The sequence below is a fragment of the Watersipora subatra genome, chromosome 2 (genome assembly GCF_963576615.1).
Source record: "Watersipora subatra chromosome 2, tzWatSuba1.1, whole genome shotgun sequence".
NCBI classification, from domain to species: Eukaryota; Metazoa; Bryozoa; class Gymnolaemata; order Cheilostomatida; family Watersiporidae; genus Watersipora; species Watersipora subatra.
In genome coordinates, this window is record NC_088709.1 from 69979718 (window position 1) to 70123896 (window position 144179).

The 144179-nt window shown below is 35.5% G+C and overlaps 5 protein-coding genes across 5 annotated transcripts; 4 read left to right on the plus strand and 1 right to left on the minus strand.

Annotated features, from left to right (window-relative positions):
• Nucleotides 1-2238: 2238 nt before the first annotated feature.
• LOC137388493 (gastrula zinc finger protein XlCGF57.1-like) lies at nucleotides 2239-3033 on the plus strand. The gene has a single exon (XM_068074980.1). It carries the CDS (start codon nucleotides 2239-2241, stop codon nucleotides 3031-3033), a length of 795 nt encoding a protein of 264 aa, XP_067931081.1.
• A 54-nt stretch (nucleotides 3034-3087) lies between these two features.
• LOC137388494 (gastrula zinc finger protein XlCGF57.1-like) lies at nucleotides 3088-4314 on the plus strand. The gene is made up of 3 exons (XM_068074981.1): nucleotides 3088-3322; nucleotides 3477-3606; nucleotides 3987-4314. Exons 1-3 carry the CDS (start codon nucleotides 3088-3090, stop codon nucleotides 4312-4314), a joined length of 693 nt encoding a protein of 230 aa, XP_067931082.1.
• A 40519-nt stretch (nucleotides 4315-44833) lies between these two features.
• On the plus strand, nucleotides 44834-45370 carry LOC137388496 (uncharacterized). Its single transcript, XM_068074982.1, has one exon. The coding sequence runs from the start codon at nucleotides 44834-44836 to the stop codon at nucleotides 45368-45370; it is 537 nt and encodes a 178-aa protein (XP_067931083.1).
• An 8785-nt stretch (nucleotides 45371-54155) lies between these two features.
• Nucleotides 54156-54815, plus strand: LOC137388497 (general transcription factor II-I repeat domain-containing protein 2B-like). The gene has a single exon (XM_068074983.1). It carries the CDS (start codon nucleotides 54156-54158, stop codon nucleotides 54813-54815), a length of 660 nt encoding a protein of 219 aa, XP_067931084.1.
• Nucleotides 54816-58268: 3453 nt separating this feature from the next.
• Nucleotides 58269-99156, minus strand: LOC137388498 (zinc finger protein 271-like). Its single transcript, XM_068074984.1, has 9 exons — nucleotides 99078-99156; nucleotides 98449-98666; nucleotides 96285-96477; nucleotides 95306-95452; nucleotides 87861-87964; nucleotides 83765-83954; nucleotides 70212-70331; nucleotides 59928-60759; nucleotides 58269-59843 (listed from the first exon to the last, which is right to left on the minus strand). Exons 1-9 carry the CDS (start codon nucleotides 99154-99156, stop codon nucleotides 58664-58666), a joined length of 3063 nt encoding a protein of 1020 aa, XP_067931085.1. The 3' UTR covers nucleotides 58269-58663.
• Between the last annotated feature and the right edge of the window lie 45023 nt (nucleotides 99157-144179).

Here is a 144179-nt window from a genome sequence, read left to right on the forward strand (position 1 = left end):
GGAATTCCTTATTTTGATGACAGATTCAAATCGACGTGGTTATGTTTTGACACGCTTTTTTTAATCTAAAGACCAATAAAAGGTTCAATATAGTAGCACTTCTAGTAGCACTCGTTTATGACAAACTCTTCAGATTCTACCGGAAAGCCCATTTAAAATATAGCTGCTCACTACTTTTCAGTTTCATTTCGGCTGGTTTAATCATCTAGTCATGATCTTATCATGGGACTCAAATTTCCCGTCAAATGGCGTGAACAATTTCTGCAGCATTTTTCAACCATCACAGGGAACCAACAGGCTTGTCATGTTTATAGGAGGATTATGTGTACCCCCCTCGAGCTAAGGTTAAAAAATTAAACTGGTTTTTAGGCTAGGTTTTGAGATATCATTGCTCAAAGTGACAACATTACAATAATAATGAGATAGACGCATAAGGATAATAGACATAGTTTTATTAAATGCGTGAAGTATATTTGTGAAATATCTTGACGGATGAGGCTGCATAAAAGCGTAAACAGAGAAACTTCATGTTCAACTATACATCAAAGTTGAGCGGTTTTGAGAGGGCTTCCAACCAACGGCCGTTTTTTCGATGTGTGCGAATAACTGCTCCTTTTGTGCAATTATAGGAGCTTGTAATCACATTTATACATACAGTGAAACTCGGATAACTCAAACTTCAAGGGACCGAGCAAAAGTGTTCGAATTATCAGAGTGTTCAAGTTATCAGAGCACTGTCACAAGTCCATGTATTTACTTATTTATTAGTAGATACATGAACATATACAAACTATAATATAAATCAAAAGCACAAATGGCTTGTTTCAAATTAAATGCTTCTAATGTAAAGTTTAAAACGTTTTTATCAAAAAGTATAGAGATTTTTCTATCACTTGAGATTGGTTTGTTGTTTGTGGTGATGTTATTGCCAGGACGTTTTTTAGATTGACATTGGCAAAACTTGATCGTTGCTGAAATGCTCAAAAGAAAAAACATCTTTTTCTTTTGAGCGTTTTACCCACGATCAATTTTGCCGATTTTTCTTGAAGTTTATGCAAAGATTAACTTACTTTACCTGGCATTCGTTAAGAGCAACACTCCGAGGCAGTTCAATTAAAAGTTTTACGAGGTTTTACGGTACATTGTATATCACTAACGTTTTTTGAATGGATACTTATTGAATGTACACACGTATTCTGTGTTTAGGTCAAACGATGAATAGTTTTTTTTAGCTAAGACAACGTATACGTTTAATTACCACAATTTTTAAAACGTTTTAAACATTCAACATTCCGACGTTGATTCAACACGGAATCCACGTCGGAAAACTGTTCATCACGGGCTAGCCGGGTCACGCACTCAAGGATTTTCGCCACGCAAATACAAAACAAAAACAACATGCTATTTTTGTTTTGTCTGTGCGTGGCGAAAATCCTTGCGCCCGTGACCCGGCTAGCCCGTGCTATTCATCGTATAACAGTATAAATCAAATTTCACCAAACCTTTAGAACAGTCGTTGACAAAAATATTTTGCCGATGGAGGTAGTAACGACGCTTATGAAATACGAAAAGTTGAGGTTTACCTCTATGGCTTGGAATAAAGTGATTTTCTAAAGCGATAGCAACCGTTTCGGTAGCCGTTGGGCAAAAAACAGTTCGAATTAACAGTGTTGAGTTCGAGTTATATAGAGCCATTCATCATTGCGTGGGAACGGACCAAGCAAATCCAGTCGAGTTAACCATGTGTTCGCTATATCTGAGGGCGAGTTATCCATGTTTCACTGTATTTGGCACCTACAACACAGCAGAGTAAGACATGGTGAATCTTTTGATACCAAATAACTGTAATGTGAATTTTGTTGCAAGTCAACCTTTAATTCAACTCACTGGTAGTCATGCATGTGACTCGGCTGACACCGTGTTTTTGTGCTTTTTGATTGGTTGAGCTCATAATGTATAGCTTTATATATTGTATAATAAGCTTTTGTTGCAATGACAAGTTTTTTATGCCAAATCTTATGTATTTTGCTAGAAATAGTAGGAAGGTTTTTATAATGTAACTTATATTACTTTCCATTAAACTTGCTAACTAAATCGGGCCTCACTGCTGTTCAACTTATCGCTCTGCTTCTCTAAATTTTGTCAAAAGGTTATTTATTAAATTTGAATATTTGTTAGAATATCTTCAAAAATGTATTCTATCAATATTGTCCTACTATTGCAGAATCTCTGGATTGTATGAAGTATGCAAGAGATATACCAGCAACTCTGAATCGTAAAGAAGGTGACTTCACATGTACCTTCATTCCTCAATTGAATAATAGCTGTAAGTCTCACACATCCAGCACTGAGAAACCCTATGCATTTACTCATTGTGAATATAGGTCTGCACGGAGTGGTGGTCTACAGACAAGTATGAAATATCATACAGGAGAGAAACCCTATGCATGTACTCAGTGTGACTATAGGTCTGCAGATAGGGGTAATCTACAGAGACATATGAATACTCATACAGGAGAGAAACCCTGTGCATGTACACAGGGTGACTATAGGTGTGTACAACTTGGTAGTCTACAGACACATATGAAAACTCATACAGGGGAGAAACCCCATGCATGTACCCAGTGTGACTATAGGTCTGCACGGAGTGGTAGTCTACAGACACATATGAAATCTCATACAGGAGAGAAACCCTGTGCATGTACACAGGGTGACTATAGGTGTGTACAACTTGGTAGTCTACAGACACATATGAAAACTCATACAAGGGAGAAACCTTATGCATGTACTCAGTGTGACTATAGGTCTGCAAGGAATGGTAATCTACGGAGACATATGAAAACTCATACAGGGGAGAAACCCTATGCATGTACTCAGTGTGACTATAAGTCTGCACATAAGAGTACTCTACAGAAACATGTGAAAACTCATACAGGGGAAAAACCTTATGCATGCATTCAGGCTGAATATACGTCTGCACGGAGTGATAGTCTACAGAAACATATGAAAACTCATACATGGGAGAAACCGTAAGCATGTACCCCGTGGGACTATAGGTGTGCGCAGAGTTGTAATCTACAGACACATATGAAAACTCATACAGGGGAGAAACCCTATGCATGTAGTCAGTGGGACTATAGGTCTGCAGATAGGGGTAATCTACAGAGACATATGAAAACTCATACAGGGGAGAAACCCTATGCATGTACCCAGTGTGACTATAAATCTGCACGGAGTGGTAGTCTACAGACACATATGAAATCTCATACAGGAGAGAAACCCTATACATGTACTCAGTGTGACTATAGGTCTGCAGATAGGGGTAATCTACAGAGACATATGAAAACTCATACGGGAGAGAAACCCTGTGCATGTACACATGGTGACTATAGGTGTGTAAAACTTGGTAGTCTACAGACACATATGAAAACTCATACAGGGGAGAAACCCTATGCATGTGCTCAGTGTGACTATAGGTCTGCAAGGAATGGTACTCTACAGAGACATGAAAACTCATACAGGGGAGAGACCCTATGCATGTACTCAGTGTGACTATAAGTCTGCACCTATGAGTACTCTACAGAGACATGTGAAAACTCATACAAGGTAAAAACCTTATGCATGCATTCAGTGTGAATATACGTCTGCACGGAGTGATAGTCTACAGAAACATATGACAACTCATACAGGTGAGAAACCCTATGCATGTACTCAGTGTGACTGTAAGTCTGCACATGGGAGCAGTCTACAGAAACAAGTGAAAACTCATACAGGGGAAAAACCTTATGCATGCATTCAGTGTGAATAATTATATGTCTGCACAGAGTGATAGTCTACAGAAACATATGAAAACTCATACATGGGAGAAACCGTAAGCATGTACCCAGTGTGACTATGGGTCTGCAGATAGGGGTAATCTACAGATACATATGAAAACTCATATATACAGGAGAGAAACCCTATGCATGTACTCATTGTGAATATAGGTCTGCACGGAGTGGTGGTCTGCAGACACGTATGAAATCTCATACAGGAGAGAAACCCTATGCATGTACTCAGTGTGACTATAGGTCTGCAGATAGGGGTAATCTACAGAGACATATAAAAACTCATACAGGAGAGAAACCCTACGTATGTTCTCAGTGTGACTCTAGGTCTGCACGAAATGATATTCTACAGACACATATGAAAACTCATACAGGGGAGAAATCTTATGCATGTACTCAGTGTGATTATAGCTCGGCACAAAGTGGTAATCTACAGAGACATATGAAAACTCATACAGGCGGGAAACATGATACACTCCAGCATTAAACACCCTGCGAAATAGCAGTACTATCGAAACGCTGGTATAAAAGTAGCCTTTGTTGTTCATAGCTTGCCTGTCGGTTGGTAGCTGATATTTCTTCTGTTGACATGATATCTCAGCTCATTACACTTATAATGCTTCACTGTGGAATATCTCCTCATATTTCTTTTATCAATTGACTTTATTAGGACTTTTATTCTTACATTTTGCATGATAATAAATTATGTATATTGCATATCTGATATGTTCTACCTATGCACTTACTGGGTGCCTAAAGCTTGAGCTTACACACTTTCAAATCTATAAGTTTAATTTGCTAGCTCATTTTTTTAATGTTTAAAGATATATTTTGCCGAAGTTTTATTCCAAGTTTTTCAACATTAGGGAATTTGACTACATGCACAGTTCAATAATCATAACTTTTATCCTGCACACCGAGTAGATGTGAGACCACCTAGGTTGATGGAATGTAAAAAGCTAATGATTAAGCTTACCAAGTTAGTTGTCATTATTGCATTAAAATCATTCTCACTGTCATGTATAATAGTCGAGGTGCATAGCTTGATATTCTGTCTCAGTAAGTTTCCATATTAATGTTGTAAATATGACCATTTCCTAATGTGTTTTACACATGCTTCTAGTCTATACATGCGCATGTATAAACTATTTATTTCAGCTTTAGTTGCTTTCAACTTGGTTTCTGTTGACAACAAATTTTATGGTTTCCAAATCACTTTGCTCGTTATGCATAGACTTGTATTGGGTTTCACTTATTCACTCTGCTTACTTATTTTCCTGGGCATAAAAATGATAAGTTTAAATGAATAAATTTAATTATTGATGCGTGCAACCTTTAATCAATCATCTTATATTGATACAAGCATGAAGCCCACCAGACCGTTTGGTGCCAAAGTCCAGCGCTGCATAAAGTGAGTTATTTTCTGAGCTAGTCGCTTCTGTTATTTGACCTGTGGGTGTATTGTAAGGCTTTTTGACAAGATATTCTTCCATATTTGGATTTAAAATTCACCATTTTCTATTATTGCTGAGGTTTTTTATTAGACATAGAGGTTTCAAGCAGAATGATTAATCTTTTTCAATGTATCAAATTTTATGTATTTGCCAATAACAGCATCCTTTTTAGTTTGTCTCAGAGTCTTAGCTAATAAAATCCCACAACTTTCAGCCTTAGAGAATCTAATGAGTTCCGCTTGTGGCTACGGTGATATTACAAATTACTTTAAATCAGCAAATGGATTGTCTGTTGCCTTGTTTTTTTTTTGTTGAGAGTAGATGAAATTGATTGTGCTGTGGCATGTCATCTACCATACCTCCATAGTTATTATTGGTGCTTCTTTAATCTTGAGCTATCTTCAGTTGAGTGACTATTATTAGCTGGCAATTGTAATATCAGGTAAGCAACAAGATAATGCAGAGAGTTTTAAAAACACTTGGATGATAAGTTAGCATGCAGTTTGTTTTGACACTTATTTTATTTACTAAAATAGCAAAATCATGGTTGGATATTGTTGTCACCTTTTTGGTTGACAGCTTTTGTGTCGCAAACTGCTAGACTGTTCTATGTTCAACCTTTTAATCTCACCTTTCAATCTAATGTTATTGGTGCTTCATAAATATTGGACTCTCTTCAGTTGAGTGACTATTACTAGCTGGCAATTGTAATATCAGGTAAACAACAAGATAACCCACAGTTTTAAAAAACACTTGATTGATAAGTTATCATGCAGTTTGTTTTGACACTTATTTTATTTACTAAAATAGCAAAATCATGGTTGGATATTGTTGTCACCTTTTTAATTGACAGCTTTTGTGTCACAAACTGCTAGACTGTTCTACGATCAGCCTTGTAATCTCAGGTCTTTCAAGCCATCAAATAGCTAAGATTGAAGTAGTTGGCTCACACAGCATTATATTTATATGTAGGCTAGCTTGATGCCTGACATTGCACAGGTGAAGAAAAAGGGTTTTGTTCAGAAAATTTACTTTTAATCAACATATTTAATATTTACCATTCTAACTGTTAAATCAAGGTGTTTGTTTAGTTCTGTGAACTGCACCATTTATGTGTACTGTTTATATCTGTGTAATTCATACCATACCGCTTGCAGTGTCTAATAAAATGTTATATGTGTTATCGAAGTATTTGACTTACTTGACAGCACAATAACATCAATGATTAATGACTACAAGTTCCACTTCAATCTAAAATATGCTAATGTGATTTATTATGTTTAGGTAATGGTTGCCAAAAGTATGGAACTTGACCCAGATCTTTGTGCAAGCTTAGCTATGTTGAATGTTAAAGGTGGATTATAACAATCAATTATACTTTATTCTTATCAACCAAAACCCAATACACAAGTAGCAAAATTCTAGAATATAAGATAGATAACAAGTAGTCAAAAAAGCTAAGTAATATATAAATCTCTTACGCCAACAGCTGTATATGCTCTTAAGCTCGTCTTGTACGTCTACAAGAGTCACTGTCAAAAGAGAGGCTGAGCTACTGAAAAACGTTAGCTTTTATAGGCATTTAGGATAGCCTGAGGATGGGTATATATAAAGATCGTATCATATACTATGTTGTAGGAGTAAGTCCTTTGGAAGGAACACTGCCTTTGAATACGTCACATGGAGAGCGCCGAGATTGTGGCTGGATGCTAGGATTGTGTAATATTGTTTCCGTCAGCACCGTAATATGTCACAGAAAAATACTGGCTTAGGGTGAGGGTAAGTTCAGTTATTTTTGGTAGTGCTTGGTGATGGGTGGATAGATATAATTACTCCCAAATCCCTTGGCGGTTTCCACAGGCGGTGTTGACGGAGCTGACTCATCAGTTTCCAAGGTTGATGTATTCTAATTCTGACATTTCCAATTAGGGAATCTTTTGATGTCTCTTAGGCGTCTTGATGCTCGTACGAAATATATGCTTGTACGGCGGTCTGGCTACATTCCCTGCTGGTATCTTGTTTTCGAAGTATTTCCATACAACATATTTATACTGATTGCAATAGTCTTTTGGCTAGATGAGTTTATGTATTTTTCTTCACTTATACGGGCATGCATTTTTCTTCTGGTAAGGCTTTGCGGATTTTTCTTCTAATATGGCTTTCTAATATGGCTTAATATGGCAATGTTTAATATGGAGCCATGAAAGATTGGCATGTATTCTGAGTATGTGCCGAGTTTATTCCATGGTATAGCAAATTGGACAGTGTTGTGGATTGGATAAATGAATGTGTGCAGGACTGGGGGATGTGAGTTTAAATCCAGGTTGCAGCGGATTTCTCATTCTTAAATCTTGATGCTACATCTTGTATGGATTGCCAATTGAGAGTGACTGACGCTTGGAATGTGTGTATATGTTTATTCCGTCGACCGTAAAACTGCAAAGCAAATGTACATAATAAGTGCGGCTATACAGTAAGTACACAAACCCAACGAACAATCATGCATTTCTCACATACTGATGAAACTTATTTTACCTTTAGTTATCTATATAATATATATTTCTCAAAGTTTGCCGTCTACCCGTCGGTATATCCAGCTGTAGCTATTAAAATCTTGAAATTAATTTTCCATGTTTTGATGAGTTTGAACTAGCCAAGATTGCAACTGGATGTTGTAAATCCACACGCCCTACCACTGAGCTATACAAAAAATATTTATCAAGATGCCATCATATACCAAATAGCCGTATGCACAGGCTAAATGACGTGTTATTTGAAACTATGAATTCTATTAACTCTATGAAGCGATGCACTTTCGTGTTTTTTTGAACATCCATTTTAGGTTTTTCGTAAAGTTTAATTACTATATCGTGGTCAAAGCTAACTTTTTTATACAGAAATTTGTATTATCTCCGTAGGAAAAGCTCTCTTTCCGTTCTGTCAGACAAACACAGTCCGATATCTCATCTTAAAACTCTTGTACAAAAGTAGCCTTTCTTCTGTGCATAGCTTGTCTGTGAGTTTGTAGCTGATATTCCTTCTGTTGACTTGATATCTCAGCTCATTACACTTATAATGATTCACTGTGGAATATCTCCTCATACTTCTTACATCAATTATTTCATTTATTAGGACTGGTCTTTAAACATTTTGCGTGAGAACAAATATTGATGTTTTATGCTATTACATGTCTAATATGTTCTACCAATGCTTTTCTTACACATGTATGCCTTATGTTGTTGAGTTGACAAAATTTTGCATGTCTGAATTTAATTTGCTTACCTTATCTTTTACAATGTTTTTGTATATACTTTGTTTCATAAGTTTTATTTGAATTTTCCAACATTAGTAAATATGACTGTATGCAGTTTTATAACCGTAAAATTATAAAAAATGCTATTGTTAACAAAAAACGATTTGTAACCATATTGTCCGAACGATAAAGAATCAACAATAGCGTAATCCAGGCAGTTGCATCATATGTACTATGTTGAATAACTATGCCAAACTCAGTGGCACTGCCATTGAATGCAGAGGTGCACAGCTTGAAATGCAGTTCGAGTAAGTTTTTACATTGATATTGTAAATCATAACCAATTTATAAGGCATCTTATGAATGTTTTTAATACTTTCATGGAAGAAATATGTCAGCTTTAGTTGATATAATCTTAATTTTGTTGAAAGAACAATTTTTATGGTTTACAATTCACTTTGCTCGTTATGTATGGACTTGTATAGCGTGTCACTTGTTCACTCTCTTTACAGTGACTTGCTATACATGAAAAATGGTGTGTTTAAATAAATAAATTTAATGTTTAAATGAATAAATTTAATTATTGATGTTTGTAAGCTGAAAGCAATCATCTTTTATCCTGTGTATATTCAGTCTAAGTATCGAGTCCATCAGTTTGTTGTGCATCAGTCTATCAGTGCCAATGTTTTATCAATTGAAGTTGTGAGTTATACGTTTTAAGCTTTTTCTTTAATCATTAACTTTTGGGCATATCGTATGGCTTTACGACAAGATAAGTTTTGATATTGATTGTCTAACACCTCACACTATTGTTCTTCATTTAAAGGCTTTCTTATTTGACCAAGGGACCTTCAGGTTTTAGAGAAAATGATTTACCTTTATTTTACCCAACTTCGGGCATCATCGAACTTCAAATATTACCAGATACAGATATTAGCCAACTACAGTATCGGTTTTAATTCGTCTCAGAATCTTAGCTAATAAATTCCCACACGCTTTAATCAAACTTATTTTATGGAATCCTGCTTGTATCTATTGTAATTATCGTAATGTTCCAATTGGTTTAAACTGTCAGGTAAATTGAGTCTGTTGGCCAACTTGACAGTACTAAGTTTGGTGGATCTATTGTTGTTGTGGGTTTACGTCATTCAGCACATCTTCCAGAGTTATAACTGATACTCCTTCAATATTGTACCATGTTCAGTCCAGTGACTCTTATGGACAGGGCACTCCTAATATCAGGTAAACAACAAGTAAACAGAGTCAGAAACACCTGTTTAACATACCAGCATAAAATTAATTATTATTAAAATCCATTTGACATGTATGTACTAAAACAAGAAATTACGGTTTACTTGTCACATTTTTAATTGACAGTTATTTTGTCGCAATTTGTTAGATAATTCTATTTTTAGCTTTGAATCTCTAGTTTATCAAATCACTAAGATTGCAGTAGTTTGTTAACAAAAAGTACAGATATAACTCAACATACAAGCCTAATGTGTTCCAGAACTGAGCTCGTATGTCAATGTTCTCGTATCTCTAAGCAGTATTTCCTGTATAAAATAACTAAATACAAAGGAATCCATTCCCATACTATGAAAAAACCACCTAAAACAGAATACATGGATTATGATTGAAAGGTGTGTTTTTAATAGTTTTAATTCACTACCTCCACTCAAAAAGTAACAAATATCTGTTCAGTTTTTATAATCTGCAATAAAATGTAACATTTCTATGTGCAAAACTCTATGAAGTTTTTATGTTTGAGACAAACAGCGACCGTATCAGGCAGTGCACTACATTTGTGACACTACGTAACATAACATAAACTTTGAATTGAACCTAAATGAATTTAACTGACTAAACATACACTTTAAGCTAAATTTAATTTCTTTTTCTCAAAACATAACTTTAATTAGATCTTCATTTTTATTTTTTTTCCCATTTGGTGCTTTTTATTTTGCTTTCATTATAACATATAGCCTACCTTTTTAAAACCTTTTCTAACATTTTAAACTAATTTGACAATAATGACCGAGCAATGCTGTTATCGAAAGCGACCTTTCACACACTTGGCTGATTCATGGCTGCACCGAGATCCAGCTTGTACGTTTATAAATCAAAGTTTTCTCGCATCTCCAGGCAGAAAGTTCCTCAAAATTTGGCTCATTTCTCAATTTTATCATATAATAGAAAACTCACATGTAGAGGCATGACTGTGTTATATTTAGATAATCTGTGTTTAAATTTTGTAAAAGATACACAATGCCATGACCTTCACTTGGCATATATTAGCATTATACATAGGTACGCAAATGTAGAAATTTAACATTTTATGAAATATATTCGTTTGCTTTGAATCCTGGGGATGATTGGAAGTCAATTGTGCCTAGAATTGGCATTCAACCATGATAAAGATTCAAAACAATTTGTTACATCAAGGCATATATTTTACACGAATGCATATATTTTTTACAAAACAAAATATATACAAAATACTTGACAATGTGAATGTTTTATGAGATTTTTATTGTTAGGCTCATGTGTGTTTGCATCTGGTTTAGATTTATACTGAGTTAATTAAATTGAAGGACTATGAAAGCTCTCATGCTGAAAAGGGAAGATAACTTATAAACAAGCGAAGTCAATGAATTATATTAGAAGTTATGAGGAACAACAGTGGGTGGGGAAGAAGTCACTGGAGTTGCTAGTATTCACCAATAGGGACCAATGAGAATTATTACAGATTAAATAGGAATGTTTGTGCCTGATTAGTTGAATATTTATACTTGTGAGTTTTTGGTCTAGAATATTTTCCTACAAAAATAGCAAGCATGGCAAAGATAAATAAGAATGGTGTTGAAGGGTTGAAGCTCATTGGAGAATTTACTGATGTTTGTCAATTTATATGTACAAGTAGAACAATAACTCCATATACTGCCTTATCATAACTGCCTATAGTTGATCATCAGAAAAGTCATGTTAAGAAGAACCCTTGGACACATAGAAAGAGAGAAACTTAGTCATGTTCAAATAATATGGCATTAAATAGAAATTGCCTTGTTGTATAAAATAACTTAACAAAACAGTTAATAGGAAAAGGATTACGCTAGTCTATCATATCTCTACTTGAAAGGCTGGTGTTTCTACTATCATTTTGCAATGCTTCTCATTTCAGTTCCACGCCATGCAATACGGTAATAACAAAAGAGCAGCACCGAGACACTAGTTTCATCGAGTCCTTATTCGTAAACGTGAAAAATAATTTTAGAAGCAGTAGCAAAACAACGGTAAAGGTAGGAGAAGTTGATGACAGGCAAACAAATTAAAAACACTTATGCCATATATGAAGTTAAAATTGTAATGTACTCCAATTATACTGTTCGTGCCGTGAATTTCAGACATTCTAAATACCTGCTATGACAGCTACAATAAACTTGGAAAAATTTTGATAGCAAATACGGTAAGTAGACACCAATAGACCATTAGAGAGTTTTGCTTAGATCACTAATGAAATTTAATTAGTGGTCTAAGCATTATTATTTAATTAGATTTGTCAATCATTGATTAATTAGATCATTATTTACCTAATGTACTTTTTTCAATTAAAAAGGTTTTAATTGAAAAACCTTTTTAATTGAAATAGTTTATTAATTTAACTAGAAACTGTTGTTTTCAAAAGGACATTGGTTAATGGTTTCAGTTATCAGGTTAAAATAAGATTAATGAAAGGTTGAGAGAAAGAATCGATATGATTGAGTAGTTATAAGCATTTGTTGCCTTCCTATTAGATGAGACTATAGATCTATATTATTTGTTGATTTTTTACAAGAAAGCAATGTTATTGAACACATGGTGAATATAGTTTGCATTATCATTTGCTGAATCAGGGATTTGAATGAAACGATCAGAAATCTTTTTACTGTGTTTTAATGGAAATTCATCCTTGTGTAAACTAGGCATTAGACAGACACTTGTCAAGATAATTACAAACAAAAGGTTTCAAGCCAGAGTCTGTGTGTGCAGGGCAAGTATTTTAGGAAGTTAAGCACAATGTTAACACTGACATCCAGGCTTGACAATATTTCAATAGGTAGATTTTGGATCTAGTTTGTGTTCATAAAGTTGTTGGTATTGTGTGCTCATATCTTTCCCATCGGTTAGAAATTAAGACCCTATAAGGGACATAGGTAATGATGTCTAGAGCTGGTGAGTGATATCAGATTATCAATATGATGGAAGAGTAGCATTAAGTACATTGATTATGGACAATATGGAGGAATTTTGGTAGATCATGGCCTTGATATTGTTTCACTCATCCAATCACATGCTTCACTTATAGATAACAGAAGCAGTCATCAAATATAATTTAGCAAGGGAAGTGAGTACATCCTTTTCCCATTTCAACTGACTGCAAAAAGTTTACATTTTTTCAATTTTTATCCAAACTTGGCTCTATATTGATTGATCGGTTTGTTGTCAACTTGAGTGTAAATTGAGATGCTTTTGTGAGATGCTTGTGAAGTGAGATGCTTTTTATCTTAAAATAGTTATCAAATTATATTTTCAGACAAGATTGACTGTCGACTAACCAAGAGGCATATTGGCTGTTATTCAATTAATAAATATATTTGCATCAAAAGGTTTTAAAAAATACATGAAGCAATGTAACAACAAAAATTGATGAAGCAATTAGTGCCAAATGGGCTACTGATACAAGGTTTATAAAATGAGAACATTTAAAGGCAATCAATCACTAATTCATAGTGAAAACAATCTAGCTGCAATTTTTAGATGCATGTGAATATTAATGTTATAAATTGAGTAAGAAACTTTAAATAACTTTCATGATAGGTATAACACTCATTTAATTAGTATTGTTATAAATTGTTACAAATTCAAAATACAGAAGAATGTAATGAACAGTGAGTGTCTTGCTGCTGGCTGTAAGTGTTCCCAAGACCATTTTACTGTTGAAAAGGTCCTTACATAAGACTTGGATGATTACAGCCTATAATGTATATCTACACTGGAATACCTGCAACTCTATGTTTTACATGACAGCCTCGATTAAGAAAAAGTGTTATACATGTCTGTAACAATTAAGTAATCTGAAAATTGAATTATTTGCGAAAATGGCAAGTGGATTGAAACCGACAACTGATTTGCTAATCGAATGTAAAAACGACAAGTTTTTTCTAAACTTAATATTTGTCTTCTAGCTACAAATGAAGCCGTTTCTTTTAGTATAATATTCATCGAAACTATGAAAGCTACAGAATTACCGTTTTTTGCTAATAGCTGTATTTTGTTTAGAGGATGAAATTGTGTACACTCTTAATATTTCTACAATCGCAGTACATTGTAATTGAACCTAGCCCTGTAAGTGGAATGGAAATGAGTGTTGCGCAGGAGAATGATACTAGCATTAAATTTTAAATGTTATTATTATATAATTAAAAGACTGAAAGTGAAATCAGAAAGTTGATTTACAAAACATACCATTCCTGTCTCAGCTGATTAAGTTAGTTTGTTTGTGTTCTGTTTTTTTTTCTCCGAAATGTGATGATGACCTGAGGCTTTGTCTGGATATGAGGCAGGCAATGCTTTTGGATATCTGAAGTGTTATTAATTGAGATATTTCATGTGATATAATAAAGCATTTATTATATAACCAATCTGTAGTTCGGCTAAACCTCAACTGACTAACAAGAAAAGGGGCAAAAACAGAGAATACTGAGTAGTAATAGCAGGACATCAAACCTGTTCTTACTGGATATAACAGTGAAAATTACCAGGAGTGGTAGTGGATAACAAAACATGTAGACAGTATAAAGACAACAACTAGGTGGCTGCTCTAAGGTTAACTAAAAGAAAATAATCAAATCTGAATCAAAGGAGTTTGTGGCAGTGACTACAATGTTAAATTACTATTGTCAATACTCCCACTTATTTCATATTGTTGATTTTAGTAACACCCATTAGATCGCGCAAAATGACTATCTGATTCTTAGGTAAAGGCTTGGTAAGAATGTCGGCAACCATATCTTTACTTGGACAGTATGCTAACAAAATTGCATTTTCTTTAATTGTTTGTCGGATATAGTGGTAGCGTATATTTATGTGTTTAGTTCTGCTGTGCGAGACAAGGTTATGAGCTATGGCGATAGCTCCTTGGTTGTCTTCATAGATCAATGTTGGTGGTGCCGCTGAAGACTTATTCAGTTCTGACACTAACCTCCTAAGCCACACAGCCTCTTGAGCAGCCAAACTTAATGCGATATATTCTGCATCAGCAGTAAATAGTGCCACAACAGGCTGTTTCTTACTAAGCCAATTGATAGGGCCGCTTGACATCATGAAAAGGTTCCCGATGTAAAATGTCTATTGTCTAGATCACCAGCCCAGTCTGCGTCTAAAAAACCAATCAATTCATTATTCTCAGAATGTTCAAACTTGATGCCTAAATCCATGGTCCTCTTTAAATACCTAAAAATGCGCTTAACAGCTGTCATGTGTGCTTTGGTAGGGTTAGAGTTATACTTTGTAACTGCTCCCACTGCTTGAGATATATCTGGTCAAGTACCAACCGCAACATATAGTAAGCTCCCAGTCATAGCGTGATACTTGTTACCATCTGTCAAACCACTTGCGCCATCATCACTGCTCAGTTCCACATCCACAAATGCTAGTGTTGACACAGGATTTGCCTGTTGCAAGCCAAACCTCTGTAACATCTCCGAGATGTATTGCTTCTGGTGCATCCAGATCACATTGTTCTTTTCATCCTGTTCTATGTTTATACCAAGGCAATAATGCAACATTCCCCGTCTTTCATTATGAAAGTCTCTCTCAGGCCACTCTTCATTGCACTCATTTGCTGTGGTGTATTCGCCAAGAGTATTAGGTCATCAACGTATACAGCTATAATGCATCCATGGTTGTTCATGTATATGCATGGGTCAGCTTGACTTCGCTTAAAACCTATAAGTTTCATTAGTTTCTGAAAAAGTAATCTTCCAACAGCGAGAAGACTGCTTTAAACCATATAATGATTTCTTCAACTTGCATACTATATTTTCTTTTCCTGGCTCAATGTAACCCTCAGGCTGTTGCATGTATATCTCTTTGTTGAGGTCACCATTGAGAAAGACAGTGATGACATCCATCTGATGAACCGACATCCTGTGTTGAATTGCATGAGCCAACAATGTTCTGATATACTGAAAGCGAACTGCAGGAGAAAATTGTCTCACTGTAATCAACCTCATCCTTTTGCGCATACCCTTTGGTTACCAGTGGACCTTTAAATTTTTCAATAGACCCATCGCCAGCATGCTTAACCTTGAAACCCACCTATAGCCTATTTCCTTTCTTCCTTTTACAGCTCCACTAAACTCCAGGTATCATTCTCAATGAGTGACTGATATTATTGATCTGCAGTAGCCTTCCATTTATTCGCATGGTCACTCTCTAATGCTTCGTTGAGATTTCTTGGCTCTGCTAAACAAGAACTTTCACATGTTTTTGCCATTGCATCAAACTCGTCAATTTCATATTTTGTTGGAGGATTCCGTGGTCGAGTCGAATGTCGAGGTTCAACTACGCTATGTGGCATAGGATGACTTTGTTTAGGTGGTTCATCAACCACTACTTTCAACTGTGACTGTTGTTTACCCTTCAGTGAGATATCACGACTCTCTGTCGATTTTCATAAATCGAAGTCGCTTTCGTTGAAAACAATATCACGTTTTACAACTAGTGTTTTACTTGACTCATCATACAGGCGATCCCCTTTGGGATTTTTGATATATCTAACGAACCTAAATTAGTGAGTTTTTGCATCTAGTTTCTTACGTTCTGAATCGAGTACAAGTGTGTATGCTACGCAACCAAAGACACAAAGATTACTGATATCTGGTTTCATGCTAGACCAAAGTTCTATCGGTGTACATTGCCCAGAAAGTAAAGCCATTGGAGCCCTGTTTTGTAATTGAGCTGCGGCATAAATTGCTTCAGCTTAGTAGATTTTCAGTAAATCAGCATGCCATAGCATAGATCGAGCAGACTCATTTAGTTTTCTGCTCATACGCTCAGCTACACCATTCTGCTGAGGTGAATAAGAAATTGTGCGCTCATGACGTATACCCCTAGCTTTCAAGTATTCCCTATACTCAGTAGACATATACTTTCCCCATTATCTGTGCGTAGTGCACCAATGGACCTATTGCATTTGTTTGTTGCCGCTGCCTCAAACTCCCAGAATTTTACATACACATCTGACTTATGTTTTATAAAGTAAACAACACAACAGCGTGAAAAATCATCAATAAATGTCACAAAGTACCTATTACCACCATGTGACTCTGTCTGCATAGATCCACAAACATCACTGTGAATCAATTGCAACCTACGAGTAGACCTGATTTCACCAATAGCATAATAGGGTTTTCTGCAGAGTTTGCCTTCAACACAAGCTTGACAAAATGACAAACTATTGGAGCCGAAAGTATTTACACTAGAAATAGTGTTACTTACTGATTGCTTAAGTGTATGCTCGTTGATATGTTCTAGACGTTGGTGCCATAAATCCATGCTTAGTTTGTTGGGTAATACTGTCATACTTGACAAGAAATAATTCGTAAGCAATTTGAATGTCAAAAAGAAAAAAATGCTAGTTGCCTAGTTGGAAATTCCCAACAACAATTTAAAACTGCTTTGTGATTTTCTTGATTTTCTGATTCAGAAGAGCTTTCTGAGTGATCATCAGTTTGGTCGGCCTCAAAATCACTGCTATCAGAGTCTAAAGATCTAAAACGTGTTTCGTCCATATTCAGAGTAGCAGTTACGATCAATTTCTTGAAAATAATTTTTACTTGCAAAATGAGCAAAACATAAATTATCACAACTAATCAGAAAAATTATAGAGCATATTTGTAACAGCCAATATGATCGCCCCATTCAAAATAAAATCACCCCGAACGGCGGATTGATTCGGCTTGGTCGAAACTTGGATTAAGATATGATACTCCAGTGGTAAAACGTTCTGTAATCAATGATAACTATATATGTTAAATTTAGTTCAAGTAGAGATAAAAAATATTCACTGTTACTACCAGCATGAACGACAGCCTCAGCTGAACGTTACAGAAAACAGTCTAAAAAACTAACTGTCAGTGATGGAAGCATGTAACTCCTGGATCAATAATTTCCTATATTTTGGTCTACAGATATGATTGGATCATTCGGCAAATTACTCACGGTGTACGAAAAATTTAATTTTTGTATTTTTACTCATTAATCATTACTCATTTTACGCATTTTACTGGTTAATTACACCCAGCTTATCAGCTAAAAAGCAGTAGGGCGCTGGATTAGTAATTACTATGCCAAACAGGTGCTGAAAGTGGTAAGCTACCATAGACCCAATTCTCTGCCCCCTGTTGACACAATAATGGTGTGTGGAAACCAGACTATCACTATCACTATCACTAGCAAAAAATATTTTTACCAAATCTGTGATATGAAAAAAGCACTGACTCCTATAAAATACAGCACCCATGTGTTTCCCAGTGCACAACCACTTGCTTCGACAGCCCGAAGTAAACGAAGTTGGACTGGTTCGGGCTTAGTCAGTCCCCATCATCTGACAACATGAGTGTTTTGTTCAGTTCCTTCACAAGTTTAAAAAGTTAAAAGATAAATGTTGTATTGTTAGATGTAATGTTGCAAATCATAGAAAACTATTGTTTTTCATAAATAATTAAGCCCAGGTACAGTTTCTATGCATACAAATTAGGCAGAATATTATCAAACCAATTTTTGAGCCCAGCAAATATGTACAGGGTACCCTTGAGATACGATTACCCTGATATACTATATATATATACTATATATACTGCCCAGAGCTAATACAGGCTACTACATTACTTAAAGAAAACACAAAGATCATCAACGTTTGTTATTGAACTTTGTGTTCTCCTTCTGTGATTGGCTGATTTCTTCTGGCTATTCTTCATGTTTATTAGGTCTGTTTATCATAAAAACTATTTTATTATGAGTTATTATTATGTTTATTAGACTTTTAATTATCATGAAACTTAATTATCACGAAAAATTCATATTAACATCCTAACCCTCCATTCCCCTTTTTCCTTGTTATTACTATCACCGCTTGTTTTGTGACCAGCTGATTGTTGTGGCAAACTTTCGGTTGTAACCGCATAGAATTATGAAGCCTTACAATGTGCCCTTATTATGCTCACAACCTATACGAGTTATAAATAAATTTGCACATTACCTGAGACAACCTGAATATTGATTTCACGTCAGGCCGTATGTGCGAAACTCACAGCACTTTGTGTTCGCGCACCTGATCAGAGATCAGAGTCATGATGACTGCTATGTGGTTTGGATGCAACATATCAGTAAAAAAAAGTGTTGTATATCTTTCCTTCGTCGTAGTGAAAACCAATGCTGGCTACCAGGTAACACAGTCATAAACCACACTAGCAAATGTTGAAATGGCTGATCATATGAGTGACAGATCTTATTGAAGTCTTGTTTTTGTGATGGTCCTCCTATTGTCTAAAGTCAGATATTCACCTTCCGTTATAGCATCTCACTGCACAGACAAGCCTATTAAGGCACTTGTCACAAGTGGTGCCACTCCTTTTTGTGATGTTATGTAGCTGTGCCAAAATTGATATATTAATACATGCACGCTAGTTAAACATCTTCAGCAAAAAAGAACGCATTTTGATTATACACAGGTCGTGTCTAGTTCCTCATGATGAGTGAGTCCAGAGAAGCCTTTCAGAAAGTTTTGCGTAACACTAAAAATGGAATCCATTTTGGTCAAACAGGTCCTGGATTATAGATTATGCTCAGGCAAATATGTTTGCTCTTGAACACCTCTTTCCAGGTAATAATCATTATTTTTAACAAATATTTACATTATAATCACTCAACTGAAAGAAAATAACATAGTTACATGTATAAGGGTATGATATGCAGCTTGTAAATATATGCATTTACATGTATTTTTAGGCAAGTTTCAAGTTGGGCTATGTCAGTGTTTTGGTGTATACTATTGTAATTTTGAAACTCACAGGTGTGGCATTATACTTTGTAAAACAATATCAAAAACTTACCAAGTAAATTATAAAATGACTGTCGCAGGCTATGGTAACTGTGATCTTGTGTAGCTGAAAAAACTAGGTCAGGTTTAGTATCGATAGTTTGTCTAGATTGGCACATCAATAACTTGCAATAGATAGAAGATTTCAAAGCTCTGATGTATTTTATTGAACTTTTTAGAGAGCCAGTTCTACTATGCGCTTCCCATTGCGAGTGGGCCTGGAAGAGACAGTTAAAAAAAAAAAGCAAAATCGGAGAAGAGGAACGACAGACGATACTCACATCACTAGAGAAAATTGCAGGTCTAGGTTTGTCTCATTAGGTCTGGTTTCATTAAGTGGTTTCATTGTCTGTGCTTCGTTATAAAACTTACAGGTTTTTAATCTTTTACTAATGCTGCGTATTGAGGATGGCAATTTAGAAGGTGCGACACTATAGACTAGGTTTTTTTAATTACATACATGATGCGAGATTTACGTTATGGCTGATGAGTAAAGATGTATATCTAAACTTGTTCTATATGGTCATGATGAAATTTTATATCTGCTTGTATCAATAGGTGTAGTTTGTTTCTATTTCATAGCATATCATTCTATTTTGTAAGATGAGGGAGGTACTTTTTTCTATTTACTTTATGGCCAATTAGCACCAAAAGCCATCATCACGATGCGTCTCATGTTTTCCCTGTGCTCTTGTATGTACATGTTGAGAGATATTCGTATACTTGTTTATGGATTTGTAGATAAAGTAGGCACTTCAATAGCGTACATTCCAAAAAATTAAAAAAAATTATGCAAAATATTTGCTTTGTACTGCGTAAAAACTTCTATGTAACGTAAAGTTTCAAGTAGGAGCAACTGCTAAAATTCTATTTGAGCGGTAACATGTTATATCGCCGCAATTGTGAGAGAAAAAAATGATTGTACAAATAGCGTAATAACTATTATATATACAGTCAAACATGGATAACTCGTCCACGGATAGCTCGAACACATGGTTAATTCGAACATTTCCTTTGGTCCGTTCCCACGTAATGATAAATTGCTATAGATAACTCGAACTCAACACTGTTAATTCGAACTGTATTTTTGCCCAACGGCTACCGAAACGGTTGTTATCGCTTTAGAAAATCACTTTATTCAAAGCCATAGAGGTAAACTTCATCTTTTCGTAATTCATAAGCGTCGTTATTACCACCATCGGCAAAATATTTTTGTCAACGACTTTTCTAAAAGTTTGGTGAAATTTGTTTTATACTGCGATACGATGAATAGCACGGGTTAGCCGGGTCACGCGCGCAAGGATTTTCGCCACGCACATACAAAACAAAAATCGCATGTTGTTTTGTATGTGCGTGGCAAAAATTCTTGAGTGCGTGACCCGGCTAGCCCGTGATGAATAGTTTTCCGATGTTGATTCCGTGTTGAATCAACGCCGGAATGTTGAATGTTTAAAACGTCTTAAAAAATTTTGTAATTAAACGTATACGTTGTCTGAGCTACAAAAAACTATTCATCGTTTGACCTAAACACAGAATACGTGTGTATATTCAATAAGTATCTATTAAAAAAGCGTGAGTGATATAGAATGTACCGTAAAACCTCGTAAAAATTATAATTGAACTGCCTCGGAGTGTTGCTCTTAACGAATCCCAGGTAAAGTAAGGTAATCTGCATAAACTTCAAGAAAAAACGGCAAAATTGATCGTGGGTAAAACCCCAAAAGAAAAAAATGTCTTTTCTTTTGAGCATTTCAACAACGATCAAGTTTTGCCAATGTCAATCTGAAAAACGTCCTGGCAATGACATCACCTCAAACAACAAACCAATCTCAAGTGATAGAAAAATCTCTATACTTTTTCATGAAAACGTTTTAAACTTTACATTAGAAGCATTTAATTTGAAACAAGCCATTTGTGCTTTTGATTTATATTATAGTTTGTATATGTACATGTATCTACTAATAAATAAGTAAATACATGGACTTGTGACAGTGCTCTGATAACTTGAATGCTCTGATAATTTGAACACTTTTGCTCGTTCCCTTGAAGTTCGAGTTATCCATGTTTGACTGTATATGGACTTGTGACAGTGCTCTGATAACTTGAACGCTCTGATAATTCGAACACTTTTGCTCGTTCCCTTGAAGTTCGAGTTATCCATGTTTGACTGTATATATATATATATATATCCTGAGGATACTTATATATATATATATATATATATATATAAGTATCCTCACCCCGGTTAACCCGTATGGGTTAACCGGGGTGAGCGATCTTCACCAGACATATATGTGGCTGAACAAAGGAAACGTAACGACCAATACAGAGTCGCTAATCATGGCAGCCCAGGAGCAAGTGCCCCCAACAAGGCAACTCCAAACAAAAATCTATCACACTAGAGACGATCCTGGATGCAGACTGTGCAAAGATGCACCTGAGACCATCCAACACATCATCGGTGGATGCAAGCAGCTAGCAGGAAATGCATACACTGAGTAGCATAATCATGTAGCAAGTGTTGGGTATAGAAGTCTATGTGACAAGTATGGCCTTAATAAACCACAACACTGCTGGGAAACTCCTGTTAAGGTCAATGAAAATGATCGCCCTAAGATCCTCTAGGACTTCTATATCTGGGCTGACAAGTATGTCCTAGCAAACCAACCAGATATAGTGGTGGTGGACAAGGAGAACAAGAGGGCTACTATAATAGATATAACAGTACCCAATGACTACAATATAGACAGCAAAAAATATGAAAAGCAAAGAAATATCTCCCTCTTGGAGAAGTGATTGAAAAATTCTGGAACGTAAGAACAACTGTAATCCCAGTAGTCATTGGGGCACTGGGCGCAATAACACCGGCGCATAAAATTTGGCTTGCCAAATACCAACAGCAATCAACTCTGGTGAGTTGCAGAGAAGTGCGCTACCGGGAACAGCTAAGATCTTGGGGCGAGTGCTCAAACTCCCAGGTCTCTGGTAGGAGACCCGAGTTAGAGCAGAAATTACCACCCATACGGGTTAACCGGGGTGAGGCAACAGGTTTTTATATATTTATGATTACAAATAAATGATAAAAAATACATTGATAAAGAAAACTAGATCGACATCTTTGCTAGTGGTCTCTGCAAAAACTCATTTCATGGAATCTATTTCAAAACACTGACAGCAATAATCAACCACAACCAGTCTGTGTTCACTCGACGGCAGGTGTTTCATATGGTCTACAGCAGTGGTTTCCAGCCTTTTTTTTGCTTTTACCCCTTTGCAAAAGTTTCAAATACAAATTACCCCTCTGGAAAATGTGGGGTGTGAACCTATACTATATTGTATTCACTGAAATGGCTACACAGGTACATATATGTAGGTCAGCAACATATATATACATGTATTTATTTGTTAAATAACTGAGAGTAGAATATATAGTAATAAATCACGTCAACATTATTGTTATTCCGGTACACTCAATGGGTGTGGGATGGGATGAGATTATGAATTTTAATGAGACCGCTTCTGCTGATGCCTCTGTGCAAGTTTACACAAATCAGGCTTTTGTTTTTTATAATGCACAACTCAAGTCGCTCTCAAGGTCAAGTCAATTTATTTTCTCATTTTTAAAGTGCAGCATTGATGAAAATCCTATTTCGCATTGGTAGATGCGATCAATGGCTAAATGTCGCTATCAATCTCTAAATGGCATCAGAATCTTTATTGCATTTTTAGTAATGAGTAGAGAAATGTTTCTTGCCGAGAGCCAAAACTGGTCAATAGACATTAACCTGAGATCATCTTTCAGTGCAGAAATGATAACCAACTCAACAAACTCCTATTGTAGCTCCTCTGGAATTTCTTCAACAGTGCGTTAAAATGGATTTTGTGTGATGTTGAGCATCTTTTTTCTGAAGGTAGCTCAGGGAAGCAGCATCCAAATTACGTTATGAGATCAGACAGGTGTTCAGTAATGGTTGCCACTAAACTACCAGGAACAGGTTTTGGTCTACCAATAATTCAGTGAGTGTGGAAAAGGATATCGCATTCCCAGTGCAGTTTCGCATACGCCACAGTACCAGCTTTGCTTTGAAAGCATCAATGCTGTCATGAAAGGCAAGGGAATGATCATTGCTCCCTTGTAACTCCAAGTTCAACTTGTTTAGCGAAGCAAATGTATCAACCAGGTATGCGGTCTCAAATACATAGTTATCAGCTTTCATGGCTGCTAAAAGTTCATGCTGGCCTTTACTTTCAAGAAACTTTATAACCTCCAACATACGTAGCTCAAAGAGCCTGCCAAACATGTTTCCCTTGGGTAACCACCTCACTTCAGTATGAAATAACAAAGTTGTAAACACGACAGCACCTTCATAACATACATGTAGTGCTGAGAACAATTTGGTATTTAGTGCTGATGCTTTGATGTAATTCACAACTTTTATGTTCACATCCAAGTTTGATTTCAACGCTTCTGGAAGAGTTTTTGATGCTAATGCTTTACGGTCAATGAAGCAATGCACTCCTTCTATATCAGGGTTCTTCTGCTCGATCTGTCTTACAAAGTCTGATCTTCATCCTAACATAGAAGGTGCTCCATCAGTGCATACACTTACTAGCTTCTCCCAATCTAACTTTGCCTTATCAAGGAAAGTTTTAACTATTTTCAACACATCTTTTGGTGAAGTTGTTCTAAGCAAAAGCTGACAAAACCAAAACTCTTTTTCAATGGAAGTGTCATGCACATATCTATCATACACCAATAGCTGGGAAAGACTGGCAAAATCAGTTGACTCAGCAAGTTGTAGGGACCCAAAATAGGGATGCTTTAATCTTAGCAACTACTTTCTTTTCAACATTTGCTACAATATCATCAATGCATCGCTTCACAGTGTTGTTGGATGGTGGGAGGCCTTGAAACTTTTGTCCAGCTGATTTTCCAAGTACTATTGATGCGCAGTCTAACGTACATGGCTTGATCAGAGTCTCTCCTATTGCATGTGGCTTTTTACACTGAACAATACAATAGGAAACAAGCTGAAGCTGTAATAAGTGCATTACTATGAGCATAGAGATCTCCACTTGCATCAAGTCTACTTCTCTTTACTTGCTGCTCTTTGGACTAAAAGTAATCCTGGTCATTCTCAGCTAGTGTGGCGTGAATTTTTTGCGAGTGTTGCTACGACTGAAAAGTTTTCATGAAGTCATTTGAGAATGTTTTAAGGCATATCACACATTGCGGAAGCCGAAGACCAATTTTCATAAGATACAAAAACCCATAATCCAAGTAACTCTCAGAGTAGCCTCATTTCTTTGCCTTTCACATCTTACACTAATTAATAGTTGTAAAAATAAAGCGGCGGCTGAAAAATATTATTCAAACGACATAGTATATGTTTGTACAATAATAGTCATCTGTGACTGTACTAATACTTTTTATTTGATCTACTACTATAGATGCATGATTATGTGACTTATTTGCAGAAATGCGAGTAAGACATAACATGAGTGATAACAGGAAAAAATAATGTGAGCATATATGTAATTATACTTATACAAAGAATCTTACATATTGTTTTTCTTTTACATGTGATGCAGTAGTTGATAAGTGAGTGTGTCCTTGTGTCAAATACATAAGCACTGTGAGCAGCGCAATGTCAAACTAAGCCCCAGTTTGACCTTAGTTACTAAGGTCATTAATTAAGGTTAAGTTGGCTTATTGGAATTTTTCCAAATTGTTGGCACAGATTATTACATTTACAGTACCTACATGCAGACTGTATTACAATGAATGTACAGTAAAATGTACTTGGTCTACTACCCCAGGCAGAATATACATGTAATAGAAGAGGAACGAGAACATAAAACACATTTAGGATTTTGTAAAGGCTTAAAAGCGCGTTCAAAAATCCGAAATTATAAAAACTAAAATTCCCCCCTTTAAAATGCCGAATTCCCCTCTGGGGAATTCTCTTCAGGTTGGAAACTACTGGTCTATAGCTAAGTCTGACCATGGTGCTATTGGTCACTTTGTAGTCCTGATCGATTCACGGCAGGGAGATTTACTTATAATCCAAAAGCATCGCATGATCTATGCTAGCATTTTACTTCTCAATGCATCCCTGGCTAAAACCGTTTGCTGCTATATCTTTGCTTTGTTTTTAAACAATTCTTGACCTCGGCTTGATGGGTACAGTGATCCGATGTCTCCTTACAATGAGTTTACTCACACAAAGTCCATCACTGATCTTATGGTGAATAGCAGTCTCAGAATGCTCCAACAAGTTTCTATATTCTGAACTTTTTCTTAATGGCGCGAGCGTATGGTCTATGGCTGATTGTCATTCTATTTCATGTGTAGTTATAGCACAAGATGTGACACTTGTAGCAAGAAACTTAACAAATGCCATATCTTCAAATTAATGATTTACTACCATCATGTTCCATAATTCTACTCAGTAGATGAGCAATGTGGTTTTTACCTTCCACATATTAGATATCCATGTTAAACAATTGAGTTTTTAGTAACAACACTAACTACCACTTACATGTAGTAGAAAAGATTGTCGTTTAGATCTTTGAGAATATAATATGTTTAGTAAGTGTCCGTAAACAGTCATTAGCTAAACTTTGGACCAATAACATATGTTTGAAATTTTTCACATAGACGCAATTGCCAGCTTTTTCTCTGTTTAATTGTACCGCGTTACAACATCTGTAAGACTACTACTGACATAGCTGATATATATAGAAAATCCAGTATGTATTTGTATGAGTACTGTGCCTAGTGCGGTAAAACTAGTATTAGTTGCTAACTTTGTCTCTGCATCCACATCAAAATATCTAAGTGTGTCTTGAGATGATAAAGCTCAATTTAAATACTCAAAAGCCTGAGTTTGACTGAATATGAAGTGGACACCCTTTTAGTTTACCAACTGTCTAAGGAGCTTTGTTAAAGGTTGACTTGCAACAAAATTTACATTACCGTTATTTGATATGAAAAGATTCACCATGTCTTACTATGTTGTGTTGTAGATGCAAAATATGTGGAAAGGTGATTACAAGCTCTTAAAAGCTCAAAAATGAACAGAAAATTGCAGCCACACCAGACCGCCGGAGTTTGGATTCCCTTTCCAAACGGCTCAAATGTGATGCAGTTGTGAGATATGGTTTCTGTTTACACTTTCTTGCAACCTTATTCGTCAAAATATTTTCACAAATATACTTCACACATTCAATAAAACTATGTCTATTGTTCTTACGAGTCTGTTTTATCATCATTGTAATGCTGTCACTTTTAGCACTGATATCTTATAACTTACCATAAAAATCGTTAAACCTTTTGAATTTTGACCTTAGCTCGAAGGAGTACATATCATTGTCTGATAATCACGACGAGCCTGCTGGTCACCTGTGATAATCGAAAAGTGTTGCAAAAATTATTTGCGAAGTATTGGGTCACATGATCAGTGTAGGAAAATTTTATTAGTTTAGCATTCCTGGAGTTGAGGCACAGTCAAATGGACTTAATACGTGATGACCAATGAGGGTTGCCGGCGTTGAGTCATAAGCTAAGGTTTTGCCCAACTCATAGCGTGACGTTTTCTGACTTCTGTAGAAGGGAGCAAGATTTGAATGATTACTCCTAATTATTAAGTTGTCAATTGCTAAGGGATTATTTATTAGAGATTAAAGGTTAGTTGCATATGCTATTTTTATTTTATTATTCCAGGTTATGTTGTTTTTTGTCACATTTCATTTGATGTACAGTAATTTTACTTGCTATCATACTATAACTTTTCATATTTTATTGCATTCATAATTATTGTGCTTAACAAGTTGATATAAAAATGGCACTGAAATGTTGTTTCAGGTTTCACAGTAAAAATAAAGATTGTGAACCGCACACTTAACCAGTGAAACTGTCTCTCATATAATACTGAGTAAATTCAATATCTAGAGTTTCCAACAAACTCTACAGTGAAACCTCCCTCTAATCAACAGTGAGGACAATTGATAATCCAGTCAGCCACAGTGTAGGCAACACAAGAGCTGTTCCGGACCTATGAAGAAAAGATAACTCTAGTCAGCCACAGTGAAGACAACACAAGAGCTGTTCTGGACCTATAAAGAGATGATAACTTCAGCCAGCCACAGTGTAGGCAACACAAGAGCTGTTTCGAACCTATAAAGAGAAGATAACTCTAGTCAGCCACAGTGTAGACAACACAAGAGCTGTTCTCGAACTACAAGAAAGATAACTCAATCCAGTCAACAGTGTAGACAACACAAGAGGTGTACCAGAAACATACATACCAGCCAAAGTGATAAAAAACCACATGAGCTACAAACACTAAGATTAACTTATTTACGTTTTAGACATCAGGATCTATGCCTGCATTACAACTTAGCAAAATTCAACGGCAAGTATCTGGATAGAACCATTCATTTAAACTAACATTTTACTAATATACATACAATTGGCTATTCTTGATTTAAGTACCAATATCATGCAGTTTTATTTTAACTTTGCTATATTTGTACTTATCTTCTGGCAACCTGTAGCTTGTGACTCACGTCGGCAATTTTTTTGAGCAGCGCGCTTTTGGCCATTTACTTCAGCATGTTCGAGGTTGGAGACGCTTCGGCGATGCTGCATACTGACAACACTGGTGGTGTGCATAATGGTATAATAAGCAAAGAATCAATAGATGACAGTAATGAAAACTTGACTTATAATGAAACACATGAAATAGCCATTTCAAATAATGATAGGGAATTCAATAGCGCTCTCACTTCTAGTGCAGTCGGCATAAGCATGCGCTTGCGACGAAAGGTAAAACTTTCTAACATTGGGGGACAAAGCCGAATTTCTGAGTTAAACCTAAAACTAACCAAACAAATCATGGTTCAGTACAAATTTATTGATAAGATCCAGCATAATGTAATCAGAGAAACTTCTATTGACACATTGTATGAAATTTGTGACAACGTTAATGCTAGAATTATTGAGACTCATGATATGTATAATGAATTAGTCGCTCTATGCAATACTGATATGGCATCAAATAAAATGATAGATACAATCAAGCCCATGCATGATGGCCTTGTGATCACAGCTTATTCTTTAAAAGATTCAGCAGAATAACACATGAAGACACTGGAAGAATTGCAACTGCAGGAAGCTCAAAAGGAAATTGCTGAAGCCAACAGAGAAATAGAAGAACAAGCAAGGCTATTTGAGGAGATGGTAAGGGAGAGAGAATCTAGCTGTAACTGTCCTTGAACATCCTCCGTAATGCATAGCGTAGAACAAATTAACAGACCTGTCAACCAAACAAAGGAACCTGATATGCCATTTAATGATGGAAACAGACACAATACAACCAGAACAGAACAAGAACAAACACAATCATGCAGAGAAGTAGCTAGAGTTACTGAGCAGATAGCTGTGAATGTTGAGAGCAAAAAAAACCCAACCAGAGCCCTACTAGATAAGTCAAAAAGTACCATGTCTACTTCTGACACAACAAAGTCAGAACTATCAGTTGTAGAACAACTAGCGGCCTGTCTGACAGCAACATTTAGAAGTTTACATAAAGCCGTAGAACCCAGTGTTTTGAAGGAAATGTCTTAGAATTCAATGATTAAGAAGTAGACCTGGATTCCTACTTTTGTGCTAAACATATAAAGGGTAGCTACAGACTTCGACATCTCAAAAGATTTCTGAAAGGAAAAACCAATATATGTGTTGAAGGGCATTTCAGCACAAACACTAATGACGCCTATCTGGCAGCTAGAAAGGCTTTAAAAACCCGGTATGGAAATGAACAAAACATAGCTAGGTCTTTCAGAATGAAGCTGGACAAGCGGCCAAAAATTTCTTCCAGAGATGGACTAGGCCTGAGAGACTTTGGAGATTTTTTGAGTCACTCAAGGAGAGCCATGCAGTCTGTTAAAATGCTGCAAGTTCTCAACGATTACATATAAACTGAAAAGATGGTAGAGAAGCTTCCTGAGTGGCTAAGGCTTAAATGGATCAGAGTAGTAGCAAAAGCTGATTCGCCTAAAAAAACTTATCCAGACTTCAAAGACTTTGCAGAATTTATCAATGAAGGAGCCGACATCATGACACTTCCAATATCACAATCAATGTCATCCCTGAGTCATAAACCAAGCAAACATAATCAGAGTGATAAACCTAGCACAAAAACAGATCCATTAAAAGTTTTGAAGCTTCCATTGAACAAACGAAAGAGTGTATTTGTTGCAAATCAACTAACCACAACACTGCAGATTGTTATCGTCTTCAAAAAAGGTCCAAACCAGAAAAGGAAGAACTTATTCAAAAAAATGGATCATGTTTCAAATGCTTGAAGCATGGCTGCCGATCAAAGGATTGTAATAAGAAGATAAATTGTATGAGGTGTAAAAAAGGACATGCCACGGCTAATCACGACTCCAACTACCAGTATGGCAAGGCAACTTCAAACAATGGTAGATCTAATTGGACTGATCTGAAACAAAGCCACAAAAAGCAATGAAAGCTCACAGTACCACCAAGGTACTGAAATGTCAAATAACATAAGGGAACAATTTAACAATCATGGCTGTACCTGTTTATATTTCAGCAGGCACAGGTTGTGAAATGCTAGTTTACGTTCTTCTTGACAACATGTTGGACGCATGTTATGTATCAAAGGATGTAGTAGCAACATTAAAAGCGAGAACTCGTGAAACAGAGAAAAACGTCACTATACACACCGTTAACAGTCCAGTAACTGAAGACATAGGAAGATTTGATGACATTATGCTGCATGGTTATTTAACAAACAGTTTTGCACATATTAGTGCCTACAAGCGTGAATACATATATTGTGACAGAACACCACTAACATAGACTAGACCACCTAAAGAACATAGCAACGCAAATCTCCAGCCTGGATGGACATACCAGTTGGACTTCTAATAGGAATGAACTCCACAGAAGTAATTCAGCCTTTAGAAACAAGACCAGCAGTTAATGGAAAAATGAGCAAAGCCTATGGAGTAAGAACGATATTTGGGTAGACTTTGTGTGGAGGTACACCAGAAACCATCTACAAATCTAAAAAAACAGCTTATAAAGCAGACACATCCAAAGATGTACGGTTGCTACATATCCTGGAAAGAGACTTCCAAAACACAAATGAGGATTCATACTTATCTCAAGACGATGTCAAATTTTCAAACATTTTAGAGACATCAACTCAGCAGAATGCAGCTTGAAATTATATCATGCCTTTGCCATTCAAATCACCATTGATTATATTACCCAATAACAAAAGACAAGCTAAACATCGTCTACACCTTTTGCTGAGAAAGTTCTCCAAAGATTCAGAATACAAATGTGAATACACAACATTTAAAAACAGCCTGATCAAGGCAGGACATGATAAAGAGGCAACATCGGCTGCTGCAGAGGCTCAATTATAGTACATACCTCATTTTGATGTCAGACATAAACAGAAACAAAAACTTCGAGTGATCTTTGACGCTAGTTCCAAGTTTGATGAAGTCTCATTAAATGACATGCTGTTACCTGGACCAGATCACATCAATTCCTTACTTGGCATACTAATCAGATTTTGAGGAGAGCCTGTAGCAATAACATGCAACATTCAGCAAATGTACTACAACTTTCTGGTAGTTCCGGAGCACAGAGACTACTTACAATTTATGTGGATAAATGATGGGGGTGAGGTCAAAGAGTTTAAAATGAATGTCCACCTGTTTGGTGCAACTTCATCACTGGGTGTGGCAACCTTTAGATTACGAAGGTTAGCCAATAACTACAAGTCCTTCTCACCACTTGCCTCAAAGTACCTACAGAATGACTTTTATGTCGACAATGGTGTAACAAGCATTGCTACTGCTGAAGATGCTAAAGGCCTAATCACAGCCTCAAGAGAAATGTGCTCAAAAGAGAAATAAGACTACACAAAAATATCTCTAATAACAAGGAAGTACTAGCCACAGCACCTATTTTTGAGCGTGGTGAATCTACTAAAGCTATAGACTTACAGAAACACTTACTAGTGAAAGAACGCTTGGAATGAAATGGTGCTTAGAGACTGACACCTTTCACTTTGGCATCCCAGAACTACAAAACAAACCATCAACTAAAAGAGGCGCACTCTCAACCATAGCTCAAATTTACAACCCTATGGGGCTCATTTCACCTTTGGTTTTAAAAGGAAAGCAAATTCTCCAGAGAGTAGTTGCCTCAGAGCAACTGTGGGACAAACTCATGTGTCCAGATGACAAACAAATATGGGAAGATTGAAGAACCGAAATAACCAATCTGACATCATTGAGGATATCACGATGTTTCAAAACATAAACCAACATAGTGAGCACTGAGTTGCATCAATTCAGTGATGCATGTCTGAATGGTTACGGTGCTTGCTCATATATTAAACAGGTTAATGACAGTGGAAAAATTTCGTGCAACCTGATCTTAGCCAAATCACGAGTAGCCCACCAAAAACTAGAGACATCCAGTAAGGAAACTAAGCGATACTTGCTAGAGAACCGCATTCATTTCAAATTCAACTCCCCTGAGGCAAGTCATCAAGGAGGAGCCATGGAAAGGATGATTCGTTCGGTTAGAGCAGTACTCAATGCAATGACCTTCAAGCTGAAAAACAAACTAGATATCAAAACCCTAAGAACTTTTTTCTATGAAGCAGGGAATATCATCAACAGTAAGCCCCTGACGGCCACCTCGACAAGCGATCCCAAGGGTCATGTGATTACACCTAATCATATCTTGACCATGAAAAGTCGATCATTACTGGCACCACCGCCTGGAAACTTAACCGAAGATGATTTCTATAGCAGCAAACGGTGGAAGATAGCCCAAGCAGCATCAGATGATTTCTGGAAAACATGGAAAACTGAATATCTAAACAGCATAACATTTCGTCAGAAATGGACAAGGACAAAACCAAAGTTCAAAGGAGATATTGCCATTGTCAAAGACAAGCAGGCAGCTAGAAATGATTGGAAGCAAGGTAGAGTGACCAAAGCTATTGCAGGCTGACATGGCTTGGTGCGAAGCCTAAAAATCAAAATGGGGAGCCAGTTTCTTGATAAAAAAGGGTTACCCATGCGCCCACCAACTGTTCTGCAGAGGTCAGTATACAGTGTAGTAGTTTTGCTGAGTACTTAGATTAGCAATTATATATCATGTAGAATTATTCATTATCAATAATTTAGTGTGAATTAATCAACAGTTAATAAACCAAAAACAATCAACAAACAAAAACAAAACATCTACGTATTACAATAAATTCAAGAAAGTTAGATGGGAGTGTTGGAAAAGTTGATTAGTTTAGCATTCCTGGAGTTGATGCCTAGTCAAATTGACCTAATTTGTGATGACAAATGATAGTTGCCGGCATTGAGTCATAAGCTAAGGTTTTGCTTAACTCATAGCATGATGTTTTTCTAACTTCCGTCGAAGGCAGTCAGATTTGAATCATTACTCTTAATTATTAGGTTGTCAATTGCTAAAGGATTATTTATTAGAGATTGCAGGTTAGTTGCATATGCTATTTTTATTTTATTATACCCTTTTATGTTTTTTCTTATCCCATTTCATTTGATGTTCAGTACTTTTAGTTGCTATCATACTGTAACTTTTCATATTTTATTGCATTCATAATTATTGTGCTTAACAAGTTGGTATAAAAATGTAGCCTGTCTTGACAAGCTGTTGTTATTGCGTAGTTGTTCCCCCGTCGAGCGGCGAGCAACAACAGCTTGTCACAAGACGTACTGCACCTGATGCATCAGCTGCACTTATAAGGAGTTGTTCTCTTCCGTCTACGCGGCTGGGCCGCGATGTTATTCAGGTCGCTCCATTGGTAATCATAACAGACTTCACGCAAAAATTTCTGTAGAAAAAACAAGATTACAACGTTTAATCAAAGACCAGTTTCTGCGATAAACTTTAGTAGAACTTAAGAATAAAATAAACTCAAAATAAAATCCATAAGAACAAATAAAACTGACTGATACAAAAATAGAAATAAAACTGACTGAGCGCACAAATAACGACATGTTTAGTCGCTGTTGTTGCCTAAGTTATCAAATTCTAATAAAGTTTACTGGAGAGAGGGGTGGCCAGTTAAACGTTCTTATTTTAATTTTTCTACATAAATTTTTGCGTGAAATCCGTTATGATTACCAATGAAGCGACCTGAATAACATCGCAGCCAAGCCGCGTAGACGAAAGAGAACAACTCCCTATAAGTGCAGCTGATGCATCAGGTGCAGTACGTCTTGTGACAAGCTGTTGTTGCTCGCCGCTCGACGGGGGGACAACTACGCAAAAACAACAGCTTGTCAAGACAGGCTAATAAAAATGGTACTGAAATGTTATTTCGGGTTTCGCGGTAAAAATAAAGATTGTGAACCACACACTTAACCAGTGAAATCGTCTCTCTTAAAATCCTGAGTAAATTCAATATCTAGAGTTTCCAACAAACTCTACAATCAGATTACGACTTGATGATTGAATAATGCCGAAACAAAACTGTCAAGTAGCGAGCATCTATATTTGATACAAGGTCTTGGGTAAAACCCGAAGTGTTTGTCATAAACTAGTACTACGATAAAATTTATATTGAGCTTTGTATTGGCCTTTCAATTCACATGAGAACATACGTGACAAAGCGATAACCAAACTGTAATAACTTTGTCAGATAAATAACAGATTCTAATCTACAGCGGCTTTTCGTTTTTGAGCTTTTAAGAGCTTGTAATCACATTTCCACATATCTGGCACTTACAACACAACAGAGTAAGACATGGTGATTCTTTTGATACCAAATAACTGTAATGTGAATTTTGTTGCAAGTCAACCTTTAAATTTGCAAGTTTAGGAATGAATCTGCATAAATAGTTGACTGAACCAAGAAAACTCCTGAATTCATCGCTTTCCTTATGCTGTTTGAAGTTCAGCACTGATGCGACTTTGTCCAGACTACTATCAACCTCACCTTTTGACAGTTTATGACCAAAGAATCTCATTCTATTAATGCCAAAGACACTAATATTTGTATTTAGTGTCAGACCCTTATCTCTAGCATCTCAAACACAAGCGAAAGCTTCTTTTTGTGCTGAAGTTATTTTTTTCTATGAACGACCACATTATCACTAACACCGGCTATTCCATGAATCGTCTGAAAAAATTTTCTTATTTCAATCTGATATAATGTATCTCGCGTGCCGAACAGACTTCAAATAACAATCTTTTGCATCTGAACAATTCTACATGAGCTGTGAATGTCGTGATCGACCTTGAATCTTTGTGTAACATTTGACCTCCAGATATCCAAAAGCATTGCCTGCCAAACAAACAAAGCCTCAGGTTATCATCACATTTCGGAGCTAAAAAACAGAACAGAAAAACCAACTTACTTGATCAGCTGAGAAAGTAATGGTATTTTTGTCAATCAACTTTCCGATTTCATTTTCAGTCTTTTAATAATATAATAATAACCTTTTTACTATATCATTTTGGTATCATTCTCCGGTGCTACACTTATTCTCACTCCATTTACAGGGCTAAGTTCAATTACAATGTAATGTGATTGTAGAAATATTAAGAATGTACACAAATTCATCCTCTGAATCAAAGTTAGCAAAAACATAATATTTCTGTAGTTTTCAAAGTTTTGATGAATATTATGCCAAAAGGAAAGGATTCGTTTGTAGCTAGAAGACAAAGAGTAAGTATAGAAATACTTGTAGTTTTTACATTCGGTTAATAGCAATCAGTTGTCAGTTTTCAATCCACTTGCCATTTTCATGAAGATTTCAAAATTTAGATTACTTATTATTTATATATAACATTTTTTCACAAACAAGGCTCTCATGTAAAACATGGAGCTGCAGGTGTTTCGGTGTAAATATCCATAATAAGTTGTATTCATCAAAGTCTGTGTGAGGACCTTTTCAACAGTAAAATGGTCTCGGGAACACCTACAGGCAGCAGCAGGACACACACTGTTTATTACATTCTTCTGTATTTTAAATTTTTAACAATTTATAACGATACTAAATAAATGAGTGTTATTCTTATCATGAAAGTTTTTAAGTCTGTTACTCAGTTTATAACATTAAAATTCACATGCATTTAAAAATTGCAGTTTGATTATTCTCACTTTGAATTAGTGATTGAATACTTTTGAATGTTTTCATTTTGTAAAGCTTGTATCGGTAGCCCATTTGGCGCTAATTGCGTTATCATTTTTTGTTTTTACCCTGCTTTATGTATTTTGTAAATTATCTTGGTTAGTCATGAGACATGGTAAATGAGTTTGTAAAAACTATTACAATTATACCAATATTTTAATTGGATAACGACAGGTCACTTGGCTAGTCGACGGTAAATCTGGTCTAAGAATATAATTTGATAATTATTTTAAGATAAAAGACATCCCACTTCCTAAGTATACCCTCAAGTTGGCAACAAATTGATCAATCAATATAGAACCAAGCTCGGATAAAAATTGAAATAATGTAAACTTGTCGCAGTCAGTTGTAATGGGAAAATAATTTACTCACTTAAAAATGTAGTTGCTTCAAAAAATAAAATTAGGACCCATAAAAGGCTAAAACATCAGCTACAATTTGATGCCATTTTTGTCTTTGTAGACCAACCCTGTCCAGAGATATATGCGTTTGAATGAGGCCCTCTTTTAAAAAGCTCACGTTCCAGCGGGTGCCTATTTCGTGACGTCACAAGCAAGGTATCTGAAACGAAACCACGAGCAATAAATATGAGGTCGATTCGTTAGCCAATCATGCATGCGAAATTTTTATATAGGCCGTAATAAATGTTATCACTCGTAAAACACGTTGTCTGTGATCTCGAAGATTCTCCTAATTAGAGAATTCATTTTTATTACTCGTTACTGATTCAACGCGTTTCAACAATTACTAAGTTATACATAGTTTTGAAATGGCTTCAAGTTCGAGCGACCGCTACTCAGAGTTATCTGAGCAACTGTTAGTAAAAGATTAGAGTAGACAGCCTATGGCCAAAGCTGACAGGCATCAGCAGCGTTTTGCTGCAGAAGAAGACAGAATGGAGGTAAATTAACTTAGAGTCTTCTATACTTGAATACATGTAATATTTTTTATAGTCATAAATACATATACTAATTAATAAAATGATAATTCTTTGCTGTCTCCAATCATCGTTTCATAGCTTATCTGCCGTTTTACCTAGCTATAATATTTTTTTCGAATTTTTTTTGGTAAATTAGAGTCATGATTACAAATTATTTTCACTCGTAGGAAGTGGGTAAAATCGATTGATCATTGCAAATCTTTAATTTCCAGAACCAAAGCTTCGAATCGTTGGCTTGGCGTACTTGTGCATTTATTAAGTGTTTATTCGTTTTTAAAATTACACTCGCAATCTATTTAACTCCCAATTTGGAAGCTGTCAATAGATACGCTTTAAAAACATATATATGAATTACATATTTATTGCATCTACTTTGTTTACATTTACTTGTTTTACTGATTACAGAATGTTTATGTCGTCCCACCAGCCGAAGCAGCTTTGTCAGTGTGGAAACTGCCATAAAGGAGAAGGCGAGACTTGAATGCGTGCTGGATAAGCCATGATGTTTTGTTTGAGTTTGTTGCAGTAGATGAATTTGTCTTATTGTATCAGCTAATACTATGTGAGTGGCCACGACTTGATGAATATTTTTAATAAAAGCTTTATGCCGAGATGAAAATATTTTTGCTTGTAAAAATTATATAATAAAATAATATTGTTGAAGATAATGCAAAACATGATTTGCAGAATATTGTAGTGAATCGGATATGGTATATGGGTGTCCGCAGAACTGTAGAATGTGAGTTCAAATCCAGTTTGCAGCAGACTTCTCATCCTTAAAACTCTATCCCTGTCAATATTCTTTTCAAAGAGGTGGCTTGCTTATTTCACTTATTTAGTTTTCGGTAAGAATACTACTAGTAAGAAACTAGTACGTAGGCAATAGGTAATAGGCGACATAATGTGGGCGGGGCTTATGGGAGGCTGTATATCATTTGTATGGGTAGCTGCAGAACTGTGCTGATACAAAGACCGCGTTCTACATTAAGTGACTTGACAGAATTACCGTAGATCGGTAGAATTGGTAGTCGGTACCCAAATGTTTACACAACATTTGGAGAAAGTGAGTAGAACAAATTTTCAATTTTCATTATTTGAGGCCTTTGAAACATTCATAATAATGCATCTGTAGCAGGATTTAAAATTTTATTCTAGCCAACATGAGCAAATACAAAATAAGATATATGCCAATAGAGCCGCGTAAGACTAGACTTTTATCGCAAATACTCGATGTGAATACGAGAGATAGAGACAGGTTGCCAAACGCATGACATCATTTTGGGCAAGTCTGGGCACGTTTTGGTGGCCTGAGCGTTTTTACGGCGATCAGATTTTTTCGGTTTTAATCTTCAAATATCCTGGCAATGCGATCACGTAACACAACAAACAACATATCAACTGATAGAGAAAAAAAAAAGCTTTTAAGATCAACTTAAATTTGACGCAACTACATCTTACTATCTACTCTTGCTAAATTATATTTGATGACTGCTTCTGTTATCTATAAGTGAAGCATGTGATTGGATGAGTGAAAAAATATCAATTGCATCATCTGCCAAAACTCCTCCTTATCTATAATCAAAGCAATTAATGGTACTCTTCCATCTTGTTGATAATCTGATGTTCCATATCAGCTCGAGTCATCATTACCTATGTCCCTTATAAGGTCTTAATTTCTAACCTATGGGAAAGATATGAGCACACAATACCAACAACTTTATGAACACAAACTAGATCCAAAATCTACCTATTGAGATATTGTCAAGCCTGGATGTCAGTTTTAACATTGTGCTTAACTTCCTAGGATACTTGCCCGGCACACACAGACTCTGGCTTGAAACCTTTTGTTTGTAATTATCTTGACAAGTGTCTGTCTAATGCTTAGTTCACATCAGGATGAATTTCCATTAAAACGCAGTAAAAAGATTTCTGATCGTTTCATTCAAGTCTCTGATTCAGCAAATGATAATGCAACCTATATTCACCATGCGTTTAATATCAATGCTTTCTTGTAGAAAATCAACCAATAATATAGATCTATAGTCTCATCTGATAGAAAGGCAACAAATGCTTATAACTACCCAATCATATCGATTCTTTCTCTCAATCTTCCATGAATCTTATCTTAACCTGATCACTGAAAACATTAATTGATCTATCTTTTTAAAAACTACCAATTATAGTTAAATTAGTAAAATCAAAACCTTTTTAATTAAAAAAAGTACATTAGTTAAATAATGATTTAATTAATCACTAATCAATTAATCTAATTAAATAATAATGCTTAGACCACTAATTAAATTTCATTAGTGATCTTAGCATAACTTTCTAATGGTCTATTGATGTCTACTTACCGTATTTGCAATAAATACCTTTCCAAGTTTATTGTAGCTTCTATAGCAGGCTTTTAAAATGTCTGGAATTTACGGCACGAGCAGTATAATTGGAGTACACTACAATTTTAACTTCATATGTGGCATAAGTGTATTTATTTTGTTTGCCTGTCATCCACTTCTACCTTTACCGTTGTTTTGCTACTGCTTCTAACATTATTTTTCATGTTTACCAATAAGGACTCCATGAAACTAGTGTGTCTCGGTGCTGCTCTTTTGTTATTACCGTATTGCATGGCGTGGAACTGAAATGAGAGGCATTGTAAAATTCTAATAGAAACACCAGCCTTTCAAGTAGAGATATGATAGACTAGCGTAATCCTTTTCCTTGGCCTATTAACTGTTTTGTTAAGTTATTTTATACAAAAAAACAATTTCTATTTAATGTCATATTATTTGAACATGACTAAGTTTCTTTCTATGTGGCTAAGGTTTCTTAACATGATTTTTCTGGTGATCAACTATAGGCGGTTATGATAAGGCAGTATATGGAGTTATCATTCTACACTGTATACCTGTACATCTAAAATGACAAACATCAGTAAATTCTCCAATGAGCTTCAACCTTTAAACACCATTCATATTTATCTTGGCCCTGCTTGTTATTTTCGTAGGAAAATATTTTGGACTAAAAACTCACAAGTATAAATGTTCAACTAATCAGGTACAAACATTCCTACTTAATCTGGAATGATTCTCATTGGTGAATACTAGCACCTCCAGTGACTTCTTCCCCACCCACTGTTGTTCCTCAAAACTTATAATATAACTCATTGACTTCCTTTCTTTATAAGTTACTTTACTTTCCCTTTCCAGCATGAGAGCTTTCATAGTCCTTCACTTTAATTAACTCTGTATATATATAAACCAGATACAAACACACATGAGCCAAAAATAAAAATCTCATAAAACATTCATATTGTGAAATATGTTGTAGATATTTTGTTTTGTAAAAAATATATGCATTCGTGTAAAATATATGTCTAATGTAACAAATTGCTTTGAATCATTGGCAAGATTGACTGCCAATGCTGGGCATCAATGACTTCCAATCATTTTCAGGATTCAAAGCAAACAGATATATTTCATAAAAACGTCAAATTTCTACATTTGCGTACCTATGTATAATGCTGATATATGCCAAGCAAAGGTCATGGCATTGTGTTTCTTTTACAAAATTCAAACACAGATTATCTAAGTATAACACAGTCATGCCTCGCCATACGAGTGTCCCATTATATGATAAAATTGAGAAATGAGCCAGATTTCGAGCAACTTTCTGCCTAGAGATGCGAGAAAACGTTGATATATAAGCGTACAAGCTGGATCTCGGTGCAGCTATGAAGCGGCCAAGTGTGTGAAAGGCCACTTTCGATAACAGATTGCTCGGTCATTATTGTCAAATTAGTTTGAAAAATTGTTTTAAAAAGGTAGGCATGTTATGTTATAATGAAAGCAAAATAAAAAGCACAAAGTCAGAAAAAATAAAAAAAATAAAAACAAAGAACTAATTAAAGTTATGTTGTAAAAAAAAAAATTAAGTTCAGTTTAAACTGTATGTTTAGTAAGCTAAACTCATTTACGTTAAACTCACAGTTTATGTTATGCTGCGTAGCTTCTCAAATGTAGTGTACTCCCTCATATACTGTCGCTGTTTGTCTCAAAGGTAAGAACATCATACAGTTTTGCACACAGAAATGTTACATTTTATTGCAGATAATAAAAACTAAACAGATATTTGTTACTTTGTGAGCGGAGGTAGTGAATTAAAACAATTAAATACACTTCAATCATAAGATAAGTATTCTTTTTAAAGGTTGACTTGCAATAAAATTCACATTACAGTTATTTGGTATCATAAGATTCACCATGTCTTACTCTGTTGTGTTGTAAGTGCAAAATATATGGGAATGTGATTACAAGCTTTTCACAGCTAAAAAACGAACAGTTAATGGCTGCCACACAAGACCGCCATTGTTTGGATTCGCTTTCTAAAACGGCTCAAAGGGGATGTAGTTGTTACGGGATGGTTTCTGTTTACACTTTCATGCAACCTCATTCGTCAAAATATTTCACAAATATACTTCACGCATTCAATAAAACCATGTCTATTGTTTTTACGCGTCTGTTTTATCGTCATTTTAATGCTGTCACTTTTAGCACTGATATCTTATAACTTACCGTAAAAAATCGTTAAAATTTTTAACCTTAGCTTGAAGGAGTACATATCATTGTCTGATAATCATGACGAGCCTGTTGGTTACCTGTGATAATCGAAAAGTGCTGCAAAAAATTATTTTTTGCAAAGTAGGCCTATTGGGTCACGTGATCAAATTACGACTCGATGATTGAATAATGCCGAAACAAAACTGTGAAGTAGCGAGGATCTATATTTAATACGGGGACTTCGGTAATACCCAAAGTGTTTGTCACAAACTAGTGCTACGATATGTTCTATAGTGAGCTTCTTATTGGCCTTTCAATACACGTGAGAACATCACATGACAAGACGATAACCAAACTGTAATAACTACGTCAAACAAATAAAGAGATTCCAATCTACGGCGGCTTTTCGTTTTTGAGCTTTTAAGAGCTTGTAATCAAATTTCTACATATTTTCCACCTACAATACAACAGAGTATAACATGGTGAGTATTTGATATTAAATAACTGTAACGTGAATTTTATTGCAAGTCAACCTTTAAGGTGGTTTTTTCATAGTAGAGGAATGGATTACTTTGTATTTAGTTATTTTATACAGGAAATACTGCTTTGAGATACGAGAACATTGACATACAAGCTCAGTCCTGGAACACATTAGGCTTGTATGCTGAGTTATAACTGTATTTTTTGTTAACAAACTACTGCAATCTTAGTTATTTGATGAACTAGAGATTCAAAGATGAAAATAGAGTAATCTAACAAATTGCAACACAGTAACTGTCATTTGAAAATGTGACAAGTAAACCATAATTTTTTGCTTCAGCACGTACATGTAAAATATATTTTAATATAAATTAATTTTATGCTGGTATGCAAATCATTGGTTTCTAATTATGTGTGCTGGTTGTTTACCAGATATTAGGAGTGCCCTGTCCATAAGAGTCACTGTACTGAAAATGGTACAAGATTGAAGAAGGATCAATAATAACTCTGGAAGATGTGCTGAATGACGTAAACCAACAACAACAATAGATCCATCAAACTTAGTACTGTCAAGTTGGTCAACAGACTTCATTTACCTGATGGTATAAACCAATTGGAACATTTCGATAATTACAATAGCCACAAGCGGGATTCCATATGATGTGTTTGATTAAAGCATATGGGAATTTATTAGCCAAGATACTGAGACGAATTAAAACAGATACTGTATTTGGCTAATATCTGCATCTGCTAATATTTGTAGTTTGTATGAAGTTAGGTAAAATAAAGATAAATCATTTTTCTTAAAACCTGAAGGTGCTTTGGTCAAATAAGAAATCATTTAAATGAAGAACAATAGTGTGCGGTGTTAGACAATCAATATCAAAACTTATCTTGTCATAAAGCCATGCGATATGCCCAAAAGTCAAATAAATGATTAAAGAAAACGCCTAAAATAACTTCAATTGATAAGAAATTAGCACTGAAAGAACTGATGAACTCAATGCTTAGACTGAAGATACAGGATAAAAAATGATTGTTTTAAGCTTACAAACATCCATAATTAAATTTATCAATTTAAACATTAAATTTATTCATTTAAACATTAAATTTATTCATTTAAAAATGAAATTTATTCATTTAAATGCATCATTTTTCATGTATAGCAAATCACTGTAAAGAGAATAAACAAGTGACCCACTATACAAGTATCTACATAACAAGCAAAGGAATTTGTAAACCATAAAATTTGTTCTTTGAACAAAATTAAGAGGATATCAACTAAAACTGAGATATTTCTTACATGAACGTATTAAACACATTCATAAGACGCATTATAAAATGGTTATGGTTTACAATATTAATTTTAAAACTTACTCGAACTGCATTTCAAGCTGTGCACCTCTACATTCAATGGCAGTGTAGCTGAGTTTGACATACACTGTGTTTCCATGACGCGCATAGTTTTAAAAACTAAAACACTAAAATACCCTAAAAACGGAAGCTAAGAGCGGTTTTTGATTTAAAGCTGCGTACAAAGGAACATCGCTAAACGATCACCTGCTTCCAGGTCCTGACCTTAAGAACTCTCTCTTTGGGGTACTCTGCAGGTTTAGGAGGGAGCAAGTGGCTATAAGCTGCGATATTCTATTAAAGTTTTATAGTTTTTTGTTAGTGCTTAACAACAGAGATTATCTAAGGTTCCTGTGGTACGACAAAGAAGGCCAACTAAAAACCTACAGAATGAAGGTGCACCTATTTGGTGCCAAGTCATCGCCTGCTGTGGCCGCATACGTATTACGCAAGATTGCTACAGATCATAGCAGTATTTCTAAGAGAGCAGCAGCATTTATCAATCACGACTTTTATGCCGATGACGGCATCTCCAGTGTAGCTTCTTCTGGTCGGACTCAAAAATTGTTTTAGGCTGGATATCTAACGTCTCTAGACAATTTAACACGTTCTTTCACAATCAGATCAGGATCATAATTTCTGAAACATAAATCAAACAATGGAATCACACACCGGGACACTGCAACCAAGCAGACATTGCATCGAAAAGAAAACCATGTGATCAACTGGCAAATTCGGCGTGATTCTCTGGACCAGAATTCTTGAAGGCTGCAACCATTAATCAGTACACGCTAAATCAGCAACATTCTGAAGTTCTAGATTCACATGATCCTGAGCTGAAAAAAAAACTAAAAATGTCAAAAATTGCAAATGTCAGGCAGCCTACAACTGTTGTCACTAGGCTTGCTAAATTCTCAACCTAGACCGGAATCGTGTGGTCCATTAGCACAATTAGGAACATCAAAAAAAATTGTACTAAATAGTGGTCCATAAAACTCATTTCTGTAGAAGACGGCCGCACCTTTTAAAACAAGATCATCTGCGAAGTTCCAAGGCATCACTTCAAAGATTCTTTCACCTTGATAAAGAGTAGACAGCGACTGAGCAAAAAAAAACTGTCTATGCTTAGCCCACTTGTCGATGAAACAGGAAATCTGAGAGTAGGTGGAATGCTACAAAATTCACAGAGCCTAAACTACCAAGAAAAACGCCCAATAATCTTGCCATGTGACACCCACGTACCACCCTTGATCGTACGCCACTATCATGACAGCACGCATCATCAAAATGGAACACATACCCTGAGTGCCGTGATAAATGCTGGCTATTGGATTATAGGTGTAACCAGACTGACGAAGTCTGTTCTGAGTAACTGCGTTGCCTGCAAAAGATTACAAGGTAAACCCATGGGGCAAATAGTTTCAATCCTACCGTTAGAGAGAATCGAGCCTGCACCATCCTTCCTGAATATTGGGATAGATTGCTTCGGACCATTTGTTATAAAAGAAAGACGATCAGAAATAAAAATGGGGACTGCTCATCACATTTTTATTCAAAAGCCATACACATCGAGCTGTTAAATGACATGACAACCGACTCCTTCATTAATGCCCTTTGCACATTTATCTGCCTCAGAGAAGCAGATAACACCATATACTGCTATCAAGGGACCAACTTCCTCGGAGCGAGCAATGAATTTTCAAAGAAGCTACAGTCTCTGAACAAAAGGAAGTCTGCTCTAGGAACTTTTGTTTTGAACAAACAAATAACTTTCAAGTTCACCGCACCCCAGGCAAGCCACGCCGGCGGAGTATGGGAGCACCAAATTCGTAGCATGAGAGCTGTCTTAAATGGAATGCTCGTCGGAAGATACCACAATAGACTCGACACAGCAAGACTACGAACAGCTTTCTATAAATCGATGGCCATCATTAATAGCCAACCAATAGCAGTCAACCACATGGATGACCCAGAGGTGCCAATTCTAATGCCAAACTACCTAATCACATCTAAAGCAAAAGAGGTGACTTGGCCACCAGGAAACTTTGAAAGTACAGACGTTTATAGCAAGAAAATGTGGCGAAAAGTTCAGCAGTTTACTGAAGAGTTTTGGACATTGTGAAAAACTGGGTACATGAATAGAATCGCAAGACGACAAAGGTGGGAGAACCTAAAACCCAATATTCAGAAAGATGAAATAGTTATGTTAACAAACGAAAACGCTCCGAAAAATCAGTGGATTTACGGAATGGTTGAGGAGACGATTGCCAGCGCAGATAGCAAAATAAGATAAGTGAAGATAAAGATGTCCAACCGAGGCACTGACAGCAAGGGGAAGATGATCACGAAAGGCTTCACCATAGAAAGACCCATTCAAAAGTTAGTACTGCTCCAGAAAGACGATTAAGGCGACCGTCAGCTCCATCCAACTTCCACAGCATGCAGATCCTGTAATGCTATAACATGCTATAAAAAACGTTATAACCACTTTATAATAAAACTAAAACTTTTGATGAATTTTGCAAAGGAAAAATTACGGTGGGAGTGTAGCTAACTTGAAATCTGTTTAACTTGTATTTTTTCCTAATACTATAACCACTGCTATACTACTCTGCTTAAATAAATTTATTCAGTTTAAAAATAGTTTTAGCAATTACTTTATTGTGTGTTGTTTATCAGTCAAGTAAATTCCGTAATAATAGTAGACGGCTGATCAACCACAAAATCGGGTATATCCATACATAATCTATATTCAGTAGTTAGCTCTCGCTCGTTTGATAACTTGGCTAATGAGTTTGACAGACCCGATGTCTCTTTGGGGACTACCAATGGGAGTCAGGACTTGTTTACCGTTTAGACTGAGGAGAATATCGTTGCGTTAGTAGCTGTCTGCACCCACTAGAAGCTGAATCTAACATATTATGCTTAGTTTTAAAACGCATATAAAGTGTTAAATACATAGAATTTTATTATCAGAAACTATGGCAAGCTAACGTGACAGAGAGCCAAAGGTTCGTTTTAACGTATTAACGAAATTGCTGCTGATAGTCTTTCCATTAAAATCATTCCAGTTATTTCGAGACCTTACATAGTGTCTTTTTTATAGACTTCCAAATTCTACAGTAGATTTGATAACAAAATTTTCAGACTTCGTGAAAGAGTGTTACAGCAACACTGAATAAATTTTGATACTAGGTGATTTCAATATCAATTTGTTGAACGCAAAAGAAAGTTACAATTGGAAAAGGAAAATATGTAATCCGCTGTATTTAAAACAGCTGATTGAGCTATCTTGATTATCCACAAGAGTAACTGTAAACTCCTCGACATTAATTGATCATGTGTATACAAATTTCTCTCATCACGCCAAGTTTTCTGGAGTACTTTAACTGTCTATGAGTGATCATAATTTAGTATATATTGTGAGAAAAATTGGTGTTGCACATAAATCTTTTCCTCGAAAAATCACTTATAGAGATTACTTCGGATTTGTTCCTGATAATATGTCAAATAAGTTTTCCTTCATCAGTTGGACTGATATTTTGATTAAAAAGAACACTAACGACATGATTAACTTATTTAATCAAAAGTTTTCTACGGCTGTCAATGAGTTGGCACCTCTTAAAATTAGAAAAGTCAAGTCAGAATCTTTATCTATCTGGCTTGACAAAGAGGTACAGCAAAATATAAAGTTGAGAGAAAAACTGAAAAACTCCAAAGATTGGACTGCTTACAAAAAGCAGCGCATTTTTGTCACAAATCTCATTAAAAGAAAAAAAACAAAATGTATCAACGAACTTGTAAAACAGTCAAAGCTTGGGGATACGCATAAGCTTTGGCAAGCTTTGAATGTGAAAAATAAGAAACCTCAAAGCTGTAACACTTGTTTGTCAGCTTCAGAACTTAACTCACATTTTGTGTCTATTGCAAGTAAACTTTCAAATTCAATTTTACCGTCATCCAATCCTTATTTGTCTTGTCAAAACACCGAGTTGAAGACCACGCTTCCCAAATTTACTCCTCATGATATTGTAAAATACATCAGTAACATTCCTAATTCCAAAGCCTCAGGCATAGACAATATTTCTGTAAAAATGATAAAAGCAACTCTTGCATTCATTGTACCTATTATCACTGATATGTTTAACAGAACTTTGATTGATGGCTATTTTCCTTCAGCATGGAAACATGCATGAGCTACTCCATTGTTTAAAGGAGGAGATAATAGCAACCCATCACATTTCCACCCTATTTCAGTACTCCCTATTTTATCTAAAGTTTTTGAAAAGCACTTAAATATTCACATCTACTCTCATTTGTTCAAAAATAATATTTTACATCCTTATCAGTGTGGTTTCAGAAAAAGTCATTCATGCACTGATGCTGTTCATAAACTAATCTCAGATTGTTTGGATTTGAAAACCAGAAGTGAGAAGATTTGCTTGATGTTTTTGGATTTCAGCAAAGCTTTTGACTGTGTCAATCACAAAATATTATATCATAAACTAGAACTTGCTGGTTTTAAAAATAAATTGTTGCAAATACTTTAATCCTATTTTCACAAAAGGCGCCAAAAGGTCTTCATGAATGACAAGGAATCATTGACACTAGATATAAATGTTGGTGTTCCACAGAGGTCATTTATTGCGCCAGTATTATTTTTAATATATATAAATGATCTTCTTAGACTTATTCAAAAAGGCTTTGCCTACGCCGATAATACTGTTTTTGTTAATTATCACAAAGATGTGCAACTTGTTGAGACGAACTGCAATCTCATCATGAAAATTATCAGCGACTGGTGTACAGCAAATCATATGACAATCAATTTACAAAAATCACACTTTCTTCTTTATAATACTGATAAAAACCTTCGAAACAGCTTTATTCTTAAGTTTAGCATTCAATCCATCACTTTTAGACATGAAAAAAAATTGTTAGGATTTGTTTTGACAGATCAACTCTCTTGGAATAATCATGTCAACACTTTTTGTAGTAAGGTCACGAAGTCATTGACTCTGCTCCAGTTTTGCAGGCCATACATGAACTCAAAATCTGCTATTGCATTTTATTATCAGTTTATACTTTTATTATTATTTATGGTATCCACATTTATTATAATCTAGCTCCAAGATATGTCATTAAGGAATTATTTTTGTTGCAAAAAAGAGCATTTCGACTCATTGCAAATTTACATCATATGCCTGCATATATTATTCCAACAAATGATCTTTCAAAATCTGTGCGTCTTCTTACTCTGCCTATGCTAAATATTTATTTCACTTCAATTCAATGTTTCAAGATTTTTCATGGTTTGTGTCCTCGTTTTTTACACGACAATTACAGGTTCTTAACTCATTTCAACTTACGTGATATGAACAAATTGCATACAATCACTAACAATCATTTTGAAAACTTCATTGCCAGCTGCTTTAACAATCTTCCACCAAATATCCGTTCTCTTAGCAGAGAAAGGCATTTTAAACACTATTTGTCAGACTATTTGTTCAATTTTAATGGCTAACTGTTGCTTTTTTCCTTTCTTTTTGTTTTACTATTGTTGTATGGCTTAATTTGAAAAAAATTTCTACTTGTGAAATAAAATTATTGCCAATAAAGTACTATATATTTTGTTTAAGCCACTCTTCTTCTAAGCCACTTTAATCTTTTATTTTGGGTTTAAGCTACTATTACAATCTTTTATTTTGAGCCTTCAAATACCATTCATTCGGCAACTATTGATATCTATTCTACTGGTTTTGAACTTCCTTTTGTTTATCCATAATTAAAATAATATTGTAGATTTCACGATGTTACTTATACTTTTATATAGGTCGTAATAAATGTTATCACTTGTAAAACACATTGTCTGTAATCTCAACTTTAGGAATTTAACTCTATTATTAAATTGCATGAACTTGATATCTACTAAGTTAATTTACATCGTTACTTTGATGAAGTACTCGATCGACATGTTTTATTGGCAAACTTCATAATTGTAAAAATCGCTGTGAAGTTACTGTGAAGGTGACTCCGAGTTTTCTGGGCATCAGGTGGTATAAGTTCTACGAAGGAAGATCGGAGAATGGAGGTAAATTTATCTTTTACTTTGAGTCTCCTATAGAGTTTCCTGTTGAGTTTACATTCAGATTATATTTCCCTGTTTGAGGCTATAGTGCAATTTCCTGCGCGTGTTAGATACATATGTACAGTGAGTTCTTGACGGCTTCTCTTTAATCCATAGCATCTAGCAATACAAAGGCTTAGCTTGATGAATATACTATTGGTAATATTTTAGTACTCATTAATACATGTACTAATTAATAAAATTATAGCTTTGTGCTATCAGTAATCATCGTTTTATATTTTTTCATTGGTTCACCTAGCTGCATTTGCTTCAAATTTTCTGTGGCAGTTTTATCTAGTAAATTAGATTTATGATTTGACTTTAGATGTTCACTTCTCACTGGTAGAAAGTGAAAAAAATCAATTGATCGATGCAAATCTTTAACTTCCAGAACCAAAGCTTCAAACTGTTGACTTGGCGTACTTGTGCCTTTGTTAAACATTTATTCATTTTTAAAAATTACACTCGCAATCTATCTAACTCCCAATTTGAAAGCTTTCAGTAGATATGCGTTAGAATGAATTATCTATGAATGACATCTATTTATTGCATTTGTTCACTGATTACAGGGAGTTTATGTGGTCCCACCCGCCGAAGCAGCTTTGTCAGTGTGGAAACTGCCACAAATGGGAAAGACAGACTTGAATGTGTGCTGCATAAACCATGATGTTTTGTTTGAGTTTGCTTGACTAGATGAATTTGTCTTAGTGTATCAGCTAAGACTATGTGAGTGGGCGCGGTTTGATATTTGCAATAAAAGCTTCATGCCGAGATGAAAATCTTTTTGCTTGTAAAAATTATATAATAAAATTATATTGTTAAAGATAATACAAAACATGATTTGACAAATATTGTTGTGAATTGGATACGGTATATGGGTGTCTGCAGAATTGGAGAATGTGAGTTCAAATCCAGTTTGCAGCAGATTTCTCATCCTTGAAACTCTATTCCTATGTATATTCTTTTCAAAGACGCAGCTTGCTTATTTTACTTACGGTAGTAAGAAACTAGTTTTTGGTGTGGGCAATAATATACAGCCCCGCCTAGAGGATAGGCGACGGGCATAATGTGGGCGGGGCTTTTGGGAGGATGTATATCGTTAGTGTGGGTAGTGGCGGAGCTGTGCCGATACAAAGACCTTATTTTACATAGTTTGGTTGACAATATTACCGTAGACCGGCAGAATTGGTAGTTTGTACTTAAATGTTTACACAGCATTTGGAGCAAATGAGTAAGACAAGTTTTCAATTTTTTATTATCTGAGGCCTTTGAAACATTCATAAAAATGTATTTGTAGCGAGATTTAAAATTTTATTCTAGCCAACACGAGCAAATACAAAATAAAATATATGCCAATAGAGCCGCGTAGGACTAGACTTTTATCGCAAAGAGCTGATGTGAATACGAGATATATTGACAGATTTATCACGCGTGACATCATTTTGGGCAAGTCTGGGCATGTCTTTTTGGCCTGACCGTTTTTACAGTGATCAGATTTTTTTCGATTTTAATCTTCAAATATCTTGGCAATGAGATCGCCTAACACAACAAACAACATAGCAACTGATAGACAAAAAAATGCTTTCTGTTGAGATCAACTCAAATTTGATGCAACCACATCTTTAAGTCGTCAAAATTTCACGAAAAAAACGTGCACATTTCACCAGTCTATGACATTGTTTAATTGCCGAAGGTTTCTGTAATTAACTTACCTCATTAGTGGTAACTATATTCAACAAATATAGTTATCTATATTTGTTGAAATTGTTAGTTGCTCCTTTTTGAAGTTGTAATCCCTCAAATTCATTTTATGTCATCTTGAAAAACTTTCATTTACACTATACTCTGCTAATTCCTGCTGAAAACTACTTTTTCAGCAACCAGCACTGCCATTTCTTTTTTCCATTATCACTTATTACATTATCAGGTCCTAGGCTGTATGACAGGGGACTTTCTAGTTATCCTATTGCTTTGCTGCAGTGCCATTTGACTGCTAATATTGCATTTCTCAAGCATCCATACCCTTTCTTTTTTCCAATTTCACTTATTCCATTATCAGGTCGCTGACTGTATGACATTGTAATTTCTAGTAATCTTATTGCACTGCAGTGCCATTTGACTGCTAATATGGCATTTCTCAACCATCAGTACCCTTTCTTTTTTCCATTATAACTTATTCCATTATCAGGTCGTGGGCTGTATGACATTGGAATTTCTAGTTATTCTATTGCACTGCAGTGCCATTTGACTGCTAATATTGCATTTCTCAACCATCAGTACCCATTCTTTTTTCCAATATCACTTTGGGCGTGGGCTGTATGACAGTGGAATTTCTAGTTTATAATATGTACTTAGTACATATTAGTTTATAATATGTACTTATAAGATGTACTTACTGTATAGCTGCACTTATTCTGTAGATTTACTTTGCAGTTTTATGGTCAACAGAATAAACATACACACACATTCCAAGCATCAGTCATTCTTGATTGGCAATCTATACAAGACGTAACATCGAGTTTTAAGAATGAGAAATCTGTTGCGGCCTAGATTTGAACTCACATCCCCCAGTCCTGCGCACATCCATTTATCCAATCCACAACACTGTCCTATTTGCTATACCATGGAATAAATTTGGCACATACTCAGAATACATGCCAATATTTCATGGCTCCATATTAAAGCATTGCAGCTCGCTTCATTTGTAAAGCCATATTAGAAGAAAAATCCGCAAAACCTTACCAGAAGAAAAATGCATGCCCCGTATAAGTGAAGAAAAATGCATAAACTCATCTAGCCAAAAGACTATTGCAATCAGTATAAATATGTAATAGACACTGCAACCGGTATGGTATGAATTACACAGATATAAACAGAGAAAACATAAATAGTGCAGTTCACAGAACTGAAGAAACACCTTGATTTAACAGTTAGAATGGTAAATATTAAATATGTTGATTAAAAGTAACTTTTCTGAACAAAACCCTTTTTTATCACCTGTGCAATGTCAGGCATCAAGCTAGCTAGCCTTCATATAAATATAATGCTCTGTGAGCATACTACTTCGATCTCAGCCATTCGATGACTTAGGACAGGGATGCGCAACAGGCGGCCCGCGGGCCACAATCCGGCCCACAGGCTAAGATAATGTGGCCCCTGCATTGCGGGTGCTTGCAGTGCGGGTTTTAGAGTAGTAAACAAACTCTCATTCACCTAGCGCCTACGGAATAGCCATGAGATCATCATCGCATTAACGACAATATAATGGCTTAGTTAGTGATGCTTATTTATATAAGCTATGCTTGTAGATTGCACTGATGCTGCCTATGAATCAAATTAACCATTTTAATCTTTTTTTGTGTACTTTTAGCTAAGCTATAAAGATTCATAGCTCTTGCATTGCCATTTTGCAATAAATTGTATTTTTGCTTATCTTATAGCCAACAATGTATAAACTTTGCTGATTTGTACTAAGCCATTTTATACCAAGCTACTTTGCTAGTTGGCAGCATGTAGTTTTTTAATATTTACGCTTTATCAACAGTCGTAGCTTGACATACAAGTGATCAAGTCTTTTTACCGCCTTATCTGGGTAGAAGGCCAAAGAGGTATGCGATTCATATTATTAGAAATCATTCATGTAATTGTTGCAGCATTTGCATATTATAGAACTTATATATTTGATTGATTTTATATTGCTTAAAATTGTGCAAATTGCCTACTTATATAAGCTTATATCAACCCATGTCAAAATGTTTTATGTCATTATGCTATGCTTTTATTTTAGTTTTCACGGTATGGGTTCCAAATAAACAATATAAACATGAATCAGTTGGACTCAGTTCTTTAACCCCATAAGAACAGTACACTCTTTATTGATAAAATAAGATTTTGAAAGATTATAACTGGTAAGTGCTAACCAGAATGAAAGTATTTTTTTGGGTAAGTTGAACATTCTGGGCTAAATTTTTCCTCCAATATATTTTTAATTAAGATATTTGAAAAATATTTTCTTCAAGTTATACCCCAATTTAAATGAAATTTATCGACTCTACCCAGTTTTGTGTCATCTGATTGTACTCATTAAAGCTTTTTTTGCAATAGTAATATAACAGTCAAGGAAATTTGTTTTTTGTAGCTAAACATGTCTGCTACTAAGAAAAGTTGACGTTGAAGGAAGAGTTTTCAATAAAGATTGGAATAGCAAATATTTTGTTGTTGAGCACAACTAAGGTGTTATATGTGTAATCTGCCAAGCTACAATCGCTGTATTGAAGGAATACGACATCAAACGACATTACACATAAATACATTCAGCCTCGTACGATACCTTGTTAGGCCAAGCTGGATTAGACAAGCTTGAACAGATGACCGCGACAATTAAGAAACAACAAAGGGTGTTTACTTCATATAAGAAAGACTCTGGGCTTGTAACCAAGCTTACCTTCAAAGTCTGTGAGTTCCTTGCAGAAAAAGGGAAGCCATTTAGTGATAGAGAATTCGTAAAAGGTTGCTTGGGTATATTCACTGATTTCGCCTGTCCTGAAAAAAACAGCTATTGCAACCAACCAGTTTGTCTCGTTTTACTGTGGCATGCAGGATTAGCCAGCTTTCGGATAACATTTAAAATACTTTGAAAGAACGAATGAAGAGATGCACATCATATAGTTTGGCTCTTGATGAAAGCACAGATGTTAGTGACACTGCCGAACTGGTTGTTTTCATTTGAGGCATCACGGATAATTTTGAAATAATTCAAGAATTTTTAGACATAGCCAGTATGTCTTCAACAACCACTGCACAAGACATTTGCGACCAAGTAGTGAAGCTGATGGATAAGTTTGAACTAAACCCTTCTAGGCTCGCTGGCCTAACGACTGATGGGGTACCTTCGATGACAGGGAAAATTAATGGATTCACCAATAAATTCTTAGATGCCATAGGTTCGCCGGGGGTTGTGGTGAATCACTGTATTATACATCAGGAAAATTTATGCACAAAAATTCTTGGTTTTACTGATGTGATGAAAAGTGTGGTTAAATGTGTGAACTACATTCGTGCTCGAGGACTCAATCATCGCCATTTCAAGGCATTTTTAGAAGAACTCGATTCAGATTACCCAGATGTTGTGTACTTCTCTGCAGTGCATTGGTTGAGCCGAGCTAGTACGCTAAAAAGATTTTGGAATATGAGAAAGGAGGTTATGACTTTCATGGTTAGTAAGCATCATAATGTTGCTTGTTTAACTGATGATGACACATTAAACGACCTTGCCTTTCTAACTGACATCACACAACATCTTTCAGATTTAAATGTTAAACTACCAGGCAAATTTCAGTTGGTAAACAAGATGTTTGAACACATATGTTACTTTGAAAAGAAGCTTCAACTGGATCGGAATCAAGTGAGTAAAACACAACTTACTCATTTTCCTTGTTGAGCAGTCAGAAAAGCAGAACTGCCAGGAATAGATTGCTCCAAATATATTGAACAACTTGACAAGTTGCATTTCGAATTTTCAACGAGGTTTGCTGACTTTAGGAAATGTGAACCTAAGTTCAAACTATTTTCATAGCCTTTTGACATGGTACCTGAAAACAGTCCGGACCGCTATCAAATGGAGATGATAGAATTACAATCAGATGCTGATTTGAAGAGAGCATATACTAATAATGATAATAATGATTTAGTAACTTTTTATGAGAAATATGTATTTGGAAAGTGACAAAATCTAGAGCTGCATGCTAGAAACATCTTGTTACTTTTTGGCAGTACGTATTGCTGCGAACAGTTTTTTTCAAAAATGAAGTTCACTAAAGACAGGTACCGAAGTCAACTTACCGATGAACACCTGACCAGTCAACTTTGAGTTGCTACTACATCAGTAAAGCGGACAATGAAAAGTTGTAACCAAGTTGTAACCAGTCGTAAAATACCAAGTTTCACACTAATTATCTGATATGCACTTTATTTGTTTGTCTCAATTTCTTGGTTCAATATTACAGATTCATTCTAATAAAAGTTTGTATTTTTTGTTTGCAAGACATGTACTTATTTATATTATAATATTTTCTCAGTCTCCTCAACTCGACACACAATTTTCTATTATATTACATTATTTTGGGTTGCTGGCCCTAGGTGTTGTTCAAATATTGAAAAGTGGCCCTCAAAAGAAACATATTGTACACCCCTGACCTAAGACCTGAGATTAAAAGGTTGAACATAGAACAGTCTAGCAGTTTGCGACACAAAAGCTGTCAACCAAAAAGGTGACAACAATATCCAAAAAACTATAATTTTGCTATTTTAGTAAATAAAATAAAGGTCAAAACAAATTGCATGCTAACTTATCATCCAAGTGTTTTTAAAACTCTCTGCATTATCTTGTTGTTTATCTGATATTACAATTGCCAGCTAATAATAGTCACTCAACTGAAGATAGCTCAAGATTTAAGAAGCACCAATAATAACTATGGATGTATGGTAGATGACATGCCACGGCACAAACAATTCCATCCACTCTCAACAAACAAGGCAACAGACAATCCATTTGCTGATTTAAACTAATTTGTAATATCCCAGTAGCCACAAGCAAAACTCCATAGATTATGTTTGGCTGAAAGTTGTGAGATTTTATTAGCTAAGACTCTGAGACAAACTAAAAAAGATGCTGTAATTGGCTAATACATGAAACTTGATACAATGAAAGAGACTAATAATTCTGCTTGAAACCTCTACGTTTAATGAAAAGCCTCAACGAATAATAGAATATGGTGAAATTTGGATCCAAATATGAAAGATTATTTACATTTCAAGTGTTTAATTAACTGACGTGGACTGGTACATTAAAACAATGCATGTAAAATATATATTATTTATCTCTTGTGTGGCATGTTTTTCATATTTTATTTGTTTCCTTTTGATTTTATGTTTTCTTTTCTTGTTTAACCATGTCTTTGCAGGTGAGCTTGTTATTTCCTACGTGAATACAATTCATCGTATGTATATGTCACTCATTTAACTAGCTACTCAAGATAGTTGACACATTCACATCACTTTATGAAACTTGTTAAAGCCCTGTACTCTAGGGTATAAATACGTACAAACATTGTATGTATGGTTACATTGATTCTTGTGCACATTTCATACAAGAAAAACTACAGTAGCACCTTCTCTGGATTCTACAAGCGTTCGCTAGCTAACAGTTTTCTGCATTGCACCAGCATTTTTTCTTTTAAACCAGAAGAAAAATTGGACAGGACTGGTCAACTTTCTTTATCCTGCTAAAAATTCCATTTCATTACGTATTAAATTAATCTTCAAGTGTACAGCAACATAATTAGCATTGATACATTTTTGCCTCCTCTCTGCTTCATTTGTTACATGTACCAGCTATAGTCATGTTACTCCAAAGGTATGTACGCCCTGTACAATAGTAAATAAAATTTCATTTTTCTTGTCGGTAGCCATTAAATGGTCAGGTGTTTGAGAGGCCGCTTTTGATAACTACATTGTTTGGCCTTTCTGGCCGAATTCTTGTTAAAAAGGTTTCAACCAGACACGCTAATTTTTATAATGGAAGCGAAGACAGAAACATAGGAATTATAAAATTTCGTGATAACAAGTTGAAATTAATTAAAATAGTTTAAAATACATACTAAAACTTAGTTTTAAGGGTGAGTTTGACAAGTTAAGCTTATTTGAAGTGAATTCAAAGTTTATGTTATGCACACCTTTTGAAGGTAAGAACTTCTTACCGTACGATCTGCATTTGGTACCAAGATTACAATTTTGCAGTATTGCAGATTATGATCACTAGGTGCACTTAATACAATGCAGCTACTGTAGGTAACTATAGTTACTAAAGTTAACATACTATTTTGTTGCTAACTTTCAATATGTACAGCATTTTTATAATATTTTGGACGATTTTTACCTTTTTTTTCATTGTATAATTACAATGGTTTCTCTACCCGGACATACAATTTTTTCGCCATACGATGCCAGCCTTGAAACGGATTAGCATCGTATCTCGGGGGTGCACTGTGCTCCAAAGGTATGTATGTCCTGTAAAATAGTAAATAAAATTTAATTTTTATTTTCGGTAGCTTTTGAACAGCCAGGTGTGCGAGAGGCCGCTTTGGATAGTGCACCGCTCGGCCTTTGTTATTGAATTCTGGTTGAAAAAGATTTCAACCAAACACGCTGCAATTTATAATGAAAATGAAGGCAGAAACTTATGAAGGATAAAAAATTGTGATAAAAATTGAAATTCATTAAATAGATTCCGAAATACATACTAAAACTTAGTTTTAAGGGTGAGTTTGGCAAGTTAAACTTATTTAATGTGAATTCAAAGTTTGTTATGTGTACCTTTTGAAGGTAAGAACTTCTTACCGTACGATCTGCATTTGGTGCACAGATTACAATTTTGCATTTTACAGTATTGCAGATTATAATCACTAGGTGCACTTAATACGATGCTGCTACTGTAGGTAACTATAGTTACTGAAGTTAACATACTATTTTGTTGCTAACTTTCAATATGTACAGCATTTTTATAATATTTTGGACAATTTTTACCTTTTTTTTCATTGTATAATTACCATGGTTTCTATACCCGGACATATATACGATTCTTTCACCATGCAATGCCAGCCTTGAAACGGATCAACATCGTACATGTACATTACAGTTTATATGCTAGTTATAGTGTAGTTATGGCTACTGAATTTCAAGCTATGCACCTCTACTATACGTGGCAGTGCAAATAAGTTTAATGCAAGAATGACAACTAATTTAATCAGTAAGCTTTATCATTAGCTTTTTACATTCTATCAACCTAGGTGATCTCCCATCCACTCAGTGTGCAAGATAAAAGTTGTGGTTATTGAACTGTGCATGCAGTCAAGTTTATTAATGTTCAACAAATTTGAACGAAACTTAGGAAGCAAAATATATCTCTAAACATTAAAAAATTGAGCTAACAAATTAATTTTAAAAATGTGAAAATTGTGAGCTTCAGCTTTAGGCTCCCAAGAAGTGCATAGGTAGAACAAATTAGACATGCAACATACATAAATTATCACACAAAATGTAAGAATAAAAGTCCAAATAAATTTAATATTTGATGAAAGAAATATGAGGCAATAATCCACAGTAAATCATAACAAGTGCAATGAGCTGAGATATCAAGCCACTAGAATAAATATAAGCTACAAGCCAACATGCAAGCTATGTACAGAAGAAAGGCTACTTTTATAAAAGAGTTTCAATATTACTGCTAATTTATAGGCTGTCCAATGCTAGAGTAGTATGATGTTTCTTCCCTGTGTGAGTTTTCAAATGTTTCTGCAGATTACCCTTATGTGCAGACCTATAGTCACACTGAGTACATGCATAAGGTTTCTCCTTTGTATGAGTTTTCATATGTATTTGTAGACTACGACTCTGCACACACCTATAGTCACACTGAGTACATGCATAGGGTTTCTTCTTTGTATGTGTTTTCATATGTGCCTGTAGATTACCACTACGTGCAGACCTATAGTCACACTGAGTACATGCATAGGGTTTCTCCCCTGTATGAGTTTTCATATGTGTCTGTAGATTACCACTATGTGCAGACCTATAGTCACACTGAGTACATGCGTAGGGTTGGTCCCCTGTATGAGTCCTCATATGTATTTGTAGACTAATTCTCTGCACACACCTATAGTCACACTGGGTACATGCATATGGTTTCTCCCCTGTATGAGTTTTCATATGTGTCTGTAAACTACCACTCTGTGCAGACCTATAGTCACACTGAGTACATGCATAGGGTTTCTCCCCTGTGTGAATTTTCATATGTGTCTGTAGATTACCACTATGTGCAGACCTATAGTCACACTGAGTACATGCGTAGGGTTTGTCCCCTGTATGAGTCTTCATATGTGTCTGTAGATTACCACTACGTGCAGACCTAAAGTCACACTGAGTACATGCGTAGGGTTGGTCCCCTGTATGATTCCTCATATGTATTTGTAGACTAATTCTCTGCACACACCTATAGTCACACTGAGTACATGCATAGGGTTTCTCCCCTGTATGAGTTTTTACATGTCTCTGTAGATCACCCTTATGTGCGGACCTATAGTCACACTGAGTACATGCATAGGGTTTCTCCTTTGTATGAGTTTTCATATGTGCCTGTAGATTACCACTACGTGCAGACCTATAGTCACACTGAGTACATGCATAGGGTTTCTCATTTGTATGAGTTTTCATATGTGTCTGTAGATTACCACTACGTGCAGACCTAAAGTCACACTGAGTACATGCAAAGGGTTTCTCCCCTGTATGAGTTTTCATATATGTCTGTTGATTACCACTCTGTGCAGAACTATAGTCACACTGAGTACATGCATAGGGTTTCTCCCCTGTATGAGTTTTCATATGTGTCTGTAGATTACCACTCTGTGCAGACCTATAGTCACACTGAGTACATGCATAGGGTTTCTTCCCTGTATGAGTTTTTACATGTCTCTGTAGATCACCCTTATGTGAGGACCTATAGTCACACTGAGTACATGCATAGGGTTTCTCCTTTGTATGAGTTTTCATATGTGTCTGTAGATTACCACTACGTGCAGACCTAAAGTCACACTGAGTACATGCAAAGGGTTTCTCACCTGTATGAGTTTTCATATGTGTCTGTAGACTACCACTCTGTGCAGACCTATAATCACACTGAGTACATGCATAGGGTTTCTCCCCTGTATGAGTTTTCATATGTGTCTGTAGATTACCACTATGTGCAGACCTATAGTCACACTGAGTACATGCATAGGGTTTCTCCCCTGTATGAGTTTTCATATGTGTCTGTAGATTACCACTATGTGCAGACCTATAGTCACACTGAGTACATGCATAGGGTTTCTCTCCTGTATGAGTTTTCACTTGTCTCTGAAGATCACGCTTATTTGCAGACCTATAGTCACACTGAGTACATGCATAGGGTTTCTCATTTGTATGAGGTTTCGTATGTGTCTGTAGATTACCACTATGTACAGACCTATAGTCACACTGAGTACATGCATAGGGTTTCTCCCCTGTATGAGTTTTTATATGTGTCTGTAGACTACCACTATGCGCAGACCTATAGCCACACTGAGTACATGCATAGAGTATCTCTCCTGTATGAGTTTTCAGATGTCTTTGTAGATCGCCACTCCATGCAGACCTATAGTCACACTGAGTACATGAACAGGGTTTCTCAGTACTAGATGGGTGAGACGTACAGTTATTAGTCAATTGATGATTGACGGTATGTATGAAGTCACATTCTTTACTTTTGAAAGTTGCTGTTATATCTCTTGCACACTTTATACCATCCAGATATTCTGCAATTGTAGGACAATACTGAAATAATACATTCTTGAAGAAATTCTGACCAATATTTAAATTTAATGAATTACCTTTTGACCAAATTTAGAGAAGCAGAGTGATAAGTAGAACAGCAATGAGGCCCTATTTGGGTAGCGAGTTTAATTAAAAGTAATATAAGTTGCATTATAAAAACCTTTGTATTATTTCTAACAAAATACAAACTATTTGCTTACAAACTTGTCATTGCAACAAAAGGCTGTTATACAATGTAGATTTGAACATTATGAGCTCAACCAATCAAAAACCATAAAAACAAGGTCAGCTGAGTCACATGCATGTTTACCAGTGAATTGATTTAGTGGTTGACTTGCAACTAAATTTACATTACAGTTCTTCAGTATCAAGAGGTTCACCATGTCTTACTCTGCTGTGTTGTAGGTTCAAAATATGTGCAAATGTGATTACAAGCTATTAAAAGCTCAAAAATGAACAGTTGATCGCAGCCAACACGAAAACAGACGTAGGTTAGAATCTCTCACAAAATCAATCAAATTTGATGTAATTGAACATGAAATTCTTCTGTTTACACATTCATGCAACCTCATTCATCAAAATATTTCATAAATATACTTCATGCATTCAATAAAACCATGACTATAGTCCTCGTGCATCTAATTAATTATCATTGTAATGCTGTCATTTTGAGCAATGATATACATCTCAAAACCTAGCTTGAAAATCAGTTTAATTTTTTAACCTTAACTCAAAGGCATGCACACCATCTACTATATAAACCGCAAAATATTTGTCCATATATCTGTGTGTGTGCACGTGCGTTGGTCCACCTTATAGACCGTTCTTTCCTTTTTTGTCGTACGAAATTCGGACGTACAAAGCGAACTGAATTAATATGAATATTAAATACCGCACTTTCGGACTATTAACCGCTATTTTTTCCGATGATTTGAGCTAAGCGGCTTATATAAGGATGCCGCGATTCTGTGGTTTTCCTTTCACCGCTAGGGTGCATTATCCGAAATCTCCGATTAGTGCGCCTCTTTACAGTGCACTGTTCCGTTTTAGACAGCAAAGTTGCTGCCGTGTTAAAATGCACCGTCTTGAGTTCTGCAGCGTATATGAAGGTGCCTATACAGCAATACAAATGTACTCCTCATTAAATAAATTAATTTAATGAGATTAATTTACATGTAATTAACATTTACTGCCGACATGTACCGAGAAGTGCACGTGAACGTTTGGTTCTTGCGGCCACTGAAAAAACGCTGTTTTCACCTACTAAATTTCTACATCAAAAAGGTAAGTACATCTTATTCAATGGTGTATTGTCTATGAATTGCCTCACTTCCACTACATAACCCTTTCACTTGTGTTGCATGTACAAATTTAGCTAGCGGCCTACTGCCAGGCCTATTGCTTCACGACATGTATACAATATTTTTTCAATTTCAAACTCCATCTAGAACGTTTGCTTTGGTTATATATTTCACTTTGTCAACATGTTAACAAACACTGCTATGCACAAAATTCGATGTATCTATACTTTGTGCATTGATAAAGTGATCCTCTACAATGTTTCTTATTCTTATAAAACCCTTACTTTCACCACCATCGGAGTCAGTGCTGCTATTGCTATTTTAATTATCAGTGTAATCATAAAAATCTGAATTGGCTATAATGCAATCAACATAAGTAGTTATTTGTTTTTTTTAACTCGGAGGCGTTTACAGAACTTACACAATGAATGTTCGGTTTTAAGTTAAAATTCCCAAACAAAGATTAAAAAATTACAATTTAGGCTAATTTCATAGAGGAATTTTAGGACAACACTATCTCTGCCATGAAAGCCTTAAAGATCATTGGTTATGTTATCAACAAATAATAAAATTCAGTTACTAGCAATTGCTGGGCAAGTCACAAAAATGTTTTTACGGCCGTCAACTATAGAAACCGCATAAATGAGTCTACTTTGGTAAAAGGGTTGAAAACGTTGAATTTGCCACTGTTTGTGATAATAAATATGTTCATTTCTTTCCGTAGCCGAGTTAACTTTACTTTTTTTCCAGCAATATGAGTACTACAGAACTACAGCTACTACACAACTTTCACAGGTACTGCTAATGCGTTTTACCTACAAAATTTCTACTTCAAAAAGGTAAGTACTTCTCATTCAATGTTGTAGTGTATTGTGTATGAATTGCCACACCTCAACTACTTTGCCACCGTCTGTGATAGTGGGACATGTTCATTTCCTTCAGCAGCTGAGTTACTAATTTTTTCCAGCTACGAGGAGGCCTAATTTAAATTCCTGCTACAGAACTTGCGCAGGCACTCCAAAGGTTGCGATGAGCGATGGTGAGAAGAAAGAGAGCAGCTGGTATCGACTTATAGATACCGACTTATAGACCCGGCTTTAGCCATGACTAGCTGTACGTCGACTGCTAAAAAGTAGGCAGAAGCCGAAAACTGTTTGTTCATACACCCAACAGAAAAACTAAAAATGTTGTCTATCCGCAAGTGTTGCGTTGAACTAACATTGTGTTATTGTTATGTCATACTATGTTCTTCATGTTCTGCTATACCTACATATTATCCACATGCAGCATGTTCTAACATGTTTTTCAGTATACACATGCATATATTTTCATGCATTCGTTTTCTTTATTGTATCTCATAAAAAGGCTATCCTGTTGGCTTTATGCTGTATTATTTTACGGTGCTAATGTTTTATCTGCTTTGACACCATACTGTCTGTGCTGTTATACATATAAATTTTATCGACACAACCTCATTACCTTTTGTATATACCATGTCAAAACACAGGCTATAGATGAAGAACTGGTGAACCATGATTAGTGTTTTAAGCATGTAGAAGTCTCCATTCAATAAATACTGGTGATAGCAAAATATTTCGTCTAATTTCTAAAAAAAAACATACACAACTTTTCAATACTGCCAGTTTGAAGAACTTTGGTTTGCCTAGCAATGTCAATTTCATTATCAGCTATCTGTACACAAATATGGCAACTCCGATTTGAGTGGTTTGAGACTGATGAATTGTAGATTAGCTGTAAAACATTATGCAGATTTCTATTGTTCTCCCCAACAGGATTGACATGTATGACTGCACATGTGTATGCATATTCTGATCAAAGCAAAAGATTTCAGTAAACTGCATATTTGGAGTTGTTTTACAGTATGAAAGACAACTCTCAATAAACCTTATGCTGCGTGTGAACCTGTTCCCGTAAACGGGTAATATACATATATGTACAAATATAAATATATGTATGTATAAACATACATCCATACACCCATAAATACATATAATATATATGTACATATATTATATGTACAAACACATAAATATAATATATTTATGCACAAATATATATATGTATGTATGAATGTATTTATATATGTGTGTGGGAAAGTTCAAATTGAATAACTCAAACTTCACAAGACAGAGCGAAAGCGTTCGAGTTATCAGAGCGTTCAAGTTATAAAATCACTGTCACAAGTGCACGTATTAACCAGTACATAAACAAAATATATATAAATCAAAAGCATAGATTGATTGTTGCATGTTAAAGAGCCTCTCATGTAAAGTTTTAAAATTTTCTATCAGAAAGTAGAGATATATTTCTATCACTTGAGATTTGTTTGTTATTTTAGGTGATGTGACTGCCAAGAAGTTTTCAGAATAGAACTGGCAAAACTTTATAGTGATTAAAACACTCAGAAAAAATACATCTTTTTCTTCTGAGCGTTTTAACCCAGATCAAATTTGCCTATTTCACTTCAAGTTTATCCGAAGGTATTCATGCTTTCCCTTGCTTTTGATGGGCTATCGCAAAGCAGGTGTTTGGTAAAATGTGACCTTTTGCAAACTTTGAGAAAAGTCGTTAACGAAAGTACTTTGCCGATGGTGGTAATAATGATGTCTACGGACTACTAAAAGTTGATGTTTATCTCTATGGCTCTAAATAAAGTGATATTCTGAAATGATAACAACCGATTCAAGCGGTTCGAGTTAATAACGTTAAGTTCGAGTTATCTAAAGCAGTTTATCATTGTGTGGGAACGAACCAAAAAATCTCTTTGAGTTGACCATGAGTTCGAGCTGTCTGAGGGTGAGTTATTCGTAGTTGACTGTAAATGTATGTACAGATGTATGTATGTACTATATGTAAATGCCCGGCGTTGCACGTGTAATAAAAATATTATGTGCAGAGAGTTTACTTTTAATCAACATACACAACATTTACCATTCAAACTTTTAAATTAAGGCGTTGGTTTACTTTTGTGTACTGTGCTATCTCGGTTTACTGTGTTTGTTTCTGCATAATTCATACTGTACCATTTTCAGTGCCTCTACAGATTTATACGGATTGCAATAGTCTTGTTGGCTATATGATTAAGTATTGTTCTTCACTTATGGGCATATATTTTTTTCTGGTAAAGCATCTGGAATTTCTCAAAGTATGTGGTTATGTCTAGATAAAAAAAGCATTTGGACAAGTCTTTGTCATACATACATACGTACATACATACATGTATGTACGTACATACATACATCCATAGGTACATATGTATGTACATAGGTACGTATGTACATACACATATACGTACATATGTAAGTAAACATGTGTATACATACCTACATACAAACATATGTACACATGTACATACATACATATGTATGTACATATTATACATACATATACACATGTATACATACGTTCATATGTACATACATATATATATACATATACATGTATATACATATATATATCCATATATATACATACAAAGATATACATACATAGGCTATATATATATATATATATATATATACGGTGAAACTTGGATAACTCGCCCTCAGATAGCTCAAACACATGGTTAACTTGAACGGATTTGTTTGGTCCGTTACCACGAAATGATAAATTGCTTTAGATAACTCGACCTTAACTTTGTTAACTCGAACAATTTTTTGCCCAACGGCTACCATTATCGCTTTAGAATATCCGCCAAATAGAATCCGCTTTATATATAGCCGCTTTAGAAGATTACCGCTATCAGCAAAATATTTTTGTAACGACTCTTCTAAAGGTTTGCAAAAAATCAAATTTTATCTATATATTTCTCAAAGAATGTGGATCTGTCTTTCACTCCGACTATAGCACACACAGATTATTGTACCAATGGGGCCAGGAATTACGATGTCCCTGTTAAGAAATATATTGTGTGAGGTTCAATTACTATATATGGGGTCAAGCCCAAATCTTCTCACACAGGCAGTTATATTGTTTCTGTATAGCCTTATTAAAAGTTTTGATGAATAGCTTCTGCTGGATCATGAAAGTTTTTTATACATACATTTCTATGCATGAATTGTCATTATTAATTCTACATATTCAGGAAATTTATTTCTCAGTTCGTATTTATTGCATCATTACCAAGTCATCTCTTAATGTAATCATAGCCAAACCAACTTAATTTAGTTATTGCTTGCTAATTACTTTACATTTACTTCTAAAGCTTTTAACAGTCGTTTTATTTTTTTAAATAATTTGACTCGCGCAAAACATTTGCATCATGATACGAAGTTTAAAGGTTGTTTGACAAAGTTTGAAAACTTTTACAGCTGTTTTTTTCGTTTCCTACTAATTTATTTCAATTACACAAAATGCTTTTCTCATGATATATATAGTTTGAAAATTAGAATGGCAAATGTTTTTATATGCTAAATACAAACCAATTTTCTGTGCAAAGACTTTTCTATCACCTGGGCAATGCCGGATAGTACAGCTAGTCCTCTTATAAACATGACAAGCCTGTTGGTAACCTGTGATGGTCGAAAAATGCTGCAGAAATTGTTTGCGCCATTTGGCGGGAAATATGAGTCAAATGATCAGATCATGTGTAGATGATTAGACCAAGCCGAAACGAAACTGAGAAGTAGCGAGCATCTATAATTTCGGCTTTCCGGTACAACCTGAAGTGTTTGTCATAACCTAGTGCTACTAGAAGTGTTATGTTATATTGAACCTTTTATTGGTTTTTAAATTCAAAAACAGCGTGCCAAAACATAACCACGCCGAGTTAAACACGTCATCAAAGTAAGGAATTCCATCCTGCGACTATCTTTTTTCAACTGTTCGTTTTTTAGCTTTTAAGAGCTTGTAATCACATTTCCACATACTTTGCACCTACAACGCAGCAAAGTAGGATATGGTGAACCGTTTGATACCAAATATCTGTAATGTAAATGTTGTTGCAAGTCAACCTTCAAGGAATGAGATTTTATTTTCCGAAAAAATTATATTGGGACCGCAATCTCTCCTGAAACACTACTTGATTGGACAATATTAATGTAACCCTTTAAACAAGGGCATTTGCACGCAGTGTTTCATTAAATAGCCAAAGTGTAAAAAGAGATATTCATACATTGAACATGAAATGACTTCAATGCTGCTGCATTGATCAATTTCAATTGAATTTTGTAATGGAGTCATTTTTTGCAAAGATAAATTGTCTACCAAAAACTTTTATACTGGAAGTTACAGTACATTACTGTACATTTAATGTTCCAATACCAAAAAATGCCTTGCTATGCTAGCTAAGCTGTATATAAAATGCGAAAATTCATGTTTAACAAGTAAATGCTAAAGTTCTTCAGTGCCTGTAGGCTGGGTTTGTAACAATGTTTTAAAGCAGAAGGAACCGCATAATGGGCTACCATTTTGAGTTAAAAGAAAAAGGCACCAAAATAACAAGTACCGCTCTGAAAATAGGTAGTACAACTTGGTATTTCCAAGTTGTATTTCCTATTCAGACCTAAAAAAACCTACAGCGACATTAGTGGCTCAGAAACAGCAGAAAGAGTAGCCCTACTCCCTTTGATTGGAGCAAAAAGTAAGCTACCCACTATACAATAAAATCTGCCAAACATTAAGGCTTTTGAAAAACCAAATGAATTATTGACCTCATTTTTATTAAGTCTTATGAAGGCTGCGGACACCATACATAGTAGTGACAATCAAAATCCTTGACTCATGCATCAGCAGACCAAAAGTGTATAGTTGCTACTCTGTAATGCCACTTGAAATTTTTACAAAGTATGAATTACATAGACATTGTTTTAAAAGTTACCATGTTGATGTACAATCTACATAATTCAAACAATGTAGCGACGGTCAAGCGTCATTTTCATAATTTCCTTATCTCGTTTGAACTTATTGAAGCAAAGACTCAATTGGAACATTGCCCATTATTCTTGCCAGCTTCACATTCCTAAAGCGTTTATTATCAAACTTCCCCAGAGGAATGCAGTACAGTCATACTTCGACTTAGGAGCTTAATGCGTTCTGAGACTGGGCTCGTATCTAAATTTACTTGCGTGTTGGTGCAATTTATTTATATATAGAACAATTAAATATATGATTGGTTTCCATACTCTAAAAAATGCAAATAAAACACTCAAAACAATAAATTGTAACAGAAAGAACATGTTGGTTATTATCCTAACTTACCACATGCCTTCAAAAAGCAACAAATAAAAAATAATGCAAGGAAATGCGATTAATTAAAATGTAAAATTAATTACATACAATAGCAGCTAACGCTAGCATTTTCCAGGGAGGGAAAGATAAGTTATCCTTCATTACAACAGTTGACTTTGATAAATTTGGATTTTATTCAAGTCTTAAAAGACGAACTTAAAGGCAAACCTAAAAGCAAACTTTCATTTTTAATTTAACATAATTAAAAAATCTTCGGCGTTCATAGTTTTAAGTTTCCCGCTAGTTAGCTAAGGACGTTTGCCTTTGTGGTCCTTTAATATGTTTCGATTACGACGAACAAAGGATTAATGCACGACCACTAGCCAACTTGGCCGAACGTCTATTTTTTATAGTCTTGATAGATAGCACCGGCCTTCTCGCATAGCATCGTTTCAGTTACGATGTCACCGGCCAATTGTTGATCTTTTATCCAAAGCCTGAGCAGGCTCTCCATCGGTGGTCGTGAAGATCGCTGCACCATGTAGAAACTATGGTTAGTCCATTTGTAAACCAAATGCCCTGAATATAATACTTCTGTTTGCTAATTGTGGATGTATTTCTGTCATATTGCTGAGCTAGCTTAATCACGCATACACATTTTGCATATTTTTCAATAATTTTCCGTTTAACATCCATTGTTATCATTCGCTTTTTCTTTGCAATATCTTTCATTTCACTGGCAAACTTTCGGTCTACACACAGTATTTTTAATTCCCGTAATTCTGCACTGAAAATCGCGAACAAAAAAACACGGTACAAAAGTATAATCTGAACAGTTGAAAAATACAGAGTGATGCTGTTCTCATAAACACATCCGACATACTTGGCAACTGACTCACGTGCTCGTATCTCAAACATGGCTCGTATGTTAGTGCTAAAAAACTTGCCTAAAAGCTGGCTCGCACCTCAAGTTTCGCGAATGTTGGGGCACTTGTAGGTTAAAGTATTACTGTATTATCACTAACGAGGATGTATTAGCACAAAGCTAACCTCCTGCAAACGAGCAGCCGAAATTCAGCCAGCCGCAAACGTTACATGTACAATATTGTACTAAGCCTCAATGAGCCTGTGAGGTACCATCCATGTTTAGCTAAGTAGGAATACCGTGAATTCCAGGGTACAAGTTGATGCGGACGTATAAGACGAATTCTATTCGCTTGATGTAAAAATCCTGGTTCCGACACGCACTTGCCAAATAAGTTGATCCCTACTATGGCTCAAATTGCTTGATCGAAAAATTCCTGCCCACATTGGAGAAACGTGATGTGTAGATGAGGAAAATGCTATCAATAATCAACCGCATCATCAGATACCCACATTTTTTGTTGTCATTGGCAATACAAGTAACTAAGGAATGAGTGGAGACACAGTTCTGGTGAAGAGCATTCGGCAAAAAACATAACACTTGATCATCATATACCTGCCTTACCAATAGAACAAAACTGCCACCTATGACAATACGTATTTTAAAGAAAAGCAATGCTGCAAGACAAAGTTTTGCCAGAAATTGTGATCCGTGTACAATAAAAACGATGAACGTTAGTGAATATGTCCAATTTATTATCGAAGTGTGGGCTCGTATGTGGATACTAAAAAAAGCATTTTCAAAAAACAATTAGAATAAAAAATGACCTTTGCTATGGCAATTTGAACTGTGAAGAACGGTAGTATTAATAGTAGTAAGAATATTAAGGGTTATAACCCTACTATAATGATATATAGAATATAGAATATGCATTGAAATTCTAGCAAGTGTTATTTCAATTGAAGTTATTAAATCCTAATGTACCAGATGAATGATCTTAATGTATCAGATGTATCTAACTAGACATTATATAGTCATAGTAGCAATATATAGAATTCATAGACTAATAAAGCATTACCAGATTGTCTTGAATGCCATTTCAAATGCCGGGTGAGAGAACATTTGTTGATGAATTTAGCTTGGCATATATGACAAATGTGGAATCCTGTCTCCGTGCTCACTGAACATCCTTTTGTGGCTAAAAGAGTTTGTTAATGTTTTAAATACAATATAATTCCAACCTTAGTTTTGATATTTAAAAATGGGAGGTCTAAACTGCAGATTTCACATATTGCAACACAAATTATTTAACAATTAAATTTGATACCCCATCTTTATATCACACCAAAGCGTTTTAGATTGGGAGTATGAGGAGCAGATTCTACTTATCATCTTCCAATGAAAAAAACGTAACATTCACTAGTGTAAAGGTAGCAGCTGAAGAACATATTTTTCAGATATGTGCTAATAAGAAGTTTGGAAGCTGCTAACAACATGTTTTGCTATGAATGAAAAAACAAGTTTAAATGATAACAGGCTTATTTGTCAAAATGACGTAAATGATAGGAAATGTGAGCATTTATTTGCCCAAAAAACAAATGCTGAACTCACTGGGAGCAACTTCTTAAAGCACATAAATTACATACTTTTTTTATTATATATTTCAATACATCAAAGTCTTGGCTTTCGAATGAGCCTATATTCAATACCAGAGAATAATAGTACTATGAAAAATGGGGTGTCAAAAGTACGTCCTGCAACAAAAAAAAAACACTTGGTTCAGGTACACAAAATGTGATGTCATTATTCTCATTTAGCCTTAGGTCGTCGATCCCTTTCGCTGCCATTGAGACTGCGTTTTTCTGTGACACTCGGTGCTGTTAAACCCGGAGAGCGCTCACAATAAACTAAGATTCTAGACAATCAACAATGCCAGCGAACGTGCTAACGTCGACCAATACAAACACATGTTCTGGGTTAATTAATTATGCTTCAATAAATGTACTGTCTTTGATAAAGGTAAATAAATCACATCAATTAAATTATGTCCTGCGGTTGCGTGGCCCTATAGGACTAAATGTCAATCACACTTTCGCAAGATCACGCAATGCTTGAAATTAATTAGTCTCAGTCGTCACCCTCAACATCACACTAAAAATAAAGAGCTAGTGCATAATATCATCGGGAAAATATAGTATGGTTCTTGGAGTCTGAGGTACTATTATATAAATAATATGTACATGGAGAACTAATGACACTGATTCTTTTGTCATCTTCATTCGTTCTCTGGAGTTGTCCTACCTTCGTCTGCCACTAATGTCATTATCGTAGTTGATAAATAAGCGGTAAGAGCACACAACAACGAATATGAGAATTATGACGTCACAATTTTCGAGACAATGCCCGTAAAACTTTTCACAGTAGAGCTCTGAGGAAATCCTATAACCACCAACCGATGTCTGTCTCACCATGGCAAACAATAGCTCATTCGAAAGCCAAGACTCTGATGTATTGAATTATACAATAAAAAAATTATGTAATTATGTGCTTTAATTCTTCTTACATGTTGAAAGAAGCACAACAAGGAATAATGCTTGTTTTTAATAAACTTGGCCTTTGATATACTCAACACTATTTTGAAACTATCATGTACTAAAACCTAGTGAGGTCTGGCATAGCATGGTGCGGCAGGCTTAGTAGAACAAATTTCTGATTAATGAAAACTTAATTAGTGGGCCTATCGTAGCTGTGTATTAAGAAATGTAAGGAAACATTCTGCAGGCTACTTTGAACAATGGAGAATGTGCTGACAACCCATGCTGTGTTTATTGCTACCTTTGAAACTTATTTGCAAATTGTAGTTATAGTAGCTTCTGATGAGTCTCTTGATGGACAGAGTAATGACAGAGATTATGCCCTTTCCAACTAAGCAATAAGCGGTAGCAATAAGCCGGAACTTTTAATAGCAGTACCTAACTTAGTGTTGGTGGTACTAAAATAAGTCAAAGCTAATGCTTATCCCTTGAAGTTTTTGAGCAAATTGAAGCTTCACAACATCTTAGCTGGAGTAATAACTTCAAAAGGTGTTCAACAGCATGCTGCCTTCGACAGAGAATTAGAAACACTAGAACAGCTTTTATTAGCTTATGTTTTAGAGGTTTTCATGATTAACAATTACATTAGCAGTTGAGCAGATGAGCTGTGCACAAGTGTTTTTGAGAGCTCCTGAAGATTAAGCACTTGCCAGCAAAGAAAGAGCTTATATTTTTATATACACAACACATAATATACATACTGAACCACTGATAAAAAACGCTACCAAGGTGTATGTAGAATATAGTATTTACCAACTACAGAACACAAAAGAAAGAATTCAAGCACAGGACTGCAATTGGGGGGGTAATTGGTGTTAAGCGTGAAACTCCCCTGTAATTGGTAATTCCTCTATTACATTTCTGATCAATATGGGACCAAAACGTGGAGAATCTGCTTCAGACTCTAGAGACCATATTATTCTTGCTTCTATTGATCTAAAACTAACTCAGCTGATATCTGATGTCGCCAAAATAAACAGATATTTAGACTTGATTGAGAACAAGCTGATTATGAATAGTCGCTAGAAAATTTTCAGGAAGAGATCAACGATGTCAAATCTAAAGTTAGTAAGCTTGAATCAGCTAAAACATTAATGCAACAATCAACTACGCATAATAATTTGCTAATGTGTGTTGAAGCTAATGAGCATCTCAACAGAGCTAAAGCCATAGAGCTGAACGGAATTCCATTTAAGAGTGGCGAGAACTTGATGGAAGGTTTTCCAAAACTTTTGAAGGTAGCAAAACTTAATGACATCAACTCTACTCGAGAATTTGACAATATTTATAGGATTAGTCAGACTCCCAGAATTCTTGTAAATTCATCCAGGCAACTAAACGAGACAATTTTTTTCAATTATAAATAAAAAAATATTATTGATACTTCACTCTTAGGATTTCAAGAGAAACACAGAATCTACATTCCAAAGTTACATTATTCATATCCTCAAAATATTTCAATAAAGGTACCAAAAAATCACAACAAGACGTGACGGTTTTCATTCAACTGAGGGCTATTATGATTGGTCAATCTGTTTGTCATCAAACTGCAACATTTAGCTGTGTTTGTGTGTAGCCGCAGCAAGCACCTCTAGTATACAGTGACAAAGGATTTCGTCTGTATGTGTAGCAAAACATTTAATGTGTGCTGTTGCGCCTATTGTGATCAGCTAAACTTTTCGATAAAATTAACTTTTAAGATTTACTCGTTTAATTCTATCATTTTTAATACATTTAAAAGAAGTTTAAGAAAAGTTCTGAGAAAGAGCTAATTGGCTTACATGTTAGGGAAACTATATATATTTATTACATGGTCATGGTGGAAATTCATGAAAATTTTATGAGCGCAGATTACCCCAACATCCTATCATCATCTCAGTATTATTATTATCAAATGTTTTATTAGATTTTTCATTGAACTTGTTGTCAGTTTTATATTAATATTTTTAATGATATCACTAAAAATATATTCAGTTTGTATCTTAACTACAGGATACTTTTTATACTACAGGATAAAATTTGGTGTCGCATGGACTTCTAGAGTGTTACATTAATTTTCAAGGACAATTTTTGTAACCTGTACATTCTACAACGTAAATTCCATATAACGTAAATAATTTATGTGAAGTTTTTGCTATGTACTATGTCAAAAATTCCATATAATCAAAATGTAAAGTTTCGAGTTGGGCGAGTTCTCAAATACGATTTGATTGCTAATCTATCTCACCTCACTTGCGAGAGAAAAGACGACGTGTATATAAGCGTTATATCTATTGCATATACAACTTCCATGAGATTCTAGTTAGTCGTGACAGTTCATCAGATGTGTTGACAAAACAGAGAATAGATAGTGGGGCAACTGTTAATAAATACTTAAAGATGTAGTTGCGTCAAAATTTAAGTTGATCTTAAAAGAAAGCATTTTTTTTTCTCTATCAGTTGATATGTTGTTTGTTGTGTTACGCGATCGCATTGCCAAGATATTTGAAGATTAAAACCGAAAAAATCTGATCGCCGTAAAAACGCTCAGGCCACAAAAACGTGCCCAGCCTCGCCAAAAATGATGTCACGCGTTTGGCAACCTGTCTCTATCTCTCGTATTCACATCGGCTATTTGCAATAAAAGTCTAGCCTTACGCGGCTCTATTGGCATATATCTTATTTTGTATTTGCTCATGTTGGCTAAAATAAAATTTTAAATCTTGCTACAGATGCATTATTATGAATGTTTAAAAGGCCTCAAATAAAGAAAATTGAAAATTTGTTCTACTCACTTTCTCCAAATGTTGTGTAAACATTTGGGTACCGACTACCAATTCTACCGGTCTACAGTAATTAGGTCAAGCGAACTAAGTTGATTACGGTCTCTGTGTCAGCGCAGTTCTCAATTGCTACTCGAACGTGAAACTACTAGCTGATCAAGCTACTACCGATATACCGGTATTGCGAAAATACAAATAACTTTTGCTCATAAATTCCAACTTTCGTTGTGTTTGACAGAGACTAAAGTGAAAAGGCAAATCATTATTTAGTAAGTCAATAGTATTTTCATTTGTTTTGATTTGTTGCTCTATAAATTAAAACAACATTAGCCATACTATTTTAGTTCATAGTTGCAGAACGCTGTTGTAGTTAATTCGACTGGTTTACTAGTCAATCTGTCATTTCAATTGACGAAAATACTTTAAGTATGAAATATTAATCGTGGTTATACTGTAGTTATTCAACTTCGTTCACTTTTACGTATCTTTAAACGTTGTCGTTTTAAGATAAGATAGACACACCACGTATTTATATGAATAACTTTTTCTCACAATTTCCAACTTTCGTTGTGTTTGACAAAAACTAAAATGAAAAGGCAAATCATTATTTAGTTAGTAAGTCAATTAGTATTTTCATTTGTTTTGATCTGTTGCTCTATAAATTAAAACAACATTAGCCATACTATTTTAGTTCATAATTGCAGAACGCTGTTGTAGTTCATTCGACTGGTTTACTAGTCGATCTGCCATTTCAATTGACGAAAATACTTTAAGTATGAAATATTAATCATGGTTATACAGCTGTAGTTATTCAACTTACTTCACTTTTTCGTATCTTTAAACTTTTTAGTTTTAAGATAAGGTAGACACACCACGTATTTGTACGAACATAAATCTCGGCCATATTATGGATATTAAGCATTTTCTTCAAAGTCACATTAGGTTACACACTTGAATATCGTGATATTTTTCTATTTGTTAAGAATAGTCTGCATAACCACTTCAATGTTTCGTTGTAGCAGTGAAATGTCTTCAAGTCGACATTGGGCTCTCTCCTGTGCCGCAGCTAATTGTCAAGAGACCAAACATCTATTTGCTTGGTCTCGGGGAAGGACATCAACAGATGTACAGCGAGCCAAATGGACAGCATTTGTGAAGAAACATGTAGCAAATTTTCGATATAAAACCATATCTAGAATTTGCTTCCGGCATTTTACTGAGGAATGCTTCTGCAACTACCACCAATACAGGTACCAACAAGGAGAAGATATCCGGCTCGTGTTAAAGAAGCACTCAGATATAATTCCCACACGAAACCTGCACATTAAAGCTGATTCTGCTGCTACCCCAAGGAAAAAGCCAATTACCCTTTTGCCTACAAGAGAGCGCAGAGCAGTGGTGCGAGGCTTACTTGCTGATGCGTAAGTGGTGTAAGATGTGATAATGCACAGTACTAGGAATCTTTGAATTTCACAAGTTATGTTATGAGCTTCCAATTTGAAAATATAAAACAACTCGTGTTTTACGGAAAAAAAATTCTTGTCTATATATTACAGTGTTCCTGCAGTGCCTAGGACAGCAACCTTTTTTCCTCATTCACGATCGAAAATACCAGTTCGTAATCCTCAGCCTGCCGAGTCCTTTGGACCTGGAAAGTCCTCTAAGGTTGACAAAGGGGTACAGCTACGGAAATGTCTTCACCGTCCTAAGTATCGGTCGATTTCTACCCAGACCGATGCTAAACAGTGAGTACAGTTAACTTTTTTCATATGGTTGGACGGGATTCTTTTTTACAATATATAATGATAGTCTATAAATATTTATTCACAGGCCTGATCTTCCAGCCTCACCTCCATCTAAGAGAAAAATGCCAGTAGTCGATGAAGCTAGCTCCATTCCTTCTACATCTAAGCAGTTACAACGTTATTCTCTAATTATGGAGAGTGATACTAGTGATGAGATGCGGGAACGAGAGGAAGATCTGGTAAGTTACAAATACTTTGATAAAATGTCATAGCAATTTTTCCTTTTCTCATGCTTCTTTTACGTTAAAGACTTAGATGAGTTTCCTAAAATGCCATAGCACTTTTCTTCATTTTCTATGCTTCTTTTAGGGTAAAGCCTTGGATGAAGAAGAGTGAGACGGAAGACGAGGTTTCAGAAGAAAGCTTTGAGGGGTAAGAAATATAGTAACTGCTAGTTTGTATTTGATAATGTGTATTATTTCATCGATTATATGTACTCACTGTCTTTACAACAATATTTATTTTAGCCTGCTTGCAGTAAGTATGTGTGTGCTTCCTGAAGAAGCTAAACATAGGCTTGCCTTGTCATATGCTTGCTGCTTTTTCATGCCTGCCTAACAACGCTATTTTACATTCAAGTGTTTCACTTAATTGCCGCAAACCAAACTGTAGAACTCTGCTAGATATTTTGTAGTTGCTAGCTGCTGTTAAATTTTTTACTATTTATTAACTGTAAAAATGATTGATTTTTTAAATATTTCTAAATTTTAAATATTTACAATATTTCAATCTTACAATATAAATATTGTAAGGTTTCAATTTTTCTTCCTTATACACTAATGAAGGCTTAATCCAGTGCTTGATTTTATATTACTAAAGTATTGTCTGATCTTCACTAAAAATGTTTTGTTGGCGTTCACAGGGAGCGACCTTGGCAGAAACAGCCAAAATATATTGTGGAGCATAGCCAGCTTCAAAAACTCCTTGAAGTATGCCCTATGTGTGCGGCTCCCAGTGCTGTGGAATTGGTGGATAGACGTGGGGCGTATATTCGCTACATTACTCGTTGCTCCACCTGTAACCACACGAGAACTTGGTCAAACTCTGACAAGGTTTCTAGATTTCCAGTCATCAACATTCTTATTTGTGCCGCCATATGCTTCACAGCATCACTGCCAAAAAAGTATTTGACTTTTTCTCTGCGATAAACATCGCAATGCCGACGTTAAATACTTACCACAGGCATCAAAAGGCATATCTACATGGGGTAAGCTTTATCTTAAATCTAGTTCAAAATTGTATCAACTTTATTGTATTCTATGATGTGAGGTTCACATGTTTTGGGATGCGATTTACAACAGGCTGTTAGAAGTGTGACAGCTGAAATGCTGGAAGAGGTTCATCAAGAGCACAGGGAAAAATCCATCGGAGTGAGTGGCGATGCCTGTTTTCACAGCATTGGACATTCAGGTACCGTATTTGTTGTGTAACTTTTTATGCTTTGCAAACTTGATCTGTGGACCGCATGTTTTAATATTGGGGTCTCCTTGTAGCTACATACAGTTTCTACACTTTGATGGATAACTCTTCCAGCAAGACTGTGGCATGTGAGCTCCTAAAATGTACAGAAACATCATCGTCACCTGCTATGGAACTTGAGGGGCTAAAAAGGTGTCGAGCTTACCTAGAGGAGAAAAATCTACACGTAGCCGAGTTGACGACTGACAGACACTCCTCTGTCATGAAGTACATGTCCACTCAGTGGAGCACCGTTTCTCACACTTTTGACTCATGGCACTTGACCAAAAATTTGAGGAAGCGATTGACAACTCTTGCCAACTCCAAGGTTGCTTACAGAATTCTTCTTGACTGGATACCCGCCGTTACAAATCACATGTACCATGTGATTTCACATACTCAAAGTGGCCAGCTCAGGAAAGAATGGTGGTGCTCCACTGTCAATCACATTTGTGATATACATGTTCACACCTATGAAACTTTTCCAGAGTGCCAACACGAACAAGCAGAAGACGTGTTTGATGAAGAAGGCAACAAGCTTGAGGTTGCCTATCTAGATCGCCAGCTTCATGCCGACCTTATCCAGCTGTTCTCGGATATCATCTTCAATTTTAGCTCAGCTATAAACCGAGCAAGCACCGTCTCTACTAGTGAACTGGAAAGTTTCCACAGCTCTTTAAACCGAAATGCTCCAAAGAGGGAAGGCTTCTCCTTTGCTGGAATGCTCAGCCGAGGACAGCTAACTCTCCTCCATCACAACGAAAACTGCCAAAGACCAGTCATGCTAGATAAGACCAGCAACCCTGTCAAGGTTGTCGCTAGGTTTAAAGCAACCAAGCTCCGTCCCAGTATGCGGTATATAAGATCTAGGCCTACATATGGTAAGTTGCCATTACATTACCACATGCTGCTCAAACTTCTGATGTTTAGGTTTGAAATTTTTTGTTTTTATTCACAACAGATTATCTCAACAAGCTATTCCATCAGCTGAGACTTTCTATTGTGGATGCCGAAGGTATACCGCATGATGTAGAACCTCCAAGTCTAGCGTCAACTGGTCCTAGCTACAGGTCCATTGATGAAGTAGAGGAAGCAGCCAGACAGAGGAAACGAGGAGTGTATGTCAAGCCACATTACTTTTCGTTGGCAGAGTTGGAGCTAGCCAAGCGGAGAGCTATTCGTGGCAAGAAGAAGGCAACTACGTAGAGCCCCATGTAGGTAGGTGCTTGGCTGTTTGTTCTGTGATATGTTCATACTGCATAATTATTGATGTGATTTAGTCTGTGCATTGCAGGCTGCAGCATGTGTTTGTAATAACATGGCTGTGATTTTTTGCTGTTCCTATTGCGACTCTGTTTGTTACATTTCTTTTATTTTGTTGTTTGCTGAAGATATACCATGAGATGTACAATCTCTAAGTGGTCCTAGCTACAGATCCATTAATGAAGTAGAGGAAGCAGCCAGACAGGAGTTTGTCAAGCCTCGTTCCCTCCAATGTCTGTCTGTATCCCATTTACTTTCGGTGATCTTTCTCTATTCGTATTGTAACTCTGCTACATTTATTTTTTTGTTCGCCGTTTGCATTCATTGTCTTTTATTTTGTAGGCTATATATATTATGCTTACAAAATTAAAATATATAAATATATTATAATATATATAGTATATATATTATAATTATATATTTATATATATTATTTATATCATATAATATATAAAAAAGATCGACTTAGTGCCGAGCGCTGGGATTTGCCAAGGTAGATGCCAGCCTCGGTACTAAGTTGGACGCCTTCTGATGTGCCTTGTGTGTTTCGTTGAGCCTCAAATATAGTGGGATACCTCAGTTAACGGCTCAAGGCACTGATGGAGGAACCTTAGCAAGATGCAGACGTTGACGTCATGCTAAGGCTGAGTAGCCGCATGTTCGAAAAGAACTATTCGAATGTGGTGAAACCAACTGCATCATGTATTCATCATAATCTAGACATTGTTAGTGTGAATTTGTAAAAATTTTTCTGCTGATCATTTATATGATTAGTTGATAATAGACAAGCAATTGTTTTGTGAGTTGACCAAATTAGTGAACGTAAGACGTAATAAAAAATTTTGTTGAAGTCAATTCACCCGCATTAGAAACTAAAATTTAATTTGACCTGGCAAGGGGTTTCCTTTTTTCCATTCGCGGGAAAGCAACCTTTCCACTTTGCGATTGATGGTGTGGCTCAGAATGGTTTGGTTATGCAAGGCTTGTACGAGAGTGCATATAACAATGGCTTTGTTCATGGGGAGCCAGCAAGACAAGATTTCATGACCATGGTGATTCTAACTTTGTGCGATGAATAGAGCTTTCCATGAATCTCTCAGTAATAGCTAATCATACTGCTGATTATAATTCATAAGCCAGTCTGCCAGACAATACTTTGGCAGATGTGGCAAGACAATGAAGTGTTTAATTTTTTTTGTCATTTATCTTTTGTTGATGATTATAGCTGCAGGTTCGTTGATGAGGTAGAGGAAGCAGCCAGACAGAGGAGACGAGAAGTTTGTCAAGCCACATTTTTTCCATTGTCTGACTGTATTCCTGTGAATTTTCTCTGTTCGTAGTTCAACTCTATTTGCTACATTTATTTTGCTGTTCGCCGTTTGCATTCATTGTCTTTTACTTTTTTATTTTTGTATATATTATACATTGCCTACAAAGTTTAAGTGTATAAATATATTAATTTATATTAAATAGAAATTTATATCTTTATAGTATATTTGTAAAATAAAGTATATAAAAATCACTCCACTGCAGTAAATTCAAATTCTGTATGCGCCATATCTGCGTATTCATCCTCATCTTCAGTGCCAGGGTATGCAGCTCGCACCATGTTATACACGCAGGCTGGTAGTAGTCGTCGCTCTCCCCTCCTAAGTCCTGTTGGATATGTCCAGAATACCAGAGATCTATACGCGCATAATCTCCTCTGCCTACACACCATGTTGTAGATGTCGCAGTCTTGCAGTCTTTCAGATGGTACCAGGCTCTCCGCATCTGGATACTTGGGCACTAACAAAATATCATACTTTTACAGTATCTTGATAACTTACTTGAAGTAAGCAGTAAAAATAGCAGCTACAAACCTCATAAGCTTACCATGGTAGTGGCAGTAGTTATAATAAGCCACTCTCAATGGACCTGGCTTTATTAGATCTTTTATTTCGTCAGCTTCGGTAACGCATATGATACCAGTTTGCGGAATGGAATGCCACATGTCGTGATTTGTGCGGCATATGTTCATTTCTTTTTTACTCCACGCATGCCAATTCTCACACTTGCACCACTGCTGAACTGGTGGTGCCACGTAAACATCCTGTAATCAATAAAACAAACGTAATGATTACACGCATTCATTGATGTCGTTCTAAGGTGTATTTACGGTAAGGTTTCAATTTGGGAGTCAATTAGATTGCTAATCTAAAATCACGATATGAGTAAACGTTTAACAAAAATATAGGTATGTAAAATATATAAATACAAAACCAGCAATTGGAAGCTTTGTTTTTGGTAGTTAATGATGAGCAATGATCAATCGATTTTACCCACTTCCTACGAGTGAAAATAATTTGTAATCATGACTCTAATTTACCAAAGATTCGAAAAAAAATATTAAAGCTAGGTAAAACGGCAGATGAGCTATGAAACGATGATTGGAGACAGCAAAGAATTATCATTTTATTAATTAGTATATGTATTTATGACTATAAAAATTACATTTACTTAGGTATAGAAGACTCTAAGTTAATTTACCTCCATTCTGTCTTTCTCTGCAGCAAAACGCTGCTGACGCCTGTCAGCTTTCACCATAGGCTGCCTGCTCCAATCTTTGACTAAAGGTTGCTCAGATAACTCTGAGTCGCAGTCGCTCGAACATGAAGCCATTTTAAAACTGTATAACTTGTATGTAGTAATTGGTGAAAAGCGCTGAACCAGTAACGGTGAGAATTCTCTATCAAATGAGAATGAGAATCTTCGAGATCACAGACAACCCGTTTTACGAGTGATAACATTTATTACGGCCTATATAAAAATTTCGCGCTCGTGATTGGCTAACGAAGCGACCTCATATTTATCGCTCGTGGTTTCGTTTCAGAAAACAAGCTTGTGACGTCACGAAATTGGCACCCGCTGGAACGTGAGCTTTTTAAAAGAGGGCCTCATTCAAACGCATATATCTCTGGACAGGGTTGGTCTACAAAGACAAAAATGGCATCAAGTTGTAGCTGATGTTTTAGCCTTTTATGGGTCCTAATTTCATTTTTGACGCAACTACATCTTTAAAGGGGGTCAATTGGTGCACAGGTTACTGCATTAGTTTACCAATATGAATAACGCGGGTTGGAGTATCGTCGAAATTTATTTGTTATTCTAACCTTGACCCCTGCATACAGATAGACGACAAATATGTACTACTGCTTTTATAGTAATAATATTTTGTCATTTTGCTTTGATGTAGATGGGTAAAATATCTGTTATTAGCTTTACTTTACGCAATAAACTTTGCTGTTTAGAAAAAATAAGCATATCTTTGTGATTGAACGTCGAAGATGCGCGTTCCCACAAAATTATTGTAAAATTACTACAATCATGATCTATAAAACCAGTGAGATTAATTAAAAGAAGTAAAAAAATTGTCAATGGAAACTAATAATACTGCAGTTAATGTACAGCCAACAAATTCAAAGTGAAATCTAGTCTTTTTTTATATGACCAAAGGGGTGAGTTTGGGATGATCTTGGAACGGATTAGACGGTTTACATGTATATTCTTGTTTTTATAAATAAAATCCCTATAACGTAACTGTTTTTTGGAATGGATTATTTACGCTGTAGGAGGGCCTACTGTGAGAACAAACTTGGTAATCCTATTTCTAAGTAAAGATGCAAAGTAGTGTAAGTAAGCGCTATGCTAAAATTTATAAGGAAGTTTAACTTGGCATTGACAGCCATGACATAACATTGGACCAAAAGCACCCATGAGTTTACAGGGACTATCACCTCTACATGCTCCTGTTACCATCCATGATACATCTTCAAGCAAAACAGTAAAAACTTCAACTGTCAACAGAAATTGGCCATGTTTACAAACATGCACATTCATACTACATCACAAAGTTACATACACATGTGTGTGTCATCCGCTTCGATTTCCTGCCTTGAAATTGACCTTTTGAATTTCAATTAAAAACAACTTGACAACTACCATGAACATACAACCTCCCAGAACACCACGTCGTCACATTGGTCGTTCACGTGTCTCCCAATTATTACAGAGGAGCAGAAATAGAAAGTCTTCACAGCAACCATCAACATAAAATGCTAATGTTCAACAACACACTACTCAAAATAATAACAACAACTCATCTGATTCAAAGAATTATTTAGTAGATGTTGTAGGCGAAGCCTACAACATCTAACTAAAGAATTCTACTTTTTTATAATTCTGACCTTTTGTAACTACTTTTTTAACAACCAGCAGTACCCTTTCTTTTTTCCATTATCACTTGGATTGTGGGCTGTATGACAGTGGAATTTCTAGTATAATACATACATGAATGTCAACCTTCCAAGGATACTGATGAGCAATTTAAATTGTCAATATCTGGTTTGAAACTGTGAGTCACTTCAATCAAGATATTGGTTCAATAAATAGTCCAAACATCCTAACATTTCTTGCATTTGAGCTAGTTACTCATATAGCTGCTGAATAGCCTTTTATAATATAGCCTTTTTGTAATATATAACATAATTGAAATATTAGCAATATATTAACATGTGGCAGCTTGAAAGCAACATATCAGTACATGAGAGGCCTGCATAACTAAAACCTTTTTACTGGAGACTTTCCCACCACTTTCTGGTTATCAAGTTCGTACAAACGAATTGATTTGACCAGCCAAAAAAATTAATTTTAGACAAGCAAATTTCAAAGAATGGAAATAATCTATCATATAAATTCTGTGAGACTCACAACTTCTTAGCTTGGCATTACGTTTTGATGTTTTTCTTTTTTTGCCACTTTCAGATGGCTTGAAATCCTCATCACTCTCATCTGATACAACATCAGAATGCCAATCAAAGTCATTAGGGTCAAAAATTTCATCCGCTTCAGGCTTTATGTCAATGTTCAAGGTAGAAAGAGAATCAAAACCATCATCAATCTAAAATGGTCAAAAACTCACTCATGGCTTTGCACCTTTCTTAATCAGAGGGCATACAATCAGACATCTAACTATGATGGCTTTGAAATAAAAATCTTCCAACATATGTAAAGCACCAGCAAGTATTTACCAATGCGCTTGAAATCGATTCCAACATACAATGCTCCAAATTTCTTTGGATGCCAGTCATGTCACTGAAAGTGGGGATATTAATGAAAATAAACCGGAGAAACACAACAGTATACATTGAAATTCTGTTTTTAGTCAAGTCAGTGTTTGAACAAAAAATTTCAAATATGTTCGATTCGGATGCTGAACAAAACTTTGGAACTCGAAGCCATGAACATGTTATGATGGACAGACTACCAGCAGACCCTGTCTCCATTATTCTTATTATTCTTTCACTGGCTAGTCAATGAAACGCTATTATTTTTCAGGTTGCAATTAGTGAAAATATAAATTTTTTGATGTATTTGTTACACAATCTTTGTCATATGATTTGGGATCATATGATACTTTGGGATTGTGATGCCCGAGATGAAGGCAGTTGTGAGAATTTGATGAAGCCAGGCGATTAAGCAGTAAAAGTAGAATATTAGCAGTGTGGAAGGATAAGCAACATTTCTTATAAATACTCTACAGGCAAGTTTACGTCATACAACATGACTCAGTTGTCCAAAATGGAAACTTCTTAAAATTAGTTATCAGCGAGAATATATAAAGGTGATTCATTGAGAGTACTGTTGTTTGTACTCTTAAACCGGTGCGAAAGCGCAGGTGATGTGAGGTGTCAGGGGAGGGGTCAGCGTAGGAAAGGTGGAAATATGGCGATGGAAAGGCTTGCAGGTGAGATGATGTCAGGCGGTTGCAAGGACAGGTACTGTAGAGTTTGTTAGAAACTCTAAATATTGAATTCACTCCAGATTTTAAGAGAGAAGATTTCACTGGTCAAGTGTGTGGTTTACAATCTTTATTTCACCATGAAACCTGAAATAATATTGTAGTACCATTTCTATACCAACTTGCTAACAACATCTGTGATATCAAAAAATATGGACAGTTACAGTATGATAGCAACTAAAAGTACTGAAAATCTAATGAAATGTGACAAGAAACAATATAACATGGTATAATAAAATAAAACAGCATACGCAACTAACCTGCAACCTTTAATAAATGACCCCTTAGCAATTGCCAACCTAATAATTAAGAGTAATGATGCAAATCTGACTGCCTTCGACTGAAGTTAGAAGAACATCACGCTATGAGTTAAGCAAAACCTTAGCTTATGACTCAACGCCGGCAACTATCATTTGTCATCACGTGTTAGGCCAATTTGACTAGGCATCAACTCCCGGAATGGTAAACTAATCAACTTTTCCTACACTCCGATCTAACTTTCTTGAATTTATTGTAATACATAATTTTTTTGTTTGTCGTTTGTTTCTGGTCTATTAATTGTTAATTAATTCACAACTGAATTATTAATAATGAATACACCTACATGATATATAGTTGCTAATCTAAGTACTCAGCACAACCACTACAATGTGTACTTACCTCTGCAGAACAGTTGGTGGGTGCATTGGTAACTCTTTTTAATTAAGATATCGGTTCCCCATTGTGATGTTTAGGTTGCGCATCAAGCCTTCTGAGCTTGCAATAGTTTCGGTCACTCTACCTAGCTTCCATTTCTAGCTTTCCATTTCATCATTTCTAGCTGCCTGGTTATCTTCGACAATGTCTCATTCTTTGAAATTTTGTCTCGTCCTTGTCCATTTCTGACAAATTGTTATGCTGCTTAGATATTCAGTTTTCCATGTTTTCTGAAACTCTTCTGCTGCTGCTTTGGCAATCTTCTACCGTTTGATGCTATACAAATCATCTTCGGTGAAGTTTCCAGATGATGGTGCCAGTAATGATTGACTTTTCATGGTCAAGATATGATTAGGTGTAATCACATGATCCTTGGGATCACTTGTCAAGGTGGCGGTCAGGGGCCTACTGTTGATGATATTTCCTGCTTCATAAGAAAAACGTTCTTAGGGTTTTGGTGTCTAGTTTGTTTTTTTCAACTTGAAGGTCATTGCATTGAGTACTGCTCTAACCGAATGAACCATCCTTTCCATGGCTTCTCCTTGATGACATGCCTCAGGTGAGTTAAATTTGAAATGAATGCGGTTCTCTAGCAAATATTGCTTAGTTTCCTTACTGGCTATCTCTAGTTGCTTTTCAATCTCATTCTTTGCTCCAACAAAATTAGTTCCATTGTCACAGTATATTGTTTGAACGGGCCCTCACAAGGCCATCAAGCATCTCAGGGCTTGTGTTAAAGTGTATGCGCTCATGTTCTCTAAGAACTCTATATGAACTGCTCAAAAGTAGTGACAGGTTATCATATGTCCCCACCATTTCAGCTCTGTGAGCTTGTCTTTCAAGTACTAAGGTCCAAAGGTGTCAATTCCAATGTTTGTAAATGGAGGAGTAGCCTCCATTCTTTCTTTAGTGAGATCTCCTATAAGTTGTGCGTCTGGTGTGTTTCTTGTCTAGCACAGCTTAAAAACTGGTTAAGCACGCACTTTAGTACGCCAGTTCTATTTACCATCCATATTCCAGCATATTTTATTGATGTGAGTGTGCTTTTCTTTCCTAAATGTCATATTTGTGTATGATAATGCACAGTCAAAAGATATGCTAGGTGAGACTGCTTAGGAATGGTGATAGGGTGACTCTGCTGATAACTCAATGTTGAAACACTGGCTCTCCAAAGAATACGAACTATACCTTTGTCATCAACCTTAGGGTTGAGCATGATGAGAGATTATCCTTCTTCGTCATAAGATAACTCTCTGCTTGTGCCATCTTTAACACAAGTACTTAAGCCTCTTTCAGATCATTGGTCTTCAACTCTTAGCGCGTCTACTGTTTCTGTTTGACAAAGCTCTTCAGCAATGCTATACACTAGTTTCTTCCAACTACTGAGTCGAGTGAATTTTCTCGTTATGCTCTGTGTGTTGAAAGTAACCATGGTAACTAACCCCTTTTTTTCGCACTTCTGGGCCAGATTCATTAACTGTTATGTTGACCCAATTTTTCTGAAAGAAATCTAATGCATCGGCGTCTCTGAGGAAGGGAGGCCCATTCCACCACATGTCATTATTCATTACTTCTTTAGCACTTTTTTCACGAGAAGCGATGTCTGCTAGATTGAACTGTGTTGGAACATAATTCCAATGTTTGGGTTGTCTTCCTAATTTCACTTACTCTGTTGGCAACATACATAAGAAATTTTCTGACATCATTGGATATGTATTCCAGCGCTATTTGAGAATCACTCCAGAAAGTTTCTTTGTCTATACTAAGCTTTAGTTCCTTCCTTAGCACATTAATCCTCAGGCATGATTGAGTTGAATCATATGAAATTATTGGCTAGTGTAAAAAAGCCCAACTCTACTGAATGTGGAAATCTGGACAAAAATGAATGAAAATGGTCCATACACACACCCATGCACACACGTCCATACACAAGCGCCCAGACACGCGCTTGTGTGTGGGCGCTTGGGTATGGGCGTGTGTGTGCACACATGTGTGTCAGTGCATGCGCGCATGATGTACCTCAACACATAAGTTGATTTTGCTAATTGGAATTGGAAATTACTCAAGTATAATGCTCTCTCAATATACATGTATGATGTCGAGCATTATAGTTGTATCTCAAGGTTCAATTTTATTGTATTTTACACCAATGAGGGAATTAACCGTGAGGCAAAAAGCACAAATAAAATCCAATCATGCATCTGCTCTAACGGTGTGGCTACTTGTAAACTATCGTTGTCTTGGCTGAAATATGGCTACTTCATAGGCGAAGGTAAGTTGTCATAGTGCTATAACTTCATCCATACTTACCACTATATCTGTCTCTAATACCTTGTCAAGGTTTTCGACAGCTGCGGCCATTTCCATCTGAAGGTTATTGGCTGGTGGTTGGAATCGTTGTACTCGCTTTCTGTCTAATTACACAGAAAGAGACATGACAATTTGAACATAAAACTTCACCATGAAGAATGAAAACACCTAAACGCCTGTAAATACAAAGTGAATTTGTTTTTTCAAGAGTTGTAAACTTTGCACAATTAGGAGCAAATGTGGAGATGCTTAAAATAAGTTAATCAGTGTTATGAATTATGTAAAGGCTAAAAACACCTAATGAAACAAAATACACATAACTGAACAGTTACATTTGAATTATTCGTTATAATACAGATGGTTGAAATGATCAAAAATTTGTATTTTGATCATGAGCCAATTTATTCATATTCAACATCTTCAATTAAACTAAAACCAGCCTTGCCACTTTCAACTTGCTGTTTTCATGCTGATGACAGAACTGTTTGAATGAGGATGAATGGCGCGAACTTTAAAAATCAGTTAAAAACATGAAATTATTTCTCAAACATATTTTAATCAATTTCGTTTTCATATTAGTTTTTGGCTATATATTGATTAGCTTGCTAACTTGAAAAGTGTTGCAATAGTGATACATATGATGTCTATAACAATCTTGACCATTCAATCAAATTTAACTTGGTAAACAAGCACGCTGTACAACCTGCAGTAAAATTCATCTGTAGAATATCTAGCGCAAATAAACAATAAAAGTAAGATGTGAAAATAACAAATGTGACCTCTCGCGTGAAAATCGACCAAAAGTCGGCAGTCAATATCGTTAGTAATGGAGCTTCGAGATTTGCAATAGGTTTATTGTCAGCACATGGCTAATTTGTTTAATATTTTACCCTAGACCAACAAGGGTGCGAGGAATTCATTTCTGAAGTCAAAATGTGATTACTTTGGCACCTTACGTCGAAATTTTGCGATCAAAGTCGTTGCTATGCGATCGTGATGTCATCAAAATGGCGACTCGTAAAGATTCCAAAACTTCCAAAAACTTTTTTAATCTGATGAATCTAAGGAACTTGGCACGTTGTTAGATAAAATTGATGCTGAATATGGAGAAGCAATGTCTAGAAATCTAGATTTTCATGTTACCGATGACGTGCAAGCTTGGATGCCCAAATTTATTGACGATGAAGAAGACGATGTTGAACCTATCAAAGGATTAACTGCTATTCACTTGTATAGCACTCTGGTTATGGACTCAGAATCACCTGCTGCCAGCCTACGAGCTCAACCGATGGTGTCTGATGAACCTATTAGCTTCAGTTGCAAGTGTGACTGCATCAAAAAATTTGATAGAACTCTGATTTTCAGTCAGCTGACTTACAATAAAGTAATATCAAAGACAGAGTTAGATTTGTTTATCATGAACCGAATTTCTACTTGTGTTGATGATGGGAACACCACAAAACCTTTCGAGCCCAAGGAGAAGATCAGAAAAAGGTCAAGATGCAACTTTAAATATCATGGTGAGTCTTATTGAATTTTTTCTGATCTACCATTTATTTTTGGTAGTGATAGTATAGGTGTAGTAGCCTACTAGTTGCTGGCCCAGTGTATGGCTCCCTGAGTCACATAAAAATACATCATACAATACATGAGTCAGTGATCAGTCGTACTGGCCTGAGTTAGATGTGTATTCACTCATAATTGATTGTCAGTTACCACATGACTTATTCAATATGTCAATACTTGTGTGTTTATTACTTTGCCTGCTGACATCAACCCTACGGCATGAGCAATCAATCCCTTCGTCACACGGTCACTAGGCCACTAAGTCTATTACTCAAAAAAGTGCCTTAGAGTCAGAATCCGTTGCCAATTGCTTCATTAGCTAATTCTTTAGTTTTTTTCTAAATTAATTAGGAATTGAAAGAAATTCTAAATTAAAGGAATTTAATTTAAATATAAAGGAATTTAAGGATTTAATTCTAAATTAAAGGAATTAAGAGCTTTCACAAATTTTCATTCAGCCAAGCTTACCCCGGTACGATGACAGGTTATTCTCACAGACTGTTGTGTGTGCTGTTTGCTAACCATGCTACCAGGGTCACTTTGATGCACAGCCATGTTTTTGTTTTGTTTAGAAAAAGTAAAGGTTCAGACGTATCTAGACTCCCCTGTCATGATGTATGATGTAAGACTCAAAAGTATCAATGGACTGCCGAATGTGATAAAATCTGAAGGTTTAGACTATGACCGCCAATAATACTTGCATACTAACATTTGAGAATTTTGCCGTCTTGGCACTGAGGGTTTAGTTTGCCCAAAGCCTCATGGTAAAATAAGTAAAACATGACCATAACATGAAGTTTAGCCTTTTTTTTTAGTCAGATGTGAGTAGGAATGTAATTGTGGTTTTCGGTCCGATACCCCTTGTGTTTTTTACACTACTGTTTTGGTAAAATAAACCTCAATATGGATTTCAGATGTGATGTTAAATCTTGAAGCCTATCAGTTAGTGGTAATGTACCTAGGAGCTTCTAATCTTTTTCCTAATGTGCGGTTAGTGTGAAGTACGGATGCGTAAAAATGTCTAATTTTTTCCAATTTAAAAGCAGGGTTTACCAGTTTTCTGTTGTCATGACCTTAAAATGGTATACACCAGCTGTTTCAGCATGCTTACTAACGACCAAGTTTTACCTCAGTCAGTGAAATACAAATGGCCGTATGCAAGGAGATCCTAACATAAACAACCTATTTCGGTGCGTCGCATCTTTATTCGCGATTTTCTCCGTTTCAGATAATGAGAGTTTTGGCTGACGTGCCTTCCAAACAAAAATTCGCAAAATGTCATGAACTACTTAAGCTAACTCAAAAACTCAAAATGCTTTAAATTATCAAAAAAAATTCTGCATCTGGCTGTGTTACTAACTCAAAATCTGACAATCCCTCATTTTGGTTGATTTTCACATGAGAGGTCACAAATATAAAACTCAAAATTGTTCGCTCAAGTGTTTTTGAAATGGACACAAATAGAAACAAGGTTCACAAAATATGAAAAAGAGTCACCATACATTAAATTAAACAAAATTTCTTATTCATCATTGAAATAACGAATAAAAACAACAAAATAACAGAAAAACTTGATACATTCAGATTGCAGTTCGAACCTCTTGTGGGTCTCTGTTTGCTAGCAGCAACAAGTGTTTAAGGGATCATGATTACAGTAATTTTATGCTAAGTCAATGGCAGCACACACCTTCCAATGTCCATATAAATTCACCTTTTACCTTTTTTCCAAACCAGAACGTCTATAATGCATAGAAAAAATAAAAAATACTGTTTATGTCAAAAATAAAGTAAAACAAAAGTACATGTATATATAGTTACTATCTTAACAGGGTGCCAGTGTGTCCACCCATTTTCGTAACGCCAAGGTTAGAGACTAGAATAAAGAATTGATTTCAACAAGACTTCTATTCACTGACACCCAGACTGGTAGACCAACACTCTAACACATTATCAAAGTTCTGCCTTCAAGTGCTTCTAAATAACTATGTAGCTACTTATTCTCTTGACTTATCAGCCAACCTGACAATCTCTCATTGCACACTAGACTAGTCTAGCGTCCCATGAGCTCTAGCAGCTGAGAGGGCGCTAGTGCATACAATATGGATACTTCCATACATCATTTTTTATCCAAAGTGCAACAAGAAAGAACAAATATTTTTAGAGCTGCTGGAATCTGGTTATTCAAATTAAATTTGAGAACTTACACAGACTTGATCTTTAATGTTGTATACAATTTCTTATGTAACAAAAAACAAAACCTTTACATAAATTCTTTAATATAAGTGAAATTTACAATAGAGGAGGTTTACGTTATAGGAGCGTCTACTGTATCTGCTTTAGCGTTAGTCTCTTTCACAATTAGTTTTATTCATAGTTCGATTGATGCCACTTTTATCCTGACAATTTCATAAATACATCATTATTAGCACTTTAACAAGCAGCAGTACCAGAAATAATTGAAATTGCATATAGCATCGTCACACGACAAAGCATTGCAACGATGTACTTGAGAAGAATTCTGAGATGACAACTATGAGGACTTATTTACACGGGCCTTCAAAAAATTACATTGTATGAAGTAATGTCTCTGTTACTCAAAGACCAGCGTAAAGAAGAAAAGGCTACACATAGGTAACCATCAATTAATTTTGGATATTTAATTAATATATTTAGTATTTACAAATGATAATGTTTTTAAAGAATGCAGTAAATTTGTAACCATGCAAGAATTCTTTGTGTTAAAAATCTAACTCTCCAAAATATTTCAACAATCTTAATGCATTTAAAAGTAATTACTGCTTCTTTAAACAGCTTAGTTACGTTAGCCAAGATGTTAACAAAATATCTAAATATCAGACAAATACAAGTTTAATGGAATTTTTTACTAAAAAGTTTTATTGATAATAAAAAGAATTCAAATCCATTGTTGAATGGCTGATTAATAAAGCTTAAAATCACTGATAATTTCAGACAGTCACCAAATTTCTATCTTCACTTTCAACATCAGTTGAAAAAGGCACCAATATTAATTAAAATACACCATCTTTTACAAAAAATCAAACATTGACTGCTGTGAACATCGATGATGCCCCTGATGGCGACTACCTTTCGCTGAAATTGCAGAGATCAAATTGTATAAGAAAAGCTAAATGTTTAAGTAAGGTAATTCAGTATTTCACATTCAAATATCGTTATCCATAACTTGTCTTCATGACAAAAATGTACACTAGCAACTCGGTTGAAAAAGGTGTTTGCTACCACAAACCTTGGCTAGCACAAGAATGTTTAATGGAAGAAAATGCAGGAAAAATAGGGTGCGTAAGTAGGCACACAGAATGTGTAGAAAGTTGGGTCTGCTATACTACACTATTCGCTAAGTAAATGATATGTAAACTGGAAGGAAGGAATTTTGTGGAACTTCACTCATATTATCTGTCGAGAACTCACTGATTCTCGGCAAAAAATGACATGAATGTCAACAACATAATTAAGGTCATGTTAGCCCATGTTCAAATAAAACACTCCTTCAAGCGGTCCTTCAAATAGAATTATAAAATTCCAGACGAATCGGGCCAATAATTGGGCCACCATCAGACCAATAATGTAAATACATAACTGCTTATTAATGGGCCAAAACTAGAAAAACAACTGGCCTGGAACAAACATTTGATGAAATATGTAAAAGGCCAGTGCCTTAATGTTTAAAAAAGAATGCTAGTCCTGGTTCTTATGCTATAACCAATCACAATATAAGTTCCGGATTAGGAATCTTTCGTTAGCAGTGCGTGCAAACATTTGAGTATTACATCCGCCAAGGTAGGTACCTACAGCGACATCAGACCTTGAACAACAAACTCCGCTTACACATCATTAATGTATTTCAGTTTTAGAAATCCACAAATCATTGCAAGAAATATATTATGAGAAACTAAAACAGAAAAGGAAAGTGAAGGCAGTCATCAACCTTGACAATGATTTAGCTTCATTCAAGATAACTGAGAAAATCGGCTACCAGCTTTAGCATAAACACTCTATATGTAAGATTACAATAGTGTTAATTTATTGGTCAGCTGCCCTATAGAATAACCCACAATTAGTTCAATGAGTCGTCAAATGCCTTGTCTAGAGCCTAGATGTTTTTTATGTAAAGGTAAAATGCAGCCGGCCCGACCTAAAAATAGGATATGACGATGGAAAGGCATATTTTAATTGTTCAAATTCACTACCACGTTCACAAAGTAACAAATACCTATCTAGTGTTTATGATCTGCAATAAAAAGCAACATTATTTTGTACAGTACTGTATGGACTGAAAACTTCAAGTCAAACGGAGCAGCTTACAGCTCACGTACCACATTCGGTTTGCTACACTTTTGCGATGCTACAGAACAAACTTGATATTTAGCTTAAACTAATTTAGCTTAATAAAAGCACAGAACACGTGTCAGGGAAACTGTATATTTATTTCATGGCCATGCTGGCAATTCATGAAATTTTATGAGCGCAGATTACCCCAACATCCTATCATCATCTCAGTATTGTTATTATCAAATGTTCTATTAGATTTTTCATATAGAACTTGTTGTCAGTTTTAATTCAAAATTTTTAATAACATCAATAAAAATATATTCAGTTTGTATCCTAACAGGTTACTATCGGATAAAACTTGGTTTCGCATGGACACTTGGTACTTCTAAAGTAATATATCAATTTTCAAAAACAATTTTTGTAACATATACCTCCTACAACGTAAATTCCATATAACTTAAATAATCTATGTGAAGTTTTTGTTATGCACTATGCCAAAAATTCCATATAATCATAATGTAAAGTTTTGAGTTGAACGAGTTCTCAAATACGATTTGAATGCTAATCTATCTCACCTCACTTGCAAGAAAAGAGACGACGTGTATATAAGCGTTATATCTATCGTATATGCAACTTCCATGACATTCTAGTTCATCGTGACAGTTCGTCAGATGTGTTGACAAAACAGAGAATAGGTAGCTGGGCAATTGTTAATAAATACTTAAAGGGGTGGATTGGTACACAGGTTACAGCATTAGTTTACCAATATGAATAACGCGGGTTGGAGTATCGTCGTAAGTTATCTGTTACTCTAACCTTGACCTCTGGAGAGAGATAGAAGACAAATACATAGTACTGCTTTTTATAGTAATAATATTTTGTCATTTTGCTTTGATGTAGGTGAGTAAAATATCTGTTATTAGCTTTACTTTGTTCAGTAAACTTTGATGTTTAAAAAAATAAGCAAATCTTTGTTAATGAACACTCGAAGATGTGCGTTCCCACAGAATTATTGTAAAATTACTACAATCATGTTCTATAAAACCAGTGAGATTAATCCAAAAAAATTATAGAAAAGTTGTCGATGCAAACTAATAATACTGCAGTTTCGGTACAGCCAACAAATTAAAAATGAAATCTAGTCATTTTTATGTGGCCAAAGAGGTGAGTTTGAAAAGATCTTGGAACAGATTAGACAGTTTACATGTATATTATTGTTTTTATAACTAAAATCCCTACAACATAAATGTTTTTTTTTGGTAATGGATTATTTACGTTGTAGGAGGGCCTACTGTAAGAACAAGCTTGGTAGACGTATTTCCAAGTAAATATGCAATGTAGTGTAAGTAAGCGCTATGCTAAAATTTATAGGAGGTTTAGCTTGGCCTTGACAGCCATGACATAACATTGGACTGAAAGCACCCATGAGTTTACAGGGAATATCACATCTACATGCTCCTGCTACCATCCATGATACATCTTCAAGTAATACAGTAAAAACTTCAACTGTCAACAGAAATTGGCCACGTTTAGAAACATACACATTCATACTACATCACAAAGTTACATACACATGTGTGTGTCATCTGCTTCGATATCCAGCTCTGTATAATTGTAAACAGCTGAGTCACTTTTTCTTCTTGGAAATATTTTCCTTTTCGTTACAATCATCTTAATGTTGTTCCGGGGTGTAAATGGAACTCGAGAAACCTTGTCACCTAAAAAAACGCAAGCCTTGCATATGTCACAACCTCGGCTAATTCCACGACCAAACGTGAGCAGAGCGATTGGTTGGGAGATTTATGATAAATGCACATGTGCACACAACTAACGAAAATTATTCATTAATGGCAATCGCAAACCCTTATACCGAAATCTCATCAACAAAACGCTACTCAAAATAATAACAACAACCCATTTGATTCAGAGAATTATTTAGTAGATGTTGTAGGCGAAGCCTACAACATCTACTAAATAATTCTACTTTTTCATAATTCTGACCTTTTGTAACTACTTTTTCAACAACCAGCAGTACCCTATTTTTTCCATTATCACTTGGCTGGTGGGCTGTATGACAGTGGAATTTCTAGTATAATACATAATTATGTCAACGTTCCAAGAATACTGATAAGCAATTTAAATTGTCAATATCTGGAATAAAACTGTGAGTCACTTCAATCATAATATTAGTTCAATAAATAGTCCAAACATCCTAAAAATTTTTTACATTTGAGCTAGTTACTCATATAGCTGCTGAATAGCCTTTTATAATATAGCCTTTTATAATATAGCCTTTTATAATATAGCCTTTTATAATATATAACATAATTGAAGTATTAGCAATATATTAACAGGTGGCAGCTTGAAAGCAACATATCAGTACATGAGAGGCCTGCATAACTGAAACCTTTTCGCTGGAGACTTTCCCAGCACTTTCATTGTTATCAAATTCGTACAAACGAATTGATTTGACCAGCCAAAAAATTAACTTTAGACACGCAAATTTCAAAGTACGGAAATAATCTATCATAAAAATTCTGTGAGACTTACAACTTTTTAGCTTGGCATTACGTTTTGATGATGTTTTTCTTTTCTTGCCACTTTCAGGTAGCTTGAAGACCTCATCACTCTCATCTGATACAACATCAGAATGCCAATCAAAGTTGTTAGGGTCCAAAATTTCATCCGCTTCGGGCTTTATGTCAATGTTCAAGGTTGCAAGAGAATCAAAGTCATCATCAATCTAAAATGGTCAAGAACACACTTATGACTTTGCACCTTTTTTAACCAGAGGGCATACAATCAGATGTCTAATTATGATGGCTTTGAGATAGAAATCTTCCAACAAATGTAAAGCACCAGCAAGTATTTATCGATGCGCTTGAAATCGATTCCAACATACAACGCTCCAATTTTCTTTGGGTGCCAGTGATGTCAGTGAAAGTGGGAATATTCATGGAAATAAACCGGAGAAACACAACAGTGTACATTGAATTTCTGTTTTTGGCCAAGTCAGTGTTTGAACACAGAATTTCAAATTTGTTTGTTTCGGATGCTGAACAAAAATTTGGAATTCAAAGCCATGAAAATGTTATGATGGACAGACTACCAACAGACCCTCTCTCTCATTATTTTTATTATTCTATAACTGGCTAGTCAATAAGATACTACTTTTTTTCCGGGTGCAATTAGTGAAAATAAAAAAATTTTGATGTATTTGTTACACAATCTTTGTCATATGATTGGGATTGTGGGGCCTACATTGATGCCCGAGATGAAGGCAGTTGTGAGAATTTGATGAAGCCAGGTGATTAAGCAGTAAAAGTAGAATATTAGCAGTGTGGAAGGATAAGCAGCATTTTTTACAAATGCTGTTCAGGCAAGTTTACGCTATAAAACATGATTCAGTTATCAAAAATGGAAATATCTTAAAATTAGTTATCAGCGAGAACATATAAAGGTGATTCATTGAGAGTACTGTTGTTTGTACTCTTAAACCGGTGCGAAAGCGCAGGTGATGTGAGGTGCCAGGGGAGGGGTCAGCGTAGGAAAGGTGCAAATGGGGCAAATGAGAGGCTTGCAGCTGAGATGATGTCAGGTGGTTGCAAGGAGAGGTACTGTAGAGTTTGTTGGAAACTCTAAACATTGAATTCACTCAAGATTTTAAGAGAGAAGACTTCACTGGTTAAGTGTGCGGTTCACAATCTTTATTTTACCATGAAACCTGAAATAATATTTCAATACCATTTCTATACCAACTTGCTAAGCACAATAATTATGAATGAAATAAAATATGGACAGTTACAGTATGATAGCAAGTAAAAGTACTGAACATCAAATGAAATGTGACAAGAAACAATATAACATGGTATAATAAAATAAAACAGCATATGCAACTAACCTGCAACCTTTAATAAATAATCCACCTTTAATAACTAATCAACATTTCCTACACTCCCATCTAACTTTCTTGAATTTATTGTAATACCTAGTTTTTTGTTTGTCATTTGTTTCTGGTTTATTAATTGTTGATTAATTAACACTAAATTATTGATAATGAATAATCCAACATGATATATAGTTGCCAATCGAAGTACTCAGCAAAACTACTACACTGTGTACTGACCTCTGCAGAACAGTTGGTAGGTGCATTGGTAACTCTTTTTGCTCAAGAAATTGGTTCCCCATTTTGATTTTTAGGTTGCGCACCAAGCCGTCTGAGCTTGCAATAGTTTCGGTCACTCTACCTAGCTTCCATTTCTAGCTTTCCATTTCATCATTTCCAGCTACCTGGTTGTCTTTGACAAGGTCTCTTTCTTTGAAATTTTGTCTCATCCTTGTGCATTTCTGACAAATTGTTATGCTACTTAGATATTCAGTTTTCCATGTTTTCCAAAACTCCTCTGCTGTTTCTTGGGCAATCTTCCACCGTTTGATGCTATACAAATTATCTTCGGTGAAGTTTCCAGATGATGGTGCCAGTAATGATTGACTTTTGATGGTCAAGAAATGATTAGGTGTAATCACATGATCCTTAGGATCGCTCGTCGAGGTGGCGGTCAGAGGCCTACTGTTGATGATATTCCCTGCTTCATAAGAAAAAAGTTCTTATGGTTCTGGTGTCTCGTTTGTTTTTCAGCTTGAAGGTCATAGCATTGAATACTCCTCTACCCGAGCAAACCATCCTTTCCATGGCTTCTCCTTAATGACTTGCCTCAGGTGAGTTGAGTTTGAAATGAATGCGGTTCTCTAGCAAATATTGCTTAGTTTCCTTACTGGCTATCTCTAGTTGCTTTTCAATCTCATTCTTGGCTCCAACAAAATTAGTTCCATTGTCACAATATGTTGTTTGAACAGGCCCTAAGGCCATAAAGCATCTCAGGGCTTGTGTTAAAGAGTCTGCGCTCATGTTGTCTAAGTACTCTATATGAACTGCTCAAGAGTAGAGACAGGTTATCATATGTCCCCATCTTTTCAGCTCTGTGCGCTTGTCCTTCACATACTAAGGTCCAAAGGTGTCGATTCCAATATTTGTGAATCGAGGAGTAGCCTCCATTCTTTCTTTAGTGAGATCTCCCATAAGTTGCGTGTCTGGTGCCTTTCTTAGTCTAGCACAGCCCACACTGGTTAAGCACGCACTTCAGCACGACGGTGCCATTTACCATCCATATTCCAGCATATCTAATTGCTGTGAGTGCGCGTCTCATTCCTCAATGTGATATTCGTTTATGGTAATGACAGTCAAAAGATATGCTAGGTGAGAGTACTTAGGAATGATGATAGGGTAATTCTGCTGGTAACTTAATGTTAAAGCACTGGCTCTCCCACCAACATGAACTATACCTTTTTCATCAACTTTAGGGTTGAGCATGATGAGGGACTTCTCCTTCTCCGTCATAGGATAACTCTCTGCTTGTGCCATCTTAAAGACAAGTACTTCAGCCTCTCTCAGATCATTGATCTTCAACTTTTAGCGCGTCCACTGTTTCTGTTTGACAAAGCTCTTTAGCAATGCTATACACTAGTTTCTTCCAACTACTGAGTCGAGTGAATTTTCACGCTATGCTCTGTGTGTTGAAAGTAGCCATGGTAACTAATCCCTTTTTCCGCACTTCTGAGCCAGATTCATTAACTGTTGTGTTGACCCGATTTTTCTGGAAGAAATCTAATGCATCGGCGTCCCTGAGGAAGGGAGGCCCATTGCACCACATGACATTATTCATTATTTCTTTAGCATTTTTTCTACGATAAGCTATGTCTGCTGGATTGAACTCTGTTGGAACATAATTCCAATGTTTGGGTTCAGTTGTCTTCCTAATCTCACTTACCCCGTTGGCAACATACATAAGAAAGTTTCTGACATCATTGGATATGTATTCCAGCGCTATTTGAGAAACACTCAAGAAAGTTTTTTTTTGTCTATACTGAGCTTTAGTTCCTTCCTTAGCAAATTATTCCTCAGGCATGAGTGAGTTGAATCAGATGAAAATATTGGCTAGTGTGAAAAAAAGTCCCACTCTACTGGATGTGGAAATCTGGACAAAAATGAATAAAAAAGGCCCATACACACACCCATGCACACACGTCCATACACAAGCGCCCAGACACGTGCTTGCATGTGGGCCCTTGGGTATGGGCGTGTGCGTGCACACATGTGTGTCAGTGTTTGCGCGCATGATGTACCTTAACGCAAAATTTGATTTTGTTAATTGGAATTGGAAATTACTCAAGTATAATGCTCTCTCAATATATGATGTCGAGCATTATACTTGTATCTCAAGGTTCAATTTTATTGTATTTTACACAAATTATGGATTTAACCATGAGTCAAAAAGCACAAATGAAATCCTGCATCCAATCATGCATCTGCTCTAATGGTGTGGCTAATTGTAAACTATCGTTGTCTTGGCTGAAATATGACTACTTCATAGGCGAAGGTAGGTTGTCATAGTGCTATAACTTCATCCATACATACCATTATATCTGTCTCCAATACCTTGTCAAGGTTTTCGACAGCAGCGGCTATTTCCATCTGGAGGTTATTGGCTGGTAGTTGGAATTGTTGTACTCGCTATCTGTCTAATTACACAGAAAGAGGCATGACAAATTGAACATAAAACTTCACCATGAAGAATGAAAACACCTAAATGCCTGTAAATACAAACTGAATTTGTTTGTTCAAGAGTTGTAGACTTTGTACAATTAGGAGCAAATGTGGAGATGCTTAAAATAAGTTTATCAGTGTTATGAATTATGTAAAGGCTATAAAACACCTAATGAAACAATATACATATAACTGAACAGTTACATTTGAATTATCCGTTATAATACAGATGATTGAAATTATCGAAAGTTCTTATTTTAATCATGAGCCAATATATTCATTTTCAACATCTTTAATTAAACTAAAATTAGCCTTGCCACTTTCAACTTGCTGTTTTCATGCTGATGACAGAACTGTTTGACTGAGAATAAATGGCGCGAACCTTAAAAATCAGTTCAAACATGAAATTATTTCTCTATCATATTTCAATCCATTCGTTTTCATATTAGTTTTTGGCTATATATTGATTAGCTTGCTAACTTGAAAAGTGTTGCAATAGTGATACATATGATGTATAGAACAATTTTGACAATTCAATTAAATTTAACTTGGCAAACAAGCACGCTGTACAACATGCAGTAAAAGTCACCTGTAGAATATCTAGCGACAATAGACAATAAACGTAAGATGTAGAAATAACAAATGTGACCTCTCGCGTGAAAATCGACCAAAAGTCGTCTTTCAATATCGTTAGTAATGGAGCTTCGAGGTTTGCAATAGGTTTATTGAGAGCACATGGCTACTTGGTTTATTATTTTACCCTAGACTAATCAGGGTGTGGGGAATTGATTTATGAAGTCAAAATGTGATTACATTGGCACCTTACGCCGAAATTTTGCGATCAGAGTCGTTGCTTTGCGATCGTGACATCATCAAAATGGCGACTCGTGAAGATTCTAAAACTTCTAAAAACTGTTTTAATCTGATGAATCTGAGGAGCTTGGCACGTTGTTATATAAAATTGATGCTGAATATGGAGAAACAATGTCTAGAGATCTAGATTTTAATGTTACTAATGACATGCAAGCTCGGATGCCCAAATTTATTGACGATGAAGAAGACGATGTTGAACCTATCAAAGGATTAACTGTTATTCACTCGTATAGTACTCCGATTATAGACTCAGAATCATCTGCTGCAAGCTTACTAGCTCATCTGATGGTGTCTGATGAACCTATTAGCTTCAGTTGCAAGTGTGACTGCATCAACAAATTTGATACAACTCTGATTTTCAGTCAGCTGACTTACAATAAAGGAATTTCAGAGACAGAGTTAGATTTGTTTATCATGGACCAAATTTCTACTTGTGTTGATGATGGGAACACCACAAAACCTTTCAAGCATAAGGAGAAGATCAGAAAAAGGTCAAGATGCAACTTTAAATATCATGGTGAGTCTTATTGAATTTTTTCTGATCTACCATTTATTTTTGGTAGTGATAGTATAGGTGTAGTAGCCTACTAGTTGCTGGCCCAGTGTATGGCTCCCTGAGTCACATAAAAATACATCATACAATACATGACTCAGTGATCAGTCGTACTCACTGGCCTGATTTAGATGTGTATTCACTCATAATTGATTGTCAGTTACCACATGACTTATTCAATGTGTCAATACTTGTGTGTTTATTACTTTGCCTGCTGACATTAACCCTACGGCATGAGCAATCAATCCCTTCGTCACACGGTCACTAGGCCACTAAGTCTATTACTCGTAAAAGTGCCTTAGAGTCAGAATCCGTGGCCAATCGCCTCATTACCTCATTCTTTAGATTTTTTCTAAATTAATTAGGAATTAAAGAAAATTCTAAATTAAAGGAATTTAATTTTAATTTAAAGGAATTTAAGGATTTAATTCTAAATTAAATGAATTAATAGCTTTCACAAGTTTTCATTCTGCCAAGCTTACCCTGGTACGATGACAGGTTATTCTCATAGACTGTTGTGTGTACTGTTTGCTAACCATGCTACCAGGGTCACTTTGATGCACAGCCGTGTTTTTGTTCTGTTTAGGAAAAGTAAAAGTTCAGACGTATCTAGACTCCCCAGTCATGATGTATGATGTAAGACTCAAAAGTATCAATGGACTGCCGAATGTGATAAAATCTGAAGGTTTAGACTATGACCACCAAAAATACTTGCATACTAACAATCGAGAATTTTGCCGTCTTGGCACTTAGGGTTTAGTTTGCCCGAAGCCTCATGGTTAAAGACGTAAAACAAGACCATAGCATGAATTTTAGCCTTTTTTCCGAGTCAGATGTGAGTAGGAATGTAATCGTGTTTTGGGTCTGATACCCCTTGTGTTTTTTACACCCACTGTTTTGGCAAAATAAACCTCAGTATGGATTCCAGATGTGATGTTAAATCTTGAAGCTTTCAGTTAGTAGTAACATACTTAGGAGCGTCTCATCTCAATCCTAATGTGCAGTTAGTGTAAAGGATGGATGCAAAAAAATGTCCAAATTTTTTTTTTCAAATTAAAAGCAGTGTTTACCAGTCTTCCATTGTCCTGACCTCAAAATGGTGTACACCAGATGTTTCAGCATGCTTACCTACCTAAAAGACCAAGTCTCACCTCATTCAGTGAAATACAAATGACCATATCCAAGGGAACCTAACGTAAACAACCTATTTCTGTGCGTCACATCTTTATTCGCGATTTTCTTTGTTTCAGATTTTGAGAGTTTTGGCTGGCGTGCCTTCCAAACAAAAATTCACAATATCTCATGAACTACTTAAGCTATCTCAAAATGCTTTAAACTATCAACAAAATTCTGCATCTGGCTGTGTTACTAATTCAAAATCTGACAATCCCTCAATTTGGTTGATTTTCACATGAGAGGTCACAAATATAAAACTTAAAATTGTTCGCTCAAGTGTTTTTGAAATGGACACAAATAGACACAAGGTTCACAAAATATGAAAATGGATCACCATACATTAAATTAAACAAAATTTCTTTTTTATAATTGAAATAACGAATAAAAACAACAAAATAACAGAAAAACTTGATACATTCAGATTGCAGTTCGAACCTCTTGTGGGTCTCCGTTTGCTAGCAGCAACAATTGTTTAAGGGATCATGATTACAGTAATTTTATGCTAAGTCAAGGGGAGCACACACCTGCCAATGTCCATATAAATTCACTTTTTACCTTTTTTCTAAACTGGAATGTCTATAGTGAAAGGAAAAAATAAAAAATGCTGTATATGTCAAAAATAAAGTAAAACAAAAGTATATATAGTTACTATCTTAACAGGGTCCCAGGGTGTCCGCCCATTTTTGTAACGCCAAGGTTAGAGACTAGAATAAAGAATTGATTTCAACAAGACTCCTATTCACTGACACTCAGATTGGTGGACCAACACTCTAACACATTATCAAAGTTCTGCCTTCAAGTCCTTCTAAATAATTATGTAGCTACTTACTCTCTTGACTTATTAGCCAACCTGACAATCTCTCAAGGCACACTAGACTAGTCTAGCGTCCCATGAGCTCTAGCAGCTGAGAGGGCGCTAGTGCATACAATATGGATACTTCCATACATCATTTTTTAGTAGTACCATTTCTATACCAACTTGCTAACAACATCTGTGATATCAAAAAATATGGACAGTTACAGTATGATAGCAACTAAAAGTACTGAAAATCTAATGAAATGTGACAAGAAACAATATAACATGGTATAATAAAATAAAACAGCATACGCAACTAACCTGCAACCTTTAATAAATGACCCCTTAGCAATTGCCAACCTAATAATTAAGAGTAATGATGCAAATCTGACTGCCTTCGACTGAAGTTAGAAGAACATCACGCTATGAGTTAAGCAAAACCTTAGCTTATGACTCAACGCCGGCAACTATCATTTGTCATCACGTGTTAGGCCAATTTGACTAGGCATCAACTCCCGGAATGGTAAACTAATCAACTTTTCCTACACTCCGATCTAACTTTCTTGAATTTATTGTAATACATAATTTTTTTGTTTGTCGTTTGTTTCTGGTCTATTAATTGTTAATTAATTCACAACTGAATTATTAATAATGAATACACCTACATGATATATAGTTGCTAATCTAAGTACTCAGCACAACCACTACAATGTGTACTTACCTCTGCAGAACAGTTGGTGGGTGCATTGGTAACTCTTTTTAATTAAGATATCGGTTCCCCATTGTGATGTTTAGGTTGCGCATCAAGCCTTCTGAGCTTGCAATAGTTTCGGTCACTCTACCTAGCTTCCATTTCTAGCTTTCCATTTCATCATTTCTAGCTGCCTGGTTATCTTCGACAATGTCTCATTCTTTGAAATTTTGTCTCGTCCTTGTCCATTTCTGACAAATTGTTATGCTGCTTAGATATTCAGTTTTCCATGTTTTCTGAAACTCTTCTGCTGCTGCTTTGGCAATCTTCTACCGTTTGATGCTATACAAATCATCTTCGGTGAAGTTTCCAGATGATGGTGCCAGTAATGATTGACTTTTCATGGTCAAGATATGATTAGGTGTAATCACATGATCCTTGGGATCACTTGTCAAGGTGGCGGTCAGGGGCCTACTGTTGATGATATTTCCTGCTTCATAAGAAAAACGTTCTTAGGGTTTTGGTGTCTAGTTTGTTTTTTTCAACTTGAAGGTCATTGCATTGAGTACTGCTCTAACCGAATGAACCATCCTTTCCATGGCTTCTCCTTGATGACATGCCTCAGGTGAGTTAAATTTGAAATGAATGCGGTTCTCTAGCAAATATTGCTTAGTTTCCTTACTGGCTATCTCTAGTTGCTTTTCAATCTCATTCTTTGCTCCAACAAAATTAGTTCCATTGTCACAGTATATTGTTTGAACGGGCCCTCACAAGGCCATCAAGCATCTCAGGGCTTGTGTTAAAGTGTATGCGCTCATGTTCTCTAAGAACTCTATATGAACTGCTCAAAAGTAGTGACAGGTTATCATATGTCCCCACCATTTCAGCTCTGTGAGCTTGTCTTTCAAGTACTAAGATCCAAAGGTGTCAATTCCAATGTTTGTAAATGGAGGAGTAGCCTCCATTCTTTCTTTAGTGAGATCTCCTATAAGTTGTGCGTCTGGTGTGTTTCTTGTCTAGCACAGCTTAAAAACTGGTTAAGCACGCACTTTAGTACGCCAGTTCTATTTACCATCCATATTCCAGCATATTTTATTGATGTGAGTGTGCTTTTCTTTCCTAAATGTCATATTTGTGTATGATAATGCACAGTCAAAAGATATGCTAGGTGAGACTGCTTAGGAATGGTGATAGGGTGACTCTGCTGATAACTCAATGTTGAAACACTGGCTCTCCAAAGAATACGAACTATACCTTTGTCATCAACCTTAGGGTTGAGCATGATGAGTGATTATCCTTCTTCGTCATAAGATAACTCTCTGCTTGTGCCATCTTTAACACAAGTACTTAAGCCTCTTTCAGATCATTGGTCTTCAACTCTTAGCGCGTCTACTGTTTCTGTTTGACAAAGCTCTTCAGCAATGCTATACACTAGTTTCTTCCAACTACTGAGTCGAGTGAATTTTCTCGTTATGCTCTGTGTGTTGAAAGTAACCATGGTAACTAACCCCTTTTTTTCGCACTTCTGGGCCAGATTCATTAACTGTTATGTTGACCCAATTTTTCTGAAAGAAATCTAATGCATCGGCGTCTCTGAGGAAGGGAGGCCCATTCCACCACATGTCATTATTCATTACTTCTTTAGCACTTTTTTCACGAGAAGCGATGTCTGCTAGATTGAACTGTGTTGGAACATAATTCCAATGTTTGGGTTGTCTTCCTAATTTCACTTACTCTGTTGGCAACATACATAAGAAATTTTCTGACATCATTGGATATGTATTCCAGCGCTATTTGAGAATCACTCCAGAAAGTTTCTTTGTCTATACTAAGCTTTAGTTCCTTCCTTAGCACATTAATCCTCAGGCATGATTGAGTTGAATCATATGAAATTATTGGCTAGTGTAAAAAAGCCCAACTCTACTGAATGTGGAAATCTGGACAAAAATGAATGAAAATGGTCCATACACACACCCATGCACACACGTCCATACACAAGCGCCCAGACACGCGCTTGTGTGTGGGCGCTTGGGTATGGGCGTGTGTGTGCACACATGTGTGTCAGTGCATGCGCGCATGATGTACCTCAACACATAAGTTGATTTTGCTAATTGGAATTGGAAATTACTCAAGTATAATGCTCTCTCAATATACATGTATGATGTCGAGCATTATAGTTGTATCTCAAGGTTCAATTTTATTGTATTTTACACCAATGAGGGAATTAACCGTGAGGCAAAAAGCACAAATAAAATCCAATCATGCATCTGCTCTAACGGTGTGGCTACTTGTAAACTATCGTTGTCTTGGCTGAAATATGGCTACTTCATAGGCGAAGGTAAGTTGTCATAGTGCTATAACTTCATCCATACTTACCACTATATCTGTCTCTAATACCTTGTCAAGGTTTTCGACAGCTGCGGCCATTTCCATCTGAAGGTTATTGGCTGGTGGTTGGAATCGTTGTACTCGCTTTCTGTCTAATTACACAGAAAGAGACATGACAATTTGAACATAAAACTTCACCATGAAGAATGAAAACACCTAAACGCCTGTAAATACAAAGTGAATTTGTTTTTTCAAGAGTTGTAAACTTTGCACAATTAGGAGCAAATGTGGAGATGCTTAAAATAAGTTAATCAGTGTTATGAATTATGTAAAGGCTAAAAACACCTAATGAAACAAAATACACATAACTGAACAGTTACATTTGAATTATTCGTTATAATACAGATGGTTGAAATGATCAAAAATTTGTATTTTGATCATGAGCCAATTTATTCATATTCAACATCTTCAATTAAACTAAAACCAGCCTTGCCACTTTCAACTTGCTGTTTTCATGCTGATGACAGAACTGTTTGAATGAGGATGAATGGCGCGAACTTTAAAAATCAGTTAAAAACATGAAATTATTTCTCAAACATATTTTAATCAATTTCGTTTTCATATTAGTTTTTGGCTATATATTGATTAGCTTGCTAACTTGAAAAGTGTTGCAATAGTGATACATATGATGTCTATAACAATCTTGACCATTCAATCAAATTTAACTTGGTAAACAAGCACGCTGTACAACCTGCAGTAAAATTCATCTGTAGAATATCTAGCGCAAATAAACAATAAAAGTAAGATGTGAAAATAACAAATGTGACCTCTCGCGTGAAAATCGACCAAAAGTCGGCAGTCAATATCGTTAGTAATGGAGCTTCGAGATTTGCAATAGGTTTATTGTCAGCACATGGCTAATTTGTTTAATATTTTACCCTAGACCAACAAGGGTGCGAGGAATTCATTTCTGAAGTCAAAATGTGATTACTTTGGCACCTTACGTCGAAATTTTGCGATCAAAGTCGTTGCTATGCGATCGTGATGTCATCAAAATGGCGACTCGTAAAGATTCCAAAACTTCCAAAAACTTTTTTAATCTGATGAATCTAAGGAACTTGGCACGTTGTTAGATAAAATTGATGCTGAATATGGAGAAGCAATGTCTAGAAATCTAGATTTTCATGTTACCGATGACGTGCAAGCTTGGATGCCCAAATTTATTGACGATGAAGAAGACGATGTTGAACCTATCAAAGGATTAACTGCTATTCACTTGTATAGCACTCTGGTTATGGACTCAGAATCACCTGCTGCCAGCCTACGAGCTCAACCGATGGTGTCTGATGAACCTATTAGCTTCAGTTGCAAGTGTGACTGCATCAAAAAATTTGATAGAACTCTGATTTTCAGTCAGCTGACTTACAATAAAGTAATATCAAAGACAGAGTTAGATTTGTTTATCATGAACCGAATTTCTACTTGTGTTGATGATGGGAACACCACAAAACCTTTCGAGCCCAAGGAGAAGATCAGAAAAAGGTCAAGATGCAACTTTAAATATCATGGTGAGTCTTATTGAATTTTTTCTGATCTACCATTTATTTTTGGTAGTGATAGTATAGGTGTAGTAGCCTACTAGTTGCTGGCCCAGTGTATGGCTCCCTGAGTCACATAAAAATACATCATACAATACATGAGTCAGTGATCAGTCGTACTGGCCTGAGTTAGATGTGTATTCACTCATAATTGATTGTCAGTTACCACATGACTTATTCAATATGTCAATACTTGTGTGTTTATTACTTTGCCTGCTGACATCAACCCTACGGCATGAGCAATCAATCCCTTCGTCACACGGTCACTAGGCCACTAAGTCTATTACTCAAAAAAGTGCCTTAGAGTCAGAATCCGTTGCCAATTGCTTCATTAGCTAATTCTTTAGTTTTTTTCTAAATTAATTAGGAATTGAAAGAAATTCTAAATTAAAGGAATTTAATTTAAATATAAAGGAATTTAAGGATTTAATTCTAAATTAAAGGAATTAAGAGCTTTCACAAATTTTCATTCAGCCAAGCTTACCCCGGTACGATGACAGGTTATTCTCACAGACTGTTGTGTGTGCTGTTTGCTAACCATGCTACCAGGGTCACTTTGATGCACAGCCATGTTTTTGTTTTGTTTAGAAAAAGTAAAGGTTCAGACGTATCTAGACTCCCCTGTCATGATGTATGATGTAAGACTCAAAAGTATCAATGGACTGCCGAATGTGATAAAATCTGAAGGTTTAGACTATGACCGCCAATAATACTTGCATACTAACATTTGAGAATTTTGCCGTCTTGGCACTGAGGGTTTAGTTTGCCCAAAGCCTCATGGTAAAATAAGTAAAACATGACCATAACATGAAGTTTAGCCTTTTTTTTTAGTCAGATGTGAGTAGGAATGTAATTGTGGTTTTCGGTCCGATACCCCTTGTGTTTTTTACACTACTGTTTTGGTAAAATAAACCTCAATATGGATTTCAGATGTGATGTTAAATCTTGAAGCCTATCAGTTAGTGGTAATGTACCTAGGAGCTTCTAATCTTTTTCCTAATGTGCGGTTAGTGTGAAGTACGGATGCGTAAAAATGTCTAATTTTTTCCAATTTAAAAGCAGGGTTTACCAGTTTTCTGTTGTCATGACCTTAAAATGGTATACACCAGCTGTTTCAGCATGCTTACTAACGACCAAGTTTTACCTCAGTCAGTGAAATACAAATGGCCGTATGCAAGGAGATCCTAACATAAACAACCTATTTCGGTGCGTCGCATCTTTATTCGCGATTTTCTCCGTTTCAGATAATGAGAGTTTTGGCTGACGTGCCTTCCAAACAAAAATTCGCAAAATGTCATGAACTACTTAAGCTAACTCAAAAACTCAAAATGCTTTAAATTATCAAAAAAAATTCTGCATCTGGCTGTGTTACTAACTCAAAATCTGACAATCCCTCATTTTGGTTGATTTTCACATGAGAGGTCACAAATATAAAACTCAAAATTGTTCGCTCAAGTGTTTTTGAAATGGACACAAATAGAAACAAGGTTCACAAAATATGAAAAAGAGTCACCATACATTAAATTAAACAAAATTTCTTATTCATCATTGAAATAACGAATAAAAACAACAAAATAACAGAAAAACTTGATACATTCAGATTGCAGTTCGAACCTCTTGTGGGTCTCTGTTTGCTAGCAGCAACAAGTGTTTAAGGGATCATGATTACAGTAATTTTATGCTAAGTCAATGGCAGCACACACCTTCCAATGTCCATATAAATTCACCTTTTACCTTTTTTCCAAACCAGAACGTCTATAATGCATAGAAAAAATAAAAAATACTGTTTATGTCAAAAATAAAGTAAAACAAAAGTACATGTATATATAGTTACTATCTTAACAGGGTGCCAGTGTGTCCACCCATTTTCGTAACGCCAAGGTTAGAGACTAGAATAAAGAATTGATTTCAACAAGACTTCTATTCACTGACACCCAGACTGGTAGACCAACACTCTAACACATTATCAAAGTTCTGCCTTCAAGTGCTTCTAAATAACTATGTAGCTACTTATTCTCTTGACTTATCAGCCAACCTGACAATCTCTCATTGCACACTAGACTAGTCTAGCGTCCCATGAGCTCTAGCAGCTGAGAGGGCGCTAGTGCATACAATATGGATACTTCCATACATCATTTTTTATCCAAAGTGCAACAAGAAAGAACAAATATTTTTAGAGCTGCTGGAATCTGGTTATTCAAATTAAATTTGAGAACTTACACAGACTTGATCTTTAATGTTGTATACAATTTCTTATGTAACAAAAAACAAAACCTTTACATAAATTCTTTAATATAAGTGAAATTTACAATAGAGGAGGTTTACGTTATAGGAGCGTCTACTGTATCTGCTTTAGCGTTAGTCTCTTTCACAATTAGTTTTATTCATAGTTCGATTGATGCCACTTTTATCCTGACAATTTCATAAATACATCATTATTAGCACTTTAACAAGCAGCAGTACCAGAAATAATTGAAATTGCATATAGCATCGTCACACGACAAAGCATTGCAACGATGTACTTGAGAAGAATTCTGAGATGACAACTATGAGGACTTATTTACACGGGCCTTCAAAAAATTACATTGTATGAAGTAATGTCTCTGTTACTCAAAGACTAGCGTAAAGAAGAAAAGGCTACACATAGGTAACCATCAATTAATTTTGGATATTTAATTAATATATTTAGTATTTACAAATGATAATGTTTTTAAAGAATGCAGTAAATTTGTAACCATGCAAGAATTCTTTGTGTTAAAAATCTAACTCTCCAAAATATTTCAACAATCTTAATGCATTTAAAAGTAATTACTGCTTCTTTAAACAGCTTAGTTACGTTAGCCAAGATGTTAACAAAATATCTAAATATCAGACAAATACAAGTTTAATGGAATTTTTTACTAAAAAGTTTTATTGATAATAAAAAGAATTCAAATCCATTGTTGAATGGCTGATTAATAAAGCTTAAAATCACTGATAATTTCAGACAGTCACCAAATTTCTATCTTCACTTTCAACATCAGTTGAAAAAGGCACCAATATTAATTAAAATACACCATCTTTTACAAAAAATCAAACATTGACTGCTGTGAACATCGATGATGCCCCTGATGGCGACTACCTTTCGCTGAAATTGCAGAGATCAAATTGTATAAGAAAAGCTAAATGTTTAAGTAAGGTAATTCAGTATTTCACATTCAAATATCGTTATCCATAACTTGTCTTCATGACAAAAATGTACACTAGCAACTCGGTTGAAAAAGGTGTTTGCTACCACAAACCTTGGCTAGCACAAGAATGTTTAATGGAAGAAAATGCAGGAAAAATAGGGTGCGTAAGTAGGCACACAGAATGTGTAGAAAGTTGGGTCTGCTATACTACACTATTCGCTAAGTAAATGATATGTAAACTGGAAGGAAGGAATTTTGTGGAACTTCACTCATATTATCTGTCGAGAACTCACTGATTCTCGGCAAAAAATGACATGAATGTCAACAACATAATTAAGGTCATGTTAGCCCATGTTCAAATAAAACACTCCTTCAAGCGGTCCTTCAAATAGAATTATAAAATTCCAGACGAATCGGGCCAATAATTGGGCCACCATCAGACCAATAATGTAAATACATAACTGCTTATTAATGGGCCAAAACTAGAAAAACAACTGGCCTGGAACAAACATTTGATGAAATATGTAAAAGGCCAGTGCCTTAATGTTTAAAAAAGAATGCTAGTCCTGGTTCTTATGCTATAACCAATCACAATATAAGTTCCGGATTAGGAATCTTTCGTTAGCAGTGCGTGCAAACATTTGAGTATTACATCCGCCAAGGTAGGTACCTACAGCGACATCAGACCTTGAACAACAAACTCCGCTTACACATCATTAATGTATTTCAGTTTTAGAAATCCACAAATCATTGCAAGAAATATATTATGAGAAACTAAAACAGAAAAGGAAAGTGAAGGCAGTCATCAACCTTGACAATGATTTAGCTTCATTCAAGATAACTGAGAAAATCGGCTACCAGCTTTAGCATAAACACTCTATATGTAAGATTACAATAGTGTTAATTTATTGGTCAGCTGCCCTATAGAATAACCCACAATTAGTTCAATGAGTCGTCAAATGCCTTGTCTAGAGCCTAGATGTTTTTTATGTAAAGGTAAAATGCAGCCGGCCCGACCTAAAAATAGGATATGACGATGGAAAGGCATATTTTAATTGTTCAAATTCACTACCACGTTCACAAAGTAACAAATACCTATCTAGTGTTTATGATCTGCAATAAAAAGCAACATTATTTTGTACAGTACTGTATGGACTGAAAACTTCAAGTCAAACGGAGCAGCTTACAGCTCACGTACCACATTCGGTTTGCTACACTTTTGCGATGCTACAGAACAAACTTGATATTTAGCTTAAACTAATTTAGCTTAATAAAAGCACAGAACACGTGTCAGGGAAACTGTATATTTATTTCATGGCCATGCTGGCAATTCATGAAATTTTATGAGCGCAGATTACCCCAACATCCTATCATCATCTCAGTATTGTTATTATCAAATGTTCTATTAGATTTTTCATATAGAACTTGTTGTCAGTTTTAATTCAAAATTTTTAATAACATCAATAAAAATATATTCAGTTTGTATCCTAACAGGTTACTATCGGATAAAACTTGGTTTCGCATGGACACTTGGTACTTCTAAAGTAATATATCAATTTTCAAAAACAATTTTTGTAACATATACCTCCTACAACGTAAATTCCATATAACTTAAATAATCTATGTGAAGTTTTTGTTATGCACTATGCCAAAAATTCCATATAATCATAATGTAAAGTTTTGAGTTGAACGAGTTCTCAAATACGATTTGAATGCTAATCTATCTCACCTCACTTGCAAGAAAAGAGACGACGTGTATATAAGCGTTATATCTATCGTATATGCAACTTCCATGACATTCTAGTTCATCGTGACAGTTCGTCAGATGTGTTGACAAAACAGAGAATAGGTAGCTGGGCAATTGTTAATAAATACTTAAAGGGGTGGATTGGTACACAGGTTACAGCATTAGTTTACCAATATGAATAACGCGGGTTGGAGTATCGTCGTAAGTTATCTGTTACTCTAACCTTGACCTCTGGAGAGAGATAGAAGACAAATACATAGTACTGCTTTTTATAGTAATAATATTTTGTCATTTTGCTTTGATGTAGGTGAGTAAAATATCTGTTATTAGCTTTACTTTGTTCAGTAAACTTTGATGTTTAAAAAAATAAGCAAATCTTTGTTAATGAACACTCGAAGATGTGCGTTCCCACAGAATTATTGTAAAATTACTACAATCATGTTCTATAAAACCAGTGAGATTAATCCAAAAAAATTATAGAAAAGTTGTCGATGCAAACTAATAATACTGCAGTTTCGGTACAGCCAACAAATTAAAAATGAAATCTAGTCATTTTTATGTGGCCAAAGAGGTGAGTTTGAAAAGATCTTGGAACAGATTAGACAGTTTACATGTATATTATTGTTTTTATAACTAAAATCCCTACAACATAAATGTTTTTTTTTGGTAATGGATTATTTACGTTGTAGGAGGGCCTACTGTAAGAACAAGCTTGGTAGACGTATTTCCAAGTAAATATGCAATGTAGTGTAAGTAAGCGCTATGCTAAAATTTATAGGAGGTTTAGCTTGGCCTTGACAGCCATGACATAACATTGGACTGAAAGCACCCATGAGTTTACAGGGAATATCACATCTACATGCTCCTGCTACCATCCATGATACATCTTCAAGTAATACAGTAAAAACTTCAACTGTCAACAGAAATTGGCCACGTTTAGAAACATACACATTCATACTACATCACAAAGTTACATACACATGTGTGTGTCATCTGCTTCGATATCCAGCTCTGTATAATTGTAAACAGCTGAGTCACTTTTTCTTCTTGGAAATATTTTCCTTTTCGTTACAATCATCTTAATGTTGTTCCGGGGTGTAAATGGAACTCGAGAAACCTTGTCACCTAAAAAAACGCAAGCCTTGCATATGTCACAACCTCGGCTAATTCCACGACCAAACGTGAGCAGAGCGATTGGTTGGGAGATTTATGATAAATGCACATGTGCACACAACTAACGAAAATTATTCATTAATGGCAATCGCAAACCCTTATACCGAAATCTCATCAACAAAACGCTACTCAAAATAATAACAACAACCCATTTGATTCAGAGAATTATTTAGTAGATGTTGTAGGCGAAGCCTACAACATCTACTAAATAATTCTACTTTTTCATAATTCTGACCTTTTGTAACTACTTTTTCAACAACCAGCAGTACCCTATTTTTTCCATTATCACTTGGCTGGTGGGCTGTATGACAGTGGAATTTCTAGTATAATACATAATTATGTCAACGTTCCAAGAATACTGATAAGCAATTTAAATTGTCAATATCTGGAATAAAACTGTGAGTCACTTCAATCATAATATTAGTTCAATAAATAGTCCAAACATCCTAAAAATTTTTTACATTTGAGCTAGTTACTCATATAGCTGCTGAATAGCCTTTTATAATATAGCCTTTTATAATATAGCCTTTTATAATATAGCCTTTTATAATATATAACATAATTGAAGTATTAGCAATATATTAACAGGTGGCAGCTTGAAAGCAACATATCAGTACATGAGAGGCCTGCATAACTGAAACCTTTTCGCTGGAGACTTTCCCAGCACTTTCATTGTTATCAAATTCGTACAAACGAATTGATTTGACCAGCCAAAAAATTAACTTTAGACACGCAAATTTCAAAGTACGGAAATAATCTATCATAAAAATTCTGTGAGACTTACAACTTTTTAGCTTGGCATTACGTTTTGATGATGTTTTTCTTTTCTTGCCACTTTCAGGTAGCTTGAAGACCTCATCACTCTCATCTGATACAACATCAGAATGCCAATCAAAGTTGTTAGGGTCCAAAATTTCATCCGCTTCGGGCTTTATGTCAATGTTCAAGGTTGCAAGAGAATCAAAGTCATCATCAATCTAAAATGGTCAAGAACACACTTATGACTTTGCACCTTTTTTAACCAGAGGGCATACAATCAGATGTCTAATTATGATGGCTTTGAGATAGAAATCTTCCAACAAATGTAAAGCACCAGCAAGTATTTATCGATGCGCTTGAAATCGATTCCAACATACAACGCTCCAATTTTCTTTGGGTGCCAGTGATGTCAGTGAAAGTGGGAATATTCATGGAAATAAACCGGAGAAACACAACAGTGTACATTGAATTTCTGTTTTTGGCCAAGTCAGTGTTTGAACACAGAATTTCAAATTTGTTTGTTTCGGATGCTGAACAAAAATTTGGAATTCAAAGCCATGAAAATGTTATGATGGACAGACTACCAACAGACCCTCTCTCTCATTATTTTTATTATTCTATAACTGGCTAGTCAATAAGATACTACTTTTTTTCCGGGTGCAATTAGTGAAAATAAAAAAATTTTGATGTATTTGTTACACAATCTTTGTCATATGATTGGGATTGTGGGGCCTACATTGATGCCCGAGATGAAGGCAGTTGTGAGAATTTGATGAAGCCAGGTGATTAAGCAGTAAAAGTAGAATATTAGCAGTGTGGAAGGATAAGCAGCATTTTTTACAAATGCTGTTCAGGCAAGTTTACGCTATAAAACATGATTCAGTTATCAAAAATGGAAATATCTTAAAATTAGTTATCAGCGAGAACATATAAAGGTGATTCATTGAGAGTACTGTTGTTTGTACTCTTAAACCGGTGCGAAAGCGCAGGTGATGTGAGGTGCCAGGGGAGGGGTCAGCGTAGGAAAGGTGCAAATGGGGCAAATGAGAGGCTTGCAGCTGAGATGATGTCAGGTGGTTGCAAGGAGAGGTACTGTAGAGTTTGTTGGAAACTCTAAACATTGAATTCACTCAAGATTTTAAGAGAGAAGACTTCACTGGTTAAGTGTGCGGTTCACAATCTTTATTTTACCATGAAACCTGAAATAATATTTCAATACCATTTCTATACCAACTTGCTAAGCACAATAATTATGAATGAAATAAAATATGGACAGTTACAGTATGATAGCAAGTAAAAGTACTGAACATCAAATGAAATGTGACAAGAAACAATATAACATGGTATAATAAAATAAAACAGCATATGCAACTAACCTGCAACCTTTAATAAATAATCCACCTTTAATAACTAATCAACATTTCCTACACTCCCATCTAACTTTCTTGAATTTATTGTAATACCTAGTTTTTTGTTTGTCATTTGTTTCTGGTTTATTAATTGTTGATTAATTAACACTAAATTATTGATAATGAATAATCCAACATGATATATAGTTGCCAATCGAAGTACTCAGCAAAACTACTACACTGTGTACTGACCTCTGCAGAACAGTTGGTAGGTGCATTGGTAACTCTTTTTGCTCAAGAAATTGGTTCCCCATTTTGATTTTTAGGTTGCGCACCAAGCCGTCTGAGCTTGCAATAGTTTCGGTCACTCTACCTAGCTTCCATTTCTAGCTTTCCATTTCATCATTTCCAGCTACCTGGTTGTCTTTGACAAGGTCTCTTTCTTTGAAATTTTGTCTCATCCTTGTGCATTTCTGACAAATTGTTATGCTACTTAGATATTCAGTTTTCCATGTTTTCCAAAACTCCTCTGCTGTTTCTTGGGCAATCTTCCACCGTTTGATGCTATACAAATTATCTTCGGTGAAGTTTCCAGATGATGGTGCCAGTAATGATTGACTTTTGATGGTCAAGAAATGATTAGGTGTAATCACATGATCCTTAGGATCGCTCGTCGAGGTGGCGGTCAGAGGCCTACTGTTGATGATATTCCCTGCTTCATAAGAAAAAAGTTCTTATGGTTCTGGTGTCTCGTTTGTTTTTCAGCTTGAAGGTCATAGCATTGAATACTCCTCTACCCGAGCAAACCATCCTTTCCATGGCTTCTCCTTAATGACTTGCCTCAGGTGAGTTGAGTTTGAAATGAATGCGGTTCTCTAGCAAATATTGCTTAGTTTCCTTACTGGCTATCTCTAGTTGCTTTTCAATCTCATTCTTGGCTCCAACAAAATTAGTTCCATTGTCACAATATGTTGTTTGAACAGGCCCTAAGGCCATAAAGCATCTCAGGGCTTGTGTTAAAGAGTCTGCGCTCATGTTGTCTAAGTACTCTATATGAACTGCTCAAGAGTAGAGACAGGTTATCATATGTCCCCATCTTTTCAGCTCTGTGCGCTTGTCCTTCACATACTAAAGTCCAAAGGTGTCGATTCCAATATTTGTGAATCGAGGAGTAGCCTCCATTCTTTCTTTAGTGAGATCTCCCATAAGTTGCGTGTCTGGTGCCTTTCTTAGTCTAGCACAGCCCACACTGGTTAAGCACGCACTTCAGCACGACGGTGCCATTTACCATCCATATTCCAGCATATCTAATTGCTGTGAGTGCGCGTCTCATTCCTCAATGTGATATTCGTTTATGGTAATGACAGTCAAAAGATATGCTAGGTGAGAGTACTTAGGAATGATGATAGGGTAATTCTGCTGGTAACTTAATGTTAAAGCACTGGCTCTCCCACCAACATGAACTATACCTTTTTCATCAACTTTAGGGTTGAGCATGATGAGGGACTTCTCCTTCTCCGTCATAGGATAACTCTCTGCTTGTGCCATCTTAAAGACAAGTACTTCAGCCTCTCTCAGATCATTGATCTTCAACTTTTAGCGCGTCCACTGTTTCTGTTTGACAAAGCTCTTTAGCAATGCTATACACTAGTTTCTTCCAACTACTGAGTCGAGTGAATTTTCACGCTATGCTCTGTGTGTTGAAAGTAGCCATGGTAACTAATCCCTTTTTCCGCACTTCTGAGCCAGATTCATTAACTGTTGTGTTGACCCGATTTTTCTGGAAGAAATCTAATGCATCGGCGTCCCTGAGGAAGGGAGGCCCATTGCACCACATGACATTATTCATTATTTCTTTAGCATTTTTTCTACGATAAGCTATGTCTGCTGGATTGAACTCTGTTGGAACATAATTCCAATGTTTGGGTTCAGTTGTCTTCCTAATCTCACTTACCCCGTTGGCAACATACATAAGAAAGTTTCTGACATCATTGGATATGTATTCCAGCGCTATTTGAGAAACACTCAAGAAAGTTTTTTTTTGTCTATACTGAGCTTTAGTTCCTTCCTTAGCAAATTATTCCTCAGGCATGAGTGAGTTGAATCAGATGAAAATATTGGCTAGTGTGAAAAAAAGTCCCACTCTACTGGATGTGGAAATCTGGACAAAAATGAATAAAAAAGGCCCATACACACACCCATGCACACACGTCCATACACAAGCGCCCAGACACGTGCTTGCATGTGGGCCCTTGGGTATGGGCGTGTGCGTGCACACATGTGTGTCAGTGTTTGCGCGCATGATGTACCTTAACGCAAAATTTGATTTTGTTAATTGGAATTGGAAATTACTCAAGTATAATGCTCTCTCAATATATGATGTCGAGCATTATACTTGTATCTCAAGGTTCAATTTTATTGTATTTTACACAAATTATGGATTTAACCATGAGTCAAAAAGCACAAATGAAATCCTGCATCCAATCATGCATCTGCTCTAATGGTGTGGCTAATTGTAAACTATCGTTGTCTTGGCTGAAATATGACTACTTCATAGGCGAAGGTAGGTTGTCATAGTGCTATAACTTCATCCATACATACCATTATATCTGTCTCCAATACCTTGTCAAGGTTTTCGACAGCAGCGGCTATTTCCATCTGGAGGTTATTGGCTGGTAGTTGGAATTGTTGTACTCGCTATCTGTCTAATTACACAGAAAGAGGCATGACAAATTGAACATAAAACTTCACCATGAAGAATGAAAACACCTAAATGCCTGTAAATACAAACTGAATTTGTTTGTTCAAGAGTTGTAGACTTTGTACAATTAGGAGCAAATGTGGAGATGCTTAAAATAAGTTTATCAGTGTTATGAATTATGTAAAGGCTATAAAACACCTAATGAAACAATATACATATAACTGAACAGTTACATTTGAATTATCCGTTATAATACAGATGATTGAAATTATCGAAAGTTCTTATTTTAATCATGAGCCAATATATTCATTTTCAACATCTTTAATTAAACTAAAATTAGCCTTGCCACTTTCAACTTGCTGTTTTCATGCTGATGACAGAACTGTTTGACTGAGAATAAATGGCGCGAACCTTAAAAATCAGTTCAAACATGAAATTATTTCTCTATCATATTTCAATCCATTCGTTTTCATATTAGTTTTTGGCTATATATTGATTAGCTTGCTAACTTGAAAAGTGTTGCAATAGTGATACATATGATGTATAGAACAATTTTGACAATTCAATTAAATTTAACTTGGCAAACAAGCACGCTGTACAACATGCAGTAAAAGTCACCTGTAGAATATCTAGCGACAATAGACAATAAACGTAAGATGTAGAAATAACAAATGTGACCTCTCGCGTGAAAATCGACCAAAAGTCGTCTTTCAATATCGTTAGTAATGGAGCTTCGAGGTTTGCAATAGGTTTATTGAGAGCACATGGCTACTTGGTTTATTATTTTACCCTAGACTAATCAGGGTGTGGGGAATTGATTTATGAAGTCAAAATGTGATTACATTGGCACCTTACGCCGAAATTTTGCGATCAGAGCCGTTGCTTTGCGATCGTGACATCATCAAAATGGCGACTCGTGAAGATTCTAAAACTTCTAAAAACTGTTTTAATCTGATGAATCTGAGGAGCTTGGCACGTTGTTATATAAAATTGATGCTGAATATGGAGAAACAATGTCTAGAGATCTAGATTTTAATGTTACTAATGACATGCAAGCTCGGATGCCCAAATTTATTGACGATGAAGAAGACGATGTTGAACCTATCAAAGGATTAACTGTTATTCACTCGTATAGTACTCCGATTATAGACTCAGAATCATCTGCTGCAAGCTTACTAGCTCATCTGATGGTGTCTGATGAACCTATTAGCTTCAGTTGCAAGTGTGACTGCATCAACAAATTTGATACAACTCTGATTTTCAGTCAGCTGACTTACAATAAAGGAATTTCAGAGACAGAGTTAGATTTGTTTATCATGGACCAAATTTCTACTTGTGTTGATGATGGGAACACCACAAAACCTTTCAAGCATAAGGAGAAGATCAGAAAAAGGTCAAGATGCAACTTTAAATATCATGGTGAGTCTTATTGAATTTTTTCTGATCTACCATTTATTTTTGGTAGTGATAGTATAGGTGTAGTAGCCTACTAGTTGCTGGCCCAGTGTATGGCTCCCTGAGTCACATAAAAATACATCATACAATACATGACTCAGTGATCAGTCGTACTCACTGGCCTGATTTAGATGTGTATTCACTCATAATTGATTGTCAGTTACCACATGACTTATTCAATGTGTCAATACTTGTGTGTTTATTACTTTGCCTGCTGACATTAACCCTACGGCATGAGCAATCAATCCCTTCGTCACACGGTCACTAGGCCACTAAGTCTATTACTCGTAAAAGTGCCTCAGAGTCAGAATCCGTGGCCAATCGCCTCATTACCTCATTCTTTAGATTTTTTCTAAATTAATTAGGAATTAAAGAAAATTCTAAATTAAAGGAATTTAATTTTAATTTAAAGGAATTTAAGGATTTAATTCTAAATTAAATGAATTAATAGCTTTCACAAGTTTTCATTCTGCCAAGCTTACCCTGGTACGATGACAGGTTATTCTCATAGACTGTTGTGTGTACTGTTTGCTAACCATGCTACCAGGGTCACTTTGATGCACAGCCGTGTTTTTGTTCTGTTTAGGAAAAGTAAAAGTTCAGACGTATCTAGACTCCCCAGTCATGATGTATGATGTAAGACTCAAAAGTATCAATGGACTGCCGAATGTGATAAAATCTGAAGGTTTAGACTATGACCACCAAAAATACTTGCATACTAACAATCGAGAATTTTGCCGTCTTGGCACTTAGGGTTTAGTTTGCCCGAAGCCTCATGGTTAAAGACGTAAAACAAGACCATAGCATGAATTTTAGCCTTTTTTCCGAGTCAGATGTGAGTAGGAATGTAATCGTGTTTTGGGTCTGATACCCCTTGTGTTTTTTACACCCACTGTTTTAGCAAAATAAACCTCAGTATGGATTCCAGATGTGATGTTAAATCTTGAAGCTTTCAGTTAGTAGTAACATACTTAGGAGCGTCTCATCTCAATCCTAATGTGCAGTTAGTGTAAAGGATGGATGCAAAAAAATGTCCAAATTTTTTTTTTCAAATTAAAAGCAGTGTTTACCAGTCTTCCATTGTCCTGACCTCAAAATGGTGTACACCAGATGTTTCAGCATGCTTACCTACCTAAAAGACCAAGTCTCACCTCATTCAGTGAAATACAAATGACCATATCCAAGGGAACCTAACGTAAACAACCTATTTCTGTGCGTCACATCTTTATTCGCGATTTTCTTTGTTTCAGATTTTGAGAGTTTTGGCTGGCGTGCCTTCCAAACAAAAATTCACAATATCTCATGAACTACTTAAGCTATCTCAAAATGCTTTAAACTATCAACAAAATTCTGCATCTGGCTGTGTTACTAATTCAAAATCTGACAATCCCTCAATTTGGTTGATTTTCACATGAGAGGTCACAAATATAAAACTTAAAATTGTTCGCTCAAGTGTTTTTGAAATGGACACAAATAGACACAAGGTTCACAAAATATGAAAATGGATCACCATACATTAAATTAAACAAAATTTCTTTTTTATAATTGAAATAACGAATAAAAACAACAAAATAACAGAAAAACTTGATACATTCAGATTGCAGTTCGAACCTCTTGTGGGTCTCCGTTTGCTAGCAGCAACAATTGTTTAAGGGATCATGATTACAGTAATTTTATGCTAAGTCAAGGGGAGCACACACCTGCCAATGTCCATATAAATTCACTTTTTACCTTTTTTCTAAACTGGAATGTCTATAGTGAAAGGAAAAAATAAAAAATGCTGTATATGTCAAAAATAAAGTAAAACAAAAGCATATATAGTTACTATCTTAACAGGGTCCCAGGGTGTCCGCCCATTTTTGTAACGCCAAGGTTAGAGACTAGAATAAAGAATTGATTTCAACAAGACTCCTATTCACTGACACTCAGATTGGTGGACCAACACTCTAACACATTATCAAAGTTCTGCCTTCAAGTCCTTCTAAATAATTATATAGCTACTTACTCTCTTGACTTATTAGCCAACCTGACAATCTCTCAAGGCACACTAGACTAGTCTAGCGTGCCATGAGCTCTAGCAGCTGAGAGGGCGCTAGCGCAAGCAATATAGATACCTCCATACATCATTTTTTATCCAAAGTGTGACAAAAAAAAAAAATTTTTAAAGCTGGTGGAATCTGGTTATTCAAATTAAATTTGAGCACTTACACTGACTTGATCTTTTACGTTGTATACTATTTCTTATGTAACAGCAAGTGAAAACTTTACATAAATTATTTAACATTAGTGAAATTTACGATAGAGGAGGTTTACGTTATAGGAGCGTCCATTGTAACTGCTTTAGCGGTAATCTATTTCACAATTAGTTTTATTCATAATTCCATTGATGCAACTTTTACTCTGAAATTTTCATAATACGTCATCATTAGCACTTTAACAAACAGCAGTACCAGGAATAATCGAAATTGCATATAGCATCGTCCAAAAAAGAAGAATTTTTCAATAGTTAAATGTTGTAGGCTTCGCGTACAACATTTACTAAATAATTCTCTGAATCAGATGAGAATATTGTTTTGAGTAGTGTGTAGGTGATCATCAATTAATTTTGGATATTTAATTAATATATTTAGTATTTACAAATGATAATGTTTTTAAAGAATGCAGTAAATTTGTAACTATGCAAGAATTCTTTGTTATAAATCTAACTGTCCAAAATATTTCAACAATCTTTAAGCATTTAAAATAATTACTGCTTCTTTAAACAGCTTAGTTACGTTAGCGAAGATGTTAACAGAATATCTAAATATCAGAAAAATACAAGTTTAATGGAATTTTTTACTAAAAAGTTTTATTGATAATAAAAAGAATTCAAATCCATTGTTGAATGGCTGATTAATAAAGCTTAAAATCACTGATAATTTCAGACAGTCACCAAATTTCTATCTGCACTTTCAACAGCAGTTGAAAAAGGCACCCATATTAATTAAAATACACCATCTTTTATAAAAATTCAAACATTAACTGCTGTGAACATCGATGATGCCCCTGATAGCGACTACCTTTCGCTGAAATTGCAGAGAGATCAAATTGTATAAGAAAAGCTAAATGTTTAAGTAAGGTAATTCAGTATTTCACATTTAAAGATCGTAAACCATAACTTGTCTTCATGACAAAAATGTACACTAGCAACTCAGTTGAAAAAGGTGTTTGCTACCACAAACCTTGGCTAGCACAAGAATGTTTAATGGAAGAAAATGCAGGAAAAATAGGTTGCGTAAGTAGGCACACAGAATGTGTAGAAAGTTGGGTCTGCTATACTACACTATTCGCTGAGTAAATGATATGTAAACTGGAAGGAAGGAATTTCTTGGAACTTCACTCATATTGTCTGTCGAGAACTCACTCATTCTCGACAAAAAATGACATGAATGTCAACAACATTATTAAGGTCATGTTAGCCCATGTTCAAATGAAACACTCCTTCAAGCGGTCCTTCAAATAGAATTATAAAATTCCAGACGAATCGGGCCAATAATCGGGCCACCATCAGACCAATAATGTAAATGCATAACTGCTTGTTAATTGGCCAAAACTAGAAAAACAACTAGCCTGGAACCAACATTTGATGAAATATGTAAAAGGTAGTGCCTTAACATTTACAAAAGAATGCTAGACCTAGTTTCTTATGATTTAACCAATCAAAATATAATTTCTGAATTAGAGATCTTTCGCTAGCAGTGCATGCAAACATTTGAGTATTACATCTGCCAAGGTAGGTACCTACAGCGACATCAGACCTTGAACAACAAACTCCGCTTACACATCATTGATGTATTTCAGTTTTAGAAGTCCACCAATCATTACAAGAAATATATTATGAGAAACTATAACAGAAAAGGAAAGTGAAGGCAGTCATTTATAAACCTTCACAATGATTTAGCTTCATTCAAGATAACTGAGAAAATCGGCTACCAGCTTTAGCATAAACCATCTTTATGTAAGATTTCAATAGTGTTAATTTATTGGTCAGCTGTCCTATAGAATAACCCACAATTATTTTAAAGAGTCATGAAATGACTTGTCTAGAGCCTAGATGCTTTTTATGTAATGGTAAAATGCAGCCGGCCCGACCTAAAAACAGGATATTACGATGGAAAAGCATATTTTAATTGTTCAGATTCACTACCACGCTCACAAAGTAACAAATACCTATCTAGTGTTCATGATCCGCAATAAAAATCAATATTATTTTGTACAGTACTGTATGGACTAAAAACTTCAAGTCAAACGTAGCAGCTTACAGCTCATGTATCACATTCAGTTCACTACACTTTTGCGATGCTACAGAACAAACTTAGTATTTAGCTTAAACTAATTTAGCTTACTAAAACACAGAACTCATTTGCAATTAGTATTCGCATGACGCATTTCTATTAGTAAGGCTCATTTGCTTATTAACCTGAGTACCGACCATAAAAATTTCTCGAACGACTGTCTATATCAGGGTTAATTGAGGCAAGAGGCTAATCCCCGATAAATTAACAAGTCGTCAATTAAACCTCGACAATGCATACATTTTCTGAAAACTAAGAACGTGAAGAATCCAACTACAGTGAAACCTCGGTTCTCAACCACAATCCGTTCTAGAAGGTTGTTCGAAAACCGAATTGTTCGAGATCCGAAACAAGGTTTCCCATTAGAACTACTGTAAGTTTTAATACATTCTAAGTCGACTTAACGACTTCGGTAAAGTATTTTTTAACATTTTACACCATGAACTGTACTGTATAGTGCATACTAAAAATAAAAACGGGAAGATATAGATCATGTTTAATTTTAACAAAAGATTTTCTATTTATAAGGATAAAAATACAAAATTAAAAGTAAACATTTCGTATGCTTTGCTCTTGAAACATCGAAAGCATTGAAGGTTATGATACAATACCAAAAAGCGCAGAAATTGATAATGAAACGCCATGAAAATGCAACAGATCAGTTACATCAAAAATCATGTGAAAAAGAAAATAGAAACGGCAATGGCACTTTTAATTCACATCTTTGAAAAAGAATCCTCCTCCAAAACAATTTAGGGTAACTCGACTGGAGGAGTTGTCCCTAGAAAAGCTCTTCGGTAGAGGCGACGTTCTCCCAGATGGCTCCTTTTTGTAAAGGATTTATGACACGAAACTTCTCCCTTTGTTTAAGAACCTTCCGAAAGCGGCTCATAACAACGTTGCTAAACATATACACATACTGTTTCCGGAGATGTTCCGAACGTTTAATTCAAATGTGCATGCTCCGGTTTGGTTGAGAACCAAATTTATGGTCAACATCCGAGACGAACAAATCTCAATATATTTGGTCTAAAACTGTGTTTGAGAACTGAAGTTCCGCTGTACACCATAATCTACGTAGTAAACGTTCATTACATACACTATCTTTGACGATACATCATTGGGAGCCAATTTCATAAAACTTTTCCTATGTTTTAGGAGTTGTAGGCAAAGGTAGTTACATTCTTTTGAAGGTGTTTTTACACAATCCAGCAAGGCTAAGTGTGACGAACATCTGCACAAAACTTCAAAGGATTATTTTCATTATTTTTCATGTTACAGCCATTTTATTCAAAACAAAATACCATACTTTTCGGACTATAAACTACACCCCTATATAAGCCGTATCTGCTTTATTTTCCAAAAACGATAATAAAACAATACATAGGCCGCACCTTTGTATAGGCCAAAGAACACAGAACAGTGCTTTTTAACACGGCAACGACTTCGCTGTTTAAAACGGAACAGTGCCTAACGACACTGTTTCGTATTAACTGATGCTTTTTAACCCAGTGCCTAACGAAACAGTAGAGCATTGTCTTGTTTATTTTTTCACCGCTGATGGCGGATCAACTGGAGATTCCAGTTATTGCGCCCTGGTGGTGAAAGAAAAAACCACAGAATAGCCGTACCCTTAAATAAACAGCATGGCTCAAATCTGCAGAAAAATGTAGCAGCTAATAGTCCGAAAAGTACGGTAATAATATTCAAGTGTACAGACTGTACCAGATGAACGCAAACCGAAAATTACTGTAAATTAATATTATTATTAATAAATCAAATATTAATATAATTAAAAATAATTAAAGTAATTACAGCTTATGAGTAAATATTTTATAGCAGCCTAAATGAAAGGCCATCTTGCATGCTGCACACCAGGTGCTCCAAAACGATCTTCTACAATGTTCCTTACGTTTACAAAACCATTACTTTCACTACCATCAGCGTCAGTGTTGCTACTTTAATTATCTGTGTAATCACATAAATCTGAATCCGATATAATGTCGTCAACACAAGTAATTCTCTCTTTTCTACCTCGGGAGGTACATACACAAGCCATAATAACACTAAATAATTTGAACGTCAAAAATAAATAAATGTTTGGTTTTCGGTTGGAAAGTCCTAAACAAAAATTTAAAAATGCTGCATGATTTTCTTGATCTTTTTGATCATCTGATTAAGAAGAGCTTTCTGAGTGATGACCATCAGTCTGGTCAGCCGCAAAATCACTGCCATCATAATGTAAATGACCTAAAACGTCTTCTAAAATGACTTTCATCCATGTTCAGAGTAGCAATTACGATATTTTACTTGAAAATAATTTTTATTTGCAAAACGAGTAAAACGGAAATTATCACAAAGACTCCAACTGAAAACTTATCTTTGTTTTGTTTCCTTCATTATTATTAGGCAAACTTACAAAAATGAGCTAATCAGAAAAATTATATAGCAATTTGTAACAGCCGATATGATCGCCTCAGTCAAAATAAAATCAGCCTGAACGGGCGGTTGATTCGGCTTGGTCAGAACTAGGGTTAAGATGTGATACTCCATAGTTAAAAGGTTCTGTAATCCATGATAACTATACCCTAGGACACTTATATTTCGCTAGTATTTAGTTTCGTGAGTAGCACACAGAGTAAAATTTCGCTGCAACTTAATTTCGCGGCTCTGATGAGTGCGAAAATATAGTGGTGTGAAAATAAATGCAGTGGAAAAACATTACATTCCTCAGGTCCAGTTCACTAATAAGAAAAAATTCAATTAGGGAATAGTTCGTATTTGTAAACCACAGGTTGAAATGTGTGGGTGAGATCGGCAATTCAATTTGATCACTTGCTGCCATTTGTTTCTTAGACTATAAATGACGTCTAGGTCCCTCCCGCCGTGACTTTCACACTCGAAGCCCAAGAAGAAGAAAATAGATAGGTAACAACCAACTTCACAACCAAAACTGTATAACCCTTACGCTGTCATAAACGCATTTATGCGTTTTCTAGGGGCCGCTGACATAAACGTATTTTCTGACTTTTTCAGCAATTGTCTGGTAACTTGATTTTATTATTTGTTGACCACATAACTCACGGTCTTTAAGTGTTTTATGAAATTGACTGTGTTGTCCGAAGATTTCTCTATAAAATCAGCCTAAAACAACGAAGCAATTTTAAACTTTTGTTTGAGAATTTCTAATCTAAAAACGAACATTTTTCTGTGAGTTCATTAACTACCCCGCGCGAGTCATAAAACAGGTAATTAGTTGTTGATAACATAACAGACAATTTAGATTTTCGTGATTATACAGATAATTAAAGTAGAACTTGAAATATACTGTATACATATCATGAAGCAATATCGGCAATTTCGGTAAAATGGCTGACACTAGGCCGGTAACGAGTTTGTACATGATTGGCAGTGAAAGAGATAATGTGGTTGGACCTGATGAGGGTTGATATTGTTTTTGGATAGTAATAAAATTTATCACTGCAATAATTATTCTTCAATTTTACGACTTCACCTACCAGACTTTCATCCTCATCAGTTACAAATTCGGTGACTAAACTGATATTGCTTTGCCATGCTGCTCAGTTGGTGTATTAGCTATAATGAGTTTACCAGAAATTTCCCATTTATACTAACAACAGACGAAAGTTGCCTGCATTTCTAATATTACGATTTTATTGTGGATATCAACGAACAAAGCTATTTAACTTCGCGTTTTCGCTCGTTCGTTATGATAGTTTAGTTTCGCTCATTAAATTTTCGCGAGAGGATTACACTGCGAAAACGCGAAAGTTAGATGCCGCGAATACATAAGTGTCCTAGGGTATGTAAAAATCAGTTCAAGTAGAGATTAAAATATTCAATGTTACTACTAGCATTAATGACAGCCTCAGCTGAACGATACAGGAAACAGTCTAAAAACTAACTACCATTGATGGAAGCATGTAACTTCTGGATCATAATTTTCCTATATTTCGGTCTACAGATATGATCAGATTATTTAGCAAATTGCTTAAGGTGTGAGAAAAATTTAATTTTTGTATTTTCACTCAACATTATTTGGTTAATTAATTCCAGCTTATCAGCTAAAAAGCAGTAGGGCGTTAGATTAATCATTAATATGCTAAACAGGTACTAAAAATGGTAAACTACCATAGAACCTATTCTCTGCCACCGGTTGACATAAAAATGGTGTGTGGCAACCAGACAATTACTAGCAAAAATGTTTTTACCAATTCCATCATATGAAAAAAGAACTGACTCCTATAAAATACAGCACTCAGGTATTTCCCAGTGCACAACCACTTGCTTCGACTGACAGAAGTAAACAAAGTGGGACTGGTTTGGGCCTAGTCAGTCCCCATCATCTAATAATATGAGGGTTTCTTTAAGTTCCTTTACAATATTAAAAACTTAATAAATAAATGTTTAGTTGAGCGTATTGTTTATTGCACATCATAGTAAACTATTGTTTTTTTGTAAACAATCAAGCCCGAGTACAGTTTCTATACATACAGCTTATGCATAATATTAACAAACCGTTAATATTCTGCGTACTGACTGGTACGAGCCGAGTAGCCCTCATCATCTGATAATAAGAGTGTTTTGTTCAGTTTCTTCACAACTTTAAAAAGTTACTAAATAAATGTGACATTGAGTGTATTTTTTTTATTGCACCTCATAGTAAACTATTGTTTTTTTGTAAATAATTAAGCCCAGGTCCAGTTTCTATGCATACAAATTAGGTAAAATATAAACAAACCGATTTTTGAGCCCAACAAATATGTATAAATAATGTTTCGTTCAGCTAAAACTTACAAATGCTATACTTCTATTCCGATTGAATAGTTGCAAAAATCAGCACTCAATAGATTAGTGAGTGGTTGATAATAGAAGTATTCAAGTGTATATATCGTGGATTAAATAACTATCAACTGCGATAGTCCAGCGATTGGCCAGAAGAGGCCAATAGATAAAAACAATTTATCTAATTATAGACCCATATCTGTGCTTCCTATACTTTCTAAAATTTATGAAAGGCATATACTTACCGCGCTTCAAATACACTTAGATAGTAACAAAACTATAAGCAGCTCACAGTCAGGATTTAGAAAAAACCACTCCTGCATCACTACCATTCATCATCTTTACTCCACTTGGTCAAACATGGTCAAAAACAAAAATACTTTAGTCATTATTTTTCTTGACTTTCAAAAAGCTTTTGACATGGTTAATCATAATATACTTATTGCAAAATTAGCAAACATAGGAATAGCTGGTAAATTTCTTGACACCATCAGGTCATATTTGAATGGACGGCGCCAATGCGTGAAGATAAAAAATATCTGCTCAGATGCTCTTCCTATAGCTACTGGCGTTCCACAAGGTTCAATTCTTGCACCCACACTGTTTCAAATTTTTATAAATGATCTACTTGAATTACCACTCCACAGCACACCTCATGCTTATGCTGATGATACCTCATTCTCTATATCCGAAACTAACCCTTCTTGTCTCCAATCTAAAATAAATTCAGACCTAAGACTTATCCAACAATGGTGTGTGGCAAATCAGATGCCTCTTAACATTTCAAAATCTCACTATGTCTTAATAAATCCACCATTGAATTTCCCTCTGACAATTTCAATATTTGACAGTACCCTAACAAGACAATCTACTTCTAAACTACTTGGCTTCATCATCAACGACTCTTTATCATGGCTAGACCACATCTCATTCATTTCAAATAAAATATCATCTAACCTACGTTTATTTTATAACATTCGTCATCTTATGAACTTTGATACTGCCAGACTATATTACTATAATTTTATCCATTCCTATCTTATATATGGCCTGCATGTGTTTTACCCTACAACACCTGTAAAATATACCAACACACTATTTATTTTACAAAAAAAAGCTTTACGACTTATATGCAAAGACCTAAACATACCCCATAAAAACCACCACTTACCATCTACCAACTTAATAACAAGCACTACCGGTGTTCTTCCCTTACCTAAGCTATCACATTACTTCACCTGCCTCGCTGCTCATTCAATACTCCACGATAACTGCCCTAAATATCTCAGCTATAGCTTTCAAACCGTAAACCATAGTCATAAAACCAGAAACAGATTCAAATTACCTAGTGCCATAAACCACAACAAACTCAACAGTAACCTGCTAAATTCATTTAATAATCTCTGCACTCATTTAAGAACTCTTCCTCTGCAATCTTTTAAATCAAAACTCAAACTACACCTACTATCCTCTGACCAACAATACCATTCACCATATAGCCTTACCTATTTTAACCATTTCATATTACACTTTGTTTTCATGGCTAGAAAACTTGTCATATATTTGTATACTATTTTCACTGAGATATTATTTGTCCACTTTTTGTTTAAACAATACTCATATCAATCCTCAAGCTTGTGTTCTACATATTTTATGCATTCAGTTCTAATATTATTATATTAGTTAGACTATTCACTAGTTTTTTAGTTAAACTATTGTTTCTTTGCGGTCCTTTTTATTTTTTTGTTGTACACCGCTTTTTAGTTAGTTTACTTGCCGTGGTACCTTGTGGAAAACATATTGTAAAATATGACTATTGATTACCACAATAAATATTGCTCATAATAAGAGGAGAAATACGTACAACGACTGTAAAAGTTCGGCGTTCTTTCATCGCTGTAATAGCGTGAGTTCCTTTATGCGTCTAAGCAACTTCGCTGCGCGTGAAAGCGTGCCGATCTAGGGTTAGATCTAAAAAAGATAACGATTTGTGAGTTTCTAGCTGCAATTCCCAACTCGGTTGCGGAATGTACACAGAAATAAATTTTGGTGCCTACAATATAACTGCACGTTGACAAGGTCGTTTCTACGGAACTACAAACCGCTAATGCTAGTTGTGCTGCGTAGTTGTAGTAGGCCGTTGTTGTAAATGGTTTTAGTATACTCTTGAATAGAGCTTGTACATTGATAATATTATTACAAACTATTACGCATGTACTATATTGCAAAGCGGTTATTTTATATGACTACAGCAGGTTTTGGCTTGCCCACAAAACAGTTATACTTTTTCTTTTAATTACAATACAGATTAGAACCTGACTTTTCAGCATATATTAGCCCAGCTACAAAACTGTTATATTTCTATTAAATACATGTTAGAACCTGACATTTCAGCAATTATTAGCCCAGCTACAAAACATTTATATTAAATATACCTTCTATTAAATGATACCTGTGATAATGCAACATGCAATTATTAGCCCAGCTACAAAACAGTTATATTTCTATTAAATACATGTTAGAACCTTACTTTTCAGCAATTATTAGCCTGGCTACAAAACAGTTATCTTATTTCAACTTCATGGACTTGAACAGCAAATATTAGCATGGCTACATAAAAGTTTTATGACTTCATACAAACTAAAGCTCAGAGTTATGAGAAGGTATTATCATTGTATGTTGTAGGTAAAAGTTGTATATGATTTAGATTTATATAGCATCTCTAAACGAAATATAATATGTACCAAATAGAAAAATCGTTGAACAAGTTGAATACACTAAGTTGCAAAATTGTATAAAGAAAAAGTACACACTGAGTACGGCTGAGTACACACTGCCTTGATGCATATTCTACTAATGCAAACAAACTGACTAGAAAAACACGATGGCTAAACTATATAAATGTATGCAACATAAAAGTTAATAAAACAGTAGTTACTACTGGATCAAGGCATCAATTAACAGGTAATACACTATAATAGTCTGGTGTGAACCAACCATAAAATTTTGTTTTAAAACATATTGAAGATATGCCAGTTATCCGCATACATGTGTACATTGGAAAGCATAACAGAAAAACGTATGTTAGCTATGCGTAATGGATTTCTCCATACCATAATATGTTGGAGATGGCCTACTATTGTCATCTTTTGGAGTCAACTTCTTACACCATGACTCATAAGTTTCTAGTACAGCTGGTAATATAATAAGATAATATAAAATGGTCTCATTTACCATCTGAATACCATCATACATTCCAGATATACGCTCCTGTCGACAATGTTCGTAATCTTCGGCTGGAAGTACATTAAATACACCATAACTAGTATAGTGTGTTTTATAGCGCTTCAGGTACTTGATTTTATAATACATAAGCTGAGCATCTAGTGAGACAGCAGGAAATTCCACAGGGTTTTCTGTAAGCTCCTTGCCATTCCAGTTGGTAGCTTCATGATCTTCTGTTGTCGTGAAACACTTCACTGTTCCTTCTCTGGTGGATTCTTCCTTGGCTATTACACAAATAAATAAATAGAAAACATTATAGATTACTTCACAAAGTTTTGATCTAGTTAACCCTTTGCTTACGAAATCCGTAAGAGCCCGGAATACGAGCATTGTCTCAGCGTACGGATCCCGAAAATCCTGAAATAATTCGGCCTTCGATAGATCTTTTTTAAAATTTATTATTTATTAAAAAACAGACTTAAAACTTAAAATTAGTAATTTGATCAATTCCCGTTGGCTTTGTAATACTGTTTTGAGGCTATAAATACTCCATAATACGCATGTGCAAGCACTACACTTTGCAACGATGTGATCTTTTATGGAAATCTAGTCATCATGAACGCACGCGGTTGTTCAAGCTCTGCTAAAAAAGTTTGCTTAGAAGACATCGACTGGTTTGAAAGTGAAAAAGAGGATATCAGGTCGGAAGAATGTGGGGAAGATGATGAAAGTGAAAGATAAGATCAACATGGTGAATTGGATTTTGAATTTCAAAGAGGAGCTGACTTAAAACCAAAAAAATTACATTTTGCTGACAGCTTGGCAGAAAGAAGTTGGAATTTTTAAAAGGTAAGTATTTTTAATAGTTTAAGCTTTTCATAATATTGGCCATTATAAATGTTATATTTAACAAAACGAATAAATATGGCCTCCAAAAACATTGCGATGCTTCGGGGCCTGTTGATGGTAAAGATATTTGTCGAGTTATTTATTTAGTTTTGCATATAAGTATTTTCAAAAAGTCTACTCTGTTGTCTTACTGGTCCACAATCCTTTTATTATCTACACTAATTTTTAATAAAATTAAAAATAGAAAGAACAATAGAAGCAAGTTTACTTGCTACTGTGCATTTTGCTGACAATTTTGAACCGCCTGCTAGCAATAAATTTTTCAAGTTAGAAGATGTTTTTGCCATGATATACGACCGGTTATATTCTGTTTTACTGCCTGGTAAATTCATATCTATAGATGAAAGCTTGCTGGCTTGGAAAGGCCGACTTGGACAACCAGTTTCTTTACAAACTCTTGCAAACATATGACACCATGCAGATGCTTATCATAAACCATGTTCACAGAGTTCTTGCTTCCAAAAATGTATTTGTTTTCGATGCTTTATGATAGAAAGGTGGCAACTTTGACACCACAACTTTTATAGAAATATTCACAGACAAATAAATTTGCAGGGACGATTTGCAGGGAATAAATGGCTGCCTGTTGAGAAATTTCGAAGCTTCCAAATGCATATTCATTTATAGCTCTATTCCAATTGGCATATAAGTTATAGCGAAGTTTAGGGGACATTGGCAGGCCTCCATTTTTCGCTGGTCTTTTGGGTCATGCACTGAGAATTTCGAGTGGCGCTCCCGCAATGCATCGGAGCTCATAACTCCACTTTTAATGCTCTTTGACGACCAATTTCTTTTGCAAATTGTTGAGAACCTATGGATCCGTGCAAGTATTATTTATACAACATTGTCAACTACCTTTATCAATTAGGAAAATACAATTGAAAATGGCGTATGAAAAGAAATTAATAGCTTCATCAAATTGAGACTTTTGCTGGAAAGCATTTGCAAGCTATCTGCATAGAAAAAATATCAGCTTGTAAAGAAATTTCTCAGCTTTCATATTTTTCAGCTATGCATATTATGCAGTTGTTATGCAGTCATGTCCAAGGCTCAAATCGCCCTAGTAATTTCCTCCGTACGCTGGTATTTTCCCCGGCATTAAGCGCTAAGCGCGTCGTAGCTAACGGGTTAAGGACATGCATTAGATATATATAAAGCGGGTAATGTCTGTAGATACCAACACTATACTATTTAAGGATATCAGAATAGTATTCTCATGCTCTAGAATGCTGAACACAGTAAAATAATTTTTATGTATTAACATGATACAAATATAAAACTTGTTAGTCTGTAGATGGCTTACATCTTCAACCTACCTGCTTCAACAGAGAGCTTGATATCCGTTAATGCTTGACCATCTTCCTAACATAAATAAAGAGAACTGGTTAAAAACGAAATTCAATGCAAAAATGTTAAAAAGTTGTTGGTTCAGGTTGAGAAAATTAAACCAAATAAGTGAGGAAGTATGTTAACATATATTTACATACAAGATATACAAATGTGCTAAATCTGCTGGGAATATATTTTTTTTCACTTACCTTTATACTTGCCAATATATCTTCACGGTATGTGGAAGGATTCAAAGACATATCCCCATATTTTCTATTTTTCAGCTCAAAACGATTCAACATATTGTTGCGCATGCTGAAAATATCAATAACATTATAAAAATACAGATTCTTAGAATTATTTTTCAATAAGTTTACAACAAAAATGTGCCGAATATCTAGAAAGTTCAAGATTATTGCATAACCCCTACTAGAAATCACACAGACTTTGCTGAAAAAAAAAACATTGCGGTTAACAGTGAAAATTGGCAGAATAGGACTAGGTTTCCTAGTAATAGTTAAGGTGTAGATAAATAATCCAACCAGACGTTTCCTACTGATAATTGTTGAAGTCTTGAGACCTCTACGAATGAGAGTATAACACACCTTGATAACATACAGTCCACAGCTAACACAATCTTTCTGTTGCATGGCCGCCATCTCACTATCTGTCCCAGCATAATCAGCAAACCTCTCATCAACAGAAACAAGCTTCCTGCAAATATTGTTGCTACCAGTGAGTTTTTGGATTAAACCATTTATGCTAGAATGCAAAGGCAATAAACGGTTGCTTTTTGTAAGATTTACCGACAAACCTAGTGAAGTAATCCATGCTCACCTTTTTCCAATGGTCTGTTGTCCTTTGTAAGAAAGAGAGTCCATTAAATGAACTTTCCTAAGTTTCCTATCTACCAGCTGCAAACACAGTACCATATACAACTTGTATATAAAGCTATGCAAGCTAATGCAAGTTGCATGTTATACATACACGCAGAGCAAGTATTTTTGTGCCTACAAAACAGTAATCTTATTCAAGTTACATGCTATATAAAAGATGTGCTGTTTTAAATTTTTAAAATAATTATAATAACTATGCACAGCCATGCAACACTAATTGTTCTCAAAATTAATATTTTGACATAGTCTTTTAGTAGAAAAGTGCAGCATAAGAATACTAACCATTAGGAAGTAGTTACTTTGCTCAGAATCATGTCTTGGTACTATAACAATGTCAGCAGGCTGGTCTAATGCGTTAGTGAGACTATCATGGATTAGTAGAGCATGAAACTGAAAATAAACATTTGATACACATCAAAGGTTAACGAATAATACAGTATGGCAAGATCTTTTCAACTGCGTTAAGCGTTGCATAATAAGTTTATAAAATATATATTTTGTTGATGTAACAAAAATTATGATAAAATTAATCCCATGATGAACTTTTACCGCTGATTAAATGAAATAAAGATATTTTGACAGCACCACGTCATATCAACTTTATATCACAACCTCAAAAAGACATACCTTGATTGTTGATTTTGACTTGGAAATCGCAAGTTTTGTGCCAACATCTACCACCTAAAATAAGTAAAAGACAATCTAAAACAGTCCAATATTTCGAAGGAAAATTACAATTAGATATTTAACAGACTGCCCTAGAAGACACTGTTGCAACACAAACTTTTATCAAGAACGTAGCTGCTTATAAAACATGTCTACGATTTATTTTTAGCAGCGTAACATTTTATTAAGAGCAGTAATCCTTTTTGGTATTTTTTCAATGTATTATGTTTTATCATTCTTTTATATATATATGTATACCTTATATTTCTAGTATCTAGAAAAAATCTAGGCATTTCCAGCCCCAGCAAAACACAAATAACCATTATTTAATGCAAGTAATCATTCTTGATTTTCAAGAAGACGAGTTTGGGCTGCAAACATGCAGCATGTTCCTGCATGTCATAGACAATACGCCCTTATTGCGCACTTGTTTTCGGTTTGCTTCGGAGAGGTGCGTCTTCGTCACATAAAATAATCACGAAGCAAGTCAAACGCTACGTGTCAATGTTCTCAGTGGCGACTCCGTTTCACACTCATCTTTGCAGTTGCGTTACAAGGTAAAAGTTCACATCCATCAGTAAATTCTGGTCGGTGTACCTTCAAGTGGGTCTAGTTCGGCTCGAAGTTACGTAGACGCTTATAGGACTCACGCTATTACTAAAAAATAGCTACCATAATAAATGATCGCCGAACTTTTACGGTCGTTGTATTTCTCCTCTTCTCGACTATCGCAGTTAATAGTTATTTAATCCACGATATATACACTTGAATACTGCTATTATCAACCACTCATTATTTCCTTGCTGGTTCATGCAACCATTCAATCGGAATAAAAGTATTGTATTTGTAAGTTTTAGCTGAACGAAACATTATTTATACATATTTGTTGGGCTCAAAAATCGGTTTGTTAATATTCTGCCTAATTTGTATGCATAGAAACTGTACCTGGGCTTAATTATTTACAAAAAAACAATAGTTTACTATGAGGTGGAATAAACAATACACTCAATGTCACATTTATTTAGTAACTTTTTAAACTTGTGAAGAAACTGAACAAAACACTCTTGTTATCAGATGATGAGGGCTACTCGGCCTGTACCTGTCGGTACACAGAATATTAACGGTCTATTAATATTATGCATAAGCTGTATGCATAGAAACTGTACCCGGGCTTTATTATTTACAAAAAAACCAGCAGTTTACTATGTTGTGCAATAAACAATACGCTCAATTCAACATTTATTTATAAAGTTCTTAAACTTGTGAAGAAACTGAATGAAACCCTCATATTATTAGATGATGGGGATTGACTAGGCCCAAGTCAGTCCCACTTTGTTTACTTCTATCAGTCGAAGCAAGTGGTTGTGCACTGGAAAATACCCGAGTGCTGTATTTTATAGGATTCAGTTCTTTTCTCATATGATGGACTTGGTAAAAACTTTTTTGCTAGTAGTTGTCTGGTTGCCACACATCATTTTTATGTCAACCGGTGGCAGAGAATAGGTTCTATGGTAGTTGACGACTTTTAGTACCTGTTTGGCATTTTAATTAGTAATCTAACGCCCTACTGATTTTTAGCTGATAAGCCCGAAGTAATTAACCAAACGATGAGTAAAAATATAAAAATTAACTTTTTCTCACACCATGAGCAATTTGATAAATAATCTGATCATATCTGTTGATCAAAATATATAGGAATGTTTTGATCCAGAAGTTACATGCTTCCATCAATGGCAGTTAGTTTTTTAGCCGTCTCATGTATCGTTCAGCTGAGGCTGTCGTTAATGCTAGTAGTAACATTGAATATTTTAATCTCTACTTGAACTGATTTTTAAATATAGTTATCATGGAATGCAGAACCTTTTTACCATGGAGTATCACATCTTAACCCGAGTGCTGACCAAGCCGAATCAACCGCCCGTTCGGGCTGATTTTATTTTGACTGAAGCGATCATATCGGCTGTTACAAAATTGCTCTATAATTTTTCTGATTAGCTCATATTTGTAAGTTTACCTAATAATAGTGAATGGAACAAAACAAAGATACGTTTTCAGTTGAATTCGAAGTGATAATTTGCGTTATGCAAATATAAATTATTTTCAAGAAAAATATCGTAACTGCTACTCTGAATATGGACAAAAATCATTTTAGAAGACGGTTTAAGTTGTTTAGATTATGATAGCAGTGATTTTGAGGCCGACCAGACTAATGATCATCAATTGGAAAGCTTCTTTGAATTAGATGATCAAGAAGATCAAGAAAATTATGCAGCAGTTTTAAATTTTTGTTTAGGACTTTCCAACCGAAAACCAAACATTTTTTTTATTTTTGACAATCAAATTATTTAGTGTTATTATGGCTTATGTATGTACCTCCCGAGTTAGAAAAGAGAGAATTACTTGTGTTGACGACATTATAGCGGATTCAGATTTATGTGATTACACAGATAATTAATGTAGCAACACTGACGCTGACAGTACGAAACAGTGCCGTTAGGCACTGTTCCGTTTTAAACAGCGAAGTTGTTGCCATGTGATGTTCTTCTGGTGCGTTTACACTGGCCGACACCGACTCTGATTAGGTGCCAATACTCCGACTCAGACAGATACCTCAGACATTCCACATATGGGTGCCGACACCGACTCCCCCTTTACATTGCAACGATCAAACGATTTGTGTCGGTACCAACAGCCAATTACAGCGCTTCGCCGTTTTGACCTTCACCCGACCACGCGAAGACGAGTACACATAAAAATCAACGCCCTTGATGTGGAAAATCATATACTAGTACTACACTACTACTACTGCTCCTACTACTACCGCTAGAAGCAACTACTAAATGCCAAGCAATGAATGAATAATGAGGCAATGAAAGTCTGAGCAAAGAACTGTACGTACAGTTCTTTCGTCCGAGTAATTATAATAAATAAAATTAATAATGAAGAAGATTGAATGGTGAATGTATATTTGTGGTAGTAGTAGTGTGGTGGACGCCGGGCCAACACTTTACACTTCTTGTAATTATATGTTTGTATATATTTTATATGTCTGTAAATATTTTATTATATGGGTTGTCCTTTTTATTATCTTTTTATTCCCTTTTTATCGTTGGCCTTGTTACTCGTTATGCTATCAATTGTCGTCGTTTATGTTGTCATATCAACGCACTAGCGGGCCTAATTATTGGCCATTTAAACATTGTTAGCCGGTGTGCTCACTCGGTCCCGTTAGCCGGAACGGGCAATTTTATTGTATATAAGGGAGTAACGCTCACTTAGTAGACAGAGCAAATGGCCGTACGCTCCCCGGCTAGTGAATTTCCTTTGCTAATAAAACATTGAATGAAATCACACACAATTTATTTCTGTATGACATAATCTAGATCGCGCCAAAAAAGGGCCTGCAAATTCCTTTACAGTAGTACTAATAGTAGAACTAGTAACAGTACTAGTATTAGTCGTACATCTGGCTATTCACTTTTAATTAATTTAAATTAAAGAACTAATTCGATTTTTTTGGTACTCTGACGTTCACATCGTTGCTAGCCATGCTGGTTCACTATCAAAAAGGGAACGAGGGAAAGTTTAATGACAGTCTCCTAGCCTCTCATTAAACCTAGCCCTTTTGTTTCTTTAACTTAGCACTGTCATTAAAGTCTAGGCTCATTTAATCAAAGGCTCCTAGCTTCTGATTGGCTGATGAGTGTCCGATTTGTCGGTGCAACCGGGCACTGCTGGGTTTCTCCGACACCGACTTTCAGATCGGTGCCGACACCGATCTTTCTGTTCACACCTACCGACACCGACTCATCAAATTTGTCTGTGCACGACAACATCGGTGACAAAATCGGCCAGTGTAAACGCACCATTAGTCTAGCTGGATTATGTAAAACCACCTTCAAAAGAATGAAACTACCTTTGCGTCCAACTCCTAAAACATAGGAAGAGTTTAATGAAATTGGAAAAAGTTTAATTAATTGTTACTTTGTGAGTGTGGTAGTGAATTTAAGCAATCAAAATACGCTTTTCCGTCATAGTATATCCTGTTTTTAGGTCAGGCCGGCTGAATTTTACCATTTCATAAAAACATCTAGACTCTAGACAAATCATTTGATGACTCATTGAAATAATTGGTGGTTATTCTATAGGGCAGCTGACCAATGAATTAACACTATCAATTCCCCTGTCATACGGTCCACGACCAGAGTGATATTGGGAAAAAGAAAGGGTTGAAAAATGGTTTGAGAATTGTAATATTAGCAGTCAAATGGCACTACAGTGAAATAGGATAACTGCAATGGTAGCTGTAATGTACTAGGTGTTATAATGTACAACAAACAGCAATAATGAAAGGAAAATATTACATGTTGATATCTCTCCACCGCAACAAACGAAATGCAAAATTGGAACTAAATTGCACTGATATTATTAGAATAATCAATATTATTAACCCTTTAGCGACGGTCGGCTTACGGCTTGGAAAGTACCAGCGGACGGAGGCAATTACTAGGGCGATTTGACCCTTCGACATGACTGCATAAAAACTGCAGTAACTTACATCACAACTGCGGTAGTGGCATAAATCAACATGCATGAGAAAGCTGAGAAATTATTCTACAAGCTCATTGATTTTGCATGCAATTAGCTTGCAAATGCTTTCCAGCAAACGTGTCAATTTGTTGAAGAGATGATTTTTTTATTTTCATGTGCCAATTTCCATTGCATTTTCCAAATTGATACGAATAATCGAGAATGTTGTACAAATACTACTTGCAAGGATTCATAGGTTCACAACAGTTTGCAAAAGAAATTGGTCGTCTAAGGGCTTTGAAAGTAAAGTTATGAGCTCCGATACATTACGGGAGCGCCCCTCGAAATTCTCAGTGCGCGACCTATAAGACAAGCAAAAATTGAAGGCCTGACATGGCCGCCTAAAAATCGCAATAACTTGCATGCAAATTGACATGGAGCTATAAATTAATATGCATTGGACAGCTTAGAAATTTCTCAACAGGCAGCCAATAATTTCCTGGAAATAGTCTGTGATTATTTTTGACAAATTATTAATTTGTCCAAGTTTTCACTTCTTTTTCCATAAAATATCGATAACAAATACATTTTTAAAAGCAATAACTCTGTGAAAATGATTTATAATAAGCATCTGCACAGTGTCATATGTTTGCAAGAGTTTGCAAAAAAAAAAAATTGTTCAAGTGCATTAAAAGTAGAATTAGGAGCTTCGGTGCATTGCGGGTGAAGACCTTCAAAATGCTCATGACGCCATGTCGATAACCCTGCAACAGTCGCCCGACAAGGCAGCTCAAACCTTGCTATAACTCTTGTGCAATTTGGCATAAAGCTGCAAATGAATATGCATCTGAAAGCTGAGATATTTTTCTACAGACTGAGATTGTTTCCTCCAGACAGCTTGTGAAAACTTAGCATCTTGAGATCTATATGTTTGCAGTTATGATTTTTTGCATTCAAATTATTATTATGTATTTCTTGAAGCTATATATGTATCAATTTTGCAAATCAACTCATTGCACAGACTCATATGCGCTGCAGCAAAGATTAACTGTTTGTGTACAAGAAGAATGGAGTGGTGGGCATGTATTCACACATTTGGTGAAGCAGCAACAGACAAGAAGCAACATTTATTATGAACAGACACAGCAAATCATGGAGAAATCAATCTGCTACATTGCAGAATATGTGAACTGAACTCTTTTGATTAGTTGGCTGCCCTGAAAAGGGCAATGGACAACAAACACAACATATCAATGCAATGCAGAACAAATACAACATATCAATGCAATGCAGAACAAATACAATAGACTAGATGACATTTCAGCAAATGTATGTACAAAAGCTAAAAATACAAAGCAATGAAACAGTTGCCAAAACTAAATAAATTACAATTTGTAAAGAAATTTATCTAGCGTGGTAAGGAATAAAACATGACTCGCACAAAGATACTCCACATGCTAGGCATTTAAATTTAGTTTCGCTTCGTTTACGGGTGCCGTCATCATTTCGCCTTGAGCCGCACTTACAAACTCTATATTTTGGTTTTCTATTTTTTCCTGGACTATTTAGCACTAGTCGATGAGGGGAAGAAGTTGAAGCGCAGGAACTAGTGTATTTGCGGCAAGATCCAGTGTATTCAAATATCTGTTCAATTAATTTATTTCGAAACTCTAGGTCAGTTATTTTACAGCCGCTATGTACTCTATAAACTATGACTGCATTATACACACAAATATCTAAAAAGTGAAAAAATAATTTTTTGTACCATTTCATGGTTTTACGCGCAGCGTTATAATAATGCAAGTTTTGATCTGATTTGTCAACTCCCCCCATGTATTTGTTGTAATCCAAAATAGCAGCTGGTTTGCAAATTTTACCCCCTTTATAATTTACTTTGCCTGTATCTACGACTTCCAAGTTTTTATGCATAGTTGAAATTACACAAATACATTTTTTATCTCTCCAACAGCCAACCATACAATCACCATTAGAAAAACTTGTTGTTTCACCTTTTTTAATAGTTTTTCCATTACATAATTTTAAATCTTTAGGAACACCTTTTCTGTTTGGACGCAAAGTTCCGCAAACATGAGTGTTATTTTTTATAAGTTCAGCAGCTAACTCTGGCGAATTATAATAATTGTCCATATATAAGCAACGACCTGTATTCAGCAAACCATTCATTAATTTCATTACTATATTGTGGGTGACTCCTCTGCCGGTACCTTCAGCTTGTTCTCGCTCATCACTTATGTACACAGACAGCTTGTGCACGTAGCCAGACACAGCATCGCAGAGAGCAAATATCTTAATTCCAAATCTGGATCTTTTTGATGGAATATACTGTTTGAAGCTAAGCCGTCTTTTCCAAGCCAGCAAGCTTTCATCTAAAGATATAAATTTACTTGGCAGTAAAACAGAAGATAACCGCTCACATATCATGGATAACACATTGCCTAGCTTGAACAATTTATTGCCAGCAGGGTTTTCCGAGTTGTCAGTAAAATGTAAACAGTTTAAAATCGTTAAAAACCTGTCTCTTGAAATTATTTGCCCAAATATTGACGTAGATAAATGGGGACGGGTAGACCAGTAAGATTTTAGAGTATGCTTTTTGACAATACCCATGAGCACAACTAAACCAAAAACTCGCCAAATATCTTTGTCATCGACAGGCTCCCAGGCATCGCGATGTTTTTGAAGGCCATATCTATTTGTTTCGTTAACTATTACATTCATGATGGCCGATGTGATAAAAAGTTTTAAATAATCAAGAA

Coding starts and splice junctions, on each gene's coding strand:
- LOC137388498 (XM_068074984.1), bottom strand. CDS start 99,156: ATGGCACAAGCAGAGAGTTATCCTATGACGGAGAAGGAGAAGTCCCTC. Junction 96,478..98,448: donor TCAAACTCAACTCACCTGAG/GCAAGTCATTAA, acceptor TGACCATTTTAG/ATTGATGATGACTTTGATTC. Junction 95,453..96,284: donor TAATGCCAAGCTAAAAAGTT/GTAAGTCTCACA, acceptor GCGTTTTTTTAG/GTGACAAGGTTTCTCGAGTT.
- LOC137388494 (XM_068074981.1), top strand. CDS start 3,088: ATGAAAACTCATACAGGGGAGAAACCCTATGCATGTAGTCAGTGGGAC. Junction 3,323..3,476: donor CTATAGGTCTGCAGATAGGG/GTAATCTACAGA, acceptor GTGTGACTATAG/GTCTGCAAGGAATGGTACTC. Junction 3,607..3,986: donor CATGTGAAAACTCATACAAG/GTAAAAACCTTA, acceptor TTGTGAATATAG/GTCTGCACGGAGTGGTGGTC.
- LOC137388493 (XM_068074980.1), top strand. CDS start 2,239: ATGAAGTATGCAAGAGATATACCAGCAACTCTGAATCGTAAAGAAGGT.
- LOC137388497 (XM_068074983.1), top strand. CDS start 54,156: ATGTCTTCAACAACCACTGCACAAGACATTTGCGACCAAGTAGTGAAG.
- LOC137388496 (XM_068074982.1), top strand. CDS start 44,834: ATGACAACCGACTCCTTCATTAATGCCCTTTGCACATTTATCTGCCTC.